A 139,890-nucleotide genomic window follows, 5' to 3' on the forward strand; every position below is an offset into this window, starting at 1 on the left:
CGGAGAACGTCTCCCGCGCGGCTCCACGCAGAGTCTCCAAGCCCCCGGGGTTGGGCTGCAGAGCCTTGTTTCTATTTTTAGTAGAGACAGGGTCTTGCTCTTGCCCAGGCTGGTCTTGAACTCCTGAGCTCAAGCTATCCTCCCATCTTGGCCGCCCAGAGTGCTAGGATTACAGGCGTGAACCACCATGCTTGGCCTACATTATTATTTTTTTTTTTGTTTTGTTTTTTTTGGCCTTATTTCTATACTGGAATACATTATTTTTTAATGGCTGCATAATGTTATGCATATACACTGTAATGAATTTTGTTCCTAACCGATTCCCTACGGTCGGGACATTTATGTAACTTCCAAGCTGTTATAATTATACAGTATGCCAATTTTCAATGAGACATATATCTGGGAAGCAAAGAAGACTATTCTGCAAGTTGGTCACACATCTTATCCCTATGAGAAAAGTACATAAGAAATCAAGCTGAGGCTGGGCACAGTGGCTCACGCCTGTAATCCTAGCACACTGGGAAGCCTACACAGGAGGATCACTCAAGGTCAGGAGTTCGAAACCAACCTGAGCAAGAGCGAGACCCTGTCTCTACTAAAAATAGAAACAAATTATCTGGGCAACTAAAAAGTATATATAGAAAAAATTAGCCAGGCATGGTGGTACATGTCTGTAGTCCCAGCTACTTGGGAGGCTGAGGCAGAAGGATTGCTTGAGCCCAGGACTTTGAGGTTGCTGTGAGCTAGGCTGATGCCCTGGCACTCTAGCCTGGGCAACAAAGTAAGATCTGTCTCGAGAAAAAAAAAATACAAAAGAAATCAAGCTGTATCATAGAATTCATAAAAGGGGTGTTGATCTTAGTAATTGGAGGCAGCAAGCTATGTGATGGCCTGTTAACAGCTATTTGGAGGTGTCTAAATAAGATCTTCTGCATTGCAGTGATCCAGGCAACATCAAGTCTCCTCATCCACACCTTCACAGATGACCTGAGGTCAATGGGTTCTGCAGGTGATTAACCTTATCTCTCCTGCTGTCTTTTGAAAACACAAAGTTAAAATGTGTATACAACCATCCAAACTGGCAGAACTCACACTAAATCTGCGCTAAGAGACTGGCTAGCAAATGCTCATATATTGATGCCACACAGTGAAATGCAACAGCACCCACTCCACTAGACTCTAAACTCATGGCGGGGGAAGGGTGGTGGTGGTGGTGGTGGGGAGTTTTGGATATTTTGTTCACTGATGATTCCAAGCATCTTAGAACAGATTTTTGTTGTTGTTGTTGTTGTTTTGTTTTTTGATTTTTGAGACAGGGTTTTACCCTATCACCCTGGATAGAATGCAGTAGTGTGATCATAGCTCACTGCAACCTCAAACTCCTGGGCTCAAGTCATCTTCCTACCTCAGCCTCCTGAGTGGGACTATAAGCAGGCACCACCTGCCTGGCTATTTTTTTCTATTTTTTGTGGAGACAGGGTTTTGCTCTTGTGGAGGCTGGTTTTAAACTCCTGAGCTCAAGGGATCCTTCAACCTCGGCCTCCCAGAGTGCCAGGATTACAGGCGTGAGGCACCACGCCTGGCTAGAAGAGATTTTAATTTAGTATTTGAGTTAAATCTTATTTCTTTTGCATTCAGCACTGTGTCTTTAAGATCTTCTTTGTTGCACTACATCCATCTCTTCCCATGTTTCTACCTGCTATAAAGTGTTCCACGGTATACATCAGCCTTGTTTCACCCATCATCTTCCCAGAGTGGGAGACTTAAGATGCCCAGCTTGCTCCAACGCCCTGTCCCACAACTACTGCTGTCAACAGCATACTCAAACAAGTTCCCATAGGTTTTGTACCCAGGCCTGGCCTTGTAGGGCACAGGGCCTGTGGGCACTTATTTTACTCTAGCTACTAAGGCAGCTCCCCCTTCCCACTGGAGCGCTGAGGGCCTCCACAGTCTCACCTTCTCCCCAGCTTGTGGCATCATCCCACTTCCTAATTTGCCAATCTAATAGGTGTTACCGAAAACTCGGCACTTGTCCACAAGACCAAATCACAAGAACGAGGACAAGTGTTTTGGGGAGGAGTAAAGAGATTACTTTGCTGACAAAGGAGGAAAAACGGTAGACCGTCTCATCTCAAAATCCAAATTTTCCTGAACATAGGCAGAAATACAGAGCTTTTAAAAGGAGGGCCCCCTCAGTTCTGGGCTAGTGTGGCTAACTATTCTAATCATCCCATCTCTGCCAAAGACAAAGCCTGTGAATTCCACCAGCCGCCCACCTTGGGGGTTGGCGCCACCTGGGAGTTATCTCAATTTGTTGAAATTTTGTTATTTGAAATGTACCAAATTCCCACTATTTGTATTACTATGGCCTTTTATTTTTTATTTTTATTTTTTATTGTGATAGGGTCTCTCTCTGTTGCCCAGGCTGGCGTATAGTGGTACCATCATAGTTCACTGTGGCCTCAAACTCCTGGCCTCAAGCAATCTTCCTGCCTCAGCCTCCTGAATATCTGGGACTACAGGCTTGTGCCACCATGCTCAGCTAATTTTCTTTTTTCTTGTAGAGACAGGGTCTCACTATGTTGCTCAGGCTGGTCTTCAACTCCTGGCCTCAAGCAATCCTCTTGCTTTGGCTTCCCAAAATACTAGGATTATAGGTGTGAACCACCATGCCGGGTCTATTACTATGACGTTTTAATATGTTTAGGTATCTATTAGAACATTTCCTTTGTTCTTCCATTCTAAGGTTAATTTAGCTATTCTTTTATATATATTTTAGAAAAAGCTTATAACATTAAAAAAAATTCTAATTGAAACTTCATAGAATTTATAAGTTATTTTGAGGAAAATCGACACCTTAGTAAGCATCCCATCCAAAAACATATGTTTTCCTCTTTTTCCAGATCCTTTTCTGTATCCCTTTTTAGAGTTTTAAGGTTTTTTTCCCACAAAAGTGTAATGTATTCTTGTTTAAGCTAATTTCTAGGGTTTTTCTTTCTTTTTTTTTTTTATATATATATATATATATATATATATATTTTTTTTTTTTTTTTTTTTTTTTTTTTTGAGACAGAGTCTCACTTTGTTGCCCAGGCTAGAGTGAGTGCCGTGGCATCAGCCTAGCTCACAGCAACCTCAAACTCCTGGGCTCAAGCAATCCTTCTGCCTCAGCCTCCCAAGTAGCTGGGATTACAGGCATGCGCCACCATGCCCGGCTAATTTTTTATATATATAAATTAGTGGTTAGTTGGCCAATTAATTTCTTTCTATTTAGAGTAGAGACAGGGTCTTGCTCTTGCTTAGGCTGGTTTTGAACTCCTGACCTCAAGCAATCCGCCCGCCTCGGCCTCCCAGAGAGCTAGGATTACAGGTGTGAGCCACCGCACCCGGCCCTGGTTATATTTTCTAGTTGACTTTTTGCTGATGTGGACAGTAATTTTGTTGGTTGATCTTGTATTCAGCTACTTTACTAAATTCCCTTTTTAGCTATAATAGAGTTTTTCTCTAACAGTTTTTATTTTTATTTCTTTGCTGATTCTGGTTGATTTTCTATGTAGATAATTGGATTATTTGCAAATAATGAACTTTGCTTCTTCCCTCCAAAATGTTTTGCTTTCTATTTCTTTTTCTTTTCTTATAGCACTGACTAGGGTCTCTAGTATTAAGTTAAATAGTAGCAGTGGTACAGAATGCCTTTTTTTCTTAGTTGAGAAAAAGTCAACTGACTCTTTATTGCTGGAGGGGCAGAATGTCTCTTTAAAATTATGTTATTTTATTTTTAGAGAGGGGGTATCACTCTGTTGACAGGGCTGGAGTGCAGTGACATCATCGTAGCTCATAGCAACCTCAAACTCCTGGGTTCAAGTGATCCTCCTGCCTCAGCCTCCCAAGTACCTGAGACGATGGGTGAGTGCCACCATGCTCAGCTTATGTTTAATTCTTTGAGGAAGTGACATACCGTTTTGCACGGCAACGCACCATTTTACATTCCCACCAGCAATGCACTTTGGCCCATTTTTTAATTGGGCTTTTGTCTTCTGGGATGTTGAATTTTGTAAGAGTTTTTGTTGTTGTTGTTGTTGTTTTGTTTTGCTTTTTTGAGACAGAGTCTCACTTTGTTGCCCGGGCTAGAGGGCCATGGCATCAGCCTAGGTCACAGCAACCTCAAACTCCTGGACTCAAGCAATCCTCCTGCCTCAGCCTCCTGAGTAGCTGGGACTACAGGCGTGTGCCACCATGCCCGGCTAATTTTTTTTCTATGTATTTTTTTTTATGTTTTTTTTTTAATTTTTTTTATTTTGGCATATTATGGGGGTACAGATTTTAAGGTTTCAATAAATGCCCATTTCCCCTCCTCCCCCCACAAGTGTGAGTCTCCATCATGACCATCCCCCAGATGGCGCACATTTCATTCATTATGTATGTATATACCCGCCCCCCTCCCCCCTCCCCCCTGCCCAATACCCTATTACTGTAGTACCTATGTGACCACTTAGGTGCTGTTCAGTTAATACCAATTTGCTGGTGAGTATATGTGGAGCTTGTTTTTCCATTCTTGGGAAACTTCACTTAATAGTATGGGTTCCAGCTCTAACCAGGAAAATATAAGATGTGCTATGTCACCATTGTTTCTTAGAGCTGAATAGTACTCCATGGTATACATATACCACATTTTATTAATCCATTCTTGGATTGATGGACACTTGGGCTGTTTCCACAGCCTTGCAATTATGAATTGTGCTGCTATAAACATTCTAGTGCAGGTGTCTTTTTTGTAGAGTGTCATTGGATCTTTTGGGTAGATGCCCAGCAATGGGATTGCTGGATCAAATGGTAGAATCACTTGTATCGCTTTAAGATATCTCCATATTGCTTTCCACAGAGGTTGAATCTATGTATTTTTAGTTGGCCAATTAATTCCTTTGTATCTTTAGAAGAGATGGGTTCTTGCTCTTGCTCAGGCTAGTTTGAACTCCTGACCTTGAGCGATCCTCCTGGCCTCCCAGAGTGCTAGGATTACAGGGGTGAGCCACCACGCCTGGCCTTTTTCTTCATTTTTTAAGAGATAAAGCCTTGCTATTTGCCCAAGATGGTCTCAAACTCTTGGCCTCAAGCTATCCTCCCACCTCAGCCTCCCAAGTCACTGGGATTACAGGCATGAGCCACCACATCCAGCTGAGCCTGTCTTTTTTGTTCTTAATTTTTTTTTTTAAGCCTACGGCACCCGGTATTCCCAGGCGGTCTCCCATCCAAGTACTAACCAGTTTTGTTCCTAATTTTAAGAGGATATATCTAAAGTTTTCCATTAAGTATAATATTTTCTGAAGGTTTTTGATAGACAATCTTTACCAAGTAAAGGAAGTTTCCTTCTACTTTTAGCTTGCTATCTTTCTTTCATTCTTTCTGTTTTTAAGGGATAGTGTCTTGCTGTGTTGCCCAGGCTGGTTTCAAACTCTTGGGCTAAAGCGATACTTCCATCTTAGCCTCTGAAGCGAAGTTTTTTTTATATGAAAAATCTTTGGAATCATTTCTGAAAAAATATATAGCAGAATATTGTTTATTCAATATGTCTGGGATCGGACCTATTTCAGATTATTTCCAGGGTTTAGATATCTTAACTCCAAAAAAAGCAGTGATTAAAACATATATATGTTTTGGCAAATAAAGAAATGGTTTATAATATGGGACATAAGATATTGTAAGAAATAAACAAATTTTAAAAGTTTAATGTCTCCGGAAAACTTAATATATGTATGTGTGACTCATTAGGGCATTTTAAATAGCTGACATTCTGTACAGATGGAAAATATATCTAGATCTACTTAAAATTAGGAAAAAATGATGTTGCATAAAATAAGAAATATTTAATAATGTAAAAGCAGGTGGGCGCGGTGGCTCACGCCTGTAATCCTAGCACTCTGGGGGGCAAGACAGGCGGATTGCTCGAGGTCAGGAGTTCGAAACCAGCCTGAGCAAGAGCGAGACCCCGTCTCTACTATAAATAGAAAGAAATTAATTGGCCAACTAATATATATATTAGTATATATAGAAAAAATTAGCCGGGCGTGGTGGCGCATGCCTGTAGTCCCAGCTACTCGGGAGGCTGAGGCAGGAGAATGGCTTGAGCCCAGGAGTTTGAGGTTGCTGTGAGCTAGGCAGATGCCATGGCACTCTAGCTTGGGCAACAGAGTCAGACTCTGTCTCAAAAAAAAACCCAAAAAATCCCAGAAAGTAACAGTTGTTGGTGAGGCTGTAGGTCGGGACGCGCACGCATTGCCAATGTTGCAGGGCGGCACTGTGAAGTGGCACAGCTTCTGAGAACCGAGGACGAAAACAAAGCCAGGGTGGGTTGCTCTTCTCTCACTTACGGCAATCAATGCAGAAGACTCCTGTCATCTCTGGTCACCGAGAAGTAGGGAAGTTTGTGGGGATTTCTCCCTACCAGCAACCAGTCAGTCATTTCTGCAGGGACACCAGCTGCATGTCCTCTGATTCAATCTCAACTCTCTCTACCTGGGGACAGCAGCACATTCCACAGGTTGAGGGCTCAGTGCCACAAGCCCCACTTCTGAGGCCCATTGCAAGCCCCAGGTTGTTTTACCTGTGCCTCTGGCCTACGGGTTATCAACTGGGGTTTCCCTGACCCCTCTTTGGGTTATGTTAATTCACTGAGTGGCTCACAGAAATCAGGGAAACACATGCTTACACTTACCGGTTTATTATGTCAACTTAAAGAAAGAAACTGAGACAAAATTAATATAGGTAGCTTGGGCCAAGGTTGAGTGCTGGAGCCCAGCAAACACTGGGAAGTGCTCTGGAGAACAAGGGAGAGGCTCCTAAAGAAGAAAAAAAGGATGAATCAGGACAGGCAAGGGCAATTATGAAAGCTGTTTGTCAGGAATCCTCATTGGTTTGCAGAACTAACATTGACTAGTGATTGGCTATACACTGTTGAACTGCAGGGCATGAGTTATGGTGTCCCGTGTATGGGGTTATCAGGTTAATTTATAGCTATTGGCGGCAACACTCAGTCTGGACTCCATATAGCTGGTGGCTTCGAAATTATTACTTGGCTCAAGCGGGGGCCAGATAGAATGTGAATGTGGTCTGATTTTTGTGTGTGTGTGACAGGGTCTTGCTCTGTCAGCCAGGCTAGAGTACAATGGTGTGATCATAGCTCACTGCAGCCTCAAATTCCTGGGGGATCCTCTTGCCTCCGCTTCCCAAGTAGCTGGGACTACAGGTGCCCGCCACCGTGCCCAGCTAAATTTTTAATGTTTTTGTAGAGATGGGGTCTCGCTAAGCTGCCGAGGCTGGTCTTGAACTCTTGTCCCCAAGCAATCCTCCCACCTTAGCCTCTCACCATGCTGTGATTATAGGTGGAACTGCTGTGCCCAGCCCATTCTTAACAGTTTTCAAGCAAAGTTTACAGCTGCCTAGGTCACAGCTGGCTCAGGTCCCGTGACCATATTCCCTTCAGGCTCGAAATATTTTGAAGTTCCAGCAGCTTAGATTTTGAATTACTTATTTTCACAGCTTGTTTTCTCTGTTGGTCTTAAGCTACCAGGAGGAAACCTGAGCGAAACCTCCACGCAAATCCCTGCAGAAGGCGTGTTCCCTGCTCTGGGTCAGCCACTGCGCAGACGGGGCCGGGGCTGCCGCGGTGCCCTGCGCGGTGCCCTGCGCGGGGAAGGAGCCAGGGGCCTCTGCGCTCACAGCCACTCACTCCCCTTCAGCTCTTTCTGGCCTTCTCGACTCTTTCCTTCTAGGGCTGTGTCCGTGTTTCACACCAGACGCCCCCTCTTAGCCCAGCGTGCCGCGCTGTCCTCTGCACGTGGCCCGTCTCGGCCTGCAGGCCCTGTGGCTCCGTTCTGGCCCCGTCCCTCCCCGTTCCGTGTTGGGCCTGACGGTAAGCGGCACACCGTGCTGTTCTCTTTTTGTTGTGCTTGGCTATTCTGATCTTTTCAGGCGACTCTTGCTCAGAATGGGGTTCAGGTCCGCTGTGCTTTTACTTGCCAGGTGGTGACAGCAGAGCCGAGAAGGGCGGAGCGACCCTGAAGCGGGTGTTTCTTTCTTTCTCTCTCTTTTTTTTACATTTAATGTTTGGGGTTTTATCCTTTATTTTTCCCTTGAAAACAATGAAAATATGTCTTACAAATGATGATTTCCTTCTTTCTTTGTTTTTATTTTAGCGTATTATGGGGGTACAAGTGTTAAGGTTATATATATTGCCCGTGCCCCCGCCCCCTCGAGTAAGAGCTTCAAGCATGTCCCTCCCTCAAACGTTGCACATCTCACTCCTTTGGTTGTATACACCCATCCCCCCCCCCGCTCCCACCCTCCCGACACCGATAAATGTTACTCCTATATGTCCACTTAGGGGTTGATCCGTTAATACCAGTTTGCTGGTGAGTACATGTGGTGCTGGCTTTTCCGTTCTTGAGATACTTCACTTAGTAGGATGGGCTCCAGCTCTGTCCAGGAATATGCAAGAGCAAGCAGGGTGTTTCTGAGGATGCCGGATATGGAGGGAGAGCGGGAGAGCTCCCGAAGGCTGCGCTCCAGAGATCGATTTTGTAGAATCTCATGAGTCCCAAGAGAACATAAGAGATCCTACAAGGAAAGGAGCCTTCGGTAGGGGGAGCGCGGCAGCGGGTCCCAGCCTTTCTGGCACCAGGGGTCGGCTTCATGGAAGACAGCTTTTCCACAGATGAAGCTCCATTCACTCGCCTCCCGCTGTGTCCCCCTCGCCCGCCCAGTTCCTAAGTGTCCTGAAGACAATCTCCCACAGTTCAGGGGTGGGGAGTGAGGGCACGGAGCTCTGTGGCCCAGTCCCTAGCAGGCTATGGACGGGTACTGGTCCTCAGTGCAGGGCTTGGGGACGGCAGCAGGAAGGGATCTGCTAGGAAGCCACTCCTTGCTGCTGGTGGGAGAGAGCGGTTCACTGCCACGGCTCCTGCAGCCCCGAGGACTCCCACTGGCGGGAGCTGCCGGAGGGCGTGGAACGCGGGGAACCGGGGCTCTCCACCCGAGCTGACGCGGAGGAGAGACTCTGCGAGGCGCCTCCTGAGCGGCGAGGGTGCAGGTGGCCCGGGCCCAGCTCAGCCGCTCGGCCCTGCACTCACAGCAGGGAAGCTCCTGGATGTAGCCAGGCTGGAAGACCCTTCCAAGACGGCGAGGCCCTGTCCTCCCGTCAAAGAGCCCGGTGGGCAAGGAGCCCTAGCGGTGCCCTCTGAGAAGGCCACTTTTACTGCTGGTCAGGCAGTCCGCGCTGGAGCCACGCTGTGTGGGTCGTGAGGAGCGCAGGGGCGGTCTGCGAGGCAGGGCACACCTCACGACACACACTCGCGAGAGCTCACCCCGGCAAGCTGTGCAGTGCCGCCGCCCTGGACGCGCTTCCTCCCGCCTCACGCCACTGCAGGGCACGTGCAGAGCCCGCGCTGGAGGAAGCCATGAGCGTGCTCAGCGTGGCGGGGCCTTCAGGGAGAGCTCCCAAGCCTCGGCCATCAGCGCTTTCACACTGGGGACAAGCTGTGTTCGGGTGTCGGATATGGGACAGCCTTCAGGGAACGGTCGCAGGCGTAGCCCGTCGGGGCACTCACACCAGGAAGAAGCCTTAAGAATGCCAGAGGTGGGGCAAGGCCTTCGGCCACAGCTGGGCTCTCAGGGCCCATCACAGAGCCCACGCGGGAGAGAACGTGGGGGACAAGTGTGGGAAGGCCTCGACGGGAAGTACAAACCTTACAGACCATCCAAGACCCTGCTCTGGCGAGAGGCATCGAAGAAAGGTTGTTGATAATCAGGGAGAGCCTCATTAACATAGAATCCACACATTTTCAAACTCCAGAAGTATAATGAGTAGGGAAAGATCACACCTGACTCTGCCCCAGAATAGGCCAGAATAGGAGAGAGCTTGTACAAACCAATGAAGGAGAGAAGAGCCTTCACTTGTAGCTAACTCATTCCAGAGCCGGCTCGCAGGCTGTTTCCGTGAAGGGCCGGAGAGGAAATAGTGGCGGGTTAGGCCGTGTGGCCCTGCGGTCTCTGGGTGGCTGTCCGTTCTGCTGGGAGGACAGGAGCAGCCGCAGACCACACGTACTCGAATGAACGCTCTGGGTCCGGGACAGCTTTCTTTCCTTTTTTTTTTTTTTTGAGGCAGAGTCTCACTTTGTTGCCCAGGCTAGAGTGAGTGCGTCAGCCTAGCTCACAGCAACCTCAAACTCCTGGGCTCAAGCAATCCTCCTGCCTCAGCCTCCCGAGTAGCTGGGACTACAGGCATGCACCACCATGCCCGGCTGATTTTTTGTATATATATTTTTAGTTGGCCAATTAATTTCTTTCTATTTTTAGTAGAGATGTGGTCTTGCTCTTGCTCAGGCTGGTTTCAAACTTGTGACCTTGAGCAATCCTCCCGCCTCGGCCTCCCAGAGTGCTAGGATTACAGGCGTGAGCCACCGCGCCCGGCCTGTGTGTCTCTTCTGAGATTTGTCACTGGATTTAGGGCTCACCCAGATAACCCAGGATGATCGCATCTTGAGATGCATAAGTGCATCTCTAAACACCCTTTTCCCAAAGCAGTTCATGCTCCTCGGTCCCAGGGCTAGGAAGTTACATATCTCTGCGAAGGGGCACCGTTCACGCCCACTAGAGGTGGTGTCAGGGAGCACATCCAGCGGGCTCTGGAGAGACGGGGGGTGGAGGGATGCAGGCCGCCAGCGTGTCTAGAGCTGGGGGCTCAGACTGCGCCGCGCCAGCCTGATGCAGGCCAGGATCCTGCCCAGCTCTAGCACCTCCATCCCCAGAAAGCAGTGGCTGGAGGACGGCGAGGACTTAGATCGCAACGCTGCAGTTACATGGCTCTTATAATGGCCTTTCTGGAATCAGCCATTGCTGCAGGGATTCCAGGTGCTTAAAGGCCACACGAGCTTGGCTGGGAGCAGGCTGGGGACAGCACACCAAGGCCCGCAGGCAGGGGTAAGAGAGAACCACTTGCAGTGTCCTGAGCTGCCCTCTGCTCCCGACTCTGCATGTCTAGAGGGACTGCCGGCTGCTGCGTGCTCAGGCCTGTTCCGTACGGCTGCACGGAGGACTTGCAGGAACTGGTTTCCTTCAGTGCTGAGGCAGTTCTCCATAAAACATAAATTATGTGCCCTCCACAGCCACCCCCACTTTTTTCCACAAGAAACTTCTCCTCATGTAGTTAAACCCAATCCATCTGCCAAGCTTCTGGGAAAAAGGAGAAGCAGTCATCCAGCTGCAGACAGGGCCCCGCATTAGGCTCGACATCAAGGCCATTGCCCAGGTCCCCTGTGGAAAAGCCCACCCCCGCTCATTTGCATAGGATTTCTTGAGCAGGAACACAAATCGGTGGCCTGCTTCCAGGAATTCAAGTCAAGGTAATCTCAGCCTTGAACAAAAGAGAACTAAAAGGAAGGAGACTTTGGCTGGAATAGGATGAAATTATTTATTGGAGAGGGATAGTACCTGGAGGAAAATGTTGGCAGAGAGAAAGGATGTATTTCAAGACTTAGTTTACAAGGCCGGGCGTGGCGGCTTATGCCTGTAACCATAGCATTCTGGGAGGCCGAGGCAGGTGGATCACTCAAAGTCAGGAGTTCGAAACCAGCCTGAGCAAGAGAGAGACCCCCCCTTCTCTACTAAAAAAAATAGAAATAAATTAATTGGAAAACTAGAAAAAAATTAGCCGGGCATAGTGGCACATGCCTGTAGTCCCAGCTACTCGGGAGGCTAAGGCAGGAGGATTGCTTGAGCCCAACAGTTTGAGGTTGCTGAGAGCTAGGCTGACACCATGGCACTCTAGCCTGGACAACAAAGTGAGACTCTGTCTCAAAGAAAGAAAAAAAAAAGACTTAGTTTACATATAACTTTTTTTTTTTTTTTTTGAGACAGAGTCTCGCTTTGTTGCCCAGGCTAGAGTGAGTGCCGTGGCTTCAGCCTAGCTCACAGCAACCTCAAACTCCTGGGCTCAGGCGATCCTCCTGCCTCAGCCTCCCGAGTAGCTGGGACTACAGGCATGTGCCACCATGCCCGGCTAATTTTTCTATATATATTGGTTGTCCAATTAGTTTCTTTCTATTTATAGTAGAGACGGGGTCTTGCTCTTGCTCAGGCTGGTTTCTAACTCCTGACCTTGAGCAATCCGCCCGTCTCAGCCTCCCAGAGTGCTAGGATTACAGGCGTGAGCCACAAGCGCCCGGCCTACATATAACTTTTTAAATTTTTTACTTAAAATTTTTTTTTTTTAAATTTGAAGTAAGGGTCTCATCATATTGCCCAAGCTGGTCTTGAACTCCTGGGATCAAGAGATCCTCTGGCCTTAGCCTCCTAAATAGTTGGGATTGCAGCACACGCCACCACATCTGTTATACACGACTTTTTCAAAAAGGCTCTCCTTGATGCACTCACCCCTAAAGAAGTTGCAGGTTGGGTCCCTGTTTTTCCATCTCGCTTGTTCAGCGTCCATCATCGCCCTACGAGGGCAGCTCCAAGCAGCAAGGCCAGAGCATGGCTGACACCAGATGAACCGGAGGTGAAGAGTGGGGAGGAGTAATCAGCTGTCGTCTCCATCTTGGGCCTAACAACCTTGGAGAGGGCTTTGCCCTGAGTGGCTGCTATCCAGTGTCCTTCTCTGCTCCTGCCCTAGGAGCACTGCCCAGGCCACCTGCAGGAGCTGCTCAGCAGCCCCGCCCCACCCCCACGCATAACACTATGGCGGCATGGAGAAGGCTGACCTGCAGGTGCCCACCTGGAGTCACTGAGGATGGAGTGAGTGCCTCCCTGTGATTGCTACCTGGCAGTGTGCCCACCCATGCCAGTTCCTCCTGTCCTCCCACCCGGTCCTCCCACCAGGTGGAGGTGCTGCAGACCATCTGATGGAAGCAAACAGCTTTGCCCCCCATCGCACACACACCTGGGAGAGCGTGCGCAGGCTTCTCTAGGCGTAGCGTGGCCAGGTGCTCAGCTGGTGGTAAGGTTTGTCTTTGGAGATGGGGTTACTGGAGAGGTCTGTTTTCTATGTCATGTGCCTCTTTAGTTTGGGCTTTCTTTTTTTAAATTTTTTTTTATTTTTTATTTGTTTTTGGAGACAGAGTCTCACTTTGTTGCCCAGTACTCTGGGCCAGGCAACAGAGTGAGACTCTGTCTCAAAAAAAAAAAAAAAAGAATGCTTCCTACTTACAGACAATTTGAAAGGAGAGAAACCCTGAAATACAAATTGACTTTTTTTTTTTTTTTCGAGACAGTCTCTGTTGCCCAGGCTAAGGTGAGTGCCGCGGCGTCAGCCTAGCTCACAGCAACCTCAAACTCCTGGGCTCAAGCAATCCCCCTGCCTCAGCCTCCCGAGTAGCTGGGACTACAGGCATGTGCCACCATACCTGGCTAATTTTTTCTATATATATTAGTTGGCCAATTAATTTCGTTCTATTTATAGTAGAGACGGGGTCTCACTCTTGCTCAGGCTGGTTTTGAACTCCTGACCTGGACCAATCCACCCGCCTCCGCCTCACAGAGTGCTAGGATTACAGGCGTGAGCCACAGAGCCCGGCCCAAACTGACTTTTTCTAAAAGCAAACTTTGCTTCATCTATCAAATTTCTTTGATCCCGAAAATTTATTGGTAATTTCCATGGTTAGATCCTTTTCAGAGGTCCCCTGCGGCTTGATCTGACTTTTCCGAGGGGGCGGGATTAAGGGCATCACAGGACTAGCCTGCGCTCTGTGAGAGGAAGTGGGGACCGGTCCCCAGGCCTCTGGCGTCTGCGGCACTTTCTGTGCGTGAATGACTGACTGAGGCGGCGTGAGTGATGCTGCCGCGCTTCCGTGCGGCCGTTAAGCCGCCGACCCCGAGGAGGTAGGTCTGCAGTCCGCCCTGCCCTTCCCTGGACTCGGCTGGAGTCGTGGAGGGCCCGGCGGGCGGGCCCAGGCGGGCGAGGGCGTCCCAGACGCGGGGCGGGGAGCACGGGCCGCCTGCACCTGGCGGAGGAACAGGGCGGGGCAGGAGGGAGGAGGCCCGCTGGCGGGAGAGGGGCTCGGACCTGAGGGAAAGGAGGGCGAGAAGGGCTGGGCGCGCTGGGCTGGCAGGAGAAAGGTCTCTCCTCAGCGGAGGAGGACGGGGACAGAGCCGTCGCCCCCACCCTCCACCACAGGCCCAGCAGGCAGAGCCCGCAGGGGACGGCGAGAAGCCCCGGGAGGAGCACCTGCCTCGAGACCCTCTGAGGCGGAGAGACGATATCCATCAAGCCCAGGATTGCCAGAGAGCAGCACTCCTTCTCCAGAAAGCAGGAAGTGAAATTAATAGCGCCGGGAATGAGAAAGAAACAAGGCTGTGTGGTGTCTTTCAAGCTGGAGAATAATAATAGCACGTTTTCTGAGCACATTACGTTCCGGGTGCTGAACTAAGCAACCTGCACTCACTCCATTTAGTCCTCACCGTAACAACCTCACAAGGACACAGATATTACAGTCTTACTTTATTAGTGAGGACATTTCCTCAGAGAAGTTAGGTCACTTGCCCAAAGTCACATAGCTGAACCCAGTTCTGGCCAACTCAGAAGTGTACAAGCTTAATCACTGTATCAGTTACTTTCAAACCATTTTGACTAAGGCCCACAGTAAAAGATACAGTCTAGATTATAACCCAGCACACATACCATATGATCTATAACTGAAACGGAGGCTGGGTGCAGTGGCTCATACCTGTAATCCTAGCACTTTGGGAGGCTGAAGTGGGAGGATTACTTGAGGCCAGGAGTTCAAGACCAGCCTGGGCAATATAGCCAGACCTCATCTCTACAAAAAATGTTTTTTAATTAGCTGGGCTTTGTGGCACATGCCTGTTGTCCTAACTACTTGGGAGGATGAAACAGGAGAATAGCATGAGCCCAGGAGTTCTAGGTTACAGTGATCTATGATCACACCAGCCTGGGCGACAGAGTGAGACCCTGTCTCTAAAAAAATAAAATAAAAATAAAAAACAAACTCTGGAAAAAATTTAGCAGAATTTATTTGAGCACAGAATGGTTCATGAATTGGGCAGCACTTGAAACCAGGAGAGATTCATAGAGCTCCACCCAGCAACAGTATTTACAGATGGAAAAGGGAAGCAACATACAGAAACAGCTTGATTGGAGACAGCCTGGTGTTTGCCTTACAGGGACATGGTCTGATCAGTTGGCAGCCTGTGATTGGTGAGATCTAGCTATTTGTTACAAGAGTATGCTTTTAGGTTAGGTTGCAGTTTGCTCCATGTGGAGGCAGCTGAAGACCAAATTTAATTTAACACTACAGAGGGCTCTAATATTCTATTGGATTTCAAAAGAAGTGCTGGAAGTTCTTTTCAACCCACTAAATTCATTTCAAATTCATTTATGGGACAGGACTTCTCGGTAGGAGAAATTCTACGCTGTGTTACTGCCTCCTGCCGTGGAGTACTGGGACTCAGCAGAGGGTTTGCCAGGCTCCCTGGATTGCTGGGCACGAGGGTAATCAGCCCCCTCAGATGAACAACGAGAACTGCAAGTGAGTCTTCTAGACTCTTGATGAATTGTATCTCAGCAGAGTGACAGATCTTGCATTGGTGGCCTTTGAGAAACTGCCACAAATGAAACTGAATTGTGAACAAATAATTAATAAGCAATTTGGCTGGGCGCGTTGGCTCAGCCTGTAATCCTAGCACTCTGGGAGGCCGAGGCGGGCGGATTGCTTGAGGTCAGGAGTCCGAAACCAGCCTGAGAGACAGCGAGACCCCATCTCTACTGAAAATGGAAAGAAATTAATTGGCCAACTAAAAATATATAGAAAAAATTAGCCAGGCATGGTGGTGCATGCCTGCAGTCCCAGCTACTTGGGAGGCTGAGACAGGAGGATTGCTTGAGCCCAGGAGTTTGAGGTTGCTGTGAGCTAGGCTGACGCCACGGCACTCACTCTAGCCTGGGCAACAAAGCGAGACTCTGTCTCAGAAAAAAAAAAAATTAATAAGCAGTTATAAGAGGGAACACATGTATTCACTAGGAACAGTTCACACTGGGTTGATCTCTTTCCTGTTTGAAATACTTCTGCTGTGCTGTAGATAAGGCACACCTGAATTTCAGCAAAGCATTGGACTAATTTCTTGAAAATAGCCCTGAAGATAACATGAAAATGTGGGTGTGGTTAAGCAAATTTATTCCCGTTTGACTGTCCCAAGCAGGACTCAAAAGAGACAGTCCAAAACAAACAAATAAACAAAAAAGAGAGAATCCCTGAAAGCGACATGTGACAGAAGCACTCGCGAGTGTGAGCCGTAATCTGTGTCACACTTGTGAGTCCCTCTCTCTCCTCACTACAGTGTCAGCCCGCTGAGAGTGAGGAAGTTTTTCATTTGCCACTTTGCATCTCCAGCACTTAGCCCAGGGCCAAGCTCCTCAATAAATCTTAGAGGAATGTCACCATCAATGGATCAGTGTCTGGCTGAAAGTGGGCCCCAGGGGCATGGTCCAGGGCCCTGCGTTCGTGCTCTCATGTTCAGCTCGTTTTACCCTCCGCGCTCCACTGTTAGGTGTTCTTACCGGTTACTTGGACGTGGAAATGGATGACATATTTATCAAAGTTTCAGGTAGCAAAAAACTGGGACAGCCAAAGCTCTGGATGACAGAATCAGGGTCCAAAAATAACTTTGCAGCCTGGAATGGTGGGCTGAACCAAAATGAAAAATAATAGAGATTTGTATTCCATCTTTTGGTCTAAAACCTAACTTCATAAGCACATGATGAGATGTGCTGTATGGTCTAACAGCACTACGTGTGAGGGGCTTGTGGTTGTATTGCAAGCTAAGGGATGAAGCGGCAGTGTGGTGAGGCCGCCAATACCACAGACTCAGACCGGAACATATGAGCTCAGTGAAGGAGAGGGAGGCCAGCGTCCCTCTACTTTATGCAGGTCAAATGACACTGGAAGAACTGGCTTTGTCTGAACCACACTTATTCAGGGAGATACCAACAAATTGCAAATCTTCTAGAGGAGAACAATATGTTGAATTTGCCTGCATCAAAATTAAGGGTTTCTGTCCGGGCGTGGTGGCTCACCCCTGTAATCCTAGCACTCTGGGAGGCCGAGGCAGGAGGATAGCTCAAGGTCAGGAGTTAGAGACCAGCCTAAGCAAGAGCAAGACCCCATTTCTACTAAAAATAGAAAGAAATCAATTGGCCAACTAAAATTATAGAAAAAATTAGCCGGGCATGGTGGCGCATGCCTGTAGTCCCAACTACTTAGGAGGTGGAGGCAGAAGGATTGCTTGAGCCCAGGAGTTTGAGGTTGCTGTGAGCTAGGCTGACACTATGGCACTCTAACCTGGGCAACAGAGCGAGACTGTCTGTCAACAAACAAACAAACAAACAAAAACCCCAAAAACCAAAATTAAGGATTTCTGTTAAGGGCACCATAAAGGTACTGGATGGATAATGAAGTAGGAATAGGTATAATATAGAAAATTAACAAAGAATTAATATCTAGAGCATTTAAGGAACACCTGCAAATCAATAAGAGAAAGGCAGGAAACCATAAGGAAAAGGACACAGGATGAGTAGGCATTTCACAGAAGAGCAAACTTGAACCAATGTAAGAAGAGATGCTGGGATTCACCGCTAATCAAAGAAATGCCAATTAAAACAAAAGGACTTTCTCTTTCTGGTAATAGCAGTATAACTCTCTCAAGCAACCCTCCTCCTGAAAGCAACTAAATAAGCTGGATAAAATGTTGAAAACATCATCTGTGAAGAACGGACAAAGGGTCAGCATCACTCTATAGGCAACAGGAACCAAAGGAGAGAGGACCCCAGAGGCTGCTCTCTCCCCAAGGACCTTTGTCCTGGGGGAGAGAGCAGGACAACCTGGGTTGAGCTTCCTTTTGATGGCCTCTTGGGATGAATGGGTCTGTGTCACAGTCCACAGCTGCTCCAGGTGGGAAGTTCACAGGACCTCCCCCTTTTCCACACTAAGCTCGGGTTGAGGGTAAACTGGAAGTGCACCAACCTACCAGAGTTGCAGCCTAGCTTGAGTTGCCTGGGCTATCCAGAGAACCATAGTCTGGACTTTGGACAGTCCAAGACTAACAGTGCTCCCAAGCTCCTTGCAGATGCAAATCCAAATTCTGCAGAGGAATACCTTCATCCTGGCCCTGAAATTATCCCTACAAGTAATTTTTCAAATATAATGACCAGCATATAGTCAAGATAACTAGTGACACAAGGAAATTAGGCTTCAGGCCACTGACCTACAAGTCGAATTTCTGTAGCTGGAATCTAAACCCGACACCTGGGGGCAGAGGTGGCACAGAGTGTGTGGCCACCAACAGCTTTGCGCTCCAGGATCCAGGGTTGCACGAGTGAGAGTGTGGGTGCGTGCGTGTGCCCCCAGAAGGCTGGGAAGTTCTCCTTGGCAGAACTGCTCTGGTTTTGTGATAATATTCTAACTTTCAAAAAATGAACTTGAAGAAGGGCCACTTATTCTAATTTGTGTAAAGGTGCTCTGCGGCTTAGTGGCAGCCCTGTGTAAAGACTTTAAATATTGAAACTATCTGATACAGACTAAAGAAACCCCTAAGTTTATTATTTTAAAGAAAGAGGTGCCGGGCGCGGTGGCTCATGCCTGTATAATCCTAGTACTCTGGGAGGCCGAGGTGGGCAGATTGCTAAAGTCAGGAGATTGAAACCAGCCTGAGCAAGAGTGAGACCCCGTCTCTACTATAAATAGAAAGAAATTAATTGGTCAACTGATACATATAGAAAAAGTGAGCCAGGGATGGTGGCGCATGCCTGTAGTCCCAGCTACTCGGGAGGCTGAGGCAGCAGGATTGCTGGAGCCCAGGAGTTTGAGGTTGCTGTGAGCTAGGCTGACGCCACAGCACTCACTCTAGCCTGAGCAACAAAGCGAGTCTCAAAAAAAAAAAAAAAAAAAAAAATTAGCCAAGCATGGTGGCACATGCCTGTAGTCCCAGCTACTCGGGAGGCTGAGGCAGGAGGATCGCTGAGCCCAGGAGTTTGAGGTTGCTGTGAGCCAGGCTGACGCCAGGGCACTCACTCTAGCCTGGGCAACAGAGTGAGACTCTGTCTCAAAAAAAAAAAAAAAGGAAGAAGAAATAGGTTGGATATAGATACAGGAAATAGGAAACTAGAAAAAGTGATATTGGTAGACTTTTTTTTTTTTGAGACAGAGTTTCTCTCTGGCTCTGGGTAGAGTGCAGTATGGTCACTGTGGCCCTCCAACTGGAACTACAGGCACATGCCACTCGCCCGGCTAATTTTTCTATTTTTAGTAGAGACGGGGGTCTCACTCTTGCTCAGGCTGATCTGAGCTCAGACGATCTTCCTGCCTTGGCCTCCCAGAGTGCTAGGATTATAGGCATGAGCCACTGCGCCCAGCCCAGTTTTTTTAAAAAAAAAAAAAAAAAATTGAGCTTCCAGAGATAATAAATGCAATAATTGAAATGAAAAACTCATGTCAGCGAGATAGGCACTTTATACCACTCAGACAGACAGGAGTTAGAAAGGCGGGAAGTACCCGGCACTGGCTGCAATGCAGGGAGCCAGAAGGCCTGGGCAACGCCTGCGATACGCTTGTGCCTCAGGAGAGGCGCTGGCAGTGCCGGCAGGCAAGCGCGAGTGCGCACTGTCCTGGCCTGCGGGCCTGGGGTCTGCTCAGAGAAGGCCTTGCGCTGGCTGGTGCAGAGAGGCCCTGAGCGCCTGTCCAGGCTTGCACGGGCTGCAGTGGTTTTTATGAGGGCAGACGTGGAAAGCATGTTTTCATTTGGCAAAATTCACGCTGTATATTGTGGAAAGTGAAAAAGGAAGAAAGCTTATCTTTGGAAGGCTCTGACTAAATGGGAAGCAAAGCTGATTATGTTGAGGTGATTCAGAAATTGAATATTTTTTTTTGGAGACACAGTCTTGCTTTGTTGCCCGGGCTAGAGTGCCGTGGCATCAGCTTAGCTCACAGCAACCTCAATCTCCTGGACTCAAGCGATCCTCCTGTCTCAGCCTCCCGAGTAGCTGGGACTACAGGCATGCCCCACCATGCCCGGCTAATTTTGTCTATATATGTTAGTTGGCCAATTAATTTCTTTTTATTTATAGTAGAGACAGGGTCTCACTCTTTCTCAGGCTGGTTTCGAACTCCTGACCTTGAGCTATCCTCCTGGCCTCCCAGAGTGGTAGGATTATAGGTGTGAGCCACTGCACCTGGTCCAGTTTTTTTTTAATAGAGACAAAGGTCTGGTTACGTTGTGGCGGCTGATTTCAAACTACCAGCTTCTAGTGATCCTCCAGAGTAGCTGGGATTACAGGCATGCACCATTGCACCCAGCCAAGAAACTTAATTTTTAAAATATTTTACTTGTATTGCTGTCATATATTAAAATCACTTAAAGTCCATACACATTTGTTATAGAAGAAAGAATCCAGGTTATAATGACATGGCTGTCTTGGAAAAATAAAATATATATATATTTAGAGATATATATTTTTTAGAGACAGAGTCTTACTCTGTCACCCCAGTTGAGTGCAGTGGCCCGATCATAACTTATTGTAACCTCAAACTCCTGGGCTCAAGTGATCCTCCTGCATCAGCCTCCCAAGTAGCTGGGACTACAGGTGTGCATCACCACACCCTGCTAATTTTTTTATTTTTAATTTATAGAGACAGGGGTTTCACTATGTTGCACAGGCTGGTCTTGAACTCCTGGCCTCAACCAATCCTATTGCCTGGGCCTCCTAAAGTGCTGGGATTACCGGCATGAGCCACTGTGCCTAGATTTAGAAAGATAAAATGTGTTTATTAATATAATATCAGAGGCCGAGGCGGGAGGATTGCTCAAGGTCAGGAGTTTGAAACCAGCATGAGTGAGACCCTGTCTCTACTAAAAAAAATAGAAAGAGGCCGGGCGCGGTGGCTCACGCCTGTAATCCTAGCACTCTGGGAGGCCGAGGCGGGCGGATTGCTCAAGGTCAGGAGTTCAAAACCAGCCTGAGCGAGACCCCGTCTCTACCATAAAAATAGAAAGAAATTAATTGGCCAACTAATATATATAATATAAAAATCAGCCGGGCATGGTGGCTCATGCCTGTAGTCCCAGCTACTCGGGAGGCTGAGGCAGGAGGATCACTTGAGCCCAGGAGTTTGAGGTTGCTGTGAGCTAGGCTGATGCCACGGCACTCACTCTAGCCTAGGCAAGAAAGCGAGACTCTGTCTCAAAAAAAAAAAAAAAAAAATAGAAAGAAATTAATTGACCAACTAAAATATATATATACAGAAAATTAGCTGGGCATGGTGGTGCATGCCTGTAGTCCCAGCTATGTGGGAGGCTGAGGCAGGAGGATCGCTTAAGCCCAGGAGTTTGAGGTTGCTGTGAGCTAGGCTGATGCCACAGCACTCACTCTAGCCTGGGCAACGAAGTGAGACTCTGTTTAAAAATAAATAAATAAATAAATAAATATAAATACTGATATATAATATCAGTATTTTTTTGTAATGGTGGTTGGTCTTCTTACAGAGTCTGGTGAAAATAAACTCAGCCAAAATGCAAAACTCACCAATTAGTTGGAAGGAGTTAATTTTCCAGTGACTCCAATATTTGCATCATTTATTTTCACTAAATACATTAACAAAATCATCTTTCCATGTTTAGATATATTCGCAAAGATAATGATTAACTTTCATTATTTAATGGTATTTAAAATGTTTTTAAATTCACATAATAAAATGTAGCCTAAAGCCAAGTCTGAGATGTGATGATCATATATTAAATCTATATCAAAAAACAAGCACTCGCTTTTTGTGGAAAGTTAATTAAATTAGGAGACCTAGACTAGTACTTATATATATTCATTCATACCATACTTTTTTTAAGAACATTCATCTGTCAATACCATATGTTCAAAATAGTGAATCAAATCTATCTTATTAAAATTAGATCCCCTAACTCCAAATACTGGATACAAATTATGCTGGTAATATTTAAAACAATTTGCAATTCCTGAACATCCCTGCTGATGATCCTTGGAAAAGTGTCACAGGTGAAGGGGCCGCCCAGAACCTGACATTGTGAGTGGGCCCACTTGGCAGCCTGTCTGGACCAGGATAACAAAGGATTGACCACTGAAACATATTGACATTAATTGGCCTTAGTGTTGCCTGGTTTGTTGGTATAAAATTATTTATACTGAGGCTGCGTTTGCAAACTTCTTATTAAGGGATTAAAATTACTCTGGTTTGCTTTGTTGTATTTGGAATGCTAAGCTCAGATACATTTTTATTAGATTCTGGAGGCTCTAGGGGTTTCTCATAAGTAAGCTGCTTGTTAATTGCCTTTTTCCTACATAAACAAAATCCCAAATTGGAAAAATTAAAGAAAATGAGAACTAAACTTTCTCTTCTTAAAATATAATTCTTTTGTAGTTATACGAATTCCTTTCCCCTTTCCATTAATTATTTAACATATTTTCATGATACATGGGGGTAATTGACCTGCTTTAAAATTAAAACTTGGAAAAATACATATGGTCGAGGCCAGGCGCGGTGGGTGGCTCACGCCTGTCATCCTAGCACTCTGGGAGGCCGAGGCGGGCGGATTGCTCGAGGTCAGGAGTCCAAAACCAGCCTGAGCAAGAGCGAGACCCCGTCTCTACTATAAATAGAAAGAAATTAATTGGCCAACTAATATTTAGAGAAAAATTAGCCGGGCATGGTGGGGCATGCCTGTAGTCCCAGCTACTCGAGAAGCTGAGGCAGGAGGATCGCTTGAGCCCAGGAGTTTGAGGTTGCTGTGAGCGAGGCTGACGCCACGGCACTCACTCTAGCCTGGGCAACAAAGCGAGATTCTGTCTCAAAAAAAAAAAAAAAAAAAAAATATGGTCCAAATGATGGTGTTTTTTTCCAATAATAGTTCTGAGGTACAATGCGACGCATCTGAAGAAGCATGAACTTTACAATCGTTCAGACCTGTGTTTTAATTGGGGTTTCCGAATTATCAACTCATGACCCGCTTACATTTCTGCTGTATAAAATGGGGATATCGTTTACCTTGTGATTGTTATGAAAGTTAAAGATAATATGAGTAGAGTGCCTGACATATGGGAGAGATTTAATAGCTTTAAGATTTAATAGGGGTTGATAGCTTAAACATGACACTCTAGTTGGCTGTTTGTGTTTGTTTTTACACATAGCATGACCTGGTGGACTGTTCTTGCCCTTCTGTAAATTCTTTTCCATGTGATTTCATTTCTCCTCTATCTGATATATACCTTTATCTGAATTAATTTATCTAATCCTCACTATAGCCTATGGTGGACTGTCTCAAGGCCATCAACATGAATGTATAATCCAAAATTAGGAAATTCACAAGGAAATCATCCACCACGAATTTGACTTTGCCTATATAACCAACAGCAGGATCAGACCCTCAGCACTTCAGACAATGAAATTATAAGGCTGTATGTATGTTGAAAATTATTGAAGCCGTAAAATAAGAAATCAAAAGCATGAGAAACAAACAGGATGCTACTGGAGGATTAGGCAGGTTTCATTTTTCAAATGATATTGTAAACTCGAGGGAGAAGTTAAGCACAAGATTAGACATAGCTGAGGACAGAATTGGATGCTGGAAGATTAATCTGACAAATTATCTAAAATATATCACAGAAAGACACAGAGATGAAAAATGAGTACAAGAGATTAAGAGGCATGGTGTATAGCATGAGATGCTCCAACGAGTGTCTGAAAGAAAGTCTGAGCAGGGGACAAAAAAGAGAATGAGGAGTGGAGAAAATGCTCGTTCACAAATCCACCAACAGCTGTTTACAAGCACCTGATATGTGTCAGGCACTATTCTAGGGTTTTACAGCAGATAGTGAGATGAGAAGAGATCACAGCTGATCATCTTCCAGAACTAATTTTGGTTTTTTGTTTGTTTGTTTGTTTGTTTGAGACAGAGTCTCACTTTGTTGCCCAGGCTAGAGTGAGTGCCGTGGCGTCAGCCTAGCTCACAGTAACCTCAAATCCTGGGCTCAAGCAATCCTGCTGCCTCAGCCTCCCGAGTAGCTGGGACTACAGGCATGCGCCACCAGGCCTGGCCAATTTTTTCTCTATATATTAGTTGGCCAATTAATTTCTTTTTATTTTTAGTAGAGACAGAGTCTCCCTCTTGCTTAGGCTGGTTTCGAACTCCTAACCTTGAGTGATCCTCCCACTTCGGCCTCCCAGAATGCTAGGATTACAGGCATGAGCCACCACACCTGGCCTAGAACTAATTTTGGACAATAATTCTCAGTTTCAGGAAAAGAGTTCGAAGACACACTAAATTCTCACCCAAATACATCAGCCAAACTAAAGAACTCAAAGATGGAGGGTGACAGTTAAAAGAAATCAGATTTATAGGAAACACGTGTATAAACATGTGTTTCCTATAAATCTGATGTTTCGTATAAATCAACATGATTCCTATAAATCAACAATGCCTTGGCCAAATTTGATGAATTACACTTCTGATCCTAGCACTCTGGGAGGCCTAGGCAAGAGGATTGCTTGAGGTCAGGAGTTTGAGACCAGCCTGGGCAAGAGTGAGACCCCAACTCTACAAAAACTAGAAAAATTAGCCGGGCATAGTGGCGCATGCCTATAGTCCCAGCTACTGGGGAACCTGAGGCAGGAGGATCGCTGAGCCCAGGAGTTTGAGGTTGCTGTGAGCTGTGATGACGGCACTCTAGCCCGGCAACGGAGCAAGACCCTGTCTGTTAAAAAAAAAAAAAAAAAAAAAAAAAAAAAGAAACAATGCATGGACAAATGGCAAATTTCTCAACAGCAGCTATGAAACTAGAGGACGGGGGAATATTGTCTTCATAGTTCTTAGAGGAAGTACCTGGCAACTTAGACCATTACCCCCCACTAATCTGTCATTTGAGTCTGAAGGTGATGTGAACAAATCACCAGCACACAGTCAGCTCCTGTCTGGATCTACCTCAGTTCTTACCGATTTCTTTTAGACAATTGGAGAAATATGCCTATAGGCTGTGTATTAGATAGTACAAAGAATTGTTAATTTTTAGTACTCTGATATTGTGGTTAAGTAGATGTCCTTAATTTCATAAGATGAATACTCAAGAATATTGGGTGAAATAATTTTTTAAAAAACCACAATGAGAGGCCGGGCGTGGTGGCTCACGCCTGTAATCCTAGCACTCTGGGAGGCTGAGGCGGGTGGATTGCTCAAGGTCAGGAGTTCAAAACCAGCCTGAGCAAGAGTGAGACCCTGTCTCTACTAAAAATAGAAAGAAATTAATTGGCCAACTAAAAATACATAGAAAAAAATCAGCCGGGCATGGTGGGGCATGCCTGTAGTCCCAGCTACTTGGGAGGCTGAGGCAGGAGGATTGCTTGAGCCCAGGATTTTGAGGTTGCTGTGAGCTAGGCTGACGCCATGGCACTCACTCTAGCCTGGGCAACAAAGCGAGACTCTGTCTCAAAAGCAAACAAACAAAAACACCATAATGAGATATTTCACATAATCATATTGGCAAAAGTAAAAAATTCTGAAAATACCATAGTTCTGGGGGGGGAAAGCCTTATATGCTGCTGGTGGGGGTGCAAGTCAGCTCACTGAGGATTTGGTATCAAGTGGTAATTTGGTATCAAGTGGTAAAGTCGAAGGTGCAATTTCCTCCTCCCCAATAATTCTGCTTCATAAGTTTATAGCCTAGAAAAATTCCCCTGCATGTGCAGAGGCAGCTTCTAAGTGGTCCCAGTGTGTACTAATTAGAGGTTTTACCTACGTGACCCTCCATCCTCAGTGTGCATTTTTCCAGTACTTGTCCCAAGCTCTTGTTTGCCATGTACTCACTGGTGCCCATCACACAGAAGTCCTACCTAGAAAAAGACTAAAACAAACCCTTAACAGAGGATATAATCTTAGCATAGAACGTACAAGAATGTACCAGGTAGATCAGGAAGATATCATCTTCTTTTTTTTTTTTGAGCCAGAGTCTCCCTTTGTTGCCCAGGCTAGAGTGAGTGCCGTGGCATCAGCCTAGCTCACAGCAACCTCAATCTCCTGGGCTCAAGCAATCCTACTGCCTCAGCCTCCCGAGTAGCTGGGACTACAGGCATGCCCCACCATGCCTGGCAATCAGCCCGCCTTGGCCTCCCAGAGTGCTAGGATTACAGGCGTGAGCCACTGCGCCCAGCCAGAAATTTCTAGATCTAGCAAAATTAGTAAGAACTATATCAGCACACTGTACATAAGCAATCTTACATACAATAATTAAAGCATTCCCATTCCTGTCAAGTACACATAGACATTTACAGAAATGGCAAAATTTGACTCTATACACAGTACATAAAATGTCTTACCAAATTGCAAAGAATTATTATGATACAAGGCCATATGCTTGAATCACAATGCTCTTAAGTTAGAAATGAATTTTTTAAAGAAACTTTTAAAGCTCCATATGTTTATAAACTTAAAAATCACACATAACTTTTAGATGATTCATAGATCAATGAAAGATACTACAGTAAAGAAACTACACCTGGGATAGCAGCTGCAGTGGGAGTTGCCCCGAGAGCAAGTATATGCCACTCCAGCCATTTCCTGAGACCGCACGACTTTTGCACAGGCCAAACTGGTGGCTAAATGGGAAGGATGGGCATCGCCGCCCTGCTGCTTTAAGTCTCTGGTGGCAGCACTGACCCCTGCATCTCCCATCTCAGCAGGAGCACGAGCTGCGTAGGCTTCCACTCAGCCCTGCCTCCAGCCACGGCCCCATCGTGGTCGCATGAATCACAGCCACTGTGAGCACTCAGCCAGTTGCCAAGTGTATCTATTACAATTGTATACTCAGAAACTGGGGAAATAACCACAGAGTGAGTTAATGGGCCAACTGGGCCCATTGTGAGTCAGACTTGAGTTGAGATTCCATCCATCATCTGACCACCATATGCTCCTACTTTGAATGGTAGGCCACAGTGGCATTTTTTTTTTTTTTTTTGAGACAGAGCTTCACTCTGTTGCCTGGGCTAGAGTGAGTGCCGTGGCGTCAGCCTAGCTCACAGCAACCTCAAACTCCTGGGCTCAAGCGATCCTCCTGCCTCAGCCTCCTGAGTAGCTGGGACCACAGGCATGCACCACCATGCCTGGCTATTTTTTCTATATATTTTTAGTTGTCCAGCTAATTTCTTTCTGTTTTTTTAGTAGAGACAGGGTCTTGCTCTTGCTCAGGGTGATCTCGAACTCCTAAGCTCAAACAATCCACCTGCCTTGGCCTCGCAGAGTGCACAGTGGCATTTTTTTTTTTTCTTTGAGATAGAGTCCCCTTTGTTGCCCAGGCTAGAGTGAGTGCCATGGCATCAGCCTAGCTCACAGCAAGCTCAAACTCCTGGGCTCAAGCTATCCTTCTGCCTCAGCCTCCTGAGTAGCTGGGACCACAGGCATGTGCCATCATGCCCGTCTGATTTTTTCTATATATATTAGTTGGCCAATTAATTTCTTTCTATTTATAGTAGAGACGGGGTCTCACTCTTTCTCAGGGTGGTTTCGAACTCCTGACCTTGAGCAATCTGCCTGCATCAGCCTCCCAGAGTGCTGGGATTACAGCAGTTAGCCAGCGTGCCTGGCCCACAGTGGCATTTTGAATTCCTAGGAATTGGCATCAGTTCAGAGCCAGTGTCTAATCATCCCCAAAAGGTCTGGATATTTCCTTTTCCTCAATGTTGGCTACAAGTTTTTTTGGGAATGCTTGGAAGAAGATGAAGGTGTTTAATTGCAGCAGTGGTACAAGGTCCTTTCTCAAGGGACCTGGCCTCTTTTTTCATCAAAGGGCTATTTGCGAACCGACTTAACCCTAGAAACTGAGTGACAGGCCATCATTCCCCACTGTGGTGACTTAGGTCTGGTTTTTGGCTACCAGAGCTAGAGCTTTTCCTGTACATAGATCAAACAACATTGTAGTAAGCTTGACTCACACCTGTAATCCTAGCACTCTGGGAGGCCGAGGCAGGCGGATTGCTCGAGGTCAGGAGTTCGAAACCAGCCTGAGCAAGAGTGAGACGCCGTCTCTACTATAAATAGAAAGAAATTAATTGGCCAACTAATATATATAGAAAAAATTAGCCGGGCATGGTGGCACATGCCTGTAGTCCCAGCTGTTTGGGTGGCTGAGGCAGGAGGATTGCTTGAGCACAGAAGTTTGAGGTTGCTGTGAGCTAGGCTGACACCATGGCACTCACTCTAGCCTGGGCAACAAAGCGAGACTCTGTCTCAAAAATAAATAAATAAATAAAAATTAAAAATAAAATGCAAGTATCAAGAGAATACAATAAAATTGAATAAATGTCTTCCATGTAATGAATATACCCATTTAAAATCTTATGCTCTTGGACTGACATCAGTATTTGGCAGTACCTATTTGTATAAAGACATTTTCAAAGATGAAATATGTAAAAATCTCATTATAGATTAGCATTAACAGATGAACAATTACAATTGACTTTGATGATAGGGGACAGTAACTTTGAACCCCAATTAAGCAAAAATACTACAAAAATTATACCCAATTATTATATTTTTGTCAAAAACTTGATGGAAACTTGCTTTATTTTTAAGTACTTAATTAATATTCTTGATTTTGCTTCTTGGCATGAAAAGCCAAAAATATTGACTACTTGATCCTTTATAGAACAAATTTGCCAACCTCAGATCAAGAACATTTCACAAGTACACCCAGCTACCCACTTAGATAGCTTATAGTGATTCAAACAAAACTCTTATCATCTCCGAAATTCTTATATTCCTGTCTTTTACTCATTAAATGATCTCTAATTCAATTACTCAAGCCCAAACTGTACATATCTTCCTTGATTTTTTCTTACTTTTCCAGAACTCTGTATGAATCCATTAGAATCGCCTCTCAGTCCTCCAAATATACTAGCTTTTTTTTTTTTTTTTTTTTTGAGACAGAGTCTTGCTTTGTTGCCTAGGCTAGAATGAGTGCCGTGGCGTCAGCCTAGCTCACAGCAACCTCAAACTCCTGGGCTCAAGCAATCCTCCTGCCTCAGCCTCCCGAGTCACTGGGACTACAGGCATGCGCCACCATGCCCGGCTAATTTTTTCTATACATATTATTTGGCCAATTAATTTCTTTCTATTTATAGTAGAGACGGGGTCTCGCTCTTGCTCAGGCTGGTTTTGAACTCCTGACCTCGAGCAATCCGCCCGCCTCGGCCTCCCCGAGAGCTAGGATTACAGGCGTGAGCCACCGCGCCCGGCCAAATATACTAGCTTTAATCCATCTAATTCTCTCCATATTAGCTGCTTTTGCCCGTCTATCTCATCTTGCACTACTGAAATAGTCTGATCTCTCGTCCTCACACTTTTTTTTTTTTTTTTTTTTTTTTTTAGGCGGGAGAAAAGATTTTATTCCAAAAAAACAGAAAGGTCCCGAAAAGTCTCTGGTGCAGTAACGACGGGGTTCCAGAGCCGTACCAGCTCCTTCCTTTCCCAGCGGCCAGGAAAGAGCTTCTGCCAATGATCGATTGATACTTTGCCTTTGCATTTTTCTACACTGAAGATTAAAATCTCTTTTATGCTTTTGGATTTCTTCTTCTTCTTCTTCTTCTTCCTCTTCCTCGTCCTCGTCTTCCTCTTCCTCGTCTTCGTCTTCGTCTCTATTGTCCTTATTTTATTTTATTTTATTTTGAGACAGAGTCTTCCTTTGTTGCCCAGGCTGGAGTGAGTGCCGTGGCGTCAGCCTAGCTCACAGCAACCTCAAACTCCTGGGCTCAAGCGATCCTCCTGCCTCAGCCTCCCCAGTAGCTGGGACTACAGGCATGTGCCACCATGCCTGGCTAATTTTTTCTATATATATTAGTTGGCCAATTAATTTCTTTCTATTTTTAGTAGAGATGGGGTCTCGCTCTTGCTCGGGCTGGTTTGAAACTCCTGACCTTGAGCAATCTGCCTGCCTCGGCCTCCCAGAGTGCTAGGATTACAGGCGTGAACCACCGCATCCAGCCCTCATTTTATTTTATTTTTTTATTTTAGCGTATTATGGGGGTACAAGTGTTAAGGTTATGTATATTGCCCATGCTCCCTCCCCCCTTGAGTAAGAGCTTCAAGCATGTCCATTCCCCAAACGTTGCACATCTTACTCATTGTGGTTGTATATACCCATCCCCTCCTCCCCCCTCCACCCTCCCTACACCGATAAATGTTACTCCTATATGTCCACTTAGGTGTTGATCCATTAATACCAACTTGCTGGTGAGTACATGTGGTGCTGGTTTTTCCATTCTTGAGATACTTCACTTAGTAGAATGGGTTCCAGCTCTGTCCAGGAATATGCAAGAGGTGCTATATCACCATTGTTTCTTAAACCTGAGTAGTATTGCATGGTATATATATACCACATTTTATTAATCCACTCGTGAATTGATGGGCACTTGGGTTGTTTCCACAGCTTTGCAATTGTGAATTGTGCTGCTATAAACATTCGAGTGCAGGTGTCTTTTTCATAAAGTGACTTTTGATCTTTTGGGTAGATGCCCAGTAGTGGAATTGCTGGATCAAATGGTAGATCTACTTGTATCGCTTTGACGTATCTCCATATTGCTTTCCACAGAGGTTGAACTAGTTTGCAGTCCCACCAGCAGTGTAGGAGTGTTCCTCTCTCTCCGCATCCATGCCAGCATTTGTTGTTTGGGGACTTTTTTTTTTTTTTTTTTTTTTTGAGACAGTGTCTCACTTTGTTGCCCAGGCTAGAGTGAGTGCTGTGGCATCAGCCTAGCTCACAGCAACCTTAATCCCCTGGACTCAAGTGATCCTCCTGCCTCAGCCACCCAAGTAGCTGGGACTACAGGCATGTGCCACCATGCGCGGCTAATTTTTTTTCTACATATATTAGTTGGCCAATTAATTTCTTTCTATTTTTAGTAGAGATGGGGTCTCGCTCTTGCTCAGGCTGGTTTTGAACTCCTGACCTTGAGCAATCCACCCGCCTGGGCCTCCCAGAGTGCTAGGATTACAGGTCTGAGCCACCTTGCCTGGCCTGTTTGGGGACTTTTTGATAAAGGTCATTCTCACTGGAGTTAAGTGATATCTCATTGTGGTTTTGATTTGCATTTCCCTGATGTTCAACATTAGAGACGTTGAACATTTTTTTCATACGTTTGTTGGCCATTATTCTGTCTTCTTTTGAGAAGAAGTTTCTGTTCATGTCCTTTGCTCATTTTTTGATAGGGTTGTTTGATTTTTTCTTGCTGATTTTCCTGAGTTCTAAATAGATCCTAGTTATCAGCCCTTTATCAGATGTGTAGCTAGCAAAAATTTTCTCCCATTCTGTGGGTTGTCTGTTTGCTCTCTTGACCATTTCTTTGGCTGTGCAGAAGCTTTTTAATTTGATCAGGTCCCATTTTTTTTATTTTTGTTGCTGTTGTGATTGCCTTTGGGGTCTTCTTCATAAATTCTTTGCCTAGGCCAATGTCTAGAAGAGTATTTCCAACATTTTCCTCTAGAATTCTGATAGTTTCACACCTAAGATTCAAGTCTGTTACCCAGCGTGAGTTGATTTTTGTGAGAGGTGAAAGGTGTGGGTCTTGTTTCAGTCTTCTACATGTGGCTATCCAGTTTTCCCAGCACCATTTATTGAATAAGAATTCTTTTCCCCAGTGTATGTTTTTGTCTGCTTTGTGGAAGATTAGTTGGCTATATGAGGATGGTTTTATATCTGGGTTCTCTGTTCCACTGGTCAATGTCCCTGTTCTTGTGCCAGTAAAAAGCTGTTTTAATGACTATAGGCTTGTAGTATACTTTGAAGTCTGGTATATTGATACCTCCTATTTTTTTTTTTTTTTTATTGCCTAGGATTGATTTTGCTATACGGGGTCTTCTCTGGTTCCATATGAAGCATAAAATTATTTTTTTCTATATCTGTGAAAAATGATGACGGTATTTTGATAGGGATTGTGTTGACTCTGTAGGTCACTTTGGGTAGTATAGACATTTTAACAATGTTGATTCTGCCTACCCATGAGCATGGTATATTCTTCCATCTGTTTATGTCCTCTGCTATTTCCTTCTTCAGTGTTTCATAGTTCTCCCTGTAGAGATCTTTTACCTCCTTAGGTAAATATATTACAAGGTACTTTATTTTCTTTGCTGCTATTTTGAAGGAAATTGAGCCTTTGATTTGGTTCTCACTTTTACTGTTGTTGGCAGATATGAATGCCTCTGATTTCTGTGTATTGATTTGTATCCTGAGACTTTACCAAATTCATTTATCAGATCAAGGAGTTTCTTGGTTGAATCCTTGGGGTTTTCTAGGTATAATATCATGTCACCAGCAAAGAGTGAGAGTTTGATCTCTTCTGCTCCCATTTGGATGCCCTTAATTCCGCTCTCTTGTCTGATTGCTGTAGCGAGGACTTCCAGCACTATGTTGAACGGAAGTAGAGATAGTGGACAACCTTGTCTTGTTCCAGTTCTAAGTGGGAATGCTTTCAATTTTTCCCCTTTCAGTATGATATTGGTTGTGGGTTTGTTATATATGGCTTGTATGATTTTTAGGTAAGCCCTGTCTATGCCTATTTTGTTGAGCGTTCTTATCATAAAAGGGTGTTGAATTTTGTCAAATGCTTTCTCTGCGTCTATTGAGAGGATCATATGGTCTTTGTTTTTGCTTCTGTTTATATGGTGAATTACATTTATAGATTCGCGTATGTTGAACCATCCCTGCATCCCTGGGATGAAGCCCACTTGGTTGTGATGGATTATTTTCTTGACAAGCACCTGGATTCAATTGCCTAGGATTTTGTTGAGAATTTTTGCATCTATATTCATAAGGGATATTGGTCTGTAGTTTTCTTTTTTTGTTGCATCCTTTCCTGGTTTTGGTATCAGGGTTGTGTTTGCTTCATAAAATGTGTTGGGGAGGCTTCCATCCTTCTCGATGTTGTGGAATAATTTCTGCAGGATAGGCACTAGTTCTTCTTTGTAGGTGTGGTAAAATTCGGGTGTGAAACCATCTGGTCTAGGACTTTTCTTTTTAGGAAGGTTTTTTATTGCTGTTTCAATTTCAGTACTTGATATTGGTCTGTTCAGGAATTCTATTTCTTCCTGGTTGAGCCTAGGGAGACTGTGTGTTTCTAAGAAATTGTCCATTTCCTCCACATTTTCTAGTTTATGTTTCATAGAAGTTTTTGTAGTATTCATAAATTATATCTTGTATCTCCATGGCATCAGTTGTAATTTCTCCTTTATTGCTCCTGATGGAGCTTATTAGAGATTTTTCTTTTCTGCTTTTCGTTAGTCTAGCCAATGGTGTGTCAATTTTGGTTGTTTTTTTTTTTCCAAAGAACCAACTTTTTGTTTTATTAATCTTCTGTATCGTTTCCCTATTGTCAATTTCATTTAGTTCTGATTTGATCTTAATGATTTCACTTCTCCTGCTGGGTTTTGGGTTGGTCTGTTCTTTTTCCAGCTCTTTGAGACAATTCATTAGGTTGTCTATTTGTGATCTTTTTGACTTTTGGATATAGGCATTTATGGAAATAAACTTTCCTCTCAGGACTGCTTTAGCTGTGTCCCACAGGTTTTGGTAACTTGTGTCACCTTTGTCATTTAGTTCAAAGTATCTTTTGATTTCTATCTTGATTTCCTCATTTATGAAGTGATCATTCAGCAGAAGGTTGTTTAGTTTCCATGACTTTGTGTAGAAATGAGAACACCTGTTAGGATTGATTTCTACATTTATTCCATTGTGGTCTGAAAAGATACATGGTATAATTTCTATTTTTTAAAATTGTTTGAGATGTGCTTTGTGTCCTAGGATATGGTCAATCTTAGAGAATGACCCAGGAGCTGATGAGAAGAACGTATATTCATTGGTTTGAGGATAGAATGTCCTGTAAATGTCAGTCAGGCCCATTTGTTCTAGGGTTCTGTTTAAGTCCATTATTACTTTGTTGATTTTCTGTTTGGAAGATCTGCCCTGTGCTGTCAGTGGGGTGTTAAAGTCTCCAACTATTATGGTGTTGTTGTTTATCCATTTGTTTAGATCCAGTAGAGTTTGATTTATGAATCTGGGTGCACCAAGGTTGGTTGCATATATATTTAAAATTGTTATGTCTTCTTGTTGAACTATACCCTTCACCTTTATATAGTGACCTTCTTTGTCTTTTATTACTTTTGTTGATTTAAAAACTAAGTTATCGGGCGACTTCTGGGGCACCCCTCTCTTGGGACCCCAGAACCTCGTCCACAATAAAAAAAAAAAAAAAAAAAAAAAAAACTAAGTTATCTGTAATTAGCACCACCACGGTAGCTTTCTTTTGGCTTCGTTTGCTTGAAATATTGTTCTCCACCCTTTTACCTTTAGTCTAATTGCATCCTTGCAGGTTAGATGTGTTTCCTGAAGGCAGCAGATACTTGGCTTGTGTTTTTTTTTTTTGAGACAGAGTCTAGCTTTGTTGCCTAGGCTAGAGTGAGTGCCATGGCGTCAGCCTAGCTCACAGCAACCTCAGTCTCCTGGCTCAAGCAATCCTTCTGCCTCAGCCTCCCGAGTAGCTGGGACTACAGGCATGCGCCACCATGCCCGGCTAATTTTTTCTATATATATTAGTTGGCCAATTAATTTCTTTCTATTTTTATAGTAGAGACGGGGTCTCGCTCTTGTTCAGGCTGGTTTCGAACTCCTGACCTCGAGCAATCCGCCCGCCTCGGCCTCCCAGAGAGCTAGGATTACAGGCGTGAGCCACCACGCCCGGCCTTTGGCTTGTGTTTTTAATCCATTCGGCCAGCCTTTGTCTCTTGAGTGGAGAGTTCAAGCCATTCACATTTATTGAGATAACTGATAGGTGGGGCAGATTTCTGTTCATTATGTTGGGTTGAACTTTATTACTTTTTTTTCTCTCTTGAGCCATTGTAGTATCTTGGCTTTGATCTTTAGCTTTGAGTAGATTTACATTTGTGAGTGTTTATTGTGCTGATCTGTGGGTAACACTGTTTTGAATACTTCTTGAATGGCTGGTCTTGTCTTGGTGAATTCCCTCAGTCTTTGCTTATCTGAGAATGTCTTGATTTCTCCTTCATACACTAAACTTAGTTTTTCAGGGAATAAGATTGTAGGCTGGGCATTGTTTTGTTTCAGAAGAGTGAGAATGGGGCTCTAGTCTCTCCTTGTTTGTAAAGTCTCAGTAGAGAAGTCTGGTGTTATTCGAATTGGCTTTCCCTTGTATGTTACTTGCTTCTTTCATCTTACAGCTCTTAGAAGGGCCTCTTTAGTTGATATTTTGGTCAGTCTGATGACTGCATGTCGTGAAGTGTTCCTGTTTGCATTGAATCTCCCAGGCGTCCTCTGAGCTTCTTGAACTTTTATATTGAAATTTTTAGCAAGGCCTGGGAAATTTTCCTCTATTATATCTTCAAATATCTTGTCCAACCATTGAGTGTTTTCTTCTTCCCCTTCTGGTAACCCTATGACCCTCACATTAGGTTTCTTCACATAATCCCACATCTCTTATAGGCTTTGCTCTTTTCTCTTGTTTCTCTGCCCTATCTCTGTGACTGACTTATTTAATTGGAAGGTGTTATCTTCAATCTCTGAGATTTTTCTTCTGTTTGATCTACCCTGTTCTTCAGGCTTTCCACTGTATTTTGTAGTTCCCTGAATTGATTCTTCATTTCCAGGAGTTCAGTTAAACTTTTCTTCATTGTATCAATTTCTTTATTGAATTTTTGTTCCAGGTCCTAGAGACTTTTTGTGGTTTCTTTGTGTTGGTTATCGAGTTGTTCTTGCAGGTCGTTGAATTTTATGATCCACATTCGAAATTCCTCTTCTGTCATTTTGGTTTCCTGAGTTTGGTTGGTGTCCATTTCTAAGGGGCTGGTGCTCCTCTTTGGGGGTGTGGTTTCCGTTTGGTTCTTCATATTTCCGGAGTTCCTTCACTGATTTCTTCCCATGTCAATAGTTGTTGCTTCTTTCCTTTAGGTTTTCATTTGAGTATTCACACGCCTTGTTTAGCTTCTGATCCGGTAGGTGGTGTCTGTGGGTGAGATTTGACCACACGCTGAATGATGAGTCAGTAGGTGCTGTGAAGAGGGTATGCAGAATGTCCTCCCTGTCAGTAGGCGGATCTTGCTTGGAGGAACAATCTATGCTGTTGTTTTTGTGTCCTGTGACCAGCTCTTGTTCCACTAGAGAGGCACTCTAGTGCCTCAGGTGGTCGGTGGGGCTCTGGGACTTCCAGGTGTGTCCTTTTCTCCCCCTCAGTGAGGGCTGGTCTAGGAGAGAGTCTGGGCGGAGCTGGGTTGGGTAAGCCTGCCCTCAGGCACCACCAATGCTGTTAGCAGGGGTCAAAGTTCTGTTCTCTGCTTCCGGAAAAGCTGTCAGGGAGGGGCTGGAATGGCCCCACTCAGTCAGAAAGTCTAAGTGTGAGGTGGGGCTGTCTGAGACCTGCAGTCTGGAGCGGGCCTCACTTCTTTCCAGCCTCCCCAACTCCGTGTCTGTCTCACTCTTTACCTTAATGATCCAATATTCATTCTAGCTAGAGGAATCTCTTTAAAATGTTAAAAGACCATTACTCCCCTACTTAAAATTCTTTATTGCCTTTCCATTGCAACTCTAAATCCAAATTTCTTCTCATTATCTGAAAGGCTCTTTATGACTCAGCCTCCTTTCCCTGTAGCTTTAGGTCCACTAGTATCCTGAATGAGTAGACCAATCTCTTTCTTCCTTGGCCTTTGCATCTGCTAAAGACTTTACTATTAAATAGCACCATCTTCCCCTCCTCCTTTGCATGTCTGGACCTTTTTTTTCCTTTCAATATTAGCTCAATGTGTACCGTATGTCTTCCTTTTCTGTAACTGTCCACCTTACCTGGTTTATTTCCTTTACAGCAATGGAACGTAAGCTTGTCGGAACAGGCGCTGCACATTGTGCCTAGAGCAGTGCCCACGTAAAATGGGTGATAATGCATAGTCAGCAAATACTTATTAAATAAAGGAAACTGCAAGATAAGGGGAAGTAATCGCTATCAGAGCACATTAACAGAGGTCCTACTGGAACCAGATCATTTGGACTTCAGGAAAAAGCATGGAAGCCAATGAAAGGTTTAAGCTAGTGTGGTGAAACAGTGTTTTTTGCTTTAGAAAGATTACAATGGCCATAGTGTGTAAAGTGAAATATGGAGGGAAGCAAGGCAGAAGACAAAAAAACAGGAGGTTGCAGTGGTAGTAGTGGGGATGGAGTACATCAATTTGAAATATTCAGGAGACAGCATTGGTAGGACAGGCATGGAAGGTGAGAGAGCAAATATCAAGGAACACTCCCAAGTTTCAACTGTGCATTTGGGTGGATAGTGGAACCATTACCAAACCTGGAAACTATGGAGAGCTCGCTAAAGGTGGGGTAAAGTACTAGAGACATGTTGGGTTTGAGATGTTTATTAAGTATCTACCTGGCTAGTTTAAACATCTGTCTCTTAATGAGATAATCCAGAGTCCAAGCCCCTGTGATGCCTTCTCCCTTCATCAGTGCCTGGTACACAGAAGTCACTTATTAAGGAAGAAAGGTTGGAGAAATCCAAGTGGGTTTGGGGGTCATGAAAACTGGAGATATCTAGTCTTCACAATTGCACGAAATATAAAAAGAAAGAAGTAGAAATGAAATGAAGAAAAGTTTTTTAAAAAAATAATAAAATAACTGGAGATTTAAATTAAAAGAGCATTCCTATTTAAATACTTTAATCCATTCGGTGAATTTAAGTGGCTAAAGTGAATATATAAAAAAAATAATAAGTAGTTTAATTCTGAAGAATGGATACAATCCCCCAGGAGTGTGAAAAGTTAGAAGAGGGCATAGAGCTCTAAAGAACTGCAGCATTTATGAGATAGATATTATTAATAACAGGGTCTAGCATAGTGCTTTGCAACAAATGTTTGTAGAACAAACATTATAACTTATACATGAAGTCAGGGATATTATAGGTAAAAATCATGTAAACAAAAACTCTTCTAAAAAAGAAGGCAGAGAACCAGTTAGGTGGTGCACATCACCCCCCACAGAAAAGTAATAGCTCAGACTCCGAAAGGTAAAATAACTTACTCGAGGTTATTCAGTGGCAGGTTAGGGCCTAAGTCCAGGTGTTCTCTGCACCAGTGTGAAATCATCCCATTCTTCCCCCATCAGCGTAATCCAGCTGCTTAAGGAATATACTCAAGTCTCTCCCACACAAATTACTCAATCCAGTCTATTACCAGTTTAGATTTCAGGGCAGTTTATTTGAAAAAATTTAGTAACTGCAAGTACCCACCTCCCCATTCCATTATCTACCCCTCCGCCTCTAAACAGAGGGGTTGTCCCTATCATGTATAGGTAAGATGGGAAAGGAGGTGCTGTGGTCCCACTATGCAAGTTACTCTCAAGCCTTCAGCATGTGCTCTCAGCCCTGAGTCCTTCTGATCATGGCAACTTGTTCAGAGAGCAGTGGTGCCACCCTGAGAGCACTTTAGGTCAGTGCCATTTCCTGAGTTCACTGATCACATCTAGTCACTGTGACCATGTATGAGTTATCAGTGGTGGTCACAGGTAGACCAGAGGTACAGGCTATTTAAGAAATACCCACTATTAAAGAGGGTTCTAGGAATGACACATGGAATGCTGTTTGTTAAAGTGCTCAACTACAACATAAAAAAATGGTTGGGAAGGTGTCTACTAGTGAGAAAGCAAGGTACAATCTGAGGGGCTTCTGGAAAGATAACAATAGAAAAAGTTCATAAAAGGAACTCTGTTTACATTTCCAGCAATGATTAGAGAGAAAAATTTAGAGCTTTGTCTCTGAATTACTCAAGTTCTGAATCAAGGGTATCCCTAGCTGGAGATCAGCTAACTCCTATGGAGACTGAATAAAACATTTATTACTGTCTTTTTGCTCTACCTCTCCTCTCATCAAGTAACTAATTTGAAATCTGGTTACCTCAATGAATATCACCACTACAAAAAGGTCTATTATGGGCAAGTGATCAATTTAAGTGTGGCCTGTAAACTACTTTCCTGTAGGGTGGTTAGCCAAAACCTGGGGAAGATGAGAAATCTGAGTTTCCAAATCTGCCAGGCTGAGAAGCCCATATCTAAGAACAAGAAATCCATAACCTATCTACCCTCTTGGCATGATTACAAGATCCAGGATTCAGGTGTCATGGTAGTAAGGGGGGAGTATCCATCAGCAGCAGTGGTTGGTTATCTTGTCCTAGAAGTTAGTATGTACGGCCTTAGCAGTCACTTGTAAGTCCAGTGGGCAGTAGCCCAGCCCTGGCCCTTGCATAGGTCCCGGTGGCGAAGGAAACAGGCATGGACTCGAAACCGACGGCCACAGTGAGGACAGGCATGTAGGGCTCCAGCATGGGTCTTCATGTGCTCTGTCAGATGGTGCTTAAGTTTGAAGCGCTTGTTGCAGATACCACAGCCAAAAGGCCGAAGGCTGAAGGTCAACATGATATGCCGGTCACGCTTTGGCTTCACTGCAAACCGCTTCCCACACAAGCAACCAAAGCGTTTTCCATCTGCAGGAGGTGTCCCCCCTAGTTTCACAGGCCCATGCACAGCCTGCCCTGCTCCCCCAGGTCCTCCACCTCCTGACAGAATTTCATTCCCATGAAGATCCACTGGTTTCCAAGATGGACCCCCACCCCCAGATGTTGCCCCTCCCCCTGAGGACAACAAGAACCCTAGCTCCCTGTTCCCTTCAGTGGCCCCTCCAGGAAACACTTTGATTTCCTCCTTTGTTCCTCCAGACTGAGTTCCACCTCCTGATACCTCCTCCTTAGGCTCTAAGGGTTCCTGCTTAATGTAGAAGATTTTGGGGGGCAGTGCAGTAGGAGGGGCAGGAAGCTCAAGTGGTGCACTCTCACCCTCTGGAAGCCTGCGGAGAGTATCAGATAAGGGCAATGGGTGGGATCCATGAGAATGGGTTAAACCCCCTGATACTCTCTGAGGCTGAGGAGTCTGAGTGAGTACAGCTGATCCCTGGTCCTCATCTTCTTCTTCTTCCTCCTCCTCCTCCTCTTCTTCTTCCTCCACCTGAATTTGTAACACCTCTCCCAGTTCACTCTCCTCCCCTCCCACAGGGCTCTCAGTAGAAGCCGGGCTCTCAGTGGAAGCGGAGGACTGCACTGGTGTCTGGAAAGGGGAAGAGCGAATGCACCACCCTCCTGGAGAGGATGTGGTGGAAAGAAGCGCGTGGTAAGAGGTTGCTCCACGAGCTGAAATCCCACCACTTGAAGTTTCTAGTTCTCTAAGAATCTCTGAGCACTGATCTACTACTTGCCACATCTGAAGGCCACTAGCCACAAGGAGATGGGCAGGAAGAGCATCCAGTGGCAGGCGGAGGTGCCCTGAATAAATGAGCTGGAGCAGCCCCTCGAAGGCATCGGCTTCAATAACACTTGGCAGGGTGAGACGGGGCGCATCCCCTAGAAGCAGCTTGTCGTGGAAGTAAGGAGAGGCAGCAGCCAACACTGCTTTGTGAGCCCTAAGTTCCCGGCCCTGTACCAGGAGGGACACATCACAGAACTTTCCCTCTAGCCTGTGGCGGTTCAGGGATTCCAGCAGCGCTGAGCTATGCTGCGGAAACTCGATCTGTATTGTCCGTGGGGCTGGGTTGCAGATCGGGGAGGGGGGTACAGGAGGCAAATGCGTCGAGGTATCCATGGCCTCCTCGGAAAGAGATCCCAGAGGGTCGGGAAGAGGAGCTGGGGATTTAGGGGTAGACTCCACGCGGGACGAAGGCTGTAGAGGAAAGAGATGGAGGTCACAGAAGCCCTGGATAATGGGAGAACCATGTCCCCTCAAACCACTCCTCCCACCATTTGGATACTTTTCAGCCAGTATTGGTTTCTGTAGATCAGTCCCGCCCACCAAGAAAACAATAACAACAAAACACCAACCGGGGATTTAACTTCCAGACCCTGTGGAAGATGGTGAGGAGGCCCTTCAGCCACGAGCCTGACCTCGCTGGCCCAGGAATGCTCCTGCCCCGCCACTCCGCTCCGCCTCACAGAGCCCAAAGAAGCCGGCTCCCGGGAGCCCGCAGCCAGCGGGACACAGCGAGTTCCGGCCTGGCTGCCCTCCACGCCGACACGCCCCCGCCGTTACACGCGGCGATCCCCTTGCCGCACCTCTGCCGCCGCAGCGCCGTAGCGGGCCGGAAGCTACCGCCTCCCCGCCGGACGCCCACACCGGATGCACAGGGCGGGGCTAAGGCAGTAGCCAATCGGAGGGCGGCGGCCTACAAGCCTTGTAGTTATTGGTTACGCAGGCGAGGAGGGCGGTGCTGGTAGGAGGCGCTGGCCCTCGAGCCCGGGAGTATGGCGAGTTGAGTGGAGCCGCTGAGGTCTCAGCCGCTGCGAACCGGGAACGGGGCGCCAGAGAGCACAGCCTGGACGGAGGCGGGGCCACCGTCAGCCGCCCCGGCTGTGTTTCCAGGTGAATAAATGTAGCGCCCCTCCCCCCAGTAGGTGCTGAGAGGGGCGAGATTAATTGGGCACCTACTGTGTGGGCTAGGCACTGCCCCACATCACCTCGTGTCCTCCCACCAGCCATGCAAGGTAGGAGTGACCGTTCTCAGTTTCCATGCGGGGGAAACTGAGGCTGGAATAGTCACTTGGCAGGCAAGTAGTGGGCCTGGGACTCGAACCCGGATTTGCTAAGGAACCAGGTTCTTTCTTCCAGTCCGCACGGGAGCACTTTAACCAACAGTTAAGCAAATAAACCTTATTTCTAGATAATTTTTTAAAAGATATATATAGATTCTTTTATCAGATAATGTCGCTGCTCCTGGCTTCTTTGCTCCTTCCAACTAGGTGAAGCAGTGAGTGAGAACTAGACTGGGGAAGTTTGGCCAGTGGATAAACCCGTGCTCTAAAATAAAATAATTCTTGCTGGGAGAGTGACATTTTATGAGGAGAGTATGACATCAGGCAGGGAATATAGGGTTTTTCTCCCAGGCTGTCAGCTTCCTCTCAAAAAGTAGATCCTGTCACCCTGCTGATGTATCTGGAGATCCCAGCCTAAGAAAGTCAGCACAGCGATAAAAGAACAATCTCCGTTTATTAAACATGATTTTTCTGTTTCACCACACACTCCAGAAAAAAAGGAAATGAGGCTGGGAGTGGAGAAAAAGGGACAGTGGTGGGGCATAGAGAAGGCTGGGAGTGGGGTGGGGAGGGAGAACGAGAAAACAAAATAAAACAGGTAGGAAGAGCATCTACCTACCCTTAAGGTGGTGGGCGGGGAGGGAAGCAGAGGGCCGGGGGGGAGGGGGCCAGGAAGCTCTGTACAGAGGGGTCGCCCCCAGCCCACACACACACACCCCGGATATGTACAGTACAAACCCCAGATAATTACAACAGCCAAAGAGAGGAGGAAGGGGGTGGAGAGTCTAGGGGTAGGGCTTGAGGTGGGGAAAGCAAAGGGCACAGGGATAAAATTTCACATATTTACAACTTTTATATAAGTATAAATTTGGCCCCGGCTGGGTGTATGTGTAGGGGGATGGGATTGAAGGGGAACTCTTCATACAAAAGAAAGAAAGGTGGTGTCTGGGAAGTCTCAATACCAAACGCAAGAAGAGATGAGGGGGCAAGGCTGGGTAAGGGACAGCAGTCCGGGAAGAGGGAGTGCCAAGGAGGGGCTTCTCCCTCCCTCCTATGGCCTACCCACCCCAAACCCCATCCATCCTACCTTCCCTATCCCGCCAGAGAACTATATACAGAGAAACACCGAAAAATTGTGGAGCTGGCGGGAGGGAGGGAGGTGGAGGGAAATTGGGGGTGGGGGGGAGGATGAGAGGGAAGCCCAGCCCTGTCCTACCTCCCCCAGGGGACAGAGTCATGGAAGGGGGCTCCCCTAACACCCCTCCTCCAACACAGGTCCCCCCACCCTGGAGGAGAGAGACATGGCTTTTCCTAGAGTAAGTTCCCCCTCCCCCTGGGAGTAGAGACCAAGAAGAGAGAGGGAAGGGGCAGGAGGGATTGTGTGTCAGGATAGGGCAGATCAACTAGTCTGTCCTACCTGACATACACACCCTCCCAAACCCTAACCCCTCACCCTAACCTCAATTCCACCCCACCCAACACATTGGGGGAGGGGGGGGCATAAGCCCCCTCACCCCGCTCTGGGACCAGCCAAGAGCAGATCAGGTGTGGGAAGAAGGGGAGACAACTCCCATTCCCCCCTTGCCGCCCCCTCCCTGCCCCGGTGGCCCCCTCCACCCCATCAAGTTCTGGGTGGGGAGGAAATAAATTGAAGAGTGGTAGGAGGAAAAGGAGTTTGTGCGTGCTGAGCCCCCCCAGACGCTCCTGAGAAATCAAGGGGTAATAGGGCCCCCTCACCCGGGGTCCCCTCCCCATAACAAGGGGGGCAGGGGAGGCCAAAATGGGGCGGTGGAGGGGAGTTAGATTGTCAGCTCTGGTTACTGCTAAAAAATCACCCTGAAGTTGAAAGTTTGGAGGTGCCACACCCCCAGGGTGGGGGTGAGGATCTGTCCCCCAGTTCTCAGGGGAACGATGAGGCAGAGGATGGGGATAGCACCCCGGAGTGAAGGGGTCTGTGTGGGGTAGGCGGTGTCCTGGAGCAAGGGTCCCTGGGGGTCAAAGAGGGGGCAGCACCCCAACAGGAAGGAAAAGGGGGCAGCTCAGAGTCCTTGCTCCCCCTCCTGGAAATGGTGCAGTGGGGGTGGGAGATCAGTGCCCCCCAAGGAGGCATTCAGGGAGGCAATCCCGCTGTCCCTCGGTGATGTCCAGTCCTGGTGGTTGGTGCTATTACGGGGTGGGGTGCACAGGGAAGGAAGAGGTCTGTGATGCTGGGTGGGCTAGTGGTCTGCGGTGTTTCGGAACTCGCCGTTCTCGGTGATCTGCAGCCGGGGTGGGGGGGGCGGGGCGGGGGGGGCCAGGCCGTTCCACGGTGGGGCCAGAGTCACACGCGGGTTTGTTGGACCCAAGGGGGGAAGCTGCCTCTCCTGCAAGACACCAAAGAGGAGAGCGCGGACTTATTGAGACGCTTCGAGGGGGCCTGGATGCCAAGCCCCCAAGCAGTGGCCTCCCCCATAGCCAGCCCACTCCACAAGCATGTCCCACCCCCTCCTCCTAGGACAATCCCCACCATCCCCATATTTTGTTTCTCACCTGCAGAAGTTACAAGTCCTCTGGGATCAGGGAGAAGAGAATCTCACCCCCAGACTCCTAACAGGGGCCTTCAAGCTTTCACCCCAGTGAGTGTCACACCAGGAAACCAGCTCAAAAGCAATTCGTACCTCACTCCCAACCCAGCCCCTCTAGGTCACCTATATATACCCTGCCCAGCCTACCCTCCTCCTCTTGGAACCCCTTCCAAGTCCACCCCCAACCCGAGGTAGGAACTTGGTGTTGAGGAACAAGGGGAGGCAGTACAGCAAAACCTCATTAACCGAAACCCCTGTGGATTTGGAATTTTTTCATAATTTGAACAAAAACTGGGCTTGAGTTTTCCTTTATCTGTGAAGAAAGGGTGTGCTAAGCAAATTAGTGGTGGAAATGTGTCTGTAGGAGGGGCTATTTAACCTATACCAGAAAACAAACTTTTCAATCCTATCTATTCATTCATTAATGCATGCTCCCTGAGGACCTGCGTGGAAAAAGCTTTGTTCATTGAGTTCTACTTACTGTATATATTTTGAAGACATGCATTTCATTAAATAGACACTGTCATTCAGTTTTGTCACTTATTCAGAGTGGCCATCTTCTCAAATAACATTCCAAATTAGAGAGGTTTAACTGTACTGGGGGGAAAGGAAGGGGATGAGGGAAGTGATGAGGGAAGGGAGAGATCTTGTGGGAGGGCTGCCTCTCTCACCCTTATGGGGAAATGACTAGGAGCTTCTGCAGAGACACAGCATGCCCCAATCTCTGCATCCCTGGGAAGCAGAAAGTGGCTTTATTCTCTTCCACCCCCGCCTGCCTTTCAGTCCCTCTCCCTGGGTGCCCAGTTACAAGGTGAGGGGTATCAGACCCTATTCCCACCCCTGGTCCTACTCCCATCACCTCCTGTCGCTCCTGGACCAATTTCTGGTTGCTGCCCTAGCCCTACCTTCTGTTCCTCTGCTGGGAAAGAAGAAAGTTACCTGAACTCCCCTCCAACTCTGGTTGCTCACTTGGCTTTTCGAAATTTAGGCTAAAAACTAACTTATAAAATAATGGCTTAATTGCAGGGGGACCAATACCTACTATAAGTGGTTTAGAACAAATGTCCAAGTAAGCTAAGATTTATCAGATAAAGATTATATATATATTTTTGTTTGTTTGTTTTGAGACAGTCTTGCTTTGTTGCCTAGGCTAGAGTGAGTGCCGTGGTGTCACCCTAGCTCACAGCAACCTCAAACTCCTATGCTCAAGCAATCCGACTGCCTCAGCCTCCCGAGTAGCTGGGACTACAGGCATGCGCCACTATGCCCGGCTGATTTTTTCTATATATATTAATAGGCCAATTAATTTCTTTCTATTTATAGTAGAGACGGGGTCTCGCTCTTGCTCAGGCTGGTTTCGAACTCCTGACCTTGAGCAATCCGCCCACCTCAGCCCCCCAGAGTGCTAGGATTACAGGCGTGAGCCACCGCGCCTGGCCAAGATGTATATTTTTAAACAGAAGTGCCCAGAAAATTCTCGGGTTCCATATATATGAATCTATAAATTACTTTGTTACCTAAATTTTTATTTAGACCTGGCAATGTGGCTATGTCTGACATCTCCAAAGGATACAAAAACATTGCAAATAAAGGCTCCCAGAGCACCATTCCCTGCTATCCCAGGATCAAGGAACTCAGGTCATCCAAACCCCAGCCTTAGGCAAAGCTAATTCTTACCTTACTGGGTATCACATACTTTCTCCAAGTCAGTGAGAGAGGCAATTACAAATGGCAGGGTATCCTGAACACAGCAGAGGAAGGAACCCCCAGATTCCCTTCCCTCTGCTTGTCTGCTGGCGACAGCACATAGGCATGCCCCCTACACCCCCATGGACCCAAATTTAGAAAGTAGATAAATTAGGGTGCCATTATTCACTTTATAAAAGAATTCACTGCCAGAGTCCTTTAAATGGTGAGGTCCCCTGGTGCCTTTTAGCATCTGTTTGCTGATCACTAACTACTTTGACAGAGAGGCTGGGCAGACAGAAATTGCAGTGTGAGGAGCCACCACCCACTGCACATCAATCCCAAAGAAACTAAAGTATCTCAGAAGTGATGTCTGTGGCTGACAGGTTCTCATTTACTGGCTTTTTAGGTAGGATTATGTGTCCAGCAAGGCCACTGGGTGGTGGGAGAGGTGGAGTGAGTAGCATTAGCAACCTGGAGATGTGAGTTCTGCCAAGAAGAATGAAGAGGTTATTTAGTGTGCTGTTCCTGGCATCTCTGCCTGGGCATCAACGTCGTACCAAGCCTATGATCTGATCTAGCAAGACAGCTCTCCCCACTTATAACTCCCAGGCCACAGGGGTAAGTCCACGTCCTAACACCTGTCTGAGGTTCCTTTCTTGTTCCTTCTCCTTATTCTACCCACTCTGTCTACTGTCAGGACATCTCAAAGGCATTTTTTCCCAGGGCACCCCAAAGTCTCCCTGGGTTAATTACCTACTTCTAATTCCTACCCAGTGGGGGCTAATATGAGCACCAGATGCCTTTTACCTCTCAGCTATAAGGGAGGAGGAAAAGAGAAACAGGTGAGGATTGGAAAGGAGGGGTAGAGGGAAGGAAGAGGAAACCCCAACCTACCTGTGGCAGTCAGCACAGCCCCTATAGCCAGGGTTCTCCAACCCATCACCACCTCCCCCCTTAACAAGCCCACCACCAACCCCCAAGGACAGTCTGGTGAAATGGGGGGTGACAGACATACACTGGAGAGGTAGAGGAAGAGGAGTGTTTATAGAGTCGGGGAAGTTTGGAGGGGTGCATTTTGTAGGGAAGGGGTGTGCCTTGTGAATGTGCTAGGCCCGTCTAAGGTAAGCCTCTTGGTGTTGCTAGGGTATCACTGGACAGTTCCAGGGCAGCAGCAAGTACTCTCTTTAGGGGGTGCCGTGGGACATGGGTCTGTGCAGGAGGTGTCAGAGGGTTGGGGTCTGTGGAGGTTCTCTGGTGTGGAGGGCAGCAGTGAGAGGGGAGAGGCTCTGGAGGAGAGTTGGGGGGGAGTGGGCTTCATGACCAACCTGCAGTGGTCCGGAGTCACCTCCCCCTGTGTCCTCCGCCCGTGGCCAAAGCGGAACCAGGAGAATTACCTGATGAGGAGCTGCAGGGGGAGAGAGTGGGGTCATGGGGTCAGGAGCCTTGGTGGTTGTGGGGGAAGCCTGGTGGTCAGAGCAGAGGAAAGAGGAGGATGGGTAGGAAAGTGAGCAGAATTTTAGGAAAGCAAGGGGTAAGGGTACAGAAGGGAGGTCCTACAAGCTGGCTGCTGAGAAGAGAGGCTGGGCAGCAGGGAGCTGGGCAGCAAGTCAGGTGTGAGCGTCCGAGGGAAGACCAAAGGGATGCTGGACGGAAACACTGAGGGAAAAGGGGGGCTACGAGGTGGGAGGCCTTCAAGATCTTTAGAGGCAAGAAGAGGAGGCTATGCAGGAGCTGCCAAGGAGTCAGGAAAGTTGGGGAGCCAAGAGAACGGGGGTGATGGGGACCCCAAGAGTCCAGGGCACCTGCCAGGGCCTGGGGAAACTAAAGCTCATACTCTGTTCTAACAAATGGCAACTTCCAGTCCTCCTGGCCCAAGAAAAGCTCAGAGGAAGATGAATTCTGTGCCTTGAACAGGAGTGGGCAGAGAAGGGGAAGAGGTTCAAGGAACTGGGTTGGGGATGGGAGCAGAAAGACTGAGGTGCTGGTGCAAGGTCCTGAGACGCGGACAGGAGTGGAAAGACTGGACGGGAAGGCACAGGGGTGGGGCTGACACTGCCAGGAGTGACAAAGGCACAGACGATGGAATGAAGATGGGGTCACAGGGAGCTGCTAGGAGCAGCCAGCGGACAAACAGAGGACTATCGGAGAGACAGACGGTGATGGGGCTGGGGTAGCTGGTGCAGTGAGTGCACGAAGGACAGTGGGATGGATGGGGATGGGACACGGAGAAGATAAATGACATTGTAATTTCCACCTGAGCGTCGAGCAGCCTCTTCTTGGGTTCAGGCAGCGGCTCAGCCATGGCGGGGTGGTCCCGGCGCAGCTCCTCCTCCACCAGCATCAGCCTGAAGGGACGGGCTTCAGTGGGGTTAGTGGCGGGCACGGGCTTGGAGCCTGCCCGTGGAAATCCTGATCCCGGGGAACCCCACGGCCCTCTGGGAAAGCCTCAGCATCCTTCTCCCCTTCCCTCAGAACCCCTTCAAGGCCATGACCCAAAAGACTGTTACTCAGGCTCATGCTCTCCACCTTCCTCTCGGGGACCCTCACGTCTACCTGCTAAGGACAGCTTTCTGTGCCTCAAGACCTCCACCACCCAGACACCCCCAGCCCTCTATCCTCCCAATCAGGACAGCAGTACCCCTTCCCCAGACCCTCTGTGGCTGAGGACCTGGCTTCTGTGTCCTCTGTGTCACCTCACTGAACCTAGGCCATTTCTAGTGACAGTCCCTGGTCCACCCCTAGCCCAAGAGGAGTTTCTACAATCATTATTCCCAGTATCTCCCTGCCTTTGATGGACATTCTCAGGGTGACTTCTCATAAAGAATATCAGTTAGAGCAGTGGTTTTCAAAAAATATTTCAAGTCAAGAAACCCTTATCTTCTAACTCTTTTACTCAAAAATTCCTTTAGGGCCAGCATGGTGGCTCATACCTATAATCCTAACACTTTGAGAGGCCAACGCTGGAGGATCACTGGAACCCAGGAATTTGAGAGCAGACTGAGCAACATAGCAAGACCCCATCTCTACATAATATTTAAATAAAACTAGATACGAATAGTGGTTCTTGGCTGAAGTCTCAGCTACTTGGTATACTGAGGCAGGAGGATCACTTGAGCCCAGGAGTCTGAGGCTGCAGTGAGCTATGATGACGCCACTGCACTCCAGCCTGGGTGACAGAGCAAGACCCTGTCACCAAAACAAAAAAGATCTTTTCCAATAGACACCTTTCCAAGGCTGGTGAGGGACGGGGTGCTCAGGATGGCAGTGGTCAGGGGCTATTCTGGCTAGGGAGCCCCACTTAGCTTTGGGGTGAACATCACAGGCTAGGCTGAAAATAAACCAATGGGAGTCCCAGCCTAAACTGACACCAGACACAGTGACAGTCGGACAGTAACAGGTATATCTGCATTTTCCAAGGGTTTCAGAAACTAATGTGTTGGGAAAGAGGTCAGAGTTTAGTAAAGGAACATTTAATGCACTGAATGAGAAGTTTCTCCCCATCTGGTGATGGGTGGGTGAGTGTGTGGCGTCCTCAGGTGGTGGGCTCTCCTGGTAGTCTCTCCCGAGTTTAGGGGTGGGAGTTGGAGGAGTAGCTCGCTCACTAGCTTTCTTCGGCCTCAGGCTCTCCCTTGCTACCCCTCCCCGGGCCGCCCCTCACCTGCCAATGATGCTCTTGATCTGTGAGTCCTTCTCCACTTGCTGCTGCCGTAGCCTCTTCTCACTCTGCTCCAGTCGGGCCTGATACTGCATCAGGATTTTGCTGGTCTGTTCTTCCTGGGACAGCAGCCTCCGCTCATACTCTTCCAGCTTCCGGTTGGACATGTGCAGCCGCTCCTTCAGTGAGTGAATCTCCTCCTCGTACTCCTTCACCTGCCCGCCGGGTACACGACCCCGCACTGTGAGGGGCGCCCCACCCCGACCCCACCACCCAGCTTCCGCCCCTGTCTGCCAGGCACAGCCACTGCATGGTGAGGGGCATCCAGCTGCCTTCGCCAACCGTTCTCCACCTGCTGGTCACACCCACACGCCTGCTTTTGAGAAGGCCCTACCATGACGCTGAGGATCCCTAAAAATGGAGCAAGGTTACAGACCCCACAGCCTGAGAGGTATGTGCGTCCCCTCACATGTGCAGCTAGACACATAAGGATATACACGGAAACCTAGACAGACTCACAGACACACCTTGAGTAACTGTACCCAGAAATCAGAGATAATTTCCAGCCAGCCCTAAGCCAGGCCCAGAACACATGGGGGAGACACAGGAAGAAGAGACATGGGATGGGAGAAGCAGGTGCTGTTCCACATGTGACGCCCTCCTTGGCTCTGTCCTGGGGATAGGGGATCTTCAGGCGAATCCCAGGCTGAGAATCTAGGAATGCACAGCGACCCTTTGTCACCTATGCCCATGGTTCAGTGGCGGGATAAGCCTGACATCCATCATAGTACAACTGCAATCCCTTCTACCCCAGCCAGTGTGTTCGCTTCCACTGCTAGTAAAGGAACTCTTCCTTTCCTGAGCAGTCGCAAGAGCCAGGGCTTATGGTCTCTCTGGGAAAGAACATGGGAGTAAGCCTAAAATAGCACATGCTATTCCCTAGATAGTCTATGTTAACATATAACCTACAAAGTGGAGTAGAAAGTGGCTTTTAACAACTGATTGTGTGTCTCTGGTCTCCCCAGGTGGACTGAGAGCTTCTAAAGAGAGGGGATCAGGTCTTTGTCTTTTCTTTCCACCACAACTACCTGACCCTGGATGTTTCCCCTGGAAGTGACTAAAGGTCTCCCCTGTGGGTGAAAGGAAGGACCAAGCTTGGGCTGGTAGGGCCCAGCGTACCCTATCCAGCCGGCTCTCATCCATCGATTTCGAGTACTCCTTGAGCTTGTACTCTTCCCGCTCGATGTGGGCACTCTCGATGTCAGCTGACAGGTGAGGCATATTGGAGACCCAGGCCACCGTCCGCTCAGAGGCTGGCATCGTGGGGTTCAGTGTAGATGGCGTCTGAGAATGCTGTGACAAGGTGAGGTAGGGACAAACAGAGAGAGAGGAAAGGTAGGAAAAGGCAGGTGCATTTAAAGGGAGAGCATAGCCAAAGGAGAAAACAGTCCCAGTCCTACTGTCCTACTGCAGTCCTTATCACCTCTGAATGCCAGAAGTGACTTAGCATGTCCCCCCTCTGGAAGAGAGCACTAGGCAGGTAGGGATTTGGGGCTGTCATTCACTGCCATATTCTCAGTGCCTAGAACAGCACATGGCACACAGCAGGCCCACCATACATGTTTGTTTAATGACCAAAAGAAGGCAAGAAGATTAACTCAGACCACAGACTCTGTCCCACCCCCATCCCCATCTCCTCCTCCCTCCCTGCACATCACCCAACCCGCCTTCCTCCTGCCCTCACCTACCTGCTTGGTGATGGAGGGCTTGAGCCCTCCACCCCCTCCGCCACCACTGCCCCCGCTGCCCCCAATGCTGCCCTCCTTGCTGAGGCTCTGTTGCCGTGGACGGGCAGGGCCGTAACTCGGCTCCGGGGACTGCAACAGATTCCCACTGGATGGCCGGGGTTTCTGGGCGGCGCTGACTGTCAACTGCTGAGACTTGCCCCTCTGCAAAGGAGGTGGCTGGCCCCCGCCACTCCCGCCGCTGCCCCCACCACTCCCACCTCCAGGCCCTGAGGGGGCTGGCCTCTGGGGACCGATGGTGATCTGGGGAGGGGACAGCATGTGCTGCAGGTTGTCCTGGAGTGAGAGCTGCCGACGGGTGAAGTCAGTGCCAGAGGGTCCAAACTCATCACTGTAGCTGTGGCTGTGAAGGATGGAAGCAGCGGGGGGCTTGGGGACCCCTGAAGAAAGGTCCTCGCTCTTGCTATAGCCATGGAATGGGGCAAAGGTGTCCCCAGGGGGCTCTCCACCTCGGTGGTGGTGATGGTGGTGGTGGTGGTGGTGGGACGAAGGTGGACCATGGCCACCGCCCCCTCCATGGCCCCCTGGGGGGCCTGGCCCATCAGCAGCCATGTGGAAGAGAGGGTTCTGGAAGGAGAGGGGTATCCGCAGTTGCTGGGCAGGGACACCGTCCGTGGTGACACCCATCTGGCTGAGGCGCATGCCAGCTGCCGTGATGGAGGAGCCACTCCCCTGGGAGAGGCGACCGGCAGGCGCAGGCCGCAGCCCCAAGGCTGCCGTCAGTGAGGCCTGGCTTGAGTGCAGCAGGTCCCCTACGGCTGCCAGGTTGGAAACACTGCTGCTGTTGAGGCGGCCACCGGGCCCATCGCCCTGTAGGTCCAGCATGGACACACTCTTGTTGACACTCAGCATCTTCTGCTCTGGCTCTGTGATATCCGAGCTGCTCGTGCAGTATGCTGGCGAGGAACGGGCCAGGGGTGGACGGCTTACATAGAACAGGTCTTTACCCCCACCAGGTGGCGGTGGGGGCGGCTTTTCCTTGGTTGGGGAGGGGAGGCGAGCCATGTCCATAGAACTGTCAGAGGAAAGGGGGCACAGAGCAGCAGGTCAGGTCAGGGCTACTGGCGACTGAGCCTGCTGTGGTCTGGCACAGGCCTTGGGGTGAAAAGTGGGACCCACAGGGAAGGGCTGAGAGCTGGCAGTGGTAGCCCTGAAAAGGGCAGGCAAGGAGGATGGGAGGGGACAGGTGGGAAGAGGGAAAGGACAAGGCCCCTCCAGGAAGGGGGTGAGGCCTAGAAGAGGGGAGATGGGGCAGTAAGAGGAGGGATGAGGGGCAGGGCGGGGCTGATATGGAGGAGATGAGGCGCACTGAGGAAGACAGGCGAGCAGGGCGAAGGCCAGTGGAGCGGGAGAGGGAGCAGACAGGGGAGGAGGGCGGGGGAGGGGAGAGCCCCTCACCTGTTGAGGCCTCGAGCCATGAAGGACTGAAGGTCGATGGAGCTGGAGAGAGATGGAAAGAGGGGCAAGCACAGAGAGAGAGAAGGAGAGAGGTGTGGACAACGGGAAGGAGAGGCGGGAGTGGTGGGATGGGGATGGTGTCATGGAGGGAGACATGGGCAGAGGAACAAGCAGGGTGGCCATCAAAATAATGAGCAGCAGCTGGGGCACGGGCACTGCCGATGGGGTGGCTGCTAGGGCCGCAAGCAGGCTGCAGGCCCGCCAGCTCTCAGCTGCCCCCCTCCAGGTACTGGACCGCGGGCATGTCTGTGGGCTTCTGGCAGGGGGTTGGGGGGAGGCTTAGTTACCAACTAGTCTAGAGACATTTGAATATTTTTGACACCACATGTCTGAATCAACATGTGCTGGCTGAACCTTAGCCTGGGGACAAACATGGGCAGGCAGAGGGACCCTCAAGGCTGACACCTGAGCTGGGAGCTGGAGGAACCTCAGCCCTTCCCTGTGGCTCTGCCTTTCTGCTCCCTCTGGCAGGGCTCTCTGCCTACTGCTGACTGTACCTGCCTCCTTACCATTTTCCCTGAGAACTTGTTGCCTTTCCCTTCCTCTCAAGTCCTAGAGAGATGCACATAGGGCCCAGTGAGGAGTGCCAGATGGGAGCGCGGGGGTGGGAGTCCCAAGGCACTCACCTGTTGAGGTCCCGCATCATGTAGCCCTGCATCTCAGCCGACGGCCCCCGCAGTACCACGGGCTGAGGCCGGGGCCGCTCGCTCTGGCGGCTCGGCTGCCTCTGGATGTTGGGGTTCCTCAGAGCTGTGCTGATGTCGTTGAGGAGCCGGGGCAGTGGACCCAGCTTGAGGAGGGCTTCCTGGAAGGGTGAGGCTGTTACCTGGAGGCTAAGTGCCCAGCTCTAAGAGGGCCTCAGAGGGTGCAAGTGGAGGGGGTCTGAGCTGGGGTTGTGGTGGTGACACCTCAAGGAACAAGGACGGGAGAAAAATCTGTGCAGGGGGTAGTTTCTCAGGCCCCAGGAGCCTCTGGAGCCATCTGGGGACAGGGCAAAGGGGGCATCTGCTGACCTTGCTGAGCTGGGGCAGCACCTCCCAGAGCAGGGCATGCAGTGTGGAGAGCTCTCGGCCCAAGTCGATGTAACCCTCAAAGCTACTGCTGTTGGTCAGCGTGTCCAGGTTGGAGATCTCATACAGGAACTGCTGCATGGAACCCCACTCCAGCTCCAGAAACTCATTCATGAAGCCCAGAAAGTCCTCCTTTGAGGTAAACCTGGCCCCGGGACCCAGAAGGTGGAGGTCACACACATACAAAAGGCCTCACACCCAGCCTGCCTCAGGGTCTCCGGCTCTCAGGGGAGAGAGCTGGCTCCGGCTCCTACCCACCCTTAGCCCTGTCCCACCCTGCCTGAAGCTTTCCTCACTTGGAAAAGTTGGCCAGGTTCTGGATGACCTTGGCGATGAGGGTGAGGGTTCGTGAGGTCTGCTCATCTGGGTACTCCTGCATGAGCCCAAACAGACTGGGCGACATAATTGCTGGGCAGAGGAAGCGCAGGAAGAGCGAGGCGCTGATGAGCCTGTCGGCGATGTCCTCCCGGCCCCGCTCTGCGCAGCGCAGCCTCCAGGATGCAAACACCTCCTTCAGCTCCCTCGGGAACACGCTGGGGAGAAGGGGCGGGGAGACAGAGAGAAAGAGAAAGAAAGAGAGAGACCGGGACTGAGCCCCAGAGACCCTCAGCTTCTAGGGAACATGCTGAGGGGGGTGGTAGGAGGTGAGGGTGTGGAAACAGAGGGGAGAGAGACGGGGAGGGAGGGACTGCAGGAGGAAGGTGGAGGCTGCTGGAAGAATAGGGCCATGGCAGAGGGAACAGACAGATCAGGGAGAGAGAAATGGAGGGGGGAGAAAAGGTGAGGGGAGAGAGACATGTGGGAGAGAGACGGGGTGTGTGTGAGAGAGACAAGGAGAGGAGGAGAAGAAAAACAGACACCAGGGAGAGACAGAGATGGGAGAGAGATGGAGGGTCACTTGAGGTACAGGGAGCTCGGACCCCCCAACTCTTCTGGATTCCAGGGAAATGGGGATGGAGGTACCCCAGGCATGATCCCCAGTCCCTGGAATGGCTCAGCACTCATTCCCCCACCTCCCAGTTCCACTTCAACATCCAACTGACACCTTCAACTCAACTCAGGTGAACGGAGTTCACCATCTCCCCCACACCTCCAACTGGCTCCTCCTCCTGACTTCCCTGGTTCTGTCAGTGAGGCCACAGGTCTCCAACCACCAGCCTCATGGCCTCTTGAGTCATCGTGGCTCCCTACAGACATGCCCCTCCTTTCCAATCCGTAGACAGCTCCTACTGATCCTTTCCTCTGGGGCCTTACGGAGGCCCTCTCTACAGTTCAGTCACCGTCCTGATTTAGGATATGTTTTTTACACCCAACCCATTGACAATAGCCCCCCCAACTGGCCTGCACTTCATTTCCCTACTCCGGTCGTCCCCACACCCCACTCTACTTATGGATTAATCTTCTCAATCACAATAGTTTCTGGTGCGTTTAATGGCATCCTGTGACCTACTAATGAATTCCAACTCCTTCACCTAAGGCCTTTCAGAGTCTAACTCTAATCCCCCGTCCAGACATCGTTCCACCTCTCTTCATTATGAGCCAAGTATGCCATTAAATTACTGCCCCCTGAAAGCTTCTGGGCCTTCTCACCTTCATGCACGTGCCTGTCTCACAGCCTTCTGAAATGTCTTTCCTGCCCACCACGTCAGTATATCATAACCTAACCAGACTTCAAAGCCCAGCCCAGGGGCACCACTTCCTCACTTATCTCAATCAAAGCTCTGCCTTCTCTGATTCTGTGTTGCATGGGGGAGAGACCCTCACTCTGCACTTAACACATACTACAATGGTTCTATGGCTTCTTCTTTATCTAATCTGTCCCTACTCGTTCTGTGGAGGCCCTCTGAGGTCAGGGACCAGGCCTCGTTCACCTGTCTGCTCTATAGCACTCAGAACAATGTTTTGCCCATGACTGGTACTCAGTCCTCTGGAGATGGACAGATGGATGAACAGATGGACACACAACTTCCCCAGCCCTGGCTCCCCAGCCCAGCGTTCCCAGTCTCACCAGTGGGAGTTGACCACCTTGCACAGGGCCAACTCACAGCACATCCGCAGGTTGGCCTGGTGCTCAGCCAGACTGGATGCTGTGCACTTGATGGGGTCCACCTCGCAGTTCTCCTCAGACTCGTACAGAGCACGGATGAACTCCCCTGGGGGTGGGGTCACAACAGGGAATGGTCACACTTTCCAAAGGCAGGGACACGGCTGCCTAGGTTGGGGGGACTGCAGAATCAGGTGGTTAGAGGCTGAACAAGGAAGCTTCAAGCTGAGGAAGGGTGCACTCAGGGTCTGGGGTCGCCAGGTCTAGGGTTGGGGTGGATATCTGGTAGGTTTGGGATGAAGAAGGCCTGAGGGTAGGCCGTACCAATGGCATCCTTGAGGTATTTCTGACCAATCAGTCTCATATACTCTTCTATGGCTTTAGTGGCGAGCGTGTTCTCGCGGAATATGAGGTGCTCCCGTTCCATGAACCGGTCTACCTCAGACATGGCCATGTCTGAAAGAAAGTCCTGGGGCCCAGGAAGATCCAAGAGTCAGCCTCTGCACAACCCATTCTCCTGGATTTGCGCCATCCTTACTAAACCCCGACCAAGTCCCCATTCTCAAGTCACCTTTCCCTGAGGGTACAACACTCACCTTGGCCTTGCCTGTACTCTGCAGGATGTGAACCAATGCACTGGCAACTTCCTCTTTGCCCTTGACATTCAGAGCAGGCTCCAATACGGCACACAGCATCCGATAATGGTTGGTGACATACTCCGCAAACTCTTTATATAGCTCCATGGGCAGGATGCTCATTGTCTGGTAACGTGCTTTCAGCCGCACAGCCGGGCAACCTCCTTTGCCCTTGCCCCCTGAGCCACCCCCTGACCCTCCTCCACCTCCCGAGCCCATGCCCCCGGAGCCCCCACTGCCTGTTGGCAGGGTTACAGGGTACCACTGCTCTGTGAAGTGGCGCCCAGCCAGGGTGGCCACTGGCACAGTCACTAGGCCGACATAGCCAGCCTTGTCCTTCTTGCGCTTTTTGTCTGAGTCACGGTACAGATGCAGCCGCAGGGCACGGACAGCCGGCAGGTTGTTAAACTCGAAGTGCTCGCCCCAGAAGACGGTGTCCCCTGAGGCAGAGCGGGGCTTGGAGGTGGTGCGTGCATACAGCATGTCATCCAGGCACAGCTCACAGTAGTACCGCTTCTTGGGGGGCAGCTCCCGGGCCTCTATGATCCACAGCTTCAGCACATTGTCTACCCGGCGGCTGTTGTCCTGGCATGGTGGGGTGGGCATTGTGAATAAAGGGGAAGGGACACAGAGACAGAGACACAAAAAGAGGAGAGTCAGTGAGAAAGGGCGATAGAGACGACAATCCTAAGACTGAGAGCTGTATGTACTAGGTTGAACAGCGTCCCCGCAAAATTCATGTCTACCCTGAACCTATGAATGTGACCTTGTTAGGAAATAGGATCCTTGCAGGTGTAATCAAATTAAGATGAGGTCATTATGGATTAGGGTGGACCCTTAATCTAATGACTACTGTCTTTATATGGAGAGGGAGAGTCAGAGATGCAAAGATACAGAGACATGCATAAAGAAGCCAGCTGAGTGAAGACAGAGGCAGAAATCAGCTGGATGCAGCTGTAAGCCAAGGAATGCCAAGACTTGCTAGTAACCTCCAGAAGCTATGAGAGGCAAGGAAGGGTTCTCCTTAGAGTATATATGGGAGCATGGCCCTGCTGGCACCTTGATTGTGGACTTTTAACCTCTTGAACTGTGAGAAAATAAATGTGTTGTTTCAGGTGACCCAGTTTGTAATTTGTTTCAGCAGCCCCAGGAAACTAATATAGAAGGTAGCTCATATGCTAGATAATAGAATCAATATCAGTAAACATTTTAAAAGCTGGAATAACAAACTGAAAATATTAAGGTGGAATTTAAAAAGGAAAATTAGAAAATCCTACAGAGACAATCAGAAAATTGCAAAACAAAACAAAACAACTGGGTAAATATGGGATGTCTAAGCCTTGACAGTCAGTGTAAGAAGGGCCTGGGGAGATGCAGTGGATCACAAACTCGTAGTTCGTGAGTCGCAATGTGGTGAAAAGGAGAGCGTGGTGTTTGGACTCTCCATAGGTCAGATCATGTCCAGCATCTTGGCTGGAGTTCTTTAAGAAGGACATTGAGGCCAGGCCGGGTGGCTCACGCCTGTAATCCCAGCACTCTGGGAGCCTGAGGCAGGAGGATCGCTTGAGCTGAGTAGTTCCAGACCAGCCTGAGCAAGAGCAAGACCCCCTCTCTACTAAAAATTGAAAAATTAGCCAGGCATGGTGGTATGCGCCTTATAGTCCCAGTTACTTGGCAGGCTGAGGCAGGAGGGTCGCTTGAGCCCAGGAGTTTGAGGTTGCTGTGAGCTAGGCTGACACCATGGCACTCTAGCCTGGGTGACAGAACAACATTTTGTCTCAAAAAAAAAAGGATATTGAGACACAAGAGTTCTCCCAGAGGAGGATGACCAGGACTATGTGTTTGCTAGAAACTGGAATACAGAAAATAGCTGGCAGGACTGTGAGCATTTCTCCTGGGAAGGGGAAGTCTTAGAAAGAACACAGACTCACAGAATTTCTGTACCAAAGGGACCTTATTCAGGCGTCCTCAAACTATGGCCTGCGGGCCACATGTCCCCTGCCTGGGACGTTTATCTGGCCTGCCAGGTGTTTTTGCTGATGCTGCCTGTCATGCTTAGCAGCCGACTCATCCCGGACCCACAGTGTGCACTCTCCAACGATCTAAGGGACAGTGAACTGGCCCCCTGTTTAAAAAGTTTGAGGAGGGGGGCATGGGCAATATAAGTAACCTTAACACTTGTACCCCCATAATACACTAAAAAAAGAAAAAGTTTGAGGACCCCTGTTATAGATCATTCAGTCCAACCCATTCCTACCAATTCCCTGTCTTTTAGAAAGGAAAGCAAGGTGCAGAGACTGGGCCAAGTGACTGTGTCCTGTAGAAATGCTGCAAGCAGGGTATTAGTGAGGCATTCCTGCCAATAGGAAAGCTGGACCAGAGGACTTCCAAAGCCCTGTCAACTCTGTAAGTCTGTGATTTCTATGGTAGAGAAACAGGTAATAAGGTAGGGTAGCAGTTTGGAAAGAAAGAGAAAAGAACAATTGCAAAGCTGTGGAAACAACCCAAGTGCCTATCAATTCATGAGTGGATTAATAAAATGTGGTATATGTGTACCATGGAGTACTACTCAGCTTTAAGAAACAACAGTGATATAGCACATCTTGCATATTCCTGGATAGAGCTGCAACCCATTCTACTAAGTGAAGTATCTCAAGAATGGAAAAAATAGCACCACATGTACTCACCAGCAAATTGGTATTAACGGATCAACACCTAAGTGGACATATAGGAGTAACATTTATCGGGTGTCGGGAGGGTGGGAGGTGGGAGGAGGGAATGGGTATATACAACCAAACGAGTAAGATGTGCAACATGTGAGGGATGGACAGGCTTGAAGCTCTTACTCGAGGGGGGAGGGGTGCATGGGCAATTTATATAACCTTAACACTTATACCCCCATAATATGCTAAAAGAAAAAAGAAAAAAAGAGAGAGAAAAGAAATGGGGAACTCAAAATAATGAGGGTCACACCCTGCCAGTCTAGGTCCCCTATATCTCAATCCTCTCCTCCTCCAAGTCTCCCCTCCTGTAACTCACCTTCCTCCCTAGCCCCCACTTCCCTTGTGGCATGACCTTTGCCCTGTGCATGCTGTGTCCCCTTGACTCCCTAATACCTTGTTGGGTTTTACTGCCCGCTGTAGATTCTCGATCCATTTGTCCCTTTCAGCTGCAGACCGACAGGCAAAACATTTTGTTCCCGATGATGTTGTTACCTAGAGAGGGTGTGGAGTTGCGGGATGTGGCTCCAGAGAGGCAGTGACTCCTAAGGACTGAAGACTCCACCACCATCTCTTCCTCCCTGGACTATCCTCCTTTCTCCCAGCCCCAGAGGTTTCTGTTTCCTTGACATCCCCACCTGTGCCACCTTCCCTAGGCCTCCATGCCTGCCCCCCAAACTTCATTACTCCTCCCTTTTGGCCCTCCAGCACACTATACCCAGTACCTCAAAGCAGAACTCCTGGCCCAGGATGGAGCTATGCACTGGCTTGATAATGGAATCTTCATCCAGGTTGAGCTCCAAGGCCTCGGCTGCACTGCTAGGACTCAGCAAGGACTCGTGAGAGTGTGACTCCTTAAAGCTTTGCATCAGCCGGGCCCTGGCAGGCAAGAGGTTCAGGAGACAGGGTCAGGACCCCACTCTTCTTACACACACGGGGTGTCCCGCATCATTGGTCTGGCTCTAGGAGGGAGACTTGGAGACATGGCTGCCTGAACCCCCTTCCCACGCAGACAAAGAGAGAGAAAGAAACCCAGCCTATCCCTGGGAAAGACCTAAAAGGTGTGAGAGGAACCAGAACTCTTTAAGAAACTTCCCCACTCTCAGTTCACACCCAAGGGTTTGCGAGGACTGGGAATGTTTAGAATATCTTGATCCAGGCCAGTGGCTCACGCCTGTCATCCTAGCACTCCGGGAGGCCGAGGTGGGCAGATTGCTCAAGGTCAGGAGTTCGAAACCAGCCTGAGCAAGAGCAAGACCCCGTCTCTACTATAAATAAAAACAAATTAATTGGCAAAAAAATATATATAGAAAAAATTAGCCGGGCATGATGGCGCATGCCTGTAGTCCCAGCTACTTGGGAAGCTGAGGCAGAAGGATTGCTTGAGCCCAGGAGTTTGAGGTTGCTGTGAGCTAGGCTGGCGTCACGGCACTCACTCTAGCCTGGGCAACAAAGTGAGACTCTGTCTAAAATAATAATAATAATAATAATATCTCAATCCAGAAATGGACCACAGCAGAAAAGCAAAGCGGGGGGGGGGGGGGGGGAAGAACAGAGAATAAGGTAGGTTTCGGACATTTCTACATAGGACTCCAGGTGACTTCAGAAACCAGAGTCTAGGCCAGGTGTGGTGGCTCATGCCTGTAATCCTAGCACTCTGGGAGACTGAGGCAGGTGGATTGCTCGAGGTCAGGAGTTTGAAACCAGCTTGAGCAAAAGTGAGACCCCATCTCTACTAAAAATAGAAATAAATTAATTGGCCAACTAAAAATACATAGAAAAAAAAATTAGCCAGACATGGTGGCACATGCCTGTAGTCCCAGCTACTTGGGAGGCCGAGACAGAAGGATTGCTTGAGCCTAGGAGTTTGAGGTTGCTGTGAGCCAGGCTGATGCCACGGCACTCTAGCCTCTAGCCGGGCAACAGAGTGAGACTCTGTCTCAAAAAAAAAAAAAAGAAAGAAATCAGAGTCTCTATTTAAGGGAAACTAAACAATGGAAGTAAAGAACTGGAGGCACAGGCTGGAAGCGGTGGCTCACACCTATAATCCTAGCACTCTGGGAGGCTGAGGCGGGTGGATTGCTCAAGGTCAGGAGTTCGAAACCAGCCTCAGCCACACCCCGTCTCTACTCTAAATAGAAAGAAATTAATTGACCAACTAAAAATATATATACAAAAAAATTAGCCAGGCATGGTGGCACATGCCTATAGTCCCAGCTACTTGGGAGGCTGAGGCAGAAGGATTGCTTGACCCCAAGAGTTTGAGGTTGCTGTGAGCTAGGCTGATGCCACAGCACTCACTCTAGGCTGGGCAACAAAGTGAGACTCTGTCTCAAAAAAAAAAAAAAAGGACTGGAGATGCAGAGAAGGTATTTTTCTGGCCCGGGGCCTGGCACACAGCTAGTACCTAATAAACATTTAATGATTCACAGAAGGAATGAACAAAACATAAGAGGACAAGTTTTAGCAGAACCAAAGGAAAGAGTGAGGGCAAAACCTAAGAAATAGGAGAAAGCTGTGGGCAGAAAAGAGCAGAATGATGATAAGAGACAGAGCTTGAGGACTGGGAGAAGAGGAGGCAGGGCAAGGAGAAGAGGGCAGCAAAGGTATGTGCAGCAAGACAGAGAATGAGGGAAGACTGGGAGGGGGACTGAGAGGACAAAAGGCAGAAAATCCCTGCAGGAGGGCAGAAGATAAAGGGGCTGGGGGACAGAATGACAGGGGCGGGGCAGTAAGCAGGATGAAGATGGGCAGGCGATGAAGAGTAGAGAGCAGTGGGAAAGCAGGAGGGGAGCTCGGGTGTGGGAGCCTCCAAGAAGTTATTTATAGCAGCCCCGTCATCGCAGGCTCTGGCTGCCGTCAGTGCTACGAAGACGAAGACGCTCCCCCCCCCGGCCCCTCTCCCCCGCCCCCGTGGCCAGGAATACCATGCCTTCACCCCCTGCCGGCCCAAATCCAGCTCTGACAACATCGCAGGGGGCAGGGAAAGGTGTGACTCACCTTTTCCCAACCTCTCTACCTGCCCAATCCTGGAGGTGGCCAGACACAGGGGTAGGGAAGGGTGGGGGGTGGGGAGGGTGGTGTTACCCAGGGCAGGAAAGAGACTAGGTAAGGGGAAAACCCAGAGAGGGATCCCCAGGAGGCAGATACCAGAGACACAAAGCAGGTCTCCTCTGGCCCACCCTCTAGATAGTACCCCCTGGACTTCTCTGAGGGCTTTGTCCTCATGCCTCAGTCCATGGATTGTTCCCCATTCTGTCACCCTGCATACCTGTCCCGGCCTCCCCCTTCTCTGCCATGCTCTCTATTGTCCCTTCCCTCATCCACTGCTGAGGTCCCTGAGTTCATATATTAACACTAGCCACCCCAGCCCCACTCCAACCCACCGCCCTGTATTTCCCACCCTTCCCTTACACCCTTCCACCTAGATCCTACAGCTCCCTCTCCTACCAACCCACTGCCCCTTTCCCTGGATTCCTTAAATGTTCCTCCAGGGTCACTCCTTCTCTGTCCTGTACAGCTCCTATGATCTAGACTGGAGCCCATCCTTCTGCCAGCCTGAGAAGTCCCTCCTTGGCTTCACCTTCATTCCCTTTCCTATCTCTGCTAGTCCTCTCCCTGCACCCTAGCCCTCTCCTGCTGTTTACAGAGCCCTATACCCTAGCTCTTCTCTGTTGTGTCTCCTGCCCCATGACATGCCCCAACCAACTTGAGTCCTTCAACCTTTGCACACAGATAACCCCCTTCCTCCCCATCTCACTCAAAAGATCCTATATATTACACATTATATATATTACATCAATCTCATCCCACGTGCCCCAGTCCCTGTACCGGTCATGGTCAGCACTTCGGAAGCGAGGCAGGATCTGGCGAAAGCTGCTGGTCCGGTCAAGTTTGGGTTGTGACTTCGTGCGTTTGATGGAGCTTTTTAGCCGCCGGCTCAGGAAGCCTTGCTGGGGGGGAAATGGGGATGGGGTGGGTTGGGGCAGGGTCAGTTTTACCTACCCATCCCTCAGCTGGTAGAGAGTCCTGGATGGAAGTGGCATGGGGGAAAAAGGGAAGTCTCTGGAGGTGAGGAAAGGGGGATAGGAGCCCTGATACCAGATCGTCTCCCTTGCAGTGCAAGCATACACACAAACATGCCAGCTTGGAGAAGGCGGGAGGTCCGAGAAGCAGGGGGGCAGAGCCAAGAAGGGGGAAACCAAAGGGGTGGGGAAACACACACACACACACACACACACACACACACACACACAAGCGCTCTCATTCTCTCTCACCCCCCTCCTACCCCCTTTCTCAGAATCGTGCTATGGCTGAAGGGGGGAGCCAGCTGAGCCACAACTGGCAGGTGCTCTCACTCACCGAGGGCCGGAAGGGTGCAGCGGGGGCGGCCTCCATGCTGTACTGCTTCCCCCCTGGGACACTCTTCCTCCTCGAGCGACCCAAGTGGTATTCTGGAGGGGAGGAAGGGGCCAGAAGGGAAGTTGGGGGGAGGGTACCAGGAGGGATGCTATTTACCCAGGTTCCACCCCTCACCCCAGTGCCTTCCTCCACCTCCCTCTGCCCCTCAGCTCTGGCCTCACCTACCCCCTGGAAAGCAGCAAGAAGAGCAGCAGCGATGGAGAGGCTGGCAGTGGGAAGGAGGGGGCAAGGAACCTGAGCCGGAGCCCCCTGAAGGGGATGGGGTGGGAGGCCTTAGACCCATGACTGGGGCTGGCAGTCAGCAGGGGGGCATGGCTGAGAGGGTCAGTAAAACCCCAGCAATGAAGGACACTGAGGATCCAGGAAGGCTAGGTCCCTGGTACCAACCCTCACCAGAAGGGGCTAGCTGGGGTGAAAGATAGGTTAGAGGTCATTGCCCATAGGTAGGCTTTCCTCTTCTCCCAGCTGGGGACATCTTCTACCTGCTCCCTACCTCCTGGAACCCCTGAGTGTCTGGAGGGCCAGGGCTGCCTCCCATGACCCCCTCCCTGGACTGGAGGGGGTGGTCTTGAAAGAGACCTGTGAAGAGTGGCAGTGGGAAAAGCCTAGGGAGAGAAAACCTAAGGAAGGGGCAGGTGGGGGAAGGGAGAAGGAGCTGGTTCCACGTGCACTGCAGTGACAGGGGCTTAGAGGGGAAAGGGCAAAGGGGGAAAGCAGAAAATGCAGGGGAGTGGGCAGGGAGTGAGGAGGATGGGCGGTGGGGGTTTAGGGACTCCCAAGCAAAGGTAGGGAGAGGAAGAGGAGGGGAGGTGAATGCAGATGAAGCTCAACCTGCCAAGAGCCTAGAGGGATGGCAGCTCTGAAGAGGGAAGCTGAGACTCTGCTGGCAGGGAATTTAGAGGGGCTGAGGGGCTGGAGGAGAATGAAAGTGGGGGGATGCCAAGCTCCGGCTCCAGCTCCAGAATGGCTGCCCAGGCCTGGGCTCCCCCCTCAGCCCCACAGTCACCACTGCAGCCAATGGGGGGGCAGGTGCTGCATCAGGGGCGGGGCCATCATCTCCATGGTAACAAGAAGCTACAGGCTGGGGGGGGGGGTGGACCGGAAGAGCTGCCTGTTAACCCTCTAGGTTCCAGAACAGAACAAAGGAGGGCCACAATTATTTTTTCACTGTCTGCTTCCAGAATTGCAAATTGCCCTAGAATCAGTCTCCAGCTTCCCATTACTTATAAAACCCAGATGTTAGGAGGTTTGCATACAGAAATGTGGATGCCATGACACAAGTACCCTATTAGTTCTGCAGGAACACATGTAGAGCACAGAAACATACACTGAGTGGTGGAGGTACGTGTATATGAGAACCATGATATAAAAAATCAATAGGGATCTATGTGTTTCTGAGACAAACAGACAACTGTGAGCACCAGAGTAGAATGGATCCACATTCTGAGACCCTGAAGCCCACACACCCCATGGGATACATGCTTAGACATATGTAAGCACTGCAACAGGGAGTACATACTTGAACCCAGACACCCACATGAGAGCTGCAGATGTGGACTTTGTGGCCCAAGTCCCTTGGGCAATCATGTGGGCAGCACACTGCAGAAATAGACATGTAACCCTAAGACACACATGTCCCCCACACAGGGAAATGCCAGTTTAACCCCTAAGATACATGCTTGAGTACACCATGATCCCAACCACATAAAGGTATTCCCATAACCCAGAAGCATAAACATCTTTCATTCACATGAAAAGTACAACCACATCTACTCTGTTTTGGGACAACCTCCTTTTTTCCCCAGCCCTTCCCTGACTCCAACACAGACATCAGTAATTGCTACCAGAGTAAAGAAAAATGAGGAGCAAATGTGTTAATTTGTCCTGTTACACACTAAGCAATGCATCCAAGGGTTCAAGATATCTCTTTCCTAGCTACGATTCTCTGCACTTCTCGGCATGGCTGCCTCCCTTTATTTCAGGGAGCCCAGCTCAGCCATCATTCCCAGACGCACGCTTCTCTGATAAAGCCATAAAGTCCAACTTTAAACCCACTCAAATTTTGCTTTGGAACTAAAACATCAACAGAAGGAGAATGAATTTTCAAATTGGTTTGCTTGGTTCTTGGAAGTAACATAACCTTATACATATTACCAAGAACTAAGATCCACAAACTCACACATAAGTCACAGGTACATGGAGGCCACATAAACATATGCTTACAAAGACTCACTGCCATAAGGAAAAGACTAACAGACACACAGAAGAAAGGGGCCTAGTGTGATAGAAAGATAGGACAGCCTGTTATTAGTGCTGCATGCAGTGACATGTACAGAGAACACAGCACACATCCATGTACACACAATGTGTACAGAGCAAACCCGAAAAGCATATACTGTGATCCTGAGTCTCCATGTCCCATCCTTGCACGTTATATACAGGCATGCACACACTTAACAACCACCTACACAAACCCGTAACACAGGCATTGTGCACACACCCACACATGTACACACCCTGTGTACACACACAATTGCACTCTCACATACATAGAGCAAGAGCTTGGACTCCTGCCCCTCCAATGTCTCTAATCTTACAATCACCCACAGAATCTCCCCTGCCCTCCAATCCCCCAAATCCCTAATCTTCCCTTTGGCCTTTCTTCCACTCCACACCCAGCTGGCAGCTCTCAAGGAGAGCCAGGGAGCAAGGTTGCCAGAGAAGGATGAAAAACAGGGTTGCCCAGAGAGCAGAGAAATGGGAGACAGCGAGTGCTCTGTGCTGGGGATATGAACCTCTAATGACAGTCCCTGCCATGACAGGCCTCACTGTGAGCTAGCCTCTATGCCTGAGTGGCCTCCCCTGATCCAACCACGGCTAACCCTACAGGGCCTACACAAATCCAGTGTCCTCTCCTATCTTCCTCCCATTCCTCTTTCAGAGACCATTTTACCAAAAGGCCTCTCTCCTCCACCCATCCTTTCCACTCCCAGGCCCCTTCTCCCCCTGTCTCCATCCAGTTCCCCATCTTGAGCTCTTATTCCCTCCTCTCTTCTGAATCTAGCTCTGCTCTCTTCCCCCGTTCCCCTTCTCCAGCTATTCTTTCTCCCTGGCTCTCTCTTCTCCTCTTCAAACCTCTCTCATTCCTCCTCTCCCCTTTTCTCCCTACTTTCCTCTTTACTCCACTTCTCCCCTTTTCAGCTTTTCTGTCCCCACTCCCTGACCAAGCAGGGGCTCACACCTGCCTAGCCCAAAGGTATTGCATACACATTAGGGTTCCAAGGAACACACTTACACACACTCCCCCGCCCCCACCACTAGCACACCACCCACATCCAGGCACACCACCCACATCCAGACACGCCCTGGGCATCCATCCTGGGATTGACACAGATACTCAGGCCAATGCAAGAACACACATGCAAAGACACACACCTGCCACCAGGGACACGGAAAATCCTACTTATGTGGCCATGCATTCCCTCACACAGGAAACTGACAAGAGGTGAGCCACAGCCAGGGACATACATGCTCAGAGTCAGAGGTGACATGGACCTGAATGGCCATGGACTGCCCCACAAGCCAGTGACTGGCCAAACAGTCCCCTAGGCAGGAAACAGGCAGAGGCTGGATAAGACAGACATGCTTGCACAAGGCTAGCTGCACATGTGTGCACGAGGAACTGGGCCCCGTATGCACATGGCATTGACACACAGGGAACATGAGCACAGACACGAACACACACGCGGACAGATGGGCTGTCCCCTCCACTGGGGGCTTGAAGACCCTCACACACCAGCCGCTCCCGCGCCCTCGCGACCCTGCCCCATGAGACCGGTCCCAATCCCTCCGACCTCCGATGCCCCTCGCTCCGGTTACCATAACTCCCCCCACTCGGAAGATGCAGCGAGAACATGCGGAGGGAGCAGCTGCAGCCGCCGCCGCCGCCACCGCGGCTTCCCCACCCCCCCCGCGCCCACGCACACGCGCGCCCCCGCCCCACGCGTGCGCGGCCCCCAACCCCCCTCGCGCGCTCGTCGTCCGCCCGGCCCCGCCCTTACCTCGAACCGCCCCCCGTGGGGGGGGTCGGGGATGTCCCCGGTGGGGGAGGGGCCCCGCCCCTGCGCGGGGGGGGGGGAAGGGCGGGTGCGGAGGGAGAGGGGGCGGCGCGGCTCGGCTCGCGCCGCCCGGCGCGGTGGAGGCGGTGGCGGGGCCCGGGACGGCCGGGGCGGCCGCGCGGTGACGGCCGCGGGAACGGCTCCCTCCGCCGCCGCTCCCGCCGCTGCCGCCGTTGCCCGGGCCCCGCCGCCGTTGCTAGGCGACCGCTGCTGCCGTGGCCGCCTCTGTCACGAGCCCCGTCGCCCGGAGACAACGCGAGAGAGACGGGGGAGGGGGGCAAGGAGACCCCCAAAACCAACCGGGCCACCCACCATCCCTTTCTGAGCAGGACCCCCCCTCAAACCACGGAGGGAACGAGGGTTCTCGGCTCCACCCAGCAGAGGAGGAGCCCTGGATTCCTATGTCCCTCAAAGGTCCGGCGACCTCTCCCGGGCTGGAGAGTCCACATCCTCAGCAAACACCTTTGCATACCCAAGCCCCCAAGGACCCTATGTCCCCTGCACATCCTCCATGCTTTTTACATATTCCATGCCACCTGAAGACCCTAAACATTCAACAGCTATCAACTCTCACTAACCCCCCAATATATGTACCCCTGAAAGCCTTTCCAGCCCGACTGAACCCCAATATAGCAACCTCCACATATGACCCCAACCCCAAACACACACGGTGCCCCCACCCAAAACACACAGGAGACCCATGCCAAAGACCCCAGACCCTGAGGAGAAGGATGGGGAATATGTGGGCAGATCAGCCAACCACAAGACACATAAACATGCACGGTAAGCATGTGACCATTTTGGCCTGGGCATACAGGTGTACACACGTGCACACAAACACCTTTCCCAGACATGGACATAACATACTCACATATACACATACACAGATGTGATAGACATCACATGCACATCCTCTTTATACACTCCACCACCACCACCTGGCTTTGCCTCACAGAGATGTGCTACCCACATGCCCCCATGGTCAGAGTTTTCCATGACAATAACACACATCCCTGACCACTCACCCACCCACCCAGGGTCCCAGGGCTGGCTCCCAAGGACAATGAAGCCTGCACCTATCAAAAAGAAGGTAGGAGGGAGCCACGGAATGGATGGGAACAGGCTGCCGGCTCTCTAAGGGAGAGAAACTGGTAGCCTGGATCCCTGAGAGGAGGGGGAGCCGGTGGGAGAAAGGGGTCACCTGGGGGTTGGAGGAATGGGGGACCTGGATCACTGGGTCCTGGAAGGGAAATGTAGGGAAGGGTCCAGAAACAAGGGGGTTTCTGGGGGCTGAGGGCGGCTTTCTGCACCTTGGCTGCAGATCTCTGTTCTCTGCCTTCATCTCCCCTCACCGTTCCCATGGAAACCTTTTAAGCGAACTTCTCAGGAAGACAAAAATCTTTTTTTAAATGACTAAAGAGGGGGGTGGGGGGGCAGCAAGGGGGAGGGAGGGGAAGAGACAGATGGAGAGAGGGAGAGAGTTGGAGAGACAGACCGAGCAGATAGCTCTACAGACAGACAGAAAGGAGATGAGATGGGGGTCTGACGGAGTTCCATGGGAGTGGGGGGGCAGGTAATCAGAGGGGTACAGAAAATAAGAGAAATCAAGGAGGAAAGAGAAAGGGGGTGATACAACTGCAGAAAATAGAAGCAGTTGATAAGAGTAGGGAAAAAGGTGCAAGAAAAGACGGAGACCACAGGCCTGAAGGTCCGGAAGAAGAATGGGGGGGGGTGAGGACAGGAACTAGGTCATTCTCTCCAAGATCCCAGACCAAGGGCTGGCAGGGGCAGGGGCAGGCACACTCGGACTGGAAGCTAAAGATCTAAGGAGACTATTTTTACAAGCACCAAGAAAACAGTCAAACGTCGCTGCAGGAGAGGAAAAAGGGAGCGAAGCCGAGCAACGACCCGCTGGGGCCTCTCACCCACAGCCCCTGGCCCTCCATATCCCAGAGGAGGGCGCCATCTCCGCTCAGAAAGCCAGACTCAGTCTCCGCCTCTGCCCGCCCCCGCCAGCTCCCTTCGTTCCCGGACGCCCGCGCCCCTCCAGCCCTCCCCGCCCCTCTCCGGGGCACGAGAGCCTGCGCGGCCGCCGTACCATGCTCGCCGTGGGGCCGCCCCTCCACCGGCACGGAGACTGTGCGTCTCAGCAGTTTGTTGCGACTGGACTCGCTCCTCCGGTCCCGGATCAGAAGGGGATGTATCTAGGGGATGCAGGGGAGTAGGGGTCAGACCTCACCGGCCCGTGCCGCCCCTCCTCTTCCCCTTCCCCACCCAGGAAGGGTGGGCCTCGTTTCCTCCTGGCCCACCTTCTGCCCCTTCCCCTCCACTCTCTTCAAGTGTCTCTGAGTGGACCTCTCCCTTCCCTTCCCCATCTGTCTCTCTCTCATTCCTTCCCTTCCCACTTTCTTCTTTTCTCCCTCCATTTCTCCTGAAACCTGCCGAGAATTCTCCCAAACCCTACTCAGCTCTTTAGCAACTCCTCAGGAGTTAGCTACTTCCTGAATCCAGTTTTCCCTTGACCTTCAGTTCCTCCATTCTCCCTGCTTTCCTCCCAACCTCCCACCTCCCTTACCCCCTTCTCTCCTTCCGAGCCTGTCACGGGGGTAGCAGAAGCTGCATTTATAATCGGGATCCACAGCTTGTCTCCCTCCCACGGCCCGGCTTGCGGCCAGACTGGGACCCAACCTCCCCTTCCCCCAGAGGGCCTGGTCACCTCCCCCCACCTTTCTTCTCCTTCCATCACCGGCCACCCAACATCTCTTCAGTTTCCGTTCCTTCTTTCAGCCCTTACCTTTCCCTAAGCCGCACCCCACACCCCACTCCACTGTCCCAACCTCCACACCTCTCCAACACTCCAGTTTCCTCTACCCCCATCAGGAGCTACAGGAACCAGATCCCTCCCTGCCCCGCCTGCTAACCCCCAGCCTCAGTTCCACAACCCATCCAATTTCCAACTCCCTGCGACCCTACACACTGTTCATTTTCCCAATTCCAACCACCCCACACATATGTACCCTGCTACTCCAGAGCCTGGCCATTCCTGTTGTCCCTTAGCTTGCTGGCCACTGGTCCCTTCTGTCTGTTCCCATCTCTGTCATTTCTTCATTACCCCACCCACTGTCCTCCCTCTCCATCCTTACAACAGTCCCCACTCCTCTTGGTTCCAGCTTTCCCCAGTTTATACTATAGCTTCCAAACCCCTGATCAAGGTTGATAACCAGTTGTCAATGCCCAAAACTTAGACTCCCCAAACCACTTCTCCTTTCAGAGTCACCATGTCCTTCCCTAGACACCTCTACTTTATTCTGTGGCCTGCCAACTCTCCACACTCTCACTTTGACACCCTGGTTAGCCCTAATTCAAGTTCTAGTGCTGCCTCACCAAACCATGCCCAGTAGCTTTCAAAGCATATCTCTTACTACCTCTGGTCTTCCAGGGTATCCTACTACTCTAAAGTTTGTCTCCCGAATCATCCCCATTCTTTGAATCACACTCATAAGGCATTCACCCTTCATACTGCATCCTTTCTTTGCTCCAATGGACCCTCCACTGCTGACCCAGCTCCCAAGTCAAGACCCACACTTCCCTGGCTTTCAAATCTCCTATGGCCACCACCTCTATAAAAGCCCTCTGTCCATTTCATCTCCTTCAGTCTGGCTAGTCCCTGTTCCTACCTGCTCCTACTCCTTTAGACAACTCCCCATACTCCCAGTCCCCCTCCTTCTCAGGTATCTCCTCCCTTAATATTCCTTTCTGATGTCCAAACAATCCCTGGCAAAAGCCCTGATCACAGGCACCCTCCCAAGTTTCACCCCACTCCATGCCAAGGTCCACTGACCTCTGCCATCTTTTCCAATACCCTCCAGTCTCCTCCTAGTTGCCAAAAAACCCTACTGTCCCCTGCCTTTTTTCCAGGTCCCTCAATGTCCTCTCCCTGCATTTTGCCCCGTGGTGGAGAAAGGACTAAGAATGGTGAGTGCTGAGTCCTGTTCAATGGGGGAAGAGTATAGGGGAGGCCTTCCCATCTCTTTATCCCTTCTCCAAGTCCTTCAGTTTCCCTTCCCCATTCTAACCTATCCTACAGTATGGGCAGGGTGCAAACATGAGGCACCCTCAAATCTTCAGAACCACATCCCCTCCTCAACTCTGTCCATGGCCTTCAAAGATCCCCCTGGCCAAGGTGAGAGAATGATTGCCCCTTTTATCACATCCCAACCCAAGTCTTAATGGCCACCCTCCTCCCACCATTTGCAAATGTCTCTCTCTTCTTTGCCTTCTTTGTGTCTCTCCCCTCATCACTAATTAGGACTTTCCCCATTGGTTGCTCCCCATTCTCCCACAGGTCTTTTTCCACCCTTCTCACCCTGCTCACCTCATCCTCATCCAGCATGAGCAGCTGGTTTCCCGAGATGATGCAGAACCGAGGATTCCAACCAGGTCGATCATATGGGGAATGAACGTATTGGGTTCGGTGCATAGGGGGTCCCCGTACATCTGGGGGACAGAGACACACAGATACAATAAGGGAGGCTCTATGCATATGGGAGCAGAGGCCTAAAATGGCAAGAAGAGCTCCCACAAACTGGGAGAACGGGACCCCACCCATCTTGAGATCATAGTTGACGGTGAGGCACCTGGTAACTTTAAGGAACACGAGACAAGCCTTTACATCTGGGAAAAAGAGACAAGGAGAATCACATCACAGGAGGCTTTGTGGAATTGGGGGAAGAAATACAGAGGGGTGGTTCAGGGAGGAGAATTCTATCATGACAGAGAGGGTACACATTTGGGAGCAGAGAAAGGTGAGGGACCTTTCCATCCATTTGAGGAAAATAGAAAGGTACAGTTGCAGAAAAATTGGCAGAAGAAAAACACACAGAGAGGTTGGTGGCAGGTATCTGGGAAAAGGAAGGGCATCCAAATAACTGCAGAAGACAAGAACTTGGAAGGCTGGCACTACCCACCTGCAAGAGAGTAAGAGGAAAGCTACACAGCTGTAGAAAAGAAGGATGGGGGTGTGTGAAGTAACACTGGGATCATGAGACTCTGAGAGCTCAACATCAGGAAAAGAAAGGAAGTGGGAGAGCTTACCTGTTTACAGAGTCAGAGACATGACAGGGCCTCCCCCCCCCCACCTCTCCTTTCTCCTCTGCACCCTCCTCCCCAGTTCAACCTGTTCATCCTTTGAAGAGAGTTCTGATTCTTGTGGTAAGGAGAAGATGGCTTTTGTCAGCATCTGACTGTGGAAGGGCCAGGGCAGGAGAAGGTGGGAAATATGCCCTTGTTTGGGTGAGCAGAGACCAAATTGATCTCTTGCCCCATTCTATGTCCATAGCATAAAGATCCAATATTATCTCCCCCCAGCCCCTACCTAATCTCCATGGACAGGACAGAAGCCAACACCACAAATTAGGAGCATCCCCAAGGCACAGTGAGGAGCCTAAGGATGAAGAGGGTGGGGAAGACAGGAATATCCAGGCCCGATGACATATAAGGGCCTCCAAAGATGAGAGCTGGAGATGAGAACAAAACTTCCAGAAGAGCAGAATAGTAGACCAAGTGTCGTCCATGCTCAGAGATGCCCCAAGGATCCCTGTTTCCCAACTTTGCTGTTCCTCTTGCTATGCCTTTTCTTCCTGCAAACTACTTCTCCTTTTAACCCTAAGGCTGCATACCATCACAGGGACACAAGACAGAGCACATTGAGGTAAGAGAAGTCAGATCGGGGATACCAAAGTGATAAAATTGGGCTTAAGGTATCACAGTGAGAGAGAGTTTAGAGGAAGAAAAATCAAATTCTGTCACCTTTGTGGGATAATTAACCATGGGTATACAGCAGAACTGGCCTTTGAACTTCCTTCCTACAGAATGTCCTGAGTAGGAGAGTTTTGAAAAATCCAGCCCTTTTCTGTCTGCAAATATGTCCTTCAAATTTACCCAACCTCTAGATCAGAGTTAAGAAATGAGCCCCCAGAAGGTCCACTGTCTAGAAAGCACAGTACTTTGAAACTTTACCTCAATGCCATCTCGGGGCCTTTAACTAATACTCTGTAGATACAGAGATCACCAATACCTAGGTTCTGACTGCACACATTGCAGGCAGCATGCCCACCACACTCACACACTCAGTACACCCAGAGGAGAAATCTGTTGGTACACATAATCATTTTGGGAGGAGCTGGTTCAGGCTGCAGCCAAGAGAGGGAGGTTAGACTTCAGGGGGCACTTTTTTCCTGGGAGCAGGGAAGGACACAAGGAACTTAGCTTAGGAGCAACTCTGGAAACACACACACACACACACACACACACACTCTGGATTTAGGAAAGAATGATTCTGGGAGGCAGATTCAAGAGGCAGAGGAACATGGCTGAGAAAGGAGGGAAATTTACTAGGATGAGAAATCCCACAAGATGGGATTTCTCAGATGGGGATCCCTTGTAGCCCCTGTTCTAACCATCAAAACCTATGTCTTTATACCTCAAATCTCCAGCACCCCAGGAGACAAGAGGAATGGTGGTAAGAGCTGAGGTATTAAGGGAAAGTGGTAGGCACAGACTTGTGGTGACAAGATGGGGAGTGGGGTATAGAACAGAGAATGGGCTGGGGGATGTGTAACAGTGATCATCTAAAAGAGAAGGCAGAGATGATGGTAAATACTTAGGGACAAGGGAATACACCAGAAGGGCTCAACTGGACATGGGGCAGAGGAAATGAGGCAGACCTAGCAAGGAGGCCAGGACAAGGGGGTCAAGAAGGAGGGGGTGGAGAGATGGCAGAAATATGAGGGAGCTACCATACAGAAGAGAGGGGGAGAGAGAATAGGCATCAGAGGGGGACTGATATAGGGGAAGGACAGAAGGGGGACTCATATAAGGAACGGACACCATATGGGGGGAAAGATATAGGTGATGGACAGCAGAGGAGGGAGGAGGAATGCAAATAGGATTGGAAGTGGGGGAAGGGGTAAAAGTGATGAAGTGAAGAGAGTGATAAGACCCCAGGGGCTACATTTCACTGGTCAAGAGCCTTAATGAGGATCTTAACCTGGCCCTATTCCCATCACTCAATCATCCTTGTACCTGCACGCCACCCTCCCTCAAATACACACATAATTTGGCCCTCCCCCTGCCCTTGTCTCCCCTCCCCCAACCCAATTCCTCTCTCTCCTCTCTTCCCTCCATCTGGACCCTCCATCCCCCACCCCTCCCCACAGCCTCCCTCTCTCTCCATCTGGCCCCTTCTCTCCCTCCATCCTCTTTTTCTACCCCTTACCATTCTTTGAGCCCCCACCACATTCTCCCCCCATCTTCTTGGCTTCTCTTTTTACCCCTGTGTTTTCATTTTCCCCTCCAGAGGCTCTCCTAAGACTCTGCTCTTCTATTTCTTTGATATTTTCACTCAGCTCCCACCCCCAAATTATTTCTGCAGCTCTTCCCCCAACCCAATCCTCCTGTCTTCCCACCCCTATCTGGTGCTCTCTTTCCCTTCATCATTTCCCCCTCAGTCCCCCTTCAAGGCCCGTTTCCTGGCCCTTCCATTCCTTATCTATCCTTATCCCTCTGGCCTCCAATCCCTCCTACCCCGTTGCTCCCATCCCTGCCTACCCGGTCCTCCCCCTCCTTGGCCCCAACTCTCCCCCGCCTCCTGCCCCTCCCCCTGTTGCCCCCCATCTGGCCCTCCCCCTCCCCCAACACCGTACCTCTGAAGGGGGCATAGGACATCGCGGGGATGCTCCCCCGATGGATGGAGGCGCGAGACCTGCTCATCAGGCCTGGGGGGAGGGGGCGGGGGGACGGGGGAGAAAGAGAAGAGAGAAAGAGGGGGAGAGAGAGGGGGAGAAGGAGGAGGAGGTGGAGGAGGAGGAGGAGAGAGGAGGAGAGAGGAGCAGAGAGAAGCAGAGAGGAGGAGAGAGGAGGAGGAGGAGGAGAATAAGAGCCAACGGCAGCAGCGGCAGCTGAGAGAGAGAGAGAGAGAGAGAGAGAGAGAGAGAAGGGGGGCGGGGGAGCGAGCGAGAGCGAAGAGAGCAGGAGGAGGAGGAGGAGGGAAAGACTCTGCAGCCCCCACCCCTACTCAGGGAGACCCAGAGAGAGAGAGACAGAGACCCCTGATTCAAAAACACACTAGAGAGACAGATCGTTCCTAAAGATGCAGACCCCAGACCCTGAGATGGAAAGACCCCAGACCCACAGAGAAAGATACCTCACCCTCACCCCTCGAGTTAATCTGAGACACACCCTAAATCTAGAGGAAGAGAGACCCTCGATCTCAGAAAAAAGAACTCCAGATACCCCTGAGAGAGGAGCTAAAGATCAAAATCTTAGTCTCATAAAGGTTCTCTATAGCCACAGAAATCTTAGACTCCAGACCCTGAGTTGATGTTTTTCAAGACAAAGACCTGAGACCTACACTTAAAAGATAAGGTTAGATTCGGAAAGACCCAGACCTAGAATTAGATCTTAGATCAGAGAGAGATCTGGGAGACCCTAGACTCAGATCTCAAAGAAACTGCAGACTTAGGGTCTGATAACAGAGAGAGAGAGAAAGACTCAGTTGGCCCAGAAATGGAGCCCTCATAGGCCCAAAACTCACAGAGTTGTGTTTTGTTTTGTTTTTTTTGAGAGTCTCACTTTGTTGCCCAGGCTAGAGTGAGTGCCATGGCGTCAGCCTAGCTCACAGCAACCTCAAACTCCTGGGCTCAAGCAATCCTTCTGCCTCAGCCTCCCGAGTAGCTGAGACTACAGGCATGCACCACCATGTCAGGCTAATTTTTTCTATATATATTAGTTGGCCAATTAATTTCTTTCTATTTATAGTAGAGACTAGAGACAGGGTCTGGCTCTTGCTCAGGCTGGTTTTGAACTCCTGACCTCGAGCAATCCGCCTGCCTCGGCCTCCCACAGTGCTAGGATTACAGGTGTCAGCCACCACTCATCCTGCCATGAAGAGTTTTAAAGATCTCAGAGAATGTGGCAGCGGACCCTGAAACACAGAAACTCCCAAAATAGAAAACATAGAAGTAAACTCAGTCCTGAGAAAGATCCCAACACAAATATTGAAAGACCCTAGAGATCCGTCTTAGAGACAAACTTCAAACCCAAAGAAGGAGATCTCAGGGATACCCCCAACCCTGGAGAGGTAAGTATGAGAAAACTCTGACAGCAGGCATACCCACTACCAGACAGCTGACCCCAAACCTTGGAGGGAGAGGGAAAATTGGGTCCAGGGAGTGGCAAGAACCTTTTTCTCTGCTGCTTCCTCCTACTCGTCTCACTTCTCTTTGGCCAGTCTCTCCATTTTTGGGTCACAGCATGTGCTTGGGCCCCAGGGAGGTTATGTAGGGCAGGTCCTGGCTCCTTAGGGGATGGGTTAAAGAAAAGAGACCCAAGGCTGATAGATTAACCAATCTTGGGGATGGTAATAGTGCAACAGGCAGGGAAGAGGGGACAAAAGACTATCACTACTGTCCCCAACCTGCACTTCCTCTGATTCACTAGTCTGTCTCAAGCTTTGGGTTTTCAGTTAGGAGGGCTGTGGCGCCCTCATCCCCATTTTCATCATCCTCTATCCTATTTGTAGGATCTTGCTCTATCCTTTCCTCACATAGCCATTGTTTTGCCATGCTCGTGCCTGCCTATCACTGCCCCCTACCCAGGGGCAGCTGGCTTCTCCTCAGTTAATGGTGTTCATTCCCAAACCCAGGCATGTTTCCGCCCTAACTAAAAGAGCAGGGGCACTCTCTTCACCCCCTGAGGTTTAGTCTTCTCAGACCCTCCCACTCCTTAAGGCCTCATAAACAATGTAGGGGCTGCTATATGCACACTCTGAGGTTTTAGGATAGTTCCCCACTCCACGGCTGACGCATCAAGTCTGCGGGGTCACCAGCCCCTCTTTCCTGGCGCCAGTTCTCTCGTCACGTGGCCTGCGGGACTGGCCTACGATTGGCCACTTGATATCACTCACTGAGGTACCGCCCCCTAAGAGGACTGACCCCCTCACGTGACACTGGAACGCCGCAGCATCTCTCCTCTGCCAGCAACTGGCCCTTTCGGGTTTACGCGGAAACGGGCGTGCCACTTCCGCGCACGTCTGCAGATCCGGCCGTCGATTGGTCAATTCTCCCTGCGCTCCTCCCTCACTAGGAGGCGGGGCAAACCGAGCCACGTGAGAGCCAGGATTGGCTGGCTCTGGAGGCTCGGGTAGTCCGGCTTCTACTGTCACGTGGTGTGTGCTGTTTTCTCATCACGTGGCTACCGCCCAGGTAAGAAGAGGCCGCTCTTCTAGACTTGGGGTCTTTTCTCCGTGTAACGTGTGGCTTTTGTTACCAGCTCTCTTCTGCGAGCGTAGGCTGCATGAGTAGGGGGCGGGCTTCCGCAGTCCTGCTTGGCGGAGGGGTGAGTGACGGGCCCCGCCCCGCCCCTTGTGGTCCTGGAAACGTAGACCGCTACCCATACCCCAAATCCCAGAGGTTGGCCACCCGTGGTGTGAGTGGAAACCGAGTCTTTGCCTTAATCTTGCAAGTTTCTCTCCCAGCTTTAAGGACATTTTCCTTCCGGGTGCAGAAGAGGGAGGGCAGAGCCTGGGTGTCCAACTAAGCAAAGGTTTCCCAGGTGCAATTTCCTGGTGTGTTTGGGCCAGACTGAATTTGGGCCTGACACCTCCGCCCCGCCCTGCTCTCAGGCAGCTCTGCTCCTGTCGTGTCTTTGGATGCCGGCACTGCTGCCTGTGGCCTCCCGCTTTCTGTTGCTGCCCCGAGCCCTGCTGTCCATGGCCTCTGGAAGCCCCCCGTCGCAGCCCTCGCCGGCCTCGGGCTCTAGCTACGTTCCAGGCTCTGTCTCCGCAGCCTTCGTCACTTGCCCCAACGAGAAGGTCGCCAAGGAGATCGCCAGGTGGGGAGTGAGGATGGATGATCGTGAAAGGAGAGTTGGGGTTAGGGAAGGAGAGTGCCACTTTCTGCTCTCTCCAGCCTTTGAGCTGCCAGCGCTACAGTCAGGGCCATGGAGCATTCTGAATTTGGCTGTCTCTTCATCTTAGGGCTGTGGTGGAGAAGCGCCTAGCAGCCTGCGTTAACCTCATCCCTCAGATTATATCCATGTGAGTCATAGGAGCTGGGGGGTTAACCTGTATCTAGGGGCTGACTGGCAGCTTTTTTCCTCCGACTTTCCACCCCTCTCTGACTTTTTCAGCTATGAGTGGAAGGGAAAGATCGAGGAAGACAGTGAGGTGCTAATGGTGAGAAACATCCACCCCAAAAAAACTTTCCTAATTCCCAGACCCCTTGCACCCTTACTCCTTATCTGATATTCTGAAATCATTCCTACCCCTTAATTCAACCATGTTTATCTTTGCTCCTTAGATGATCAAAACCCAGAGTTCCTTGGTCCCAGCTTTGACAGATTTTGTTCGGTGAGAACTTTGAGATGAATAGGGGTGAGGGTGTGTACTGCAGGGCAGGACTTGCTTGGGTAGTCTAGGGCTTGTATCTGAGTGGGTGGGCTCCTTTGGGCAAATCTTTGAATAACCCTCGGCACTGCCCCCCTAATCTATTTTGTAGGTCTGTGCACCCTTACGAAGTGGCTGAGGTGATTGCATTGCCTGTGGAGCAGGGGAACTCCCTGTACCTGCATTGGGTACGCCAGGTCACAGAGTCAGTTTCTGACTCCAGCACAGTTCTACCATGATGAGCCCTGTTCCTGCCATGATCCCCTCTGATACTTCAATGCCCTCTGATTTCCAAGTGATAAATGGACTCCCATTAAATCCTATCTTTGGTTCTTTTCGCCTTTTGCCTTTTTTCCTTGTCATATACAAATTTGCTTGGGGAAGGTAAGAAGTACTTTTCTCCATCTTTCAGAATAACTCAGAGCTGCTTCATTTGTTTATTTCTCTTTATTTTAATCATACAGAGTCTGGGATCCCTTATTATCCCCCCCTCCTCAGTCTCTGCCCCCAGGGGTTAAATAATTTTTAAAAATATTTAAAAAGCTGTAACAAAATAACATCAAAGAAAATGAGAAGGATGGGAGGGTCAGGAATCCTGGAGAGGGTAGAGAAGAGAGCCTCTTCCCCACCCTCCCACTTGGATTCCAGCCTGGGCAGTAGGGAGAATTACTCTCTATCTTTCCAGGTACATCCCAGCTGTAGGTGAGGTCAGAGGTCAGGGTATGAAAGTGCCGGTGTGTGTGGATGGGGAGGTGGGCAGAGGCAGGCTATTCAGAAGATGCCTCCTCCTCCCCACTCAACCAGGTACTGTACAGAGCCATCAGGCCGTACTCTCCGAGCAAGGACCCGGACAGGGTCCCCTCGGGACAGGTAGCCAACCCCACCTCGGACTCCTCCAGTCCCAGGAGACAAACTACGGCACAAGGGAGAAGGGGGTGCTGAGCGTCTAGGAAGACCTGGGGATGGGGCTGGGACTGAGGAAGACGAGGCAGTCAACGAGTGGGGGGCACTTTTAGGGATGTCTGTGGGGAAACCAATGTGAAGTTCCAGGGGTGACCTAGGGAGAAAAGGTAGTTGTGAGTCTAGACAGATGTAGACAGGGACTGACCAGAAATGGGGGCCACATGTGGATCTAGGGAAACACCAATGGTTAGAGACTAAGGAACTTGAGGAACCTAGAAGGGAAGAGGGGCATCACTGGAAATAGAGGATAGAGTCTTACCTGTCTGGGGGTTCACCATCCCCAGAGGTCCCTGCAGTGCTGGCAGAAGGGTGGAAGGAAGCGAACATCCGGATGGGGCTGCTGGGGTTGGGGAGAGGAAAGTCAGGACCTGAAGCAGGGGAGCAGGGCCTTTTCCCCCTGGAAAGTACAGAGCTCAAATACTACTACCCCTAGGGGCTCCCATATCCCCAAATAATGGGTACTAGATATTGGCTGTGGAAGTCTCTCTAGGAAAAGTGGGTAGCCAAGGGGGAAGAGGAAAGAGTTGGCTGAGAAGGTCCAGAGGCTGTAAACAACTGGGAGCATATCTGGTTGCGGGGTAGAGGAGCACTGACCTGGGCAGGCAGCGGGCATCTGTGGGCCGGAAGTTGTAGCCGCTGCTGCCCTGGTAACTCTGGTTAGGGCTGGGGGGTGGTAGAGACACTGAGGCCTAGAAGAGGGGGCAAAGGACTGAGAGATAATCCTTGATTCCTTCCCACATCCCACCATTTGCCCCAGGGGGTCCCCTGCCCCTGTACCTGCAGTGCCCTCTGCAGACGAGCCCGCTCCCTCAGCTCCAGGGGCTCGGGCTGATTGCGCACTGCTGAGGGTGGCCCCAGCTCCTCCACTTTCCCCTTCTGCCTCCTCCTCAGGGGCTCTGGCTCCGGCCTCCTCCGGCGCTTCCCCAGGGGATGTGAGACCCCTCCCCCAGGGCCCTGCCCTGAAGGGAAGCTGTAAGAGGCCTCCTTATCCCCCCAGCCCCCTCCCGGACACCCCAAAGACCTCCCCATTTCTAGACGTACTCTCCCCCAGATTAATACCCTGAGAATTTCTCCCATCCCCGCTGGACCAGTGACCTGGTGGGGGCTCCATCTCCAGTAGGGGGCTCCACAGGGGGAGGGGTCCGGGCATGGAGACCAAACAAACACTTCCTCTTCTTAATCTCCCTCCCTGAAATGAAACTGGGCAAGGAGAGGAATGATACAGGGTCAGTGCTATAGATAATGTTCCCCTTATGCCACTCCTCAATCCCTTTCAGTCATACTCCAGGTGGGTTATAGCCCCTTCTTTCCCTTCCCTCTCCAACTTCCAAATCTCCATCTCTTTCTGAGCCTGCTCTTGTCTCCCTCTCTCTGCAACTCACCGGTCTTTGTGGCTGTTGAGAGCAGAGAGGAGCTTGGAAGAACGTTCTCCCTTGGGGGTGTCTGAAAGCTGGGGGAGGAAAATGGGGTCAGGGTGGCAGTGATTTCCTCTCTTCCCCTTTCCTCTACATCTCCCTGTCCCACCCCAACCCCCAAATTCCACAGCCCCTTACCTCCCCCAGGAGCAAACTGTCCCAATTCTCAGAGGTGAAAGGAAGGATTTCACGGTCGAAATCAAAGTACTTCTTCTTACAGCAAACACTGAGGTGATAGAGGACAAGATGGGCCACATCCACCCTGGAGAAACATGAAGTTGTCAGGGTTCCAGAAGCATTACAAAGCCTGGGGAGTTCAAGGTGGGAGGCTGGGGCATGTAGGGTGAAATACTGGGGGTGTTGAGAGTTATGCTGAAGTCGTGCTCAATCCAGCTCACCAGCGAAGCTGTAGCCTCCGGACCTTCTCAGGGCCCCCCCGGCACACACAGCACTCAAACTCATAGAACCTGGACATGGGCAAGAGGGAAAGGACACCACCTTATTCAGGAAAACTATGCCATGCCACGGCGGACACACAAGCAAGGATGGGGCGAACAAGGGAACAAACACTGCAGAGGCTGGGAAGAGACTGAAGTGGAAAAGGGCCTGGGGAACTGAGAGGGTGGAGCGCACAAAGCCAGAGGGTGTCCTTGCCTCCTGGAGAGTCTGCCCTGGTCTCACCTGTCTCCATAGAGGAGGGGCTTGCTCAGACACTGGGTGCAGGCCTCATGGAACCACTGCAAGCAGCTGCGACACTGCAGCATTTTCAGATTCCACCTGAGGGGAAATGCAGGACTAGTAGCCTCCAGATGCCCCTGTCCCCATAACTGCCCCTAACCCTGTTTATCACCTACCTCCCATCCCCCTCAGTGCTCCCCACACTCTGTTCTTTCTTCTTCTTTCCCTGGGCTCTATCACATCACTTATTCCATAACTCGCTACCCCTCATTACTCACTCCCCAGGGCCACCACAGTAACAGTAGCTCTGCTGTCGGTTGCTCAGATGTCCAGCATCCCAGTCCAGCCCCTTTAGTCCGTATGGCAGAGACAGCTTCATCCCCAGCATGGCCCGGGCATAGGGGCCCTTCTTCAGTGCACCTCCTCTCTGCAGAGACAGAACAGGTGGGAGGCCATAGAGGGGCGTGGGAGAGGCTGTGGATGGGAGGCTTCCACAGGAAGGGGTAACCGAGATGTCTTTACCTTGGTGGCGATTGCAAAGACACACTGGCGGCAGACCCAGGATGTGCCTTCTCCCTCTCCAGGGGCTGGGGCCCTTGGAACATGGCAGTCCTGGTGATAAGCTGAATAATGATAATGTTGATAGTAGACTGCTTATTGCATTGCATACATGTGTGTGGTTAGTATTGCCATAGGAATAGTCTTACCCATCTCATTTAATCCTTGACCATGGTCCTGCTGGGGTGGGTGCATTATCCTTATTTTACAAGTGAGGGAAGTGAGGCTCCTAGAGGTTTAGGGACTTGCCCAAGGTCATATGGTTAGAAAAGGGTGTATTTGAACCACCCTCTGCCTGCAAAGCTTATACCACCCCTTTCCATGTGTGCCTCTCCCTGTGCTGGAAGGGGATGAGGTTATAGGCTTGAAAAGATTGGCCAGAGTGGTGGCCTGGAGACTAGAGGCCAGGACAGGACATAAGGACCAGTGCTATAGGGAAGGGCCAGAGGCAGCCTGGAAGGCCCAGGGAAAATTGGACCATTCAGGTGCCCTGCCCTCTCACCGTGGCGACACTTCTCACAGCTGACCAGCCGATTCCCAGGGACCACAGTGTCCGAGCGACAGACACAACAGAGGACTTCCTCCCCAGGGAGGGCAGCTGTGAGGGAAGACAGTGTCAGAGATCTTGCCCTTAAACCTCTTTCTGCCTCCCAAGCCAGGTTCTTAACAGGATGTACAATCTCAGCTAAACTCTCACCAGGGCTGATGTCTTTCCATAAAACCAGAAACTGGGAATCGTCCTCAAACTGGACCAGGCACACTTCCCGAGCACTGTCCACCTGGAATGGGTGAGCGCAGAGGAAATGGGAAGCAGAATTAGATAAGAGGAATGGGAAGGAGGTCAGAGGTAGAAGGCCTTACCTTCTTGATGGTGCCCAAGTATAGCAGCCCATCAGTCCACCTGGCCAGCACATCTTGGCCCTCCCAAAGTCGAGGCCTGGGGCCTGAGGTGGGAGCAGGGGAAGTTGGGTCCCAAAGTGAGTGGGCACCAGAGCGGCTCAGCCGGGGGGGCTGCGCCATTGCATCCTGGGGGGGCCTAGCCAGAAAAGAGATGGGGAAGAGGTTAGGAATGCTCAGAAAGCTTCCTCATTTTCTTTGCCTATTTCTGTCAAGTATCAAGCATCTGTGCTCCCAGTCTCCAAATCCGAGACACCTGGATAGGAAGCCACTGGGCACCAGTCACCAGCTTCTTGACTCTAGCTCTTCCAACTCTAGTGACTGGCTCTTCTCTTCCTAACTGCACCCCTCCCCCAAAACCTAGTTCTCTAGTTTCCCAGCTTCCAGAGCTCTCTTGGGATATTATATTCTGGCTTTGAGATTTTAGGAGAAATGAGACAGTTGCAGAAGCAAAGGTTACCATTCAGTTTCACCTTCCCCTGCTGTTTAGAGGTATCATAATTGGGGTGGTCTGTGGCCCAGAGATGTTTTGGGAGCTTTTCTGGAGATGTTTTCCAGAGTAGAAACGGCTGTCTCCTGGGCCTGCGTGTCTCATTAAGAACAACCATCCTGGTGCCAGGTTATGTCGGGTCACCCTCAAATTCGGGGCTCCTTGCCCCCGGGTTAGATAACTTCCCTGAGTGCCCCAGGAGGGGGGCGTGTCCCAGTCGCGGTCTCTACTCCCCAAGACCGCAAGTCCGAGAAGGGACTTAAGTCCACCCAGCCCGAACCAAGGCCAGGGCGGCGAGGCTCTCCTGCCTGGCGCGCCGACCCCCTGCTCCCTGCCCCCCCCACCGGCGCCTCCTGCCGCCTCCTTACCGGTGACAGCTGGGGCCGCCGGGAGCCGGGCAGGGGCAGACGTGGGAGACCTGGGCTAGCCCCCCGCGCTGGGAGGGCACGACCGGGCGTCGGGGGGCGCGCAGGCGGAGGCCGGGGGGTCCCTAGGCCCAGCCCCTCCGTCCCGGCGGCTCAGGGGCGTATGACGCAGCAGCCAAAGCAGCGGCAGCGGGAGGAGGAGGCGGCGGGGGGAAGGAGGGAGGGAGGAGAAGGGAGGGACGGACCGGCTTGGGGGAGGGTAGTGGGAGGGGAGGACGGGGGAAGGAGGAGCCGAGGGGGGGCGGGCACCACCTCACCCCACCTCCTTCACCTCCAACAGGCCTGGAGGGCGCAGAGCAAGAGGCTGCCCCTCCGCGGCTGTGGATGCGAACAGTCGGACCGGTGGGAGAGGGAATCCCCTCAGCCCCTTCCTCCGACGAGAGACTCGCCCTTGGGGCAAGGGGGAATCCCCCCAGCTGGCAGCCCGCCTCCGACTGGACCCCCGCCCCATGCCACATCCGTTAGCTGCCCCACCCCCCATGGTCACTCCAAGTCCCGCCTCCGGCCCCTTCCACTACCCCGCCCTCCATTCACGCTTCGCTTTGCCCCCGCCCCGCCCTCCTTCCTCGCGCGCCCCGCCCTCCTGGCCCCGCCCTCTCCATGGCAAGTTTGCCCCCCCCCCCCGCCGCGCTTCCGCGCACGCGTAGCCCCTCCTGCGCGCGGCACCTGGGCGGACTGAGCCCTTCCTTTGCGGGGCGGCGGCCGTTGGCTGTTGGCGCGCGGGAGTCGGCGGGCGTGCGCGCCCGCTTCCCGTGCTCGTCCCGCCCCGTGCTTCCAGGGCGGGTGCAAGGATGCAGAGAGCCAGCCAATGGGCAACGGGCTGGCAGAACCCCGGCGGTTCGAACGGAAAGACAGGGAAAGGGCGGGAGGAAAGAGCCTGCAGTTGGTGGGAGCGAGCGCCGTCCCTGCTTTCGCCTCCGGTTCCACCTTCCTGCACCCACCAAAGGAGCGGTCCTGCCTGGGGCTGGGGTGGCCAGTAGTAAGGGGGAAAATTAGTGATCGTGGCGGGCGTGTGTGTAGCTAGTGGCCTCATCTCCTCAATGTGAGCGACGGGGGAGGGGGCATAAGGAGAGAGGAAGATGATCCAGACCTGGATCTAGAATCAGAGCTGAGGGAGAAACACCGAACCCCCCAACCCCCTGCAAAACGAATGGCAAAATGGACATCCACAGGTGCCGCCCTTAACAGATATGAAAAGAACCCTTCTCCTTAGCAAATGCAATAAAACCTTTATTTGAAAAACTTTTTTTGTTGTTGGTCTTTATTGTTTATACACAGTGCCCTCCACCCAATTAAGCATCCGTCAGCACCCACGCCCCCCAGTACACACAGGATCTGGATACGTCTTCACTTCCTGCAGGCCTGAGCAGTAGCAATAACACACTAGCTCACCGCCCTCCACCCAATTAAGCATCCCTCAGCACCCACCCCAAGTACACACACACAATATCTGGATCTGTTCTTCACTTCCTGCAGGCCTGAGCAGTACCAATAACACACTGGTTCACCTGGGGGCGGGGGAGGAGACGGTTAGACAGAACAAAAAAAGTTTGCAGAGTAACCAAAACAACAATTTTCTCAACATCTGCCCCCTTCCTCCCAGTGCTAGAGCGGCCCTCAAGAAAAACTGAAGTAAAGGTTCTGAAGGCAGGTTCAGGCTGGTCCCAGTTGTGTTTAGTTCTCCTATGTCCACTGGGCCTGGAGGAGGTGAAAAGGCCGAAGAAGAGATAGAAGTTTCCTACATAGATGAAGATTCAGGAACAGAGACTTCTCTTCCCAACAATACCCTGGTCTAGAGACCCCAAAACTCTCCCACTCTAAAACAATAACCTATTAACACCACCCATTCATGAAGTCTGCGGGAGAAAATGTATATGATGAATCAGAAACAAAGACTATTGGGGTCCTGTCTAGGAGCCAATTTGAAAGGGCTTCTACGGGCCAAAGATGGGATGACTGAACATCAGAATAACTGCAAAAGATAGACATCGAATACACAAGCATCTGCAAAATGATAACCCTCAGATAAAAACTCACTGGTCACCTTTGGAAGTTACTAGGGTATCAACTCCTAATACATTTGAAAACAATAAAGAATCTAGCAATTATCTTGCTTTTCTAATATGAACTGAACTTCAGAGTAACCAAATAGATGGCAAGGGAAAGTTCTCAGTTCTCAAAGGAGTCATTGCTGGGAGTGTGGTGACTCACACCTGTAATCCTAGCACTTTACGAAGCCAAGACAGGAGGATCACTTGAGGCTAGGAGTTGGAGACCAGCCTGAGCAACACAGCAAAACCTGACTTTATCTCTACAAAAAATAGAAAAATTAGCCGGGCATGGTGGCGTGTGCTTCTAGAGCCAGCCACTGGGGAGGCTGAAGCAGGATCGCTTGAGCCCAGGAGTTTGAGGTTACAGTGAGCTATGATGATGCCACTGCACTCCAGCCTGGTCAACGGTGAAGCCCTGTCTTCCTACTACCCCCCTGAAAAAAAAATCAGTATTTTAAAATCCCCCAATGAAATGATAGCTCTAGGGATAATCACTGTTTGATAGAATCATTATGTGAAAACGCCAATGAGGAGTTTTCAAATGGATGAAACAGGCTGTCAACACCCAAATCTAATGATCAATATATCATTAAAAGGGCCGGGCGCAGTGGCTCACACCTGTAATCCTAACACTCAGGTAAGCCACCAAGGCAGGTGGATCGCTCAAAGTCAGGAGTTCGAAACCAGCCAGAGCAAGAGTAAGACCCTGTCTCTACTAAAAATAGAAAGAAATTAATTGGCCAATGAAAAATACATAGAAAAAAATATTAGCCAGGCATGGTGGCACATGCCTGTCTATAGTCCCAGCTACCCAGAAGGCTGAGACAGAAGGATTGCTTGAGCCAGGAGTTTGAGGTTGCCATGAGCTGGGCTGATGCCATGGCACTCTACCCGGGCAACAGAGTGAGACTCTGTCTCAATCAATCAATCATTAAAAGTAGAACTAGACCAAGGCGGGTGGATCACCCAAGGTCAGGAGTTCGAGACCAGCCTGAGCAAGAGCAAGACCCTGTCTCTACTAAAAATAGAAAGAAATAAATTGGCCAACTAAAAATATATAGAAAAAATTAGCCTGGCATGGTGGCACATGCCTGTAGTCCCAGCTATTTGGGAGGCTGAGGCAGGAGGATCGTTTGAGCCCAGGAATTTGACGTTGCCGTGAGCTATGTTGATGCCACATCACTCTAACCCGGGCATGAGTGAGACTCTGACTCAAAAAAATAAATAAATAAATAAAGTAGCACTAGATATTAGGTGTCTCCTTATACAAAACAGGAGGAAGTAGACTACACCATCTATTAAGTTTTCTTGCCAAGAAATTTGAACTTGATTAAAACCTAATCAGGCTGGGCATGGTGGCTCACCCTTGTAATCCTAGCACTCTGGGAGGCCAAGGTGGGCAGACTGCTCAGATTGATAGAGGTCAGGAGTTCAAAAACAGCCTGAGAGTGAGAACCTGTCTCTACTAAAAATAGAAAGAAATGAATTGACCAACTAAAAATATATATACAAAAAATTAGCCGGGCATGGTGGCGAATGTCTGTAGTCCTAACTACATGGGAGGCTGAGGTGGGAGGATCACTTGAGCCCAAGAGTTTGAGGTTGCTGTGAGCTAGGCTGATGCCACGGCACTCACTCTAGCCTGGGCAACAAAGCGAGACTCTGTCTCAAAAAAAAAAACAAAAAAAACCCCACAACCTAATCAAACCTCTAAATCTAACTACCAGGTAACAAAAAATATGGGGGGAAGAGAAAGCAACCAGCCAAAATCCAGAATATGATACATTCTATAGGATAAATAACCTTACTTCTTCAACAAATAAATGACATAATAGTGGCAGGGTAGGGTAGGGTTGTTATAGATGAAAAGAAACGAGATATTTCAACCAAATGATGTGGGTGGCCTTTGCTTGGACCCTGATTTGAACGAACCTAATGTATAAAAGACATTTCTGAGAGTCAGGTGAAATTTAACATAAATTGAGATTAGAGGATATTAAGAAGTTCATGTTGTTGGGTGTTATGTTGATATAACATTAATAAAAAGTTAGAAAAAAACACCACCACCCTTTTAATTGAACTTGCAAGACTGTGAGGGAAATCCTGATCAAAAGATCACAGCAGGGTGCAGGTGCTGAGGCAACTGGCTGCTCCATGGCAGCTGTCAACGCTCATTGGGAAGAAGCCAGAGCACCACAAAAGGACAGACCTGATCAGACCTCAAATAAAGCCAGAACCCATCAAAGAGCTATACACTCAGGAAAAGGGTAAACCAGAGGAAAATTTTACCCCCAGACACAGACAGTAAGGAGAATTTCTGACTTGCTTGACTCCAGAGGAAGGAGCTTAATTAAGTCTCCTTGAGAATCGATGGCCTCGTGGGGTTTGGAGCCTGAATTCATACTACTTGGAATAGTCCAAAAAACCCATAAATCTCCTTTGATCCAGCAATCCCATTTCAAAGAATATTTCCCTAGATAGTTAGATGTAACTAAAGACATACAAAATGACATGTACAAGGGTAGTCATCATGGCCTAGTTTGTACGAGAAAATGAATGGAAACAATCCAAGTGTCCAGTAGAAGGAACTGGTGGATAAATTTTGGTGCATCCGCAGAGTGGAGTCCTGGACAGACCTAAAACTAATAGGGTGATCTCTGTGTGCTGATGGGAAGTAACATTGGGGCCGTTTTGTTAAACAAAATAAATAAGACTCAGAACTACATGTATGTGAGAGAGGGAGACAGATGCCTTTTATATAAGGAGGGGGAATAAGAACATGCATATGGCTTATATTATTAGCACAAAGAAACATTGGAAGGAGTAGAGCAGTGGTCTCCAACCTTTTTGGTACCAGGGACCAGTTTCATGGAAGACAATTTTTCCACCAACCAAAGGTGGGGGCAGATAGCAGGGCCTGTGTGGCCTGGTTCCTAACAAGCCACAGACTAGTACCTGTCTGTGCCACAGGTTTGGGAACTGCAGGGGCAGAGGATGGGGTGGACAGTGGTGGTGGTAAAACTTCATTGTGTTGTGTATCACTCTCCATATAGTTTAGACCTTTTAATCACCTCTAAAAAAAACTTAATTCAGAAGCCAATAGTTAAAAATAGAACCAGGTGAAGTAGTACCCTAGATGTCTGACAAATGTAAATCCTTTTGGGATAAATGTGCCCCTCTACCCCAATGGCCTAGTGGACAGAATGAGCTAGGATGGAGAAGCCGACAACCATCCATGGCTCCTGACAAGGCCTGAGCTTGGTGGTAACTGTACCTTGGAGGCAAAGCGTAGAGAGTTGAGGGTCTCAGAGACGTTCTCTTTTAGTGGCGAAATGTTCACAAACATGAGCCTATGGAAAGGGAAGATGCCCAACACCAGCATTAGTGGCCAGCAGAGCCTGAACAGGTCTCCACTCTTCCCCGTTTCCACCCCTCACTCCAACACAGTTCCTACCCTACCCCTGCCATCTATCCCTTTCACTCACATCTTAGCGTTGCCGCCCAGAGAGTTCTGCAGTAGGTAGGTGAGCTTGCTGTTCCGGTAAGGCACGTGGGACTCCTAGAGGGTTGAGGAGGGACAGGTGGTTAGGATTGGGCAGCGTTCCGCATGGCAAACCCTAACTGGTCCCAAGGTCCTATCTCCCCCTGCTCCTATTCCCACCTTGTTGCTTAGGGCCATGATGACCAGCCCCAATGCAGACAGGCTGCTGTTAATGGCCTGTGTTTCCCGAAGTCGTTCCCGCTCCCCAGGGCCGAGGACTAAGCCAGGGTCAAGCCGCTCACTCCCAGCCAGGTCCACAAGGCTGAGAGGGGCCCCACACTGCAGGCCTCGGCTAGAATGTTCTCCAGAGATCTGTAGCTGGAACACACTGTGGCTACGTGATGACCGCTCATTCTGGGCAGTGCGGGCCACGGCCCGGTTCTGATGGGCCAGCCGGAGCAGGGCCTCCACCTGCAGATGAGGAGCAACAAGGGGCAGAGACAGGCAGAAAGTCAGTACATATTCATGTTGGGTATAGTAATCAAAATGAGTTAAGTCAGCCCCTGCCCTCTTGGAGCTTTCTTTCTACCCAGCCAAGAGACAAAATAAAATGCACAGTATATCTGAGAATGCTAAGGAGTAAAATCACAAACTAGGAAGTGTGTGAAGGTGGGGTGGTGGGGAAGGGGAAAGTTTAGACAGGACAGCCAATGATGGCCTCACCACCTTAAGATCTCCAGGGCAGGAGTACTCGGGCAAAGGCTCTGAGATAGAAGTATGACTAGCAGGTTGAGAAACACCCTGGAGGCCAGCATGCTAGGATGAACTGAACAAGGTGTGTAGCAAGAAATGACATCTGAGAGGTAACTGGCAGGGGGCTGGTGACCCTCCCTCCATCAAGCAGATGCATCACTCCTCTCCCTCCTCTGGTTCTATTAAGGCAGATCTACCTTGCAGCCCAGCCAAAACTGAATGTGGTGATCTAACCTCCCAACTTGCCCTTCATCCTTCAATTTTCTCCTGCTCCTTTCTCCATCTACTTCCATCTCGTGGCAGCCTGCCTATTCCTCCCCATTCCCCAGTTCCAGCGACCACAGGTCCTCACTTCTTTCTCACAGGAGACAGGGACATATCGAGCATTGGTGACAGTAAGCTCCTCACTCCCTGGCCCTGCACGGCGAATCTCACACTCGCCCCCTTGGCCCTTCCGGGTTCCAGTGGCCAGCAGGTCTCGGACAGTCTCATTGTAGATCTCTACGTAGCTTGCCACAAAGCTGTAGGTCCAACCTTGGCCACTTAAATCCTGGGCCACGGAGAAGAGATGCCGCAGGGCTCGAGGGATCAGCCCCTCCAACTGGGGGTCTCCCCCAGGCCCACCCTCCATTGTAAAGGTCTTGCCGCTGCCTGTCTGGCCATAGGCAAAAATGCAGACTGGGTAGCCATCCAGGGCTGACTGGACAAGCATGGAAATCTCCTCAAACACTTCATCCTGTCCACTTCCTGGTGGGAATACCCGGTCAAAGGAGAAGTCGTGGCGGTTGGTGGGGGCTGGTGCCCCACTTAGGGTCCCACGCCGTTGGTCAGTCTGGGAGAGGGTAAGGCGGGTTGGAGGATCAGAGGGCCCACCAGGGCCAGAGGGAAACAGGAGGAAGCCAGAGGGTGGAGTAGGCTCCCCTGGAAGGACAGGGCGGACCCGGCAAAATACACGGATGTTGCCCTTAAGTTCCTGAAGCTGGTTGTGCAGTCGCCGGCGCTCCATTTCTAGTGCATAGATACGTTCTCCTCGCTCGGCCAGTAAGGCTGCCTGGGTTGCAGCCTCCTGCTGCAGAGATGCCACCTCTGCTCGGCTGTTTGACAGAGCTGCTTCTGATACCTGCAGCCGCCTCTGTCCAGAACAGAAGAGAACACACACAGAGCATGAGTGCAACCAAGAATAAGAACAAATCATGTAGCCAAGATGGAGTAGTGGGGTGGAGGTGGGGTCCCTGTCCCCATGGACCTCAGAGTCTGGTAAAGGAGAGAGGAGAAAATACAGAATCATGGTAGTAGGATAGGGAATGCTATGGGAATAACCAGGAGGGGCACATGAAGATGACATGGGCTGACACCCAAAAGTATAGGGATAAATCAAGGGAAAGATGGCATGCAGGAAGAACATTCCAGAAAGAGGGAAGCACACATACAAAATGCCCAGAAGTGAAACTTGAGTCATTTAAGAGACTGCAAGTAATTCAATCTAGTTGGTGCTCACCAGGAAGGAGTGTCCATGGGAGAAGAGACAGAGAGTACCATGGGGATTTGTGATCAGGATGGAGACCTGAAGAGAGATAGGGGCATGGAGGAGTAGGGGAAGACATGGATCCAGGTGGGAGCTATTGAAAGAGTCAAGGGTAGCAAAAAGTGTGGCAGAAAGCAACATAGTCAGGAGTAGACTAGGGGAGAGATAGGTAGAGGACAGCGGTATACTGCTGGAAATAGGTGGTCAGGGGTTCTCAACCCAAAAAGACTTCAGGGGCACCTGGAAGAGAGGGGAGGCACGAGCTCTGCTAGGAAAGAGGGGCTGGGCATTTGATGAGAATCCGGTCCTTACCTCTTGGTCTTCTAGTCGGGAGGTCAGTTGCCTCCGCTCCTCCTGCAATTCCAACTGTTTGTTCTGAAGTTCCTGAACCAAGCTCTCCTGTGTGCCCAGTCGTGCTTCCAGATTCAGGACACAGGCCCTGAGGTTCTTCAGCTCCTGCTGGCCCTGCTCAGCCTGGGCCTGTACCCTGGCCAACTCCCCTTCCAGTGTCCCACGCTCTAGTCCTAGGGTCTTGGCCTCTTGTTGGGCATCTCTGAGCTGGTCCCGCAGCTGCTGGTTCTCCTGGTCCAGTGTTTGAATCCTCTCACGACAGCATTTCAGCTCTGCATTTAGGTCATGTAACTGACCCTTTAAGTCCCAGGCCGGACGTTTACTGGGTTTCTTTCCTCCCACTACAGGAGGAACAGCTGATGCTAAGATGGTACAGAAAGGACAGAGGTCAGTGAAGTCCTGGCTCTCTATCCCTCCTCCCTTCTGGCCTTTAAGGCCTCCATACCTTATGCTCCATCTCTCTCCTTTCACTCCAGACAGGGAGGAGAATACATGGATTTTTCTGGGTACTCACCACCTCTTCTTCCCTATCCCAAGCCTCTCACCCAACGGTTACGTTTGTCACCTACTGCTAGGCTTCTGGACAGCAACAGCAGGGACTGGCTTCTGGTTCTTCACCACTAGAGAAATGGGGCATTGACTTAGGAATTACATGGGCCAGTGTCCCTCCACCTTCACCATTCTCCCTTTATATATACCCCAAATCCCTTCTCAGCCCCAGCTCTTAAGCACTATTACCTGTGGCAATAGCTGTGGAACACCGAGGCCCTGTCTTCTTGGAAACTTTTTGAGCTGTCCGAGAAATGGGAGAGGAAAAAGCAGAATGATCACCCTGAGGGTGGCACGTACACTGGCTAGGCCAAAGGCACAAAGACAGGGCAGGTGCTTTTCCTGGGAATTAGAAATGCGATAACTTCCTTCATCCCGATTTACTTATTTATTTATTTACTTTTCTTGAGACAGAGTCTCGCTTTGTTGCCTCAGCTAGAGTGCCGTGGCGTCAGCCTAGCTCACAGCAACCTCAAACTCCTGGGCTCAAGCAATCCTGCTGCCTCAGCCTCCCAAGTAGCTGGGACTACAGGCATGCGCCACCATGCCGGGCTAATTTTTTCTATACTATTTTTAGTTGGCCAATTAATTTCTTTCTATTTTTAGTAGAGGTGGGGTCTCGCTCTTGCTCAGGCTGGTTTTGAACTCCTGACCTTGAGCGATCCTCCTGCCTCGGCCTCCCAGAATGTTAGGATTATAGGCATGAGCCAACACGCCCGGCCCTAGCTCCTAATTCTGATCCTTCCTGAGATCAGAAATTATAGTCATCCCTAATTATCCAACAGGATTGGTTCTAGGACTCACCCCAGAATACCAAAATCCAAGGATGCTCAAGTCCCTTATATAAAGTGATATAGTATTCTACATCCTTCTGTATACTTTAAATCATCTTTATTTTTTTATTTTATTTTTTTTTTTTTGAGACAGAGTCTCACTTTGTTGCCCAGGCTAGAGTGAGTGCCGTGGCGTCAGCCTGGCTCACAGCAACCTCAATCTCCGAGGCTCAGCGATCCTACTGCCTCAGCCTCCCGAGTAGCTGGGACTACAGGCATGCACCACCATGCCCGGCTAATTTTTTGTATATATATTTTTAGTTGGTCAATTAATTTATTTCTATTTTTGGTAGAGACGGGGTCTCGCTCAGGCTGGTTTCGAACTCCTGACCTTGAGCAATCCGCCCGCCTCGGCCTCCCAAAGTGCTAGGATTACAGGCATGAGCCACCACGCCCGGCCTTATTTTTTTATTTTTTGAGATAGAGTCTCACTTTGTTGCCCAGACTAGAGTGAGTGCTGTGGCGTCAGCATAGCTCACAGCAACTTCAATCTCCTGGGCTCAAGCAATCCTTCTGCCTCAGCCTCCCGAATAGCTGGGACTACAGGCTTGCGCCACCATGCCTAGCTAATTTTATATATATATATATATTAGTTGGCCAATTAATTTCTTTCTATTTATAGTAGAGACAGGGTCTCGCTCTTGCTCAGGCTGGTTTTGAACTCCTGACCTTGAGCAAGCTGCCCACCTCGGCCTCCCAGAGAGCTAGGAGGCGTGAGCCACCACACCAGGCCTAAATCATCTTTAAATTACTTTTAATACCTAATACAATGTAAATACTACATAAGTACAGTTATGTTCCACGTAACATTTTGGTCAACAACAGACTGCATACACAGTGGCAGGCCAGTAAGATTATATGGATCTGAAAATTCCTACTGCCTGGCAGACATCACAGCCATCATAATGTCATAGCATTACTCACCTGTTTGTGGTGAAGCTGGTATAAAAAAAACCTGTGCTGCCAGTTGTATAAAAGTATAGTGCATGCAATTATGTATAGTATATAATTATTTGATAAGATGACAGCTCTATGTATGTTACTGCCCTGAAGATCTTCTAGTAGGATAAGACGTGGAGGTAGAAACAGTTACATTGATAATCCTGACCCTGAGGAGGCCTAGGCTAATGTGTTTGTGTCTTAGTTTCAAGTTTATTTCCTGCAGGGGATGGGGGGAATGAATAAATTAAATTTTTTTTAATATAAAAAAGCTTATATAATAAGGATATAATGAAAAAATATTTTTGTAGTTGTACAAAATCTTTGGGTTTTTTTTAGACAGAGTCTCACTGTGTTGCCTGGGCTAGAGTGCTGTGTCATTAGCCTAGCTCACATCAACCTCAAACTCCTGGGCTCAAGAAATCCTTCTGCCTCAACCTCCCAAGTAGCTGGGACTACAGGCACATGCCACCGTGCCCGGCTAATTTTTTTCTATATATTTATAGTTAGCCAGTTAATTTCTTTCTATTTTTAGTAGAGATAGGGTCTCGCTCTTGCTCAGGCTGGTCTCGAACTCCTGACCTTGAGCGATCCTCCCACCTCAGCCTCCCTGAGTGCTAGGATTACAGGCATAAGCCACCATGCCCAGCCAAAATATTTCTTCTTATGCTAAATGTTATTACAAGGAGTCATAAGTTTACAAAGTAAAAAGTTATAGTAAGCTAAAGTTAATTTATTATGAAAGATTTTTTAAAAATAAATGTAGTATGCCCTAAGTGTACAGTGTTTATAAAGTGTGCAGTAGTGTACAGGAAGGTCCTAGGCCTTCACATTCACTCACCACTAATTCACTGACACCCAGAGCAACTTACAGTCCCGTAAGCTCCATTCATGGTAAATGTCCTATACAAGTATGCCATTTTATATCTTTTACATTGTATTTTTACCATACCTTTTCTATGTTTAGATATGCCTAGATACACAAATACTTAGCATTGTGTTAAAATTGCCTATAACACTCAGTAAGTACAGTAACATGCTGTACAGGTTTGTAGCTGAGGAGCAAAAGGCTACACCATATAGCCTAGGTGTATAGTAGGTTATACCATCTAGGTTTGTGTAAGTATACTCTGTGATGTTCGCAAGATTATTAATTTCTAAGAACACATCACTGTCATTAAGTGACATTTGACTGTAGTTGTTTTACCGTATGGTTTTTAAATTTGTATTATTTTTTGTTGATTTGCTATTTTTTATTTTTTTTAAATATTTTCAATCTGTGTTGGTTGAATACACAGATGCAGAACCCATAGACACAGAGGGCCAACTCTATTCAATGTATCAAGAAGCAACTTGGACCAAGATAAGTAAAAAGAGTAGGAGGCCAGAACCATGTCTAAATTATGCTACCATTTGTATAAAAAAAAAGTCAGGGGGAAAGAGGGGGAATATGTCCATATTTGCTTGATTACCTGTAGAATTTCCCTGGAACGACATGCCTCTGGGAAGGGGAACTGGGTAGCTGGGGGACAAAGGCAGGATGGAGCCTTTTCACTGTACAATAATCTGTGGCCTTGGAATTTTGAATCAAGTGAAATGTTACTACCTATTTAAAATAGCCTAAAATAGGCCGGGCGCGGTGGCTCACGCCTGTAATCCTAGCACTCTGGGAGGCCGAGGCGGGTGGATCGCTCGAGGTCAGGAGTTCGAAACCAGCCTGAGCAAGAGTGAGACCCTGTCTCTACTATAAATAGAAAGAAATTAATTGGCCAACTAATATATATAGAAAAAATTAGCCGGGCATGGTGGCACATGCCTGTAGTCCCAGCTATTCGGGAGGCTGAGGCAGGAGGATTGCTTGAGCCCAGGAGTTTGAGGTCGCTGTGAGCTAGGCTGACGCCACGGCACTCACTCTAGCCTGGGCAACAAAGTGAGACTCTGTCTCAAAAATAAAAAAAATAAAATAAAATAGCCTAAAATTGAAAGAAAAGAAATAAGTTGAAGAGCGCTGGACTTCCATGCCCTTGGTCCCTCCCTGCTCACCCCTAGAGCCCACCTGTGGTCTGTGGCACTGTGGTGAGGGGTGGTGCTCTGGGGTAGGATGTGGCAATTTTGGTCGGTGCACCCAGGCCTCGTGTCCGCTTCTGGGGAAACATAAAAATGGGGTCTATAGCTACCCTCTCTAAATGGCTTATAATCAATCAATCAGTCTCACACTCACACTCACACACACACACACACACACGCCCACATGCGCACACTCACACATATATACACGCACAGCTCTCCACATCCAGCTCACCTTCTCAGGCTCCAAAGCATCCTCCATCTGGTCAGGTCTCCTCTTGAGTCTGCTTCCTGAGAGAGGAAGCCGGGAAGAGGCCTTAACCAGGGGTCTCTTCAGCTCTACGTTCCTCTTCACTTCTAACAGGGGGGACCTCTGCTGGAAAAGGAGACCCTTAAGACAACACTCAGGAGCCCAAATGTTCCAAGACCTTCCCTTCTTGCCCCTCCCACCCCCACCCCCTCCAAATTCTCAACATCACCACCAACAAGCATTAACTGAGTACCACACGTGTCAAAAGGTAGAACGCACAGATTGTGTGCCAGCCAGATAGCATGAACAGAAGTGGGACCTAACATAAAAGTGGGAATAATCTCTAAAAGGAAAGCTGCAGAGATGTTAGGACTGAGCTAACTTTAAGGGCAGTACTCAAACAAGCAAAGAAAAATGGAGACTCTTTTTAGAAGGCAAAAACTCAAATATGCACATGGTATCACTGGGAAACCAACAGAACATTTTAGCTGGAGCTGAGATTCATAAATAAAGGGAAAGAGTGGAAGATAGATAAGGCTGAAGACTGGTTGGGAGAAGCAGGTTACATTTGTTGAGCACTGTTTTAAATGCTTTACCTGTATCGATTTACTTAATCCTTACAGAAGCCCATTTTCAGAGGTGCTATTATTAATTCCATTTTGCAGATGAGGGAAGGAAGGCACTATCTCAGTAGTAGAATAGTTTGTCTAAGGTCATCAGCAAGTGAAAGGCAGAGCCAGAGCAAAATCTAGACAGTCTGGTTCCAGAGGCCATGGGTTTAACTGGCTAGACCACATTATCTCATAGGACTTTGATGCCAGGCTAAGGAGGCATTCGCCCTGCCTACTGTGAAAAGCCAGCTACGGTTTCTGATCAGGCATGTGAAAAATATACCATAGAATCTATTATAAAGAATAATAATGAGGCTGGTCACAGTGGCTCATGCCTGTTATCTTAGCATTCTGGGAGGCCAAGGCGGGAGGATGGCTCAAGGTCAGGAGTTCGAAACCAGCCTGAGCAAGAGTGAGACCCCATCTCTACTAAAAATAGAAAGAAATCAGCTGGACAACTAAAAACATACAGAAAAAAAAATTAGCCGGGCATGGTGGAACATGCCTGTAGTCTCAGCTACTCAGGAAGCTGAGGCAGGAGGATCACATGAGCCCAGGAGTTTTGAGGTCGCTGTGAGCTAGGCTGACACTACGGCACTCTAGCCCGGGCAACAGAGTAAGACTCTGTCTCTTAAAAAAAAAAAAAAAAAAAAAAAAAAGATTTTGTTTTTCTACCTTTTTTTAAGAGAAAGGGTCTTGCTTTGATACCCAGGCTGGTCTCAAACTCCATGCCTCAAACGACCCTCCTGCCTCAGTCTGCCAAGTTGCTGGGATTACAAGGTGTGAGCCACCACACCTGGATGGTTTTGTTAACTACACTTTTTATGTTAAGATCATTGTAGATTCACATGTAAGAAATAACACACAGAGGCCAGGCATGGTGGCTCACGCTTGTAATCCTAACACTTTGGGAGGCCGAGGTGGGAGGATTGCTTAAGGTCAGAAATATGAGACCAGGCGGGCGTGGGTGGGCGTGGTGGCTCACGCCTGTAATCCTAGCACTCTGGGAGGCCGAGGCAGGTGGATCGCTAGAGGTCAGGAGTTCAAAACCAGCCTGAGCAAGAGCGAGACCCCGTCTCTACTATAAATAGAAAGAAATTAATTGGCCAACTAATATATATAGAAAAAATTAGCTAGGCATGGTGGCGCATGCCTGTAGTCCCAGCTATTCGGGAGGCTGAGGCAGGAGGATCACTTGAGCCCAGGAGTTTGAGGTTGCAGTGAGCTGACATAACACTACTGTACTCTAGCCCAAGCAACAGAGTGACACCCTATCGGAAAGGGAAAGGGAAAACAAATAACATAGATCTATCTGAGAGTACCTGAAGAGCTTGTTTTTAAGAGATGCTAAGTTTGGCTTTGGGAAACTGAAACAATCTGATACCTTGCTTTTTGTTTTGGGTTTACTTGTTTATTGTCTTTCCCTACATTAGATTGTGAGCACCATAAGAACTCATGTGTTTTTTCATAACTCTATAACCAGAGTGCCCACTACAATGTCTGCTATATGGTAGGACTCTATGATTCTTTTTTTCCCCTCTTTTTTCTTTTTCTTATTTCGGCATATTATGGGGGTATAAACTTTAAGGTTTCAATAAATGCCCTTTCCCCCTCTCCCCCCACAAGTCTGAGCATGACCATCCTCCAGATGGTGTACATCTCACTCATTATGTATGTATATACCCGCCCCCTCCCCCCAACTCTATGATTCTTGAAGGAATGAAATCAAATATCCCCCATCAGTGGGGGATACTTAAACTGATAGCCAAACATGGTGGCTCGTGCCTGTAATTCCAGCACTTTTGGAGGCCAAGGCAGAAAGATCACTTGAGCCCAGGAGTTGGAGACCAGCCTGGGCAACATATTGAGACCCTGTCTCTACAAAAAAATTTAGAAATTAGCCAGGTGTGCTGACGCACCTATAGTCCCAGCTACTCAGGAGGCTTAGGTAGGAGGATCATTCAAGCCCAGGCCCAGGAGTTCAAGGGTGCAGGTGAGCTATGATTATGCCACTGCACTCCAGCCTGGATGACAGAGCCAGATTCTGTCTTTTAAAAACAAACAAACAAAAACCCTGATACATCCAAACCATTGGTTTCTATACAAATAAAAAGAAAAAAAGAGATGGCATTTTTTCCCCTACTACCTGGAGAAGTGTGCAAAAATAATGTTTATTTTTAATTTAGCTTAATCAAATATAGTATGAAAACCAAACTTTTCTTTAAGTATTCCAAAGTCGAACACTAAATTTTTTAAATAACCTGTGCCCTTTCTTCTCTACACTACCATAGTGCATCTGCTACAAACCCTATTTCCTCAGAATTTATGTGGATTCAGAAAATGAGTTCAAATGTTTGTTTATTCAGGACAACTTCAAAGAGTACAGCATTTATTTCTCTACCATCAATAAAGGTAGACACGATGCCCTCCAACTTTCCACAATGGAAAGCGTAAGTGCTACTCTAAGAACAGACATTCATGCAACCCCTCCTACATGCACTTTACAGGAACACAGATGGCTCCTAAGGCAGCCCCTCCCTGTGTGCACCACATCCCACCCTCCTCACCAACTCAGGAACATTCCTTCAGCAACCCTCCTTTCCCTCCTCTACACCATCAACTTTTCACTCTACTGGATCATTCCAATTGGTGCACATGTAACACGTGCTAGTATTTCTTCCAACCTCAAAGAGTCTCTTGACTCTGCTTTCCCTGCCAGCTACTATCTATCTTTTTCCTTGCTGCCCTATGCAGCAAAACTCCTCAAAACTGCTGTCTGAAGAGTATTTGCAGCACTCTGGGAGGCTAAGGTGGGCGGATTGCTCAAGGTCAGGAGTTCAAAACCAGCCTGAGCAAGAGTGAGACCCTGTCTCTACTATAAATAGAGAAATTAATTGGCCAACTAATATATAGAGAAAAAATTAGCCGGGCATGGTGGCGCATGCCTGTAGTCCCAGCTACTAGCCCAGGCTAGAGTGAGTGCCATGGCGTCAGCCTAGATCACAGCAGCCTCAAACTTCTGGGCTCGAGCAATCCTGCTGCCTCAGCCTCCCTGAGTAGCTGGGACTACAGGCATGCGCCACCATGCCCGGCTAATTTTTTAATATATATATATATATATATATATATATATATATATATTAGTTGGCCAATTAATTCTTTCTATTTATAGTAGAGACGGGGTCTCACTGTTGCTCAGGCTGGTTTCAAACTCCTGACCTTGAGCAATCCGCCCTCCTCGGCCTCCCAGAGTGCTAAGATTACAGGCGTGAGCCACCGCGCCTGGCCTGAAATGTTCTTTCTTCACTATCCACTTGCCTATTTCTCTCACTTCCCTCAGGTCTTTATTTAACCCTCACCTTCTCAATAGGGCTTACTGAGACCATCCTATTTAACATTCTATCATGCCAGTTGACCTCCTCTGCTTCCTCTAACCTGCCTGAATTTTCCTTTTCTCCATAGCACTTATTGCCTAATAGTCACGTAATTTACTTATTATGTTTATTTTCTGCCTTCCCATCAAATGGCAGCTCCACGATGGCAGAGATTTCTGCCTTGTTCACTGCTACTGCCTAGAAGTACCTACAACAGTACTTGGCACATAGTAAGTGCTCAGTAAATATCTGATAAATAGATCTGAGAAGTCTTTTACTATTTCTCACTGTCACATCACACTCCTCTGATCTTTGGTTGACAGGATAAAAAGAATACCCTTGAGGTTGAATCCTGACTTTGGGTAAATCTGAATGTCACATACTAAAAAACAAAGGATTCAGGCAGGAGACCTTTCCTGGCACCAGAGGTCTATACACACACTCATCTCTATCTACTGGAGGGTGGAAGCTGTAGATGGTTGTAGGGTACAGCAGGGCACCAATAAGACAAGGAACTAAGTCAACCAGTCCCTCTGGGCAGGAATCTGCAACACCTGAGGAAGGAGAGAGAATGAGGAGTCTTTCAGCCCAGACTGTCCCACTCCCTGTCTCTCCTTCCTACATCCGGAAGCAACAGCAATGACAAGAGAGACAACACAAAAGGACATCAGCAGGGATGTGGCCTCATATAACCAGTTCTATAAGCAAAAAAAAAAAAAATGTTTTCGCAATAATGTTTTTGGTTCCCTCATACTTCAAATGAGTTTTCAGTGTTCACATTATGGCTGGGGCTGGCAGCTCTAAGTGGCCTTGACAGTAAGATTTATCTCAGCCTTGGTTAACTTAGCAGCTACAGTCTCATTAGGCAGAAAACAAAGAACTCTTTAACAAAATTTGCTAACCAGGACTTTGTAACTTTCTGTTGTAGTGATGCATTCTTTTGAGTTTCTTTCCCTGGAATGGTGAACCTCCTACAAAAGCCTCACACCACCTGAAGATAAGATAAGCAATAGTCCACCACAAACTGTGCCTAACAGACCCACTGAGCCTGTGTGTGCATAAGGTTGAAAGAATGACCAATATTAACCCCTAGTTCACTATAATACTAACATCTTCACCCTGGGAGGGACTTACCTGCCATTTTTCGATCATGGGATATATGTACTAGCATGATTTCTCACTACGTTTGAGTGCCCTGCACTCCACCCCAAACACATGATGCTCACTCCACTCATGTGTTGTTCATTTCGCCTGCAGAAACGCCCCCACCCCCACCCCGACTCTGTTGGTGGTGAGGGCGGATTTGAGGGAGTGCATACCTTCTTCTCCCTGTTGATGCACCCACAGAAATAAATCCTTTCCTCCTGACAATCCTTGTTGTCTCAGTAATTGGCTTTCTGTGCGGCAGGCAACACTGAACCCCCCTGTGGGTTTGGTAACAATTTGGGAGCTCTTCCAGGATGCGTGCTCGTGGCTTGGAGGCCATGGAGCAGGGAGAGACTTTAAAGCCTCCCTAGTGACTGCCTGGCTGAGTTTCTGCTGGAGGCTGGTTTTGGTTTCTCCCACTAGCTTCACTGTCACCAGCCCCAAACACATCCCTGGTTGTCAAGGAGAAATGGCTCTTAGGCCTTTGCATTTTGGCATTTGTGCTAGCATAGGTGAGTTCTGTTTTAAGGTACCACTCAGCAGAGTACTCATCTCACCACCTGGGGAAATTCTCTGGAATTCTCATCTGGGTTGGAGGCCTCACTAGAAGCCTCAATCATTTGAGAGAGCAGGAGCTTCAGGCTCTTCTCTCCATTTAGGGAATTTCAGAGGAAATCCCATGTGGATTGCAAGCCTCAACCATTCATTTGGGAAAAGCAGGACTTCTGAATGTTATTTGGCACTCCCTAGGCTTATTTGTTAGAACTGCAGTCCATTTGATGTGTGAGTGTTTGTGTGACTATGGGAAATGAGAATTTGATCCCTAAATGTAAAACTTGTATACTGGGAATCCTCTGTCTCTGCTGTTTGGGCTTTTATGCCATTTAGACCTAGGACAGGTTGTTTGTGGTAATAGTTGGCTTGAGATAAGATTCTTGAAAACTTCTCTCCAGTCTCCCTATGTAGAAATTTGTTTGAAAGTATTCTATTTGTTTTGAGCTTTGCTTTGTCTAATGTGGTGTTCCTGGGCTTGTGTTTGAAATCTTTTAAATTTCTTTGTAATAGTATTTATCTATATTAGTATGTGACATATAAATGTATTATCTATGATAAAGTTTAAAGAGATGCCAGGTTTTCTAGGACTCCAGCTGGTCTCCACATATTATGTTCTGTTCTTGTGCATGCTTAAATTGATAGACAAATTACATCAAGAAAATCTCACAGCTCAAATGGTCAATCTGCCATTACAGAGTTAAAATGCAAAGTTTGTTAAGCTGTATTTTTTGCCTGGTAAAGCTTTGGTTGCTAGGCTACAGGGTGTTGAGATGGAGCTCAATGAACTATGTTATCATAAACTCAAGGCCAACTGGGATCAGCCAGTTACTCATTTGAAACTGAAGGAAAATAAAGGTTAAAGAAGCCTTAAAAAAAAAACCTCAGGCCGGGCGCTGTGGCTTACGCCTGTAATCCTAGCTCTTGGGAGGCCGAGGCGGGCGGATTGCTCAAGGTCAGGAGTTCAAAACCAGCCTGAGCAAGAGTGAGACCCCGTCTCTACTATAAATAGAAAGAAATTAATTGGCCAACTGATATATATATAAAAAATTAGCCGGGCATGGTGGCACATGCCTGTAGTCCCAGCTACTCGGGAGGCTGAGGCAGGAGGATCGCTTGAGCCCAGGAGTTTGAGGTTGCTGTGAGCTAGGCTGACGCCACAGCACTCACTCTAGCCTGGGCAACAAAGCTAGACTCTTTGTCTCAAAAAAAAAAAAACAAAAAACCTGATCTGCCTGAATCAATTTTTGCCATGTATCATCACATACGGGCAGATATCCAGAGCCCGCTTAACATATTGTTAACCTCCAAGAAGCATCACACTGTCCTAGAAAAGGATAGAGAAAAAGCTGACAATGTATACATAAGACCCAAATAACCAGGTGAGAGCTGGAGCAAACCTGGCCATCCTGACTCATGACCCCAACTGGGACCCAAACAATGGAGATGAAGGTAGGATTCAACATTTTCGAAACTGCATCTTGGTTGAGCTTAGAAAAGGGGTCCCCCAAATTAAAAGCCTGAACAAAAAAGTTCAGGGAATAAAACAGGAAACAGATGAAGATCCCTCAGCCTTCCTAGAAAGGATTATGGAAGCATATCAGAAATACACTGATGTAGATCCAGAAAGTCCTGATAATTCAATGTTAATTAATATGAACTTTGTTGTCCAGAGCATGCCTGATATCCAGCAAAATTTACAGAAGTTAGAGGGGGTTCTTCGCCCATATCTCATTTAGTTGAAGTGGCCTTTACAGAGACTTTTTAAAAGTCTTTGAAAATTATTTTTTCCAACCACTGGATCGTGCTGTTGGGAATTCTTTCGTTACACACAGCTCTCCATACGTGCCTAAGTGGCCTCTCCCATTGCTGGGTAGAGACGATCTCTCTAAACTACAGGCTCAAATAATCTTTCAGAATAAACAATACTGAAGTTCCTCCAGAACATGCCAGTGCCATAAAAGTGGGAGAAAAGCTGATTCATTTCCCAAATTTATTACAGCTGCAACCTACTCAGTTTTAAACTTTAAATTAGCTAAGCTTACTAAAGACTCAATGCTGGCAACTGGGTTTTCTGGAAATCCCTCCCAAAATTATTTTCTCCAACCACTGGATTGTGTTGTTGGGAATTCTTGCGTTACACACAGCTCTCCATACGTGCCTAAGTGCCCTCTCCCATTGCTGGGTAGAGACTTTCTCTCTAAACTACAGGCTCAAATAATCTTTCAGAATAAACAAGTAAATACTGCAGTTCCTCCAGAACATGCCAGTGCCTTGCGAGCAGCTCTACGTGCCTCCTGGGCTGTCCTTCAGGAGCTGCCAGTTGTGGGAGGACAGAGATGTCCCTTCTGACCTCCCGGAGCTGCTCCCTGCAGTCTCCAGTCGCTCCTCCGCCCCTTTCCACTGCCGCGGGGCCACACGGAGCTTCCCTCTCCGGGCAGGCATGACAAAGGCCGGCTGACAGCAGGGTGCTCCACAGCCTCCGGGCGGCCAGCAGTCGTCCCTGCCCCCGTAGCGGGACACCCGCGCCCGCCGCTACTCACCTGCGGCTCCATGTCCACCTGCGTCCCACACGCGTCGGGGGAGCGCAATGAAAGAGGAATGGCCGCTGGGGATCCCAGGACGCGCGTTCTATCGCCCGCTTGCGACGCAGAGCACGCGCGCTACGGGCTCCGGCGGCTGCCAGCCCGGCGCCACCCATGCCACTTTTGAATTCCAACGGCCCACACTTTCTCACCGCGCTCCGTAAGCAGAGGCCAATCGTCGTCGTCGCCACAGCGAAGGGCCAATCGCAGCGTCCTCCGCCTCCGGAGGCCACAGCCCCCGGCTGCGCAGTCCTATTTGGAGTCGCGGGCGCGAGGGAGGCAGGCAGACAAATTCCACTTCCGGCCCACTTTCTCCCCTCACCCCGCCCTTCCTCTAGCTGTGATCCCGCGGGATTTTACACCCGGCTCCCCGGCGCCGCTCAAACGTCAGCAACTGCGTGCAAGACAACGCACGAACGTAACTGTGTGAAAGCAACTGGTGTCCGGGCGGGGGGCGGATAGGGGAGGGACGCTAGGGCACAGGAATCACGCGTGCGCAAAGCAGGACCTGTGCGGGGCAAGGGGGTGGCGAGCGCCCCCTAGCGCCCTGCAGTAGGGAGCGCACTTGTCAGCCCCCACTGCGACCACGTGACTGGGGCTCCAGCGCGGCCTCTGCTGGTGGGGCTTCAACTGGTTTCGGAAGTGGACGTTGGAGCTCTGGCTGCGGCGTGAGAGGCTGGATCTGCCCGCTCGTTGGTCATTTCCTGTTTCTCACCAAATTTAGGGACCTTGGGTTCAACTTGGCATTTCATGGAAGCCCGACGGTGGGCATTCGAGGCTCAGTCCCCTTTCTCCCCCCAGCTCCTACGTACCTGGGCGCCTGTCGCTGGTGCTGGGGAACTGTCTTACAGCCTTCGGAACCTCGAACCAGGGGAGGGCTTACTGCTTCCATTTTTGGAATATTTTATGTCTTTCAGACTCTGCACATGCATTATTTCGTTTAATAATGGCAAACATTCACTGAGCTCTTACTGTGTGCCAAGTTCTTTGCATAGAAGGAGACAGGTTTAGAAAGGTTAAATGACAAGTACAAGGTCACCTGGCTGGTCAGGAGTGGATTCAGATCACATGAGCTTCAAAATTCAAGCTGTTTCTGTTAACTCACATTGCCTTTTTGCAATCTTAGTAACAAAAACAGCAACCCCTTCCGTGTGAATAATGTGCTAGTTTGCAAAGTGGTTTTACCAATTTATTCATCTGAGTTTCCGTCCAGTCCTAGGGGTAGGCAGGACAGAATTTTATTTATGAGAATGAAAGGCGGGTGACTAAAGGGTCTGTTACGGACTTAGCGAACTGTTGCGGATTGGCAGGGCTGGAACTTAAGCTGTCTTCTAATTCGTTGCTTTAATTTGTATTCAAACCAGTTTGTGGAGGGAAACACAGTGGGGAGACACTTAGACTGTCTGAAAACCCCAACCTTTGATATCCTGGGAAAACTAAAAAGCAGGAACTTGAAAAGACAGAAGTAAAAGAGGAAACCGGAGAAGACCAACACTTAATGGTAAAGGGAGAGAACTGAAAAGGGAAACCTGAAAAGAAATGTATAGCAAAAGATATTTATTGGCTGGATGCGGTGGCTCACGCCTGTAATCCTAGCACTCTGGGAGGCCGAGGTGGGCAGATCGCTTGAGGTCATGAGTTCGAAACCAGCCTGAGCAAGAGCAAGGCCCCATCTCTACTATAAATAGAAATTAATTGGCCAACTAATATATATAGAAAAAATTAGCCGGGCATGGTGGCGCATGCCTGTAGTCCCAGCTACTCGGGAGGCTGAGGCAGAAGGATTGCTTGAGCCCAGGAGTTTGAGGTTGCTGTGATCTAGGCTGAGGCCACGGCACTCACTCTAGCCTGGACAACAAAGTGAGACTCTGTCACACACACACAAAAAGGTATTTATCAAAGTTAAGAAGCAAACGTTAGACTAGGGGAAACATGGACTCATAAACAGATTAAAGGGGGAAATATTTATTCATCTCAGTTTCCTTTTTTGTTTTTATGAGACAGAGTCTTACTCTGTTGCCCAGGCTAGAGTGAGTGCCCTGGCGTCAGCCTAGCTCACAGCAACCTCAAACTCCTGGGCTCATGTGATCCTCCTGCCTCAGCCTCCCAAGTAGCTGGGACTACAGGCATGTGCCACCATGCCCAGCTAATTTTTTCTATATATTTTTTAGTTGACCAATTAATTTCTTTCTATTTTTAGTAGAGATGGGGTCTTGCCCTTTCTCAGGGTGGTTTTGAACTCCTGACCTTGAGTGATCCTTTCGCCTCAGCCTCCCAGAGTGCTAGGATTACAGGCGTGAGCCACCACGCCCGGCCTCTTTTTTTTTTTTTTTTTTTTTTTTAAGACAGTGTCTCGCTCTGTTGCCTAGGCATGAGTGTAATGGCATCATCATAGCTCACTGCAACCTCCAACTCCTGAGCACAAGGGATCCTTTCACCTCAGCTTCCCCAAGTGCTAGGATTACAGCCCTGAGCCACCACACCCAGCCCTTTTTATTTCAGTTGATGCAGAATAACCACTCAAAATATTCAAAACTCATTGATATTAAATGGAAAAAACCCATAATCCAATAAGGAACATCTTCAAAAAATTCTACAACACACATCACCATAATGGTGAAATGTCTAAAGCATTCCTCTTAAGATGAGGAACAAGGCAAGGATGCCTATTCTCAATAAACATCATCATTGGTACCAACTGAAACACACGAAAAAGAAGAAGGAAAAAATCGTCTTCAATACAATAATGGAAGTTTCGGCCAATCCAGTAAACAACAAATAGAAAACAACTAGAAAGAAACAACAGTGTCAGTATTTGCAGACGAAATTATTGCATGTGTAGCAACGCTAAAAGAAAGTTCATTGATAAGTGAGTTTAGCAAGGTTGCTGGCTATAAAATCAAGAGAGAAAAAAATCAATATATAAAATCAATTGCAGGGCCTGGCGTGGTGGCTTACGCCTGTAATCCTAGCACTTTGGGAGGCCAAGGCAGAAGGATCACTCAAAATCAGGAGTTCGAAACCAGCCTGAGCAAGAGTGAGACCCCATCTCTACTAAAAATAAAAGAAATTAATTGGCCAACTAAAAAATATATAGAAAAAATTAGCCAGGCGTGGTGGTGCATGCCTGTAGTCCCAGCTACTAGGGAGGCTGAGGCAGGAGGATTGCTTGAACCCAGGAGTTTGAGGTTGCTGTGAGCTAGGCTGACACCAGGGCACTCACTCTAGCCTGGGCAACAAAGTGAGACTCTGTCTCAAAATAAATAAATAAGCAAATAATGAATAAATAAATAAATAAAATCAATTGCATTTTTTAATACAGAGTCTTGCTGTGTTGCCCAGGCTGGTCTCGAATTCCTGGGCTCCAGAGGTCCTCCTGCTTTAGTCTCCCTAGTGGCTAAGATTATAGGCACATGCTACTGTGCCGGGCTTAAAATCAATTGCATTTCTATCATCAGCAATGCCAATTTTAAAGTGTAACTTTAAAAATTGTACCATTTGTGGCCAGGTACGGTGGCTCATGCCTGTAATCCTAGCACTCTGGGAGGCCAAGGTGGGTTGATCGCTCAAGGTCAGGAGTTCAAAACTAGCCTAAGCAAGAGCAAGACTCTGTCTCTACTAAAACAAATAGAAAGAAATTAATTGGCCAACTAAAAATATATACAGAAAAAAAAATTAGCCGGGCATGGTGGCGCATGCCTGTAGTCCCAGTTACTTGGGAGGCTGAGGCAGAAGGATTGCTTGAGCCCAGGAGTTTGAGGTTGCTGTGAGCTAGGCTGACCCCAGGGCACTCTACCCTGGGCAAAAGAGTGAGACTCTGTCTCAAGAAAATGAAACAATTGTACTGTTCGGTTACATGAATATATACATATGTAAAAATCAAGCCATAACCTTGATTTACGTACTTTATTTTATTTTATTTTATTTTATTTTTTTGAGACAGAGTCTCACTTTTGTTGCCCTGGCTAGAGTGAGTGCCCTGGCATCAGCCTAGCTCACAGCAACCTCAAACTCCTGGGCTCATGTGATCCTCCTGCCTCAGCCTCCCAAGTAGCTGGGACTACAGGCATGCACCACCATGCCCGGCTAATTTTTTTGTATATATATTTTTAGTTGGTCAATTAATTTCTTTCTATTTTTAGTAGAGACGGGGTCTCGCTCAGGATGGTTTCGAACTCCCAACCTCGAGCAATCCGCCCGCCTCGGCCTCCCAGAGTGCTAGGATTACGGGCGTGAGCCACCGCGCCCGGCCATATGTACTTTATCTTATATCTCAATGAAAAGTTTAATGAAAAATACACATTTGCAATAGCAAAAAATATATAAAGTACTTAGAAATAAATTTAACAATAGATGTGCAAACCCTTTGTGGAGAAAATGATTAAACTTTATTAGAAGATATCAAAGAAAATCTAAATAAAGGGAAATATATATTATGTATTAGAGAGAAAGACTTGATATTATAAAGATGTCAGTTCTCTCCAAGGTTGGGCTAACACGGTTGGGGGAGAGGGTAGCATAGTCCCTGATACCTCATCCTGCCAAAGTCTCTCCCTCCTCCCTGCCTCAGGAGCTGGCTGAGTGGAACCAGCAGTCTGCTTGCTCTGTCTTTGGCAGTCTCTTCTGCCTTCCCAGAGATCTCTGCAAGCCAGGGAGGATTTCTCACATTGGAAATCATATTTTTGGACCCCATGTCCCCTCCTCCTACTGCTTCTCTTCTGGCCTCTCTGGCAGAGTCCCTTTCTCCTGCCCAGCTTTGCATGCCTTGCCACAGATGGCAGGGGGCACCATGAAGTCACTTACAGCAGAGGCATTCCCCCATCCCACCCAGGAACTTCTTGTGTTCACTGTCCCAGAAGTTGTGTGGCTTGAGCCCTGGCCCTTGCAGGTATTTTTCTGCCTCTGCTACCTCCTCCCAGAAAGTCAACCTCCACTGCCTTAACCCCCAGCCTCCTTGGTCTCAGAGGAGGAAAGCCCTGTTGAGTTTGAGCACAGGAGTCACAAGGGCTTGCACACTTCTGCTCCCAGCTTGACTTACTCTCCCTCAGTGGGCCAGTGCACCCTTCTCTGAGTCCCTTTCATGAGCCCATTCTAAAACTCACAAAAATGGCCGGACAAGGTGGCTCATGCCTGTAATCCTAGCATTCTGAGAGGCTGAAGCAGGAGGATCGCAGGTCAGGAGTTGAAACCAGACTGATCAAGAGTGAGACCCAGTCTCTACTAAAAATAGAAAGAAATTTATTGGCCAACTAAAAATATATAGAAAAAATTAGCCAGGCATGGTGGCCCATGCCTGTAGTCCCAGCTACTCGGGGGCTGAGACAGAAGGATCACTTGAGCCCAGGAGTTTGAGGTTGCTGTGAGCGAGGCTGATGCCATGGCACTCTAGTCAGGGCAACAGATTGAGACTGTGTCTCAAAAATAAATAAATAAAATAAAATAAAACTCACAAAGACAAGCATTTGCACATTGAAATCCTTTTTAGCTTATTGGATTGTTTAAAAAATATTTTAGAACAGGCCAGGCACGGTGGCTCACGCCTGTAATCCTAGCACTCTGAGAGGCCAAGGCGGGCGGATTGCTCAAGGTCAGGATTTCAAAACCAGCCTGAGCAAGAGCAAGACCCCATTTCTACTATAAATAGAAAGAAATTAATTGGTCAAATATATAGAAAAAATTAGCCGGGTATGCCTGAAGTCCCAGCTACACGGGAAGCTGAGGCAGCAGGATTGCTTGAGCCCAGGAGTTTGAGGTTGTTGTGAGCTAGGCTGACGCCACGGCACTCACTCTAGCCTAGGAAACAAAGTGAGACTCTGTCTCAAAAAAAAAAAGTATATATATATATGTATTTTAGAACAAATCTCAGAGATCATATACTTTCCCTGGAAACCACACACCACACACACACATACACACACACATACGAGGGCTGTCCTGAAAGCATCCATCCAGCCACTGTTAATATTATTACAATTTTTCATATTACATGGCTAGATACTTTCTGGATAGTCCTCATATATATATATTACCATATATATGTGTGTGTGTGTGTGTGTGTCTGTGTGTGATACCATTATTATACCACCAAAATGGATAATAATTCTTTGATATCACCTAATAACTACTCTGTGTTCAACATCCCCTAATTGTCCTCAAACTGTCATTGCAATTGGTTTTACAATCAGGATCTGAACAAGATGCAGGGATTACCATTTGGTTGGTTTTTCTCTTTTGTCATTCTACAGCAGCACCCCACCCCCAATTTTAAAATGCCCTTAGCCGGGTGAGTTGACTCATGCCTGTAATCCTAGCTTTCTGGGAGGCCAAGGTGGGTGGATTACTCAAGGTCAGGAGTTCAAAACCAGCCTGAGCAAGAGCGAGACCCCGTCTCTACTAAAAATAGAAAGAAAATAATTGGCCAACTAAAAATATATATAAAAGATTAGCCGGGCATTGTGGCAAATGCCTGTAGTCCCAGCTACTCGGGAGGCTGAGGCAGGAGGATCGCTTGAGTCCAAGAGTTTGAGGTTGCTGTGAGCTAGGCTGATGCCATGGCTCCCTAGCCTGGGTAACAGAGTGAGACTCTGTCTCAAAAAATAAAAATAAAAATAAAAAATAAATAAAATGCCCTCTATTTATTGAAGAAATAATACATTTATTGGGTTTATTGGGTCACATTCTGGATTAGATTTATTGTGATTTTGTGGTGTCATTTAATATGTGCTCCTTTCTCTCTCTCTGTCTCTCTGTCTCTCTCTCTTTATATATATATATATATATATATATATATATATATATATATATATATATAGGTTCTTGCTCTGTTTCCTGGGTAGAGTACAGTGGTGTCAGCCTAGCTCACAGCAACTTCAAACTCCTAGGCTCAAGCAATCTTCCTGCCTCAGCTTCCAGAGTAGCTGGGACTACAAGCAGGCACCACCATGCCTAACTAGTTTTTCTATTTTTCATAGAAATGAGGTGTTGTTCTTGCTCAAGCTGGTCTCAAACTCCTAACCCCAAGCTATCTTCCCACCTAGGCCTCCCAGAGTGTGTGCTCTTCTTTTTTGGATTTCTAATTGTATCTTCTTGGGAAGTACATGTCTGATTGTCCCATACTTATAGGGCTTTTAAAAATAATGTTCATCAGAATTCTTTTTCCTTTTCTTTTTCTGTTTTTTTGTTTGTTTGTTTGTTTTTGAGACAGGATCTCACTCTGAAACCCCAGTTAGAGCACAGAGGTGTGTGTCACCCTAGCTCCTGGGCTCAAGCGATCCTCCTGCCTCAGCCTCCCGAGTAGCTGGGACCACAAGCATGCACTACGATGCCTGACTAATTTTTTAAAAAATTTTTTGTAGAAACAGGGCTTTGATATTTCCCAGGCTGATCTTGAACATCTGGGCTTAAGCAACCCTCTCACCTTGGCCTCCCAAGGTACTATTATTATAGGCGTGAGCCACCATGTCTGGCCTCTTCTTTTCTAAACTTGTACCTTTTCACGGTAGAAAATTCAAAGGAAAAATACATTGTTCTGTTAGCCACAGATAACCACTGTTAATATTTTATAGTATGTTGCCTTTCAGCTTTTTTCTATGTATGTTGTGGAGTTGAAATTGCAAAGACAAAAAAGAGAGAGAGAGAGAGAGAGAGAGAGAGAGAGAGAGAGAGAGAGAGAGAGAGAGAAACAAAAAAATGTGAAGAACACTTCAAATAAACAAAATGTGGTATAGCCATAGAATGGAATATTATTCAGCCATAAAAAAGAGTGAAGTACATGCTACAACGTGGATGAACCTTGGAAACATTATATACTAAATGAAAGAAGCCAGTCACAAAAGGCCACATTTAGTATAATTCCTTTTATATGAATTGTCCAGAGTAGATAAAACCATAGAGATGGGAAGTAGATCAGTGGCTGCCCGGAGCGGAGAGTAGGAAGGAATGATGGTCAGCTAACGGATGTGGATTTCTTTTCATGGTGATTAGAATGTTCTAAAATTAGAGAGCGTAAATGGTTGGACAACTCTTTGAATATATTAAAAATCATTGAACTGTATACTTTAAAGGGATAAAGTTTATTTCTTAATGAAATTATTATTATTATTATTTTTAAAATTGAGATGGGGTCTCACTCTTGCCTCTTGCTCAGGCTGGTCTCAAACTCCTGAGCTCAAGCAATCCTCCTGCCTTGGCTTCCCAGAGATGAAATTGTTATTTTTGAAAAATCACTTTAATAGAGCATTCAATTTTCAAGTACAGCTTACTCAACCTTTCCTAAGTGCCCACTCTGTGTGGAGCACTGTGCTAGGCTTTGGGGCCATAGTGATGAAGAAGAGGCAATCTGTTTTCTCCTAGAGCTTCCAGTTTGGGAGTGGTGGGAGACAGACAATCAAATATAATGATATGGTAGGAGGACAGTTGATAATAGAACATTTTTCTAGGAAGTGAGCAATTGGAGAATGATTTCCAGAGGAAGCTCTTTGTCCTCTCAGTTGTGAATTGCAAGATGAATAAGAATGAAGAGCAGAAGCAGCCTCCGTCTTAGCAGGAGTGGAGACATGTGGGTGCAGGCCAGGAGCAGACGTCCCCAAAGGATGGGTCTAGCTCTATAGTCTAAGAGGAGCCCCCAAGTTGTTCTCCCTTTCTCTCAGAGTTCTGTTTGATGACACAGCCAAAGCATAGAAACAGCCCAGAGCTGTGAGCAGGGAGACCCGCTCACTTGCGTGGACAGTTAAGGGGAAAGGTAGGCCTTATGATTTATTCTGGGGAAAAAAAGGCCTCTGGCTCTTCCAGAGTGTTCCAGCCCTGCAGTCACTCCTTGGCACTTGTTTACAGGCTCTGGAGAAAGGGATACAGAGAGTCTTCAGGGGCCCTCACACACTCACTTCCTGGAAACACAGTAGAGGAGAAGCCCTGCTCTAGGTGCTCTTGCCCCAAGTCCACAAGTGACAGGAATGAAGGGCTGTCCAGGCACCAAGATTTAGGTAGCCCATTTTCAGAAGAACACAACTGCCATTAGGCCTGAGGTGCACTATCAGCCTTTTGTCCCTCAAGGAAAGAAGGATTTGGGGTGAGAGAAAAGCCTCCGAATTCTCTAGGCTGAGTAGGAAGCAGAGACCAAGATGTCATGATGACCAGGCAATTCAGTGTGCTGGGGCGTGGAGGAATACTTTTACATCTTGAACTATGTGAATATATTACATGATAAAATAAATAAAATCAAAAGAAAATGAGAAGAATGAAATAGTCTCCTCTATCAAATTGGTACTCCCATATATTACTGCTGAGAGTATAAATTGGCACTTCCTTCCTGGAAGTTCAGGAAACTTGAACGTACCAACACGTTTTAAAGTAGCATTCTGTGTTAGTCAGGGTTCCCCAGAGAGAAACAATAGGATATATATACAGTTACGCATCACTTAACAATGGGGATATATTCTGAGAAATTTGTCGTTAAGTGATTTCATCATTGTGTGAACATCATGGAGTGTGCTCACACAAACCTAGATGGTGTGGCCTACAACACGCTTAGGCTATGTGGTATGTTGCTCCTAGGCTACAAACCTGTACGGCGTGTTACTGTGCTGAATACTGTAGGCAATTATAATATTAATACAATGGTACGTATTTATGTATCTAAATGTAGAAAAGGTATGGTAAAATGATGGCATTATAATCTTATGGGACTACCATCATATACAAGGTCTGTCATTGACCAAAATGCCATTATGCAGCACATGGCTGTATATTGTTACATGGATCTATGAGAGAGGACTTATTAGGGGAATTGGCTCATGCAGTTATGGAGACAGAGAAGTCCTGTGACAAGCTGTCTGCAAGCTGGAGCCCCTGAGATGCCAGTAGCATGGCTCAGTCCAAATCTAAAAGCCTCAGAATCAAGAAAGCCAATGGTGTAATTCTCAGTCAGAGGCTGAAGCCTGAGAAGCCATGAGGAAGGCCTGGGAGAGCAGCTGGTGTAAGTCCTAGGGTCTCAAGGCCAAGAGCTTGAGGTCTTTTTTTTTTTTTTTTTTTTGAGACAGAGTCTCACTTTGTTGTCCAGGCTAGAGTGAGTGCCGTGGCGTCAGCCTAGCTCACAGCAACCTCAAACTCCTGGGCTCGAGCGATCCTGCTGCCTCAGCCTCCCGAGTAGCTGGGACTACAGGCATTCGCCACCATGCCCAGCTAATTTTTATATATATATATCAGTTGGCCAATTAATTTCTTTCTATTTATAGTAGAGACGGGGTCTCGCTCTTGCTCAGGCTGGTTTTGAACTCCTGACCTTGAGCAATCCGCCCGCCTCGGCCTCCCAGAGAGCTAGGATTACAGGCGTGAGCCACCGCCCAGCCTGAGCTTGGGGTCTTGATGTTTAAGGGCAGGAGGAGAAGTGTGTGTCCCAACCTTTTCTCTGACTTTTTGTTCAATCTGGGCCCCCAGGCTGATTGGATAGTGTCTGCCCACATTTAGGAGGAATCTTCCCCACTCAGTCCACTAACTCAAATGCCAATCTCCTCTGGAAACACCCTCACTGACATAGCCAGAATTAATGTTTAACCAGTTCTGTAGGTATTCCTTAATCCAGTCAAGTTGACACCTAAAATTAACCATTACACATTCCAATTTAAGAATTTAGTCTAAGGAAATAATCAGAAATGTGCACAAAATTTCTAAAAGTAAAGTACTAAAAACAATCAAAACTTCCACCAATGGGTGATTATTAAATGGAAGATGACAAAAGTGTATTACACAATGCAAATTATATATACATAAATACATATGCTTGGCAGTTAATCTGCTGATGCTTCAACCATGAGGCAAAACTAACATGGCTCTGACTTTGTCCTCAAGGAATTTGCAGTCAAGTGAAGAGTCAAATATTAAATACACAGCCACACTATACAGTGTACAATTGTGTCTTTTTTTTTTTTTTTTTCTGAGACAGAGTCTCACTTTGTTGCCCAGGCTAGAGTGAGTGCCAAGGCGTCAGCCTAGCTCACAGCAACCTCAAACTCCTGGGCTCAAGCAATCCTCCTGCCTCAGCCTCCCAAGTAGCTGGGACCACAGGCATGCGCCACCATGCCCGGCTAATTTTTTCTATATATATTAGTTGGCCAATTAATTTCTTTCTATTTTTAGTAGAGACAGGGTCTCGCTCTTGCTCAGGCTGGTTTCGAACTCCTGACCTCGAGCAATCCACCCGCCTCGGCCTCCCAGAGTGCTAGGATTACAGGCGTGAGCCACCGTACCCAGCCCAATTGTGTCTTACTTAGTTCATTTTATGTTGCTTTAATAGAATACCAGAGACTGGGTAATTTATAAAGAAAAGAGGTTTATGTAGCTCACAGTTCTGCAGGCTGGGATGTTCAAGGTGGATGGAACTGGCATCTGCTTGGCTTCTGGTGAGGGCCTTGTGCTGCTTCCACTCATGGTAGAAAGTGGAAGGGGAGCAGGCGTGTGCAAAGAGATCACATGATGAGAAAGGAACAGGAGAGAAGCCCAGGAAGCCAGACTCTTTCGATAATAACAACCTGCTCTCACCAGAACTAATTCATTCCTGGAATAGGAAGGACTCACTCACCCTCTCTGGAGGGTGTTAATTTATTCAGGAGGGATCCACCCTCATGACCCAAATACTCCACTTAGACCCCACCTCCCAGCACTGCCACATTGGGGATCAAATTTTAACATGAGTTTTGGAAGGAACAAATCATGTCTAAACCATAGCAAATTGTAAAATGAGATGAGTTCTATGAAAGAAAGGCATTCAAGAATATGTGGAATATGATGCACCTACTAAAAATAGTGATTTGGAAGGCTCTACAGTAAGAGGTGTGCTATAATTATTACAGTCTTAAAGGACTGTAAGTCAGCCTTTGTTCAAATAAGTTACAAGTCACAATGACATTTAATGGGAGCTGGGGACTTCAACACCCCACTGACAGAACGGGACAGAATCTCCAAACAGAAACTAAACAAAAAGGTTGGTCCGAGTGCAGTGGTGTTTAAAACTAATTGATCACAACCAGTTACAAATTCCTTTGTTCCTTCTCCACTCCCACTGCTTCACTTGACCAGCCTAAATAAATAAATAAAATAATAGAAAATAAACAAAGAAACAACGGACTTAAATAAGACTCTAGATCAAACGGGCATAACAGACATTTACAGGACATTCTACCCCCCAAACTACTAAACATACATTCTTCTCATCAGCTCCCAGGACATTCTTTAAGATTGATCACATCCTAGGCCATAAAAGATGTCTCAATAAATTTTAAAAAATAGAAATTATACCACATATCTTCTCAGACCACAGTGGAATAAAATTAAAAATCAATTCCAACAAAAACACTCAACTCTATACAAAGTCATGAAAATTAGACAATCTACTGTTAAACGATTATTGGGTCAAGGAGGAAATTAAGATGGAAATCAAAAGATTATTTGAACTGGCCAGGCGTGGTGTCTCATGCCTGTAATCCTAGCACTTTGGGAGGCCAAGGCGGGCGGATTGCTCAAGGTCAGGAGTTCGAAACCAGCCTGAGCGAGACCCCATCTCTACCAAAAATAGAAATAAATTAATTGACCAACTAAAAATATATATACAAAAAATTAGCCGGGCATGGTGGCGCATGCCTGTAGTCCCAGCTACTCGGGAGGCTGAGGCAGGAGGATCGCTGAGCCCTGGAGATTGAGGTTGCTGTGAGCCAGGCTGACGCCATGGCACTCACTCTAGCCTGGGCAACAAAGTGAGACTCTGTCTCAAAAAAAAAAAAAAAAAAAAAAAGGCCGGGCGCTGTGGCTCACGCCTGTAATCCTAGCTCTTGGGAGGCCGAGGCGGGCGGATTGCTCAAGGTCAGGAGTTCAAAACCAGCCTGAGCAAGAGCAAGACCCCGTCTCTACTATAAACAGAAAGAAATTAATTGGCCAACTGATATATATATAAAAAAAATTAGCCGGGCATAGTGGCGCATGCCTGTAGTCCCAGCTACTCAGGAGGCTGAGGCAGAAGGATCACTCGAGCCCAGGAGTTTGAGGTTGCTGTGAGCTAGGCTGACGCCACGGCACTCACTCTAGCCTGGACAACAAAGTGAGACTCTGTCTCAAAAAAAAAAAAAAAAAAAAAAGATTATTTGAACTAAATGACAAAGGGAGACAAGTTAACATAATTAGTGAGATTCTGCAACAGCAGTCTTAAGAGGAAAATTCATAGCCTTACATGCCTATATCCAAAAACAGAAGGATCACAAATCAACAATCTAATGAATCTTCTCAGGGAATTGAAAAAGGCAGAGCAAATGAATCCCAGATCCAGCCAAAGAAAAGAAATAACTAAGGTCAGAGCAGAACTAAATGAAATTGACTCCAAAACAATTACACAGAAGATTAATAAAACAAAAAGTTGGTTCTTTTTTTTGAGTCAGAGTCTCATTTTGTTGCTCAGACTAGAGTGAGTGCCGTGGCATCAGCCTAGCTCACAGCAACCTCAAACTCCTGGGCTCAAGCGATCCTCCTGCCTCAGCCTTCCAAGAAGCAGGAACTACAGGTATGTGCCACTATGCCCAGCTAATTTTTCTATATATTTATTTGGCCAACTAATTTCTTTCTATTTTTAGTAGTGATGGGGTCTCACTCTTGCTCAGGCTGGTTTCAAACTCCTGATCTTGAGCAATCCACCTGCCTCAGCCTCCCAGAGTGCTAGGATTACAGGCATGAGCCACCATGCCTGGCAAAAAAGTTGGTTCTTTGAAAAGATAAATAAAATTAACAGGTCTCTTGCTAGACTAACCAGACAGAAAAGAAAGGAAACTAATAAGCTCAACTAGAAATTAAAAAGGAGATATTACAACTGATACCCCAGAAATACAAAATATCATCTCTGAATACTATAAAAATCTCTATACACATAAACTTGAAAATGTTGAGGAAATGGATAAATTCCCAGAAACACATATGTCATGGCCTGTTTACAGGATGGAGGATGAACACAGAACACAAAATACAAATGCAGAACACAAAGAAAAACTCTGGCACACATACAGACAGTTGACTCGAGTCATAAAACACTGGGTCAGTTTTATGTTTATACTCTAAAAAATTAAAGTTAGTTACTTGTATGTAACAACCCAGGTATTTCAGCAATGGCCATAAATTTTGGAATGGGTAGCCTTAGAGAAGCAGATATCCCCTGGCTCAGAATTTCCAGGTGGTTGCTCTAGGCGCCAGGCATAGATCATGGACTGGATTAGCAGGGATGGACAAGGCAGCCACAGGGGGCATTTCTCATCCCCAGCTTCTCTTAGGGTGACCCCCTAAGATCTTAGGCTGACCCCCAGTGGCTGCACCTGGCTTAGGTCACCCCTTTTCTTGAGGGGTCTTACCTGTCATTGACTAACCAGCCATCTTATGGGGATCAAGCAGCAATCACAGGAACAATGCGTTTATCGTGTGGCTCCAGACGCCCACTGCTGTGGGGCTCGGCAGCTCTTGCTTACTTGCAGCTCAGGTCCTTTGTTATGCCTCTAGGCAACAGCCTCGTTTATCACAAGGACCTAGTCCAGAGCACATTGTTTTTAAATGCTCTGGGCAGAACACGTACATTACTCACTAAATTTAATTCTTAAACTAAAAAAATATATGTCAGTGCCCTACACACACAACCTCCATAGGCTAAATCAGGAAGAAATAGAACTCCTGAACAGACCAATATTGTGTAACAAAATTGAAGCAGCGATATTTAATGGGAAACATTGCAAGACAAGAACTTTGTTGACATGAGGTCTTTCAGGGAGGACAGATGGTATAGCTATTGGTACAAGTATAAGTATGGATATAGTCATGGTAGACTCCAGATTACAATGAATGAATATTTGATCAAGGGAAAAAAACTTTTTAAAGATTACTTTTACTGCAGAGCATGGTAGCATCCACCTGTAATCTTAGCTATTCAAGAGGCTAAAGTGGGAGTATTGCTTGAGCCTGGGGAGTTCGAGACCAGCCTGAGCACAAGACAGCAAGACCTCATCTCTATTTTTTTTTAAAATTACTTTTATGCATGTTCATTCACTCTCTAGTAAAGGTAACTATCATTCCATTTTAAAAAGAGTGATAAAATTAGGTAGCCTCTGTGATAGGCTACTTCTAACTACAAAAATTGTAACCTGAAATCTAAGGTTTTGATTATTTGTTGGAGGAAACTGCATTGGCCAGAATGTTAGTTATAGCAAATTGTGTTTGTTCACTTCAAGTCGACTATGAATATATATATATACATATATACATATATATATATATATTTTTTTTTTTTTTTTGAGACAGAGTCTCTTTCTGTTACCCTGGCTAGAGTATATTTGTTTTTCATCTTTTTTTTTTTTTTCCTTGAGACAGAGTCTCACTTTGTTGCCCAGGCTAGAGTGAGTGCCATGGCATCAGCCTAGCTCACAGCAACCTCAAACTCCTGGGCTCAAGCAATCCTGCTGCCTCATCCTCTCAAGGAGCTGGGACTACAGGCATGCATCACCATGCCTAGCTAATTTTTTCTATATATTTTTAGTTGGCCAATTAATTTCTTTATATTTTTAGTAGAGATGGGGTCTTGCTCTTGCTCAGGCTGGTTTCAAACTCCGGACCTCGAGCAATCCGCCCGCCTCAGCCTCCTAGAGTGCTAGGATTACAGGCGTGAGCCACCGCGCCCGGCCTTCATTGGCCTTCATTCATTTGTTTTTGAGACAGCGTGTCACTGTCTTGCCTGGGCTAGAATGCAGTGGCGTCATCATAGCTCTCAGCAACCTCACACTCCTGGACACAAGCGTTCCTCCTGCCTCATCCCCCATAGTAGCTACAGGCACACACCACCATGCCTGACTAATTGTTCTATTTTTTGTAGAGACAGGGATCTTGCTATGTTTCTTAGACTGGTGTTGAACACCTCACCTCAAGTTATCCAGCGCAGCCTCCCAAAGTGCTAGGATTAGAGGCATGACCACGGCCAGGCCAAGTTGACTACATCTGTTATGTGAAGTCACATTTTGTATGCCATCCTTTTGTTGATAAGCCACTGTTTATAACCTCACTGATCTTGTTATAATTAATCATATCTACATATTTCTTGCCAAATTGGATTCCAGATCTACAGTTTCCCTCCTTGTGGGTTGTATAGGTACAGGGGTGGGGAATCTTTTCACATTGGAAGGCTGAATTAATTTAGATATAACCAATAAGGCTGAATTCAAGAAACCTCAATTAGGTATACTTAAAAATGTACATTATTTTGTAAAACTCGAAGTATTATGTACTTAATAATCTCAAAAAATAAAAATTATTTGTTAATTTTAAAGTTAACTAACGCTTTTTAAATTTTCAAAACAAAATTTTATTTATGTACAGAAACCCCAAATTTTTGAGCGTAACCTCTTTAAAATACTCTTTACTCTTCGGACAGTCCGGCATTAACTAACCTTTTAATGACTTTGTTGTGTCTGCTTTTTGTTGGAAAGTATTTGAATATTTGGTTGCAACATGGAGGCCTACAGTTTCAGATGGTTATCAGTCACTTGTGACCTCAAAGGCATCTTGATTGGGTTACATAGGAGATTGTAGATTTGCAGCAATAAGTAGATGAAAAGTAGGAAAGCATTTTTCAGGCATGTTGCCAAAGGTATGAGTATTCTATTGCATTTTTCCATATTTCGCTTGCATCTTTCTTAGCATCAAACAATGATTTTAAAAGGTCATCTACTGAGAGTTCCATCACTTCCATCTGTAGTTCTTTAGGGGCCTGGTGGTATCAACTAGGTGAGGCTGAAATGCTAATTTGGGTGTGATGTCATGATTTTTTTTTTTTTTTAAGACAGAGTCTTGCTCTGTCACCTAGGCTAGAGTGCTTTGGCATCAGCCTAGCTTATCAAATGTGACCTCAAATTCCTGGGCTCAAGCGATCCTCCTGCCTCCGGCTCCTGAATAGCTGGGACTACAGGCATGCACCACCACACCCAGCTAAGTTTTCTGTTTTTAGTAGAGATAGGGTCTCACTCTTGCTCAGGCTGGTCTCCAACGGACAGCTCAAGTGATCCTCCTGCCTTAGCCTCCCAGAGTGCTAGGATTAGAGGCGTAAGCCACTGTGCCTGGCCATACAATGCAACCTTTCATGCCTCTCCCTCTAATTTAAAATATTTGTGGTCCTTATGAGTGTTACAATACCGAAGAGCATTGAATTTCTTTAATGTCAATATTACAGTATCACAAAGCAAGCAAATCATCTTATCATTAGCAGAAACAAGATGATATTGCAATTCCCAATCCTCATTAAAAAATTTGCTTTCTTGGCTGGGCACGGTGGCTCACACCTGTAATCCTAGCACTCTGGGAGGCCAAGGAGGGCAGATTGCTCAAGGTCAGGAGTTTGAAACCAGCCTGAGCAACAGCAAGACCCCGTCTCTACTATAAATAGAAAGAAATTAATTTGGCCAACTAATATATATAGAAAAAGTTAGCTGGGCATGGTGGTGCATGCCTGTAGTCCCAGCCACTCAGGAGGCTGAGGCAGGAGGATTGCTTGAGCCCAGGGGTCTGAGGTTGCTGTGAACTAGGCTGACGCCAGGGCACTCACTCTAGCCTGGGCAACAAAGTGAGACTCTGTCTCAAAAAAAAAAAAATTTTGCTTTCTTCCTTTAGCCTTCTCTTACTCTTCTTTGACATGATGGGCTGTTAAGCAGACACAATTAAGAAATACTGTTGGCTGGGCGTGGTGGCTCACGCCTGTACTCCTAGCTCTCTGGGAGGAGGAAGCGGGCAGATCGTTCAAGGTCAGGAGTTCGAGACCAGCCTGAGCAAGAGTAAGACCCCTGTCTCCACTAAAAAAATAGAAAGAACTGAGCTGGACAACTAATACATATATATATATTAGTTGGGCATGGTGGCTAATGCTTGGGACTACATGCCTGTAGTCCCAGCTACTTGGGAGGTTGAGGCAGGAGGATTGCTTGAGCCCAGGAGTTTGAGGTTGCTGTGAGCTAGGCTGATGCCACGGCACTCTAGCCTGGGCAACAGAGTGAGACTTTGTCTCAAAAAAAAAAAAAAAAAAAAAAGCTGATAATAGACTGGCGTACTCAACCCCGCAAACCAGCCACATGCAGTAGCGGCGCCAGTCAGGTAGGGGAAGTTAGAACTAAATCTTGAGTTTAACAGCTGTCCGTTTAGCCCTTAATGCTGACTAATGTTCTAATTGCGCCTGTCAATCTGGGAGGATTATTTTGTTGAAACTTATTTTATTCATTGGATTTTAAATGCGTTCATTTTAAAAATAAAATAAAAATATAAAAGGTGAATAAAAATGTATTAATAAAAATAAAAGGATTTGTTCTGTAAAATTTGGATTCAGTCAAAAGGTAGAATTTAAGGACCTAGAAAGTCACTTGTGGTCATAAGGTTACAGGTTCCCCACCTCTGTATAAGTAAAATGAAATGGTATTCGTTGTTGTCTGTTTATGTTCCTGTAACAAAATACCTGAGACTGGGTAATTGATAAATATCAGAAGTTTATTCCTCACAGATCTGAATGCTGGGAAGCCCAGGACCAAGGTGCTGGCATGCAGCACGTGTGTGGTGAGGGCTCCAGTTTCTCCCTCCAGCCTGGAGACTTACTGCCGCAGCCTCCAGAGGAGAGGAGCGCGGTGTCCTCGCTTGGTGCGAGGATGAAGGGCAAGAAGGGCCACAGCTAGTTCCTGCCAGTCCTGTTGTAAGGCATTCATTCATCCATGAGGGGGAGCCTTCATGACTTAATCATTTCACAAAAGGCCCTACCTTTTACTCCAACCAAAATTGCCATTAAATTATATTTTTGCAATTAAATTTCAACATATCAATTTGGGGGGATGGTAAGATCCTAGGAATATTATAGCACATTTGCTTTTAAAAACATATCATGGCTTTTTTTGCGGTTCCAACATGGTGGAGCTGACAGTGGAGGTTCATGGCTCCAATGGGGCTTTCTACAAGGGATTTATCAAAGATGTTCATGAAGATTCCCTCACAGTTGTTTTTGAAAATAATTGACAACCAGAACACCAGGTTCCATTTAATGAAGTTAGATTACCACCACCACCTGATATTAAAAAAGAAATTAGTGAAGGAGATGAAGTAGAAGTATAGTCAAGAGCAAATGACCAAGAATCATGTGGCTGGTGGTTGGCTAAAGTTCGGATTATGAAAGGAGAATTTTATGTCATTGAATATGCTGCTTGTCATGCCACTTACAATGAAATAGTCACATTTGAACGACTTCAGCCTGTCAATCAAAATAAAACTGTCCAAAAAAAAAAAAACACCTTCTTTAAATGCACAGTGGATGTTCCAGAGGATTTGAGAGAGGCGTGTGCTAATGAAAATGCTCATAAAGATTTTAAGAAAGCAGTAGGAGCATGCAGAATTTTTTACCATCCAGAAACTACACAGTTAATGATACTGTCTGCCAGTGAAGCAACTGTGAAGAGAGTAAATATTTTAAGTGACATGCATTTGCGAAGTATTAAGTACGAAGTTGATGCTTATGTCCAGAAATAAAGAGGCCACTAAGCATTTAGAGTGTACAAAACAACTTGCAGCAGCTTTTCATGAGGAATTTGTTGTGAGAGAAGATTTAATGGGTCTGGCAATAGGAACACATGGTAGTAATATACAGCAAGCTAGGAAGGTTCCTGGAGTTACCGCTATTGAGCTAGATGAAGATACTGGAACATTTAGAATTTATGGAGAGAGTGCTGATGCTGTAGAAAAGGCTAGAGGTTTCCTGGAATTTGTGGAGGATTTTATTCAGGTTCCTAGGAATCTTGTAGGAAAAGTAATTGGGAAAAATGGCAAAGTTATTCAAGAAATCGTGGACAAATCTGGTGTGGTTCGGGTGAGAATTGAAGGAGACAATGAAAATAAACTACCTAGAGAAGATGGAATGGTTCCATTTGTATTTGTTGGCACTAAAGAAAGCATCGGAAATGTGCAAGTTCTTTTAGAATATAACATTGCTTATCTAAAGGAAGTAGAGGCCGGGCGCTGTGGCTCACGCCTGTAATCCTAGCTCTTGGGAGGCCGAGGCAGGCGGATTGCTCAAGGTCAGGAGTTCAAAACCAGCCTGAGCAAGAGCGAGACCCCGTCTCTACTATAAATAGAAAGAAATTAATTGGCCAACTGATATATATATAAAAAATTAGCCAGGCATGGTGGCGCATGCCTGTAGTCCCAGCTACTCGGGAGGCTGAGGCAGCAGGATCACTCGAGCCCAGGAGTTTGAGGTTGCTGTGAGCTAGGCTGACGCCACGGCACTCACTCTAGCCTGGGCAACAAAGCGAGACTCTGTCTCAAAAAAAAATAAAATAAAATAAAATAAAGGAAGTAGAACAGCTGAGAATGGAACGCCTACAGATTGATGAACAGCTACGACAGATTGGCTCTAGGTCCTATAGTGGAAGAGGCAGAGGTCGTCGGGGCCCTAATTACACCTGTGGTTATGGTACAAATTCTGAGCTATCTAACCCCTTTGAAACAGAATCTGAGCGTAAAGATGAGCTGAGTGACTGGTCATTGGCAGGAGAAGACGATCGAGACAGCCGACGTCAGCGTGACAGCAGGAGACGCCCAGGAGGAAGAGGCAGAAGTGTTTCAGGGGGTCGAGGCCGTGGTGCCACGTGGCGGCAAATCCTCCATCAGTTCTGTGCTCAGAGATCCAGACTGCGACCCATACGGCTTACTTGATAGTACAGAATCAGATCAGACTGCAGACACTGATGCCCGCGAACCTCATCACAGCACTAACCGGCGGCCGCGGCCTCGTAGACGGAGGACTGGTGAAGACACTGTTCTGAGGGATGGGATGACTGAATCTGATACAACTTCAGTTAATGAAAATGGGCGAGGCAAAAGATGTGATTGAAGAGCATGGTCCTTCAGAAAAGGCAATAAATGGCCCAACTAGTGCTTCTGGCGATGAAATTTCTAAGCTACAGCGTACTCCAAGAGAAGAAAAGATTAATACCTTAAAAGAAGAAAACACTCAAGAAGCAGCTGTCCTGAATGGTGTTTCATAAACTGAAGAAGTTCCTAGTTTACAGTCCTTTCACATTACGTTTACAATAGCGCTGTACAAGCTTGCCAAAGATAGAATGCGGATCGCCAGTCTCACATCGCACTTTCAGCTCCTCCATTTGGAATTCAGAAAGGAGAGGGATCCTGAAGAAATCATATGTTAAACACACTTTGACACCTATTGTGTTATAAAATATATCATCAGATGTGCTTTGAGAATAGTATATGTAACATTAAAAAAAGTTGCTGGCTAAAAAAAAAAAAAGAAGAAACCCAAAAACATATCATGGGCCGGGCGGTGGCTCAGGCCTGTAATCCTAGCTCTCTGGGAGGCAGAGGTGGGCGGATCGTTTGAGCTTAGGAGTTTGAGACCAGCCTGAGCAAGAGCGAGACCCCGTCTCTACTATAAATAGAAAGAAATTAATTGGCCAACTAATATATATAGAAAAAATTAGCCGGGCCTGGTGGCGCGTGCCTATAGTCCCAGCCACTCGGGAGGCTGAGGCAGGAGGATGGCTTGAGCCCAGGAGTTTGAGGTTGCTGTGAGCTAGGCTGACGCCCTGGCACTCACTCTAGCCTGGGCAACAAAGTGAGACTCTGTCTCAAAAAAACACCAAAAAAAACCATATCATGAAGCCGGGCATGGTGGCTCATGCCTGTAATCCCAGCATTCTGGGAGGCCAAGGCGGGCAGATTGCTCGAGGTCAGGAGTTCAAAACTAGCCTGAGTGAGACCCCCATCTCTATTAAAAATAATAAGAAATTAATTGACCAACTAAAAATATATGTAGAAAAAATTAGCCGGGCATGGTGGCACATGCCTGTAGTCCCAGCTACTCGGGAGGCTGAGGCAGGAGGATTGCTTGAGCCCAGGAGTTTGAGGTTGCTGTGAGCTAGGCTGACGCCATGGCACTCACTCTAGCCTGGGCAACAAAGTGAGACTCTGTCTCAAAATAAATAAATAAATAAAACATATCATGGGCCAGGCACAGTGGCTCACATCTATAATCCTGGCACCTTGGGAAGCCGAGGCAAAACAGGAGGATTGCCAGGTCAGGAGTTCTAGACTAGTTTGAGTAAGAGTGAGACCCTGTCTCTACTAAAACATAGAAAAATTAGCCAGGTGTGGTGGCACACACCTAATAGTCCCTGCTACTCCGGAGGCTAAGGCAGGAGGATCGCTTGAGCCCAGGAGTTTGAGGTTGCTGTGAGCTAGGCTGACGCCACGGCACTCTAGCCCGGGCAACAGGGGGAGACTTTGCCTCAAAAACAAAAAAACAAACAACACATCGTGACATCTTCATTCTCCACAAAGGAAAGTAAGAAGACCACCACATTGTCTGTACACTACATCCAAAATTGTGTTTTGGGAAAAAAAGATGCATAAGAAAAGGAATGGGGAGAAATAATCAAAATGCAAAATTTTTCACTATGTTTTCAAATGTCATTTAATGTGGTTATAATACCAGGTATGAGAAAAGACATTTCTACAAGGTTTCCTTGAGACCAAGAAGTAAATCCCCCTCCCAACTGAGATGCTTTTGAAGACACTAAGGTCAGGTGGAAAACTTCAGTGTCTTTTTGTCTTTGTATTTTTCTGCCCAAAGACTAATAGAGATTTTTCAGTCCATGTAGTAGTTATTTCCTTGGTGACTTTCCAGTTCTCAGAAGGATACGAGAGCTCCTGACTTTAGCTCCAAACAAAAGGCTGGAGTCTCTCTTGCCATCTCGCCCTTCCTCTCCCTTCACTCCCAAACTATCAAAATGCCCCCAGACTGGCAAAAAGCACAGATCGAGACAGGAGGGGAAGCAAGTTGGGCTGAGAATGCTTGTGTGACATCGGGCCTGAGGGCACTTTCAGAGGCCAGGCACCACGTGTGTCATCTGAAAGTGTCAGGTCTCAGTCTGGTTCCCACACCAGGAGCTGCACCCGGCTGCCTGGCTGAAGGCCGGGAATCCTAACCACTAGGCCACAGCAGGTCTGTGATCTGTCTTTGGTTTTTGGTGTGCTCTCAGCCGAAGAATGACAGGACACGCCATTAGCAAAGCAAGCTAGAAGCAGAGTTATTGAGCAAAAAGCAAGACACGTTAGCCACAGAGAGTGAACAGGCCCCTACTGCCACGAAAGCTCTGAGTGTTAACTACAGTTTTATTTTATATCTTTTGGGTTGGACCCTCCCTGGCAGGCATGGCTCATTCATCACCTTGGTGAACAACTGTTAGTTATATAACCTGAGTCTTACCACATATGTGCATTTTCCCTGAGCCTTTTTGAAAGCCCACTGGAGAGGCGGAAACTATAATGCAGATGTATGCTAGCAACATGCTAATTGGCCTAAGGTTACTTTTGGTCATCTGGTCACCTTCCAGGCCCTACTGCACCTGGGCTGCTTGGCTTTCTAGGAATTGCTTCTTCTGGGAATCCCTGGCCACTTTTGTGGTTAGCAAGCTGAGTTCTGATTGGCCGTGCCCTCCTCCTTCCTCTGTGCTGGTTATCTGAAGCGGGACACTTGTTCCGGTCCCCAGGAAAGCTGAGGCCCCTTACTATCTACCTAACAAAACCTCTGTAGGAGTGTCATTTCTATCCATGTGCCAGTATCATGAAATTCCACTGCTACAAATGGAACTGAAGACAGGTCCTGAGAGTCTCTCATAATGGAAAGTTACAGATCCAGACTCAGAAACAACTAATAATTTAAGTGGGCTAGATGTTGAGTTAAAAGAAAGAAATGTGCTTTTCTATATTTTATTATCATTTTTCTGATGAGAAATGGAAGATGCCAAATAAAAAAGGGAGTCTATGCATACACTCTCCTTTCCCCAGATCTCTGCCATTGGACGTGAAGACCTCCCTCTCTGGTCCGTAGTCCCAGTTGCCAGGGAGACATTGCTCTGCAGCACACCTTCCATCTCCACGGACAGGCCTTCCAGGAGATGGCCACTCCTGTGTACAGGCCATCTTGAGAAAGCAATGTCAAAGATCCAGGGAAGAAATGCCCTTTAAAGGAAGTCTAGTGCACCATCTTCTTTTCCCTGGTCACTGCTCCTCAGAAAAATATTAGTCATAAAAGGGAAAAAAATTGCTACACTTAATAACATCTCACTTCATTTTTATGCAAGATGCAAATTCAATGTTAGAAACACGATTATGTTTCAAATGTCTGGAACCAGAGGCCCTGTGAAGGGACACGCTGTGCAGGACAGTAGGAGTACAGCAGTGGATATGACAGATGTAGACCCTGCCTTTTTTGAAGTTCCCACCCAGTGAGAAGTACTGATGAGCAAAGAAAATATACATTCATTCACTTTGAGAACTGTACTAAGTTTTTTGAAATTTTCCAAATCTAGCTAGTGAGCTCTTTGCTAATTAAAAACAGACTTTCGACCAGGTGTAGTGGCTGTAATCCCAGCACTTTGGGATGCCCAGGCAGAAGAATTGCTTGAGGCTAGGACTTTAAGACTAACCTGGGCAACGCAGAGAGACCCTGTCTCTACAAAAAATTTTAAAATTATCTGGGCATGATGGTATACTCCTGTAGTCCCAGCTATTTGGGAGGCTGAGGTAGGAGGACCACTTGAGCCCAGGAGTTTGAAGTTACAGTGAGCTATGATTGGGCCATAGCACTCTACCCAGGCTGGGTGACAGAGCTAGACCCTATCTCTAAAAAAAAAAGACACCATCTTCAAAGAATAATCCATATACCTGACCTTATATTTTCTTTTAAAAGAAGGCCTTACATATTTTTTATTTCACCATAGTTTAACCAGCCCAGTGTGATGGCTCAGCCCACTAGCTAAATCTAGCTAACTAACATGTGCATTTGTCCAGTCTGCACATCTGGCCAGACTTCTCCAGGGCAAATCCACCCTCACACCAAAATCCGGCCAAAGAAGCCTTCTGTTAGTTCTCTCTCTTATCCAGGCCCTCACACTTAAAGCTTAAAATAATTTTCTCTCTTTTGAAATTATAAAATATTTAAGAAGCAAACTATATAGAACAGCCATAATGAACTTCACTAGTTCACCACACCCTTATTCAACTGTAAAAGGGGAAAAACAAAACTAGTTTTCTCCTACTGTACTCTTACACAACACAGACCACTTTTGTGATCAGATGTGTGGAAGGTTTTCCCCACACACCAACAAGTTCTCCTGCGGACGCCTTCTGGGTGTCGTACAATTTCCTTCAGTTCTGACACTATAGTATGAAAGCTCAGGACTTGCCCGTGAGGCCACAACACAAGAACAAGGACAAGTGGTTGAGGAAAATGAAAGAGGAGCTTATTAATATGCCGGCAAATGAAAAGGATGGAGACTCGTGTCTTAAAATGCCATTGTCCTATCATAAGCAGATATACAGAGCTTTTGAAGGAAGGGTTTCCAGCTTCAGACTATTGAGTTGATGATTCTGGTCCGTCCCATCTCCTGCAAAGACAATCCTGTGACCTCCTCTTCCCGACTGCTGGACTGTTCTGCTGAGCCATTTCCTGTGGTACAGAGAACAAGGGACATTCCCCTGCCCCTCCAAACCACTGGCTTGAGACAGGGATGCAGGTCATAATTCCCGAAAAGAGTAGAGGAGGTTTTAAAAGAGACAGAAAACATTTTTACTCTTTTTCAGGCCATTCACCCTGTTGCATTAGATCCCTGGAGATAGCATGAGATTCCCCTAGGTTGAGGGCTCAGTCCCACAAGACTGCTCCCCACTTCAGATGCCAATTGCAAGTCCAAGGTTGTGATCTGTGCTCTGACTTACTGGCTATAAATCAGGGTTCCCACAACCCCTTCCTTGGATTTGATAATTTGCTAGCATAGCTCTCAGAACTCAGGGAAATACTATGCTTATGTTTATCCATTTATTATAAAGGAAACAGACGGACGGCCAGTTGGAAGAGATGCACAGGGCAAGGAGTGGGGAGGGGAGAGGCTCAGATCTTCCAGGGCACACCACCCGCCCAGCAGCACCAGGTTCAGCAACCTGGAAGCTCAACTCCTGTTCAGGAGTTTTTATAGAGCTGGGTCTCCAGCCCCCAGGAGGTTGGTGGATGGGGCTGAAAGTTCCAAATCTATAATTCCCTAATCACTTGCTCTGTCAAGTGACCACCCAGCACTGAGGCTACCCTAGGGGCCCCACCCTAAATCGCCTCATTAGCATAAACTCAGGTGTGATCAAAAGGACCTCATAATCAATAACAAAAGACATTCCTATCACTCTACAAATCCCAAGTGTTTTAGGAGTTCTGCGACAGGAACACTTCTGCGACAAAGACCACATATATGTCATATTATACCACATCTTATATCAAAACAAACTAAATTTACACTGCCAATTTGCCTTATTTTTAAATAAGTAAAACACTCCAGGCTCAGTTGATGCCCCTTCCTGACACCCTCCCTGCCACCCCTGGAATAACCTTACCTAACCCAACGGGGGACCCATTCGCCCTGCAGCAGCAGAGCCAGACACTGACACTGAGTGCTGCAGCAGGAGGAAAGCATTTTCATTTCATGGCACCATGCAAGGAGAACAGGCAGCTAATGCTGAAGCCCCAAACTCCTTGATGGCTTACAGGCCAGGGTTCTTAAAGGCAGGGGTGTTAGAGCGGGAAACCGTAGGACCACAGAACAAAGGGACAGGATCACTGAGGCTGAAATCATCAGAGGAGTTTTATTGACTAGCTCGAGCTAGGGTCCAAGTCCCAGAGCACTGACACGGCGGCCTCTATTGGGACAAAGACCCCGAGCACTGTGGGACGGAGCCCTTTATACCCCAGGTCCCGAACCTGTCCACGCGCTTGACCTTCACATTGATTGGTTGGCCCCTTGTGCCCACGCGCTTGACCTTCACATTGATTGGCCCCTTGTGCCCACACGCTTGATCTTCACATTGATTGGTCCCTTGTGCCCATGCTCTTGACCTTTTGTTTCATCCCCAAAATTTACTGCGATAGGCCCGCTCAACCCAACTTCCTAAAAACAAGCAATATACATAAACTAAAAGAAAGCACTTAGCCTGAGGCTTCATATTCCCCCCTTCTTTTGGTCCTTACGAGCATTCTTGCTGGTCCTGGGGTCTCTGACCTCCTGCATCTCTACACAGTCACGCCCAAGGCTTTGATATTGCTGCCGCAATACCATTAATTGAACAGTACTTATCCGCTCTTTAATGAACGCTATTAACCTATTTAATACACATGGTCCCAAAGTGAGAATTAGGAGGAGCACAATGAGTGGACCTAATAGCGTGGACAACAAAGTAGTTAACCAAGGGCAGCTATTAAGCCATGAATCAAACCATCCTTGTTGTTCACGCTCTCATTTCCGTCGTGCAAGTCCCTCCCTGACCTTAGCCGTAGACTCTGACTACCCCAGTGTGGTCTGCAGAGAAGCAGCACTCTTCTCCTAGGGCCGCACACAGCCCCCCTGCTGGAGGAACACTAAGTCCAGCCCCCTCCGGTTCTGCAGCACCCCTCAGACAGTGAAGTTAGGGATTTTTCAAAATGGGAGATGGACTCCTCTAGTCTGGCTATGTCTTCAACTTAAGCTATTGAACCCCTTATGTTGCATTGCCAAGGATGAGATACCTGTCCCTGCTCCTATTGCCCCCAGGCCAAAAAGAGTGGCCAAGGTTATTGCTGTAAAAGGCTCTCTTCATCTGTGAACCTCACACGTATGAGGTTACAGTTAGGGGCATACCTGGTTTGTGAGCATGGCCAGACATAAGACATTTCGATAAAAAGAGGTTGTACCTGTCATCTCCATTCTCCATCATTGGTGGTCACACACCTCTAGTCTGCACAGTAGAGAGACTCGATCCCCCCACGGGGGTGGCTCATCTCTCCTGTTCTAAACCCCGGACATGCATAAAACCCATTCTGGCTCATGGAGACTGGCCCCTGGTACTGCCCCCACTTTTCCCCTTTATCTCTTCTAGAGGGCTAATTCTTTCTAGATTGAAATATGGGTCTGGCCACCAGGTGTTCAGTGGGGCCGTTTCTGAAGTCTTATTATAAACGTTATGGGTTTCTAAGTTAGTAATTTTTTTTTTTTTTTTACATGAGGTTATAGGGCATGTGGGGATTTGAGTCAATGGCTACAGCTGTAGAGACCCTTTCTAGGAACAATACGCCCACAAACAGCCTATGTAGCAAACAAAAAAGGTTACCAGGGCACATCTTTGCAGTTTAGTCCAGTCCTTAGGAGCCACAACCCAAGTCCAAGTCCCAGAAGGAAGACCAGCCGTCTGACGAAGATTTGAGTCAGCAGTCCCATCTAACCCTTTGTCCCCGCAGAGCTGTGGCCTGCAGCTGTCACGCGGGTCAGTCTGGTCTTTAACGGGTTTTTGGGGTCTGCTGTTGCCTTCCACTGGTCCTGCTGCCGCTCCTGGTCGTCCTCACTGGCAGGTCTCACATGGGAGTGGTGTATCCAAGTCGCCACTCCGTCCACCTTAAGTGCAGTGGGGGTAACAAGAATTATTTGAAAGGGTCCTTTCCATTTAGGCTCTAGGGTTTTACTGTTATGCCGTTTCACCCATACCCAATCCCCTGGCTGATGATGGTGATGCGGGTGTTTAATACTCTCACTCCTTGGCCCAGTTGTCTGGTAGATGGCCTGGAGGGCTGGCCACACTTGGCTGTGGACACATTGCAGAGCTTGTACAGCCTGCAGTACCTCTCTAGGGTGCTCTGGGAGGGCCTCAGAGCTCATCTTGGGGATTACAGGTGGAGGGGTACCATATACAATCTCAAAGGGGGTTAAGCCTAAATAGTATGGGGTGTTCCGGGCTCGGAACAGGGTGAAGGGAAGAAGGGTCACCCAGTCCCCGCCAGTCTCTAGGACCAATTTAGTCAAAGTCTCCTTTAGGGTTCTGTTCATTCTTTCTACCTGCCCTGAGCTCTGGGGATTATATGCACAATGTAACTTCCAATCCGCCCCCAGTGCCCGGGCTAGCCCTTGACGGACCTGACTTGTGAAGGCTGGCCCATTGTCAGGCCCTATGCTCTCCGGCAGCCCGTACCTGGGAAATATTTCTTCTAATATTTTCTTTGCTACTATTAGAGCAGTCTCTCCTTTAGTAGGAAAAGTTTCCACCCACCCTGAGAAGGTGTCTACCATGACTAACAAATACCTGTACCCATATTTTCCTGGTCTTACCTCTGTGAAGTCTATTTCCCAAAATAATCCTGGTTGCCTCCCCCTCTCCCTGGGACCTGCATGGGTCCCTCTGGTCCTCCCTGGCTGCATGACCTGGCAGATATGGGAGTTCCGGACAATGTCTTCTACTGTCTTTCCTTGTGACTTGAATCTGAGCTGTGCAGTGTCCAGCAGCTGTAGCATCTTTTTTTTTTTTTCTTCCGAGATGCGTCGTCTGGTGCAAGTGTCCTGGTAGGCGGTTCCCCAGGGCTTCCGGAACTAGGCGATGCTCTCCATCTTGGAACCAGCCGTCCTTACTCTGTGTAGCCTGCAGTTTTTCTTTGGCCCAGTTTATGTCGGTGCTGGAATAATCCGGTTGGGGGGGCATCTTTCCCATCCCAGGAGGTGGCAAGCTCAAACATAGAACATCGTTAGTGCTGGTTCTCCCGCAGCCCTTTTTGCCTCAGCGTCTGCAGCCCGGTTGCCCCGGGCTTCAAGAGAGTCCCCCTTCTGGTGTCCCGGAATGTGGACTACTGCCACCGCTTTTGGCAACAAAATGACTTCTAGCAGCTGAAGTATTTCAGGCTTATGTTTGGTTTCTCTGCCCTCCGCCGTGATGAAAATTCTCTCTTTATAGAGAGCCCCATGTATGTGTGCTGTCCCAAAGGCATAGCGACTGTCGGTGTGTACCGTCAGCCTCTTTCCTTGGGCCCTGCGGAGGGCTTCCGTCAACGCCACCAGTTCCGCCTTCCGGGCCGAGGTCCCCTGTGGAAGGCGTGTTGACAAGCTTGCCCTGCTCATCTACTGTGGCCGCCCCGCGTACCTGTGTCCGTCCCGGACGAAGCTGCTCCCGTCGGTGAACCGGTCAGCTCGCTGTTTGGGAGAGGGCGGTCTTTTAGGTCTTTCCGGGCCAGCTGGGTCTCGGCCAGGATCTCGAGGCAGCTATGCTCTGGTGTTTCCGGCTCGGGATCTAGCAGGAGCGTGGCCGGGTTCAGGATGGCAGGAGTCCGGAACTCGATGCAAGAAGCCCCTGGTAGAGAGTCAGCCTCGCATTTGTAATCCATCGTCCTGGCGGCTGCTTCAGGATCCCCTCTATGGCGTGAGGGGTGGTAGTCTGCAAATGCTGACCCAGGGTGAGCTTATCGGCGTCTTTGACCAGTAAGGCAGCAGCCGCGAGGATTCGCAAGCATGCCGCATGCTGGCCACCCTGCCGCTACCTGATCTAGCGTTTTGGACAGGTACGCCGCTGGGCGCCTCCAAGGTCCTAGCGCCTGCGTGAGTCTGTCTCTTCCTAATAATGGGGTAGGGCATTCTAGAATGATCATGAAGGCATGACTCACTTGCCCTGAACTCAAGTCTGACTTTCACCGGGTAGTTCATTGGTAGGGCTTAGATCCAGTTGCCCCCTCAAATATTCTGCCCTTGTGTCCACCAGGAAACTGACTGGGCTCCCTTCTACTTGTAAAGTTACCCTGGGCTCGGGGAGGGGGGGCAGAGCCCTGTCCTCCCTACTCATCCTCTACCTGTCCCATCAGCATGACCTTTTTGGGGGATCCGTGCCTGTGCCATCCCCCATCTTCTTGGGGCAGTTTCTAGCCCAATGTCCATGCTCTTTGCTGTTGACACATTGATCCTTCTCTAGCCTTCCTCTTCGGGATCCCTCTCTGCCTCTTGCCCCTAGCTGACCCCCCCCCCCCGTAGCAGCTAGCAGGATCTTGGCCATTTCTTTGTTCGCCCTGCGCGCCTCGCCCGCCTGAAACTTTCTATCTTCCAATCTTGGTCTCTCTAACTTCTCTTCGGGCGTTTCCCTGTTATTATATACTCGTTCTGCCACTCCTAGCAAGTCCTGTAGAGTTTTCTCGCACAGCCCATCTATCCTTTGCACTTTCGCCTAACGTCTGGGGCTGCCTGATTTACAAAGGCCATCATGACGGCCGCTTTACTCTCTTCTACGCTGGGATCTATCGGAGTGTACTGCCGAAAGGCCTCCATAATTCTCTCTAGGTAAGCTGCCGGACTTTCCTCGGGCCCCTGGCGGCCATCTCCTACCTTGGCCAAATTTGTCGGCTTTCGTGCCGCTGCCCGGAGACCGGCCATCAGAGTCTGGCGGTAGACCGGAGACGCGCCCTGCCTTCAGCCTCTTTACAGTCCCAGGGCGGCCGTTCGAGTGGGAAGGTTTGGTCGATGACCCGTGGGTTGATGGTGGGTCTGCCGTCTTCCCCTGGGACCAGCTTCCGTGCTTCTCCTTGGATTCTCTCTCTTTCCTCAGTTGTAAAAAGAACCTTAAGCAACTGTTGCCAGTCATCCCACGTGGGTTGGTGAGTATAAAAGGACAGAATCTAAAAGGTTAATTAAATCCCTCGGATTTTCAGAAAAATTTGCTTTTTGGAATTTCCAATTGTAGAGATCACTAGTGGAGAAGGGCCAGTATTGATGCACCTGTTCTCCATCTGCCCCAGGGGGGCCCACGCCCGTAAAGGGAGCGCCTTTACTGGCTCTGGATCTGGAGTCCGACCAGTTCGCTGCCGGGTGCCCTGGGCCGGGCCCTTTACTGGAGACCCCGCAGCACCCTGAGCCGGTGGAGCCGCCTCAGGATTGTAGGGTGGGGGTGAATTCCACTCTAAAGCTATAAGGTCTGGATAGAGATTGGAATGATTGGAATCCAGCAGGACAGGGGGTGACCCCGAGGGGGTAATCCAGTGGGTTGTGGCTTTTGCCCCTCCAGTACCTTTTCAATGAGCGAGGTGTCAAATGACCCTTCCTGTGGCCATCCCACCCCAAAGGTCGGCCACTCTGCCTCGCAAAGGGTGATGAACTGTCCTTTCTTTACCTCCCGGGAAACACTATGTGCCCTTGCCCTCACATCCTTAAAATGGCCTACCAAGATGGACAAGGGTGTTGACCGGGTCTGTCCCGTGCCTGCGGAGGGGAGGGACAGGAAGTACACCTGGAAGATCTAATAAAACAAGTAAAATTAGTTCGTCTGATTAGGCGCTGCCGTCGAGGTGTCACCAGCAGTCTCTCTTTCCCCTGCTGCCCGCTGCTGCTGCTTCTCACAAAATGGGCAGCAACACTTGGCCTCGGCAGATCCTATTTTAGCTTCCCTGTGATTGGTTCTTACGAGCCATTCAAGGGGGAAAAGAAAAAAAAAGATTATTAATGACAGAGGACTACACGAACATTCAACCAGGGACTCCAAACGACACAGATAAACATGAAAGACACAAGCAATTACCAACCTAGTCCGGACTTCCTCCCCGACTCCCTGCTGACCGAGCCTCCAGCTCCTAGGTCAGCCCTAGGGATTTCCCGGGGTCGGAGGGCGTCTCCTTCCAACCCCAACCCACGACCCACCAGCGCGTCCGCCTAGGTCCCTTGTCGGCCCTGACTACTGGGCTACTCCAGAAAACCTAGTCTCTAGTCACTCCTCCCTCAGTCCTGAATTTTGTTCAGAGATCTGCGAGATCCCGGACGACCCCAAATGTTAGAGCGGGAGACCGTAGGACCACAGAACAAAGAGACGGGGTCACTGAGGCTGAAATCATCACAGGAGTTTTATTGACTAGCTCCAGCTAGGGTCCAAGTCCCAGAGCACCGACACGGCGGCCTCTATTGGGACAAAGACCCCGAGCACTGTGGGACGGAGCCCTTTATACCCTTGGTGCAGAACCTGTCCACGCGTTTGACCTTTACATTGATTGGTTGGCCCCTTGTGCCCAGCGCTTGACCTTTACATTGGTTGGTCCCTTGTGCCCACGCGCTTGACCTTGAACTCCTGACCTAGAGCTATTCTCCCTCCTTGGCCTCCCAGAGTGCTAGCATTACAGGCATGAGCCACTACACACAGCCTAATTTGAATTTAACTTTAAATAGCCACATGTGATCCTAGCACTCTGGGAGGCCAAGGCAGGATTGCTCAAGGTCGAGAGTTTGAAACCAGCCAGAGCAAGAGCGAGACCCCATCTCTACTAAAAATAGAAAGAAATTAATTGGCCAACTAAAAATATAGAGAAAAAATTAGCCCGGTATGGTGGCATACGCCTGTAGTCCCAGCTACTCAGGAGGCTGAGGCAGAAGGATCGCTTGAGCCCACGAGTTTGAGGTTGCTGTGAGCTAGGCTGATGCCACGGCACTCGAGGCCAGACAACAGAGTGAGACTCTGTCTCAAAAAAAAAAAAAACCACATGTGGCTTGTAGCTACCATACAGCTCTGTAATATTCAATTATATAAATATACAACAAAGAATGTATTCATTCAGCCGGGCGCGGTGGCTCACGCCTGTAATCCTAGCACTCTGGGAGGCTGAGGCGGGCAGATTGCTCGAGGTCAGGAGTTCGAAACTAGCCTGAGCAAGAGCAAGACCCTGTCTCTACTATAAATAGAAAGAAATTAATTGGCCAACTAATATAAATATATATAAAATTAGCCGGGCATGGTGGCGCATGCCTGTAGTCCCAGCTACTCAGGAGGCTGAGGCAGAAGGATTACTTGAGCACAGGAGTTTGAGGTTGCTGTGAGCTAGGCTGACGCCATGGCACTCATTCTAGCCTAGGCAACAAGCGAGACTCTGTCTCAAAAAAAAAAAAAAAAAAAAAAAGAATGTATTCATTCTTCTGTTTATACATTTTAAAGTATTTCCAATTACTTTATATGTTTCTATAAAACAATGCTACAACGAACCTACTTCTACATGCCTTCTTGAGCAAACATTGGAGAGTTTGAGTATAAACTTATAAGTGGAATTGTATTATCACCTCTACTAGATATTGAGAAATGGTCTCCATAGTGGCTTTTCCAGTTCACACTCTCTGCAATGTTAGACAGTTTCTACTGCCCTATAGCTTTATCAACATTTGATATTCCCAGACTTATCTTTGCCAATTTGAT

General features: G+C 48.3%; 5 protein-coding genes, 1 long non-coding RNA gene and 1 pseudogene across 21 annotated transcripts; 3 read left to right on the top strand and 4 right to left on the bottom strand.

Annotated features, from left to right (window-relative positions):
- Positions 1-37,457: 37,457 nt before the first annotated feature.
- On the bottom strand, positions 37,458-41,240 carry ZBTB9 (zinc finger and BTB domain containing 9). The gene is made up of 2 exons (XM_012791318.2): positions 40,975-41,240; positions 37,458-40,816 (listed from the first exon to the last, which is right to left on the bottom strand). The coding sequence occupies exon 2, from the start codon at positions 40,736-40,738 to the stop codon at positions 39,308-39,310; it is 1,431 nt and encodes a 476-aa protein (XP_012646772.1). The 5' UTR covers positions 40,739-40,816; positions 40,975-41,240; the 3' UTR covers positions 37,458-39,307.
- An 877-nt stretch (positions 41,241-42,117) lies between these two features.
- Positions 42,118-75,831, bottom strand: SYNGAP1 (synaptic Ras GTPase activating protein 1). 8 transcript variants are annotated; one of them, XM_012791308.2, is made up of 19 exons: positions 75,566-75,831; positions 72,238-72,359; positions 69,961-70,066; positions 63,685-63,776; positions 63,154-63,275; positions 60,048-60,201; positions 59,719-59,817; positions 56,564-57,187; positions 56,292-56,436; positions 55,932-56,076; positions 54,220-54,456; positions 53,867-54,068; positions 53,480-53,658; positions 52,794-52,835; positions 51,339-52,410; positions 50,770-50,943; positions 49,594-49,805; positions 48,190-48,280; positions 42,118-44,045 (listed from the first exon to the last, which is right to left on the bottom strand). In XM_012791308.2, exons 1-19 carry the CDS (start codon positions 75,630-75,632, stop codon positions 43,899-43,901), a joined length of 4,032 nt encoding a protein of 1,343 aa, XP_012646762.1. In that variant the 5' UTR covers positions 75,633-75,831; the 3' UTR covers positions 42,118-43,898. The 8 variants fall into 8 exon arrangements, with proteins under 8 accessions (XP_012646762.1, XP_075859542.1, XP_020142539.2 ...); XM_076003427.1 differs by lacking the exon at positions 75,566-75,831 and having other exon boundaries at positions 43,295-44,045; positions 72,238-72,471; XM_020286950.2 differs by lacking the exons at positions 42,118-44,045; positions 75,566-75,831 and adding an exon at positions 46,720-47,340 and having other exon boundaries at positions 72,238-72,471.
- LOC105885986 (uncharacterized) lies at positions 68,191-72,296 on the top strand. The gene is made up of 4 exons (XR_012919344.1): positions 68,191-68,276; positions 68,900-68,952; positions 71,781-71,837; positions 72,208-72,296. It is a non-coding gene; the product is annotated as an uncharacterized LOC105885986 (long non-coding RNA).
- Positions 75,832-77,992: 2,161 nt separating the features above from the next.
- Positions 77,993-79,642, top strand: CUTA (cutA divalent cation tolerance homolog). Of its 4 annotated transcripts, none has more exons than XM_012791321.2 (6): positions 77,993-78,124; positions 78,544-78,752; positions 78,898-78,957; positions 79,050-79,095; positions 79,220-79,269; positions 79,418-79,642. In XM_012791321.2, exons 2-6 carry the CDS (start codon positions 78,571-78,573, stop codon positions 79,542-79,544), a joined length of 465 nt encoding a protein of 154 aa, XP_012646775.2. In that variant the 5' UTR covers positions 77,993-78,124; positions 78,544-78,570; the 3' UTR covers positions 79,545-79,642. The 4 variants fall into 4 exon arrangements, with proteins under 4 accessions (XP_012646775.2, XP_075859544.1, XP_012646774.2 ...); XM_076003429.1 differs by having other exon boundaries at positions 78,016-78,124; positions 78,548-78,752; XM_012791320.2 differs by having other exon boundaries at positions 78,022-78,257.
- A 91-nt stretch (positions 79,643-79,733) lies between these two features.
- PHF1 (PHD finger protein 1) lies at positions 79,734-84,875 on the bottom strand. Of its 4 annotated transcripts, none has more exons than XR_001160906.3 (15): positions 84,675-84,875; positions 83,781-83,955; positions 83,617-83,698; positions 83,422-83,517; positions 82,884-82,984; positions 82,640-82,788; positions 82,365-82,460; positions 82,082-82,150; positions 81,822-81,945; positions 81,651-81,718; positions 81,364-81,468; positions 81,046-81,227; positions 80,863-80,957; positions 80,528-80,608; positions 79,734-80,362 (listed from the first exon to the last, which is right to left on the bottom strand). XR_001160906.3 is itself a non-coding variant. In XM_012791317.3 (15 exons), exons 2-15 carry the CDS (start codon positions 83,937-83,939, stop codon positions 80,077-80,079), a joined length of 1,704 nt encoding a protein of 567 aa, XP_012646771.2. In that variant the 5' UTR covers positions 83,940-83,955; positions 84,675-84,875; the 3' UTR covers positions 79,734-80,076. The 4 variants fall into 4 exon arrangements, 2 of the variants coding, with proteins under 2 accessions (XP_012646771.2, XP_075859543.1); XM_012791317.3 differs by having other exon boundaries at positions 81,046-81,238; XM_076003428.1 differs by having other exon boundaries at positions 80,528-80,605; positions 81,046-81,238; positions 84,675-84,873.
- A 1,059-nt stretch (positions 84,876-85,934) lies between these two features.
- On the bottom strand, positions 85,935-105,941 carry KIFC1 (kinesin family member C1). 3 transcript variants are annotated; one of them, XM_076003431.1, is made up of 11 exons: positions 105,757-105,941; positions 97,516-97,571; positions 97,270-97,357; positions 93,631-93,684; positions 93,462-93,512; positions 92,854-93,254; positions 91,369-92,148; positions 90,444-90,734; positions 90,268-90,341; positions 90,057-90,132; positions 85,935-86,239 (listed from the first exon to the last, which is right to left on the bottom strand). In XM_076003431.1, the coding sequence occupies exons 2-11, from the start codon at positions 97,540-97,542 to the stop codon at positions 86,195-86,197; spliced, it is 1,887 nt and encodes a 628-aa protein (XP_075859546.1). In that variant the 5' UTR covers positions 97,543-97,571; positions 105,757-105,941; the 3' UTR covers positions 85,935-86,194. The 3 variants fall into 3 exon arrangements, with proteins under 3 accessions (XP_075859546.1, XP_075859545.1, XP_020142536.1); XM_076003430.1 differs by having other exon boundaries at positions 97,516-97,653; XM_020286947.2 differs by having other exon boundaries at positions 97,516-97,656.
- Positions 105,942-124,850: 18,909 nt separating this feature from the next.
- LOC105885979 (RNA-binding protein FXR1-like) lies at positions 124,851-126,915 on the top strand (annotated as a pseudogene).
- The last annotated feature ends 12,975 nt before the right edge of the window (positions 126,916-139,890 follow it).

The sequence above is a fragment of the Microcebus murinus genome, chromosome 5, assembly GCF_040939455.1.
Source record: "Microcebus murinus isolate Inina chromosome 5, M.murinus_Inina_mat1.0, whole genome shotgun sequence".
Lineage (NCBI taxonomy): Eukaryota > Metazoa > Chordata > Mammalia > Primates > Cheirogaleidae > Microcebus > Microcebus murinus.

Excerpts from the sequence above, each read along its gene's own strand:
- KIFC1 (XM_020286947.2), bottom strand. Across the intron at positions 90,735-91,368 it reads CTGTCTCCTGTGAGAAAGAA|GTGGAGGCCCTGCTCCGGCT; the intron begins GTGAGGACCTGT and ends CCTCATCTGCAG. Across the intron at positions 86,240-90,056 it reads CTCTACGCTTTGCCTCCAAG|GTGAACCAGTGTGTTATTGG; the intron begins GTACAGTTACCA and ends CCCCGCCCCCAG.
- SYNGAP1 (XM_012791306.3), bottom strand. The coding sequence starts at position 72,471 with ATGGGTGGGGTCCCGTTCTCCCAGTTTGTGGGAGCTCTTCTTGCCATT. Across the intron at positions 56,437-56,563 it reads AGAGTACAGGCAAGGCCAAG|GACTTTCTTTCAGACATGGC; the intron begins GTGAGTGTTGTA and ends CCTGGGCCCCAG. Across the intron at positions 54,457-55,931 it reads AAGGTGGTCAACTCCCACTG|CGTGTTCCCGAGGGAGCTGA; the intron begins GTGAGACTGGGA and ends CCTTCTCCCCAG.
- CUTA (XM_012791320.2), top strand. The coding sequence starts at position 78,216 with ATGAGTAGGGGGCGGGCTTCCGCAGTCCTGCTTGGCGGAGGG. Across the intron at positions 79,096-79,219 it reads AAGACAGTGAGGTGCTAATG|ATGATCAAAACCCAGAGTTC; the intron begins GTGAGAAACATC and ends TTTGCTCCTTAG. Across the intron at positions 79,270-79,417 it reads GCTTTGACAGATTTTGTTCG|GTCTGTGCACCCTTACGAAG; the intron begins GTGAGAACTTTG and ends TCTATTTTGTAG.
- PHF1 (XM_012791317.3), bottom strand. The coding sequence starts at position 83,939 with ATGGCGCAGCCCCCCCGGCTGAGCCGCTCTGGTGCCCACTCACTTTGG. Across the intron at positions 81,719-81,821 it reads ACAGTTTGCTCCTGGGGGAG|CTTTCAGACACCCCCAAGGG; the intron begins GTAAGGGGCTGT and ends TTCCTCCCCCAG. Across the intron at positions 80,363-80,527 it reads GATGGTGAACCCCCAGACAG|GTCACCCCTGGAACTTCACA; the intron begins GTAAGACTCTAT and ends TTTTCTCCCTAG.
- ZBTB9 (XM_012791318.2), bottom strand. The coding sequence starts at position 40,738 with ATGGATACCTCGACGCATTTGCCTCCTGTACCCCCCTCCCCGATCTGC.